Here is a 142,119-nt window from a genome sequence, read left to right as displayed (position 1 = left end):
ATTAATCCGTGACGACGTCTGATTACCGAGATCATTTGTGGCCACACAGTAATAATCTTCTATATCTGTCACAGAGGTCACCTTGAAGCTGTAAAAGTCTCCTTCAGATACACTGACCGGTCCGTCTTTGCTGGTCTTAATCCAGGTGTAGCGGATGACGGGAGGATTGGCTCTGCTGGAGCAGGTCAGGTTCACCCGGCTACCTGCTGACACCAAACCTGATGGACTGATGGACACTGAGGTGTCTTTAGGAGCATCTGAGGAAGACGTGAGATTCACTTTATTCATTAAAATCATTCCATGAATCATCATGTGCTGACAGGATCTAATAACAAACACTTTATTATCTTACATGAAACATTGAGCGTTTTTCTCTCCTCTGCTGTCTTGACGTCTTTTCCTTCATTTAAAGGATATCTGGCTGAACAGGTGATGTTGAATCCATCATGTTCGTCTGACAGAGTGAAGGTCTTCTGGATTTTAGTTGTGAAGGTTCGATCTGTGTTTTCCTCTATTTTGTTGTGAGGGTCTTGTTGGAGAGTCCAGGTGAGTTCAGGAGGGGAGTGTGGACAGGGAGTGAAAGCTGAGCAGGTTATAGTGACAGACTGATTCTCCTTCAGATCACCTGAGATCTCAATGCTGGGCCTCGGAGGAGAATCTGGAGTTTCAAGTCAAACACAGATTGTACAATAAAAAATAGATTATGATATTAGAACACTTTTGTGAAAGCTGACACAAAAGGTGTCAATCTTGTTTTGAAAATGCAGAAAGTGTCTAAGGTTTGCTTTTAATATCCCAACATGTGACCATTTTAATGTGAAACTGTAACAACAGAATCAGTGTTTAATGAGAATTTAAATTCATGGCAAAGTGAAAAACCTCCAAAATTAGAAAGTTGCAAATTTCACTTTTTATTCTAAACAATAACGTTATAGACTCAATGATAAATAATAAAAGTAGAACTCTCTTACCTTTGACTTTTATTTGAAGACTATCACAATAAGCTGTTGCCCTGAATGATCCGTTCTCAATTCTGAAGAAGTACCTGTCTGTGTAACTTGTGTTTACACTGGAAAATAAAGTGGTGCAGTTTTTCTGACTCAGGTCTCCAGTAAGACTCATTGGATAGATATTATCCGTACTGCTACTGTTGAAAATCAAATTATGTGGATTTTTAGCAAAATCTTGGTTACTTTTAATCCACACGCCGAAGGTTGATCTTGTGCTGTTGAATTCCTCTTCTGATTTAACTGTAAAGTTACATGGGATTTGCAGACAGGATCCACTCAGTGCTTCCATCTGCATTGGTGTAGTGATGAATAGGGATGGGCTTTTAGGACAAACAGCCAAAGCACCTGTAAAACAGACTCTTGATGAACAAATTGTGGAGCAAAATCTGCATGAAGAGAAAGTTCATGATGCACAAACTGTAATTCAGCAGCAGCATGTTCGGTCTTTTTTAACAATGTCAGTATGAAACATTTCACTTTGCAGACAGAGCATGAACAGTTGGAAAAAATAACGTCTTCACATTAAAGTGACTGAACAAACAGCTCACCTGAAACTAAGAAGACGTTCAGTAACACGATGGCTGTCACCATTTTCACAGACCGGACTGAAATGACACTCATCACCTGGATTTCACAAAAAGTTACTTTTGATAAAACATCTTTTAAAAAAAGCATTCATGTTATTTTAAAGCCACCTCAAATTAATACATTCAAACCAGGAACTCTCCGTGTACAAGCAGGTGTTACTGTGTTATAATAGTGATCAATAAGCTCTGCAGCATTGAAAAGAGTTTAAATATAAAACGATCCAGTGTGAGTTTATGATGTTTCTGCTAAAACAAAACCCAACAAATAAAAGTAGAGTTCATGAAAATCAGCAAAATAAAAAAAACTTCCCTGAGTTAAACATAAAAGCAGTAACATGTTATCTTACCAATTTGTGAATGTCAGCAGAACTGCAACAGACCCAGTAGCTACCCGACTTCCCTGCTAAGCCGTTGTGATATAAAAGCAAACATGAAATGACTGAAATACTGCCGAAAAAGAAGAAGAAGTCTTCACTCCTCCTGTTCGCACCATGTGAGTGAGGAAGTCATCTTTTGAGACAACTTGATCTCATCAGGGTGCGAATAACATATTTATTTTCAAACATGATTTTTATCACATGACTCACAGCAAGCCTGTATGCCTTATTAGGGGCCGAACAGTTATGCTGCTGGTCCCTCTTGTTTTTGTCGATATTATCTTCTCCTGTAGTTCTTGGAGACTACTAAGACTACTAAACGTCATCATGCCGACTCGTCCACCATTACAGCCTCGTTGTTTATACTCGCGCTCATGTGACCGTGGTGTAGTTTATTTATATCCTAATGTTAGCTTTTTACTTCATAAAAGTGGTGTTCATTTGTGGAGATTATCTTGCTGAACAAAACGTATAAGTATCATAAACGTTTGTTTGCCGAGGAGCTTATTTTCTGCAATAATCCAAAACCCAATGTGAAAATCCCATTGGCTTTTTGTCAAGGTAACCAGGGAGATGCTAACTTCCTGGCTTGTCTACAAAAATACGTCATCCCTGGAGCACCCTAAAGAGGGAGTTTAATTACGAGTAGTTTATTTGTTGTGGTACTGTTTTGTTATTACTGAGGAGGATGATTTGAGACCATCAGTACAGAAAGCCAGTGTTCATCATATCAGATCATATAACCAAAGAGTAATTTATTATACAACAAACAGCTGTTTCTTCTGTAGGAAAGGTCAGATAATACAAGTTAATACGTAGCAGCTGTATACTGTGTTGTTGCTGTTACCTTGACTGTTAGCCAACAGAGATTTATAATGTAGATCTGCATGTCGTTCACTGTCAACTATCAAGTGATCCAGTTAGTTTAGATAAAGATCTAGATGTACTCATGCTGAATTTCTTATTTTTAAACATGCAACTTCTCAGTAATGTTAGCAAATACAGAAGTGGTGAAGTGCTGTTGTTGACAGGGCGTGGGAAATGTAGAGCTAATATGAACACTTCAATATTTATTTATTTATTACAAGTCATGTTGTCGTCGCAATACTGAACAATGTTATCACACATCTCAGATTTTACTCGTATCCTGCAGGCCTACACTCAGCTTAAATCCAGAGGAGCAAACTAACAAGTCAAGTTCCTCAGAAAGTGTTCCACGTCAAAGAGTAAATAGTCAATAAGTGAATAATAAACACAATTCTGGACTGATGAAGACGTTTTGTCGCTATGACGATCCTGCAGAAGGACTTGTCGATAAAACCCAGCCAACCAACTTCCCCTTTTTACTCAGTTCTCAGCTTTTTCTCAGCGCTCTGTTCATGACTTCACCAGTTTACATCCCACCACTTCTCTTTGGCTGTGAGGTGTCTATGTTTCCTTCTAGAACTGAAAATAATATTTATTAATACCAACATCATGCCTCAACTTATTCTAAAGTGTATTTCACACATGTAGGTAGCACAGAGTTTATGCTGACTTGTGCACAGTCTGTATCACTGCTGCTCTGCATTGCCGTGCTGATGAGAGAACCTCAATGATTAAAACGCTTTGTTCACTTCAAATGCTTTTAATTCAGCAGTCTTATACACATGTATATACAAACACAAATGAGAAAATACCTGATAAAAATTAACACTTTCTGCTTCCTCATCACCTGAATTTAACTGTCCTGTTACCAAACATATATATATTCACATACAAAGAAACCCTGTTGAGGCAATGAAAAATAATTACCATAAGAATGCCATAAATCAGCACAATCTTACAAAAACTAATGATGAAGCTGCTATATATTATATTCATGTTATCTAATGTCCTGTTTGCACTCTGTTCATCTTACCAATCTTCTGCAAAGTAAAGCCATTTAATATTTAACAATAAGCTGAATGAGAAATAGAGAAATATTCCATCTATGGTGAACATGACATCATCTTCTTCTCCTTCATGATGCTTGGATCTCAATCACTCTGTTGACATAGTCTGCTTCTACTGCGTCCTGTGGACATGAAACAACAGAGAGAGAGAGAGAGAGAGAGAGAGAGAGAGAGAGAGGTGTTAAGTGCTCTGTGAGTCTACCGTGGTTTGAAGAGAAATGCCAGCAGCACATTTTATTGTTGAAAGAATAATGTACCTGTTGCTCACCTTCACTGGTTTGTTGCAGCATCTTGATCTAAACCACCTGAACGAAAAGGAAACGAAGGAATAAAAGTAATAAATGAACTTTTCAAAGAGACCAATAAGTCTTTAGCTGCAAATGACCATATCATAGAAAAGTTTGTCTCACCACTCAAAGATGATGATTGTACTGTAGAGCGCTACGATTCCCAGGATCTTCAGTGTAACGTAGACGACAGCCCCAAACTCTGGATTATCTGTAACAAGACAGCATGGTCACCTTCTCCTTAATGGGAAATGTTACGGCTCTAAAACATCATCAACCTGAATTCCTTCTGTTAACCTCAAACATAAACTGGTTTATAGCATCATTTCATACAAATGCAATAAAAGGTGTTTTACAGGGTACTCAAACAAACAAACAAACAAACAAACAAACAAACAAACAAACAAAGCAATACAGAAAACTAGAAAAACAGAAAAGAGAGGAGAGCAGATTAAATTAAACACATTCAGTTCAGTTCTACATTTACCTGCATTATTAATCCGTGATGTCTGATTACCGAGATCATTTGTGGCCACACAGTAATAATCTTCTATATCTGTCACAGAGGTCACCTTGAAGCTGTAAAAGTCTCCTTCAGCTACACTGACAGGTCCGTCTTTGCTGGTCTTGAACCAGGTGAAGCTGACGGGAGGATTGGCTCTGCTGGAGCAGGTCAGGTTCACCAGGCTACCTGCTGACACCAAACCTGATGGACTGATGGACACTGAGGTGTTCTTGGGAGCATCTGAGGAAAATGTGAGATTAACTTTATTCATTAAAATCATCCCATGAATCATCATGTGCTGACAGGATCTAATAACAAACACTTATTATCTTACATGAAACACTGAGCGTCGTTCTCTCCTCTGCTGTCTTGACGTCTTTTCCTTCATTTACAGGATATCTGGCTGAACAGGTGATGATGAATCCATCATGTTCGTCTGACAGAGTGAAGGTCTTCTGGATTTTAGTTGTGAAGGTTCGATCTGGGTTTTCCTCTATTTTGTTGTGAGGGTCTTGTTGGAGAGTCCAGGTGAGTTTAGGAGGGGAGTGTGGACAGGGAGTGAAAGCTGAGCAGGTTATAGTGACAGACTGCTTCTCCTTCAGATCACCTGAGATCTCAATGCTGGGCTTTGGAGGAGAATCTGGAGTTTCAAATCAAACACAGATTGTACAATAAAAAATAGATCATGATAGATTAGAACACTTTTTTAAAAACCAAAGCTGACACAGAAGGTGACAATCTTGTTTTGAAAATGCAGAAAGTGTCTAAGGTTTGCTTTTAATATCCCAACATGTGACCATTTTAATGTGAAACTGTAACAACAGAATCAGTGTTTAATGAGAATTTAAATTCATGGCAAAGTGAAAAACCTCCAAAATTAGAAAGTTGCAAATTTCACTTTTTATTCTAAACAATAACGTTATAGACTCAATGATAAATAATAAAAGTAGAACTCTCTTACCTTTGACTTTTATTTGAAGACTATCACAATAAGTTGTTGCCCTGAACGGTCCGTTCTCAATTCTGAAGAAGTAGTTGTCTGTGTAACTTGTGTTTACACTGGAAAATAAAGTGGTGCAGTTATTCTGACTCAGGTCTCCAGTAAAACTCATTGGATAGATATTATCCATCCTGCTGCTATTGAAAATCACAGAGTTTTGATATTTGGCAAAATCTTTGCTACTTTTCATCCACACTCCGAAGGTTGTTCTTGTGCTGTTGAATTTCTTTCCTTGTTTAACTGTAAAGTTACATGGGATTTGCAGGCAAGATCCACTCAGTGCTTCCATCTGCTTTGGTGCAGTCATGAATAGGCCTGAGGTTCTAGGACAATCAGCCAAAGCACCTGTGAAACAGACTCATGATGAACAAATTGTCGAGCAAAATCTGCATGACAGAGAAAGTTCATGATGCACAAACTATAATTCAGCAGCAACATTTTCTGTTCTTTTACTTCTAACAATGTCAGTATGAAACATTTCACTTTGCAGACAGAGCATGAACAGTTGGGAAAAGTAACCTCTCCACATAAAGGTGACTTAACAAACAGCTCACCTGAAACTAAGAAGACGCTCAGTAACATGATGGCTGTCACCATTTTCACAGACTGGACTGAAATGACACTCATCACCTGGATTTGAAAAAAAGTTACTTTTCATATAACACCTTTTAAATGAAGCATTCATGTTCTTTTATAGCCACCTCAAATTAATACATTCAAACCAGGAACTCTCCGTGTACAACCAGATATTACTGTGTTATAATAGTGATTCATTATCTCTAAAAAGTTGAAAACAGTTCAAATATAAAATGATCCAGTGTGAGTTTATGATGTTTCTGCTAAAACAAAACCCAACAAATAAAAGTAGAGTTCATGAAAAGCAGCAAAATAAAGAAACCTCTCTGAGTTAAACATAAAAGCAGTAACATAGGAGCCGGCAGCTAAAATGAAGAAACAGTTAGTTTTAAAATCAGACAATTTGTGAATGTCAGCAGAACTGCAACAGACCCAGTAGCTACCCGACTTCCCTGCTAAGCCGTTGTGATATAAAAGGAAATATGAAATGACTGAAATACTGCAGAAAAAGAAGAAGAAGAAGTCTTCACTCCTCCTGCTCACACCCTTTGAGTGAGGAAGTCATCTTTTGAGACAACTTGATCTTATCAGGGTGCGAATGACATTTATTCTCAAAGATTATTTTTATCACATGACTCACAGCAAGCCTGTATGCCTTATTAGGGGCCAAACAGTTATGCTGCTGGTCCCTCTTGTTTTTGTCAATATTATCTTCTCCTGTAGTTCTTGGAGACTACTAAGACTACTAAACGTCATCATGCCGACTCGTCCACCATTAGAGCCTTGTTGTTTATACTCGCGCTCATGTGACCGTGGTGTAGTTTATTTATAGCCTAATGTGAGCTTTTTACTTCATAAAAGTGGTGTTCATTTGTGGAGATTATCTTGCTGAACAAAATTTGTAAGTACACGTTTGTTTGCCACAGAGCTTGTTTTCTGCATTAATCCAAAACCCAATGTAAAAATCCCATTGGCTTTTTGTCGAGGTAACCAGGGCGATGCTAACTCCCTGGCTGGCCTTGAAAAATACGTCATCACTGGAGCACTCTATAGAGGGAGATTTATTACGAGTAGTTTATTTGTTGTGGTACTGTTTTGTTATTACTGAGGAGGAGGATTTGAGACCATCAGTACAGATAGCCAGTGTTCATCATATCAGATCATATAACCAAAGAGTAATTTATTATACAACAAACAGCTGTTTCTTCTGTAGGAAAGCTCAGATAATACAAGTTAATACGTAGCAACTGTATACTGTGTTATTGCTGTAACCTTCACTGTTAGCCAACAGAGATTTATAATGTATATCTGCATGTCGTTCACTGTCAACTATCAAGTGATCCACTTAGTTTAGATAAAGATCTAGATGTACTCATGCTGAATTTCTTATTTTTAACCATGCAACTTCTCATTAATGTTAACAAATACAGAAGTGGTGAAGTGGTGACGCGCTGTTGTTGACAAGGTTAAAGAAGTTGTTGCCGTCTTGTTGCAGACTATACAGAGCCTCCGTGCTATTATTTTATTACCTTCGTAAAGTATAGCAGCAACATAACCCTCAGCTACACAAGCTAAAACAAAAGCAGTCTGTATGTAGTCTAACTGTTTAGCTTAGTTTTCCACATATCTTAAAATGGTTATAAACTAAGCAGCTGGCTGAGACAAAGCAGCCCCTCCTCCCTCTACCAGGCTGAAGAGGGAAATGTATAGCTCATATAAACACTTCAATATTAGTTTATTTATTACAAATCATATTGTCATCGCAATACTGGACAATGTTATCGCACATCTCAGATTTTACTCGTATCCTGCAGGCCTACACTCAGCTTAAATCCAGAGGAGCAAACTGACAAGTCAAGTTCCTCAGAAAGTGTTCCACGTCAAAGAGTAAATAGGCAATAAGTGAATAATAAAAACAATTCTGGACTGATGAAGATGTTTTGTCGCTATGACGATCCTGTAGAAGGACTTGTCGATAAAACCCAGCCAACCAACTTCCCCTTTTTACTCAGTTCTCAGCTTTTTCTCACGCTCTGTTCATGACTTCACCAGTTTACATTCCACCACTTCTCTTTGGCTGTGAGGTGTCTATGTTTCCTTGTAGAACTGAAAAGAATATTTATTAATACCAACATCATGCCTCAACTTATTCTAAAGTGTATTTCACACATGTAGGTAGCACAGAGTTTATGCTGACTTGTGCACAGTCTGTATCACTGCTGCTCTGCATTGCCGTGCTGATGAGAGAACCTCAGTGATTAAAACGCTTTGTTCACTTCAAATGCTTTTAATGCTTTTAATTCAGCAGTCTTATACACATGTATATACAAAAACATGATATATAATACTACAATATAATCTTGTAGTACATTGTTAATGTGTGAACTGCTTCTTCTCGTGTCACCATTTAGAATAGTTCCCCATTAAGAGCCTTTCGGACTTATACTTGCACTGATCTGATGTACAGATTGCTAATTTCACAGCAACAGTCATATGAGGTCAGTTCAGACATAAGATTTATTATACCTTGATGGCAAAACTATTTGAGCTGCAATGTGTGGAGGTTTAGAGTTCCCCTTTAACTGTGGCCAGTGAAGATTGCATTTTCCTCTCCAGTGTATTTTCCTACAATAACTGACATATAACACTTCTTGTATAAGTAAAAAATAAAGGTATATTACAAATACCACCCAAACATGATCACAAAACAACACTCAGTTTTTCTTCACTTGAGCGTAGAGATCCTCTGGGACGTCAGCAGCCTGTCTTAAGCTGCTCGCTGTCTCGGACACGTTGACCTGTGCATACAGCGTATCCTGCTGCTGTCCACTGTCCTGCTCCGAGGCCAAGGACGGTTCAGGTCTCCGCTTGGAGAAGTCGATCTCTCCATAATGGATGTCTTCTTCTGTTTTGCTGGCTGGCATTTCAAGAGTCAGCTCGTCACCTCTTTGACTCTGTGAAAAAAAAGGTGATAAAGGTGCTAAATGATATGTCTGAATACTGATTCAGGTTAAATTAGTTGATGCTGCTAGATTACAGTGCAACCTTTAATATTGTTTTACAGTACTTCTAGACTGGCTGAAAAATTACACTAAATTACAACCCTCACTAGAGTCAGACCATATCTTGAAGGTAGGGGCTATGCTGTTGCGCTTAGTGATCATTATTCAGAGAGTGGAGTCCCCCAGGGTTCGATTCTCGGGCCTCCATTATTCAACCTCTGTGTGCTTCCACTAGGCCAAATCATGAAAGACAAAAAGACTGCTCATCATAGCTATCCAAGTAACGACCAAATCCAAATAAATAATATGGATGGAAAGTTATTTCCTTCAGTTAAATCAAGATGAGAAAATTGATTTTGCAACAAGGAGGAAAGACTCAAAGTTATCACTCAGGTTACATTATAAAGACTAAAGGCAAACATTTTGTATTCATATACTTATCAATGCAATTGTACAAAAGTATGACCATAGAAAACTATGAAGAAGAGTAGGCTACACTAATGGTTTGTTTGTTTTTTCTCACTTACATGGGCGGGGTGGGCGGAGGCGGGTAATGTTCCTGTTTCTTAACCGCTTCAACATTTCATCTTCCTTTAAAAAATATAGACTAAAGGCAAGAGCAAGTCATTCGTAATGTACTAACTACCAGTCCTTTGTAAATGTATGTATGACTTTAGCAGACTTGGAGAATGTGTGTTTCAGAGAGTATTCCTACAGATTAAAATGAGTGGGAAATAACAATTAAGGTTATGCTAACAAAACTGATGTTATTTTTGTTTTAGTTAATTAGGCTAATGTCATAACCTTTGGTAATTTGATATATATTTCGTTATTTTTGTGCAATTTAATTTTTAATCTTCCCAGTTTACATAGTTATTGAATAACACTTAAAGGTAGGATTGATAGTGTTGTTCAAATAATTTTTTTTTTATATTTGTTGAAATTCTCATTGCATGACAGGGTGCTCCAACTTTAGCCATTTTCAGATCTAAACTTAAAACAGTTTAGATTTCTTACAGTTTCCAAACACAGCATGTTGCTAACAGGTTGTTTTGTCACATTTGTTGTACTTCTTAATATTTAACCTCTCAAAGATTGTCAACTTAGTATTAAGACAGATGCTTTCGACATAGTCACTGTGAGCAGATTTAAAATATTCACCACACACACTGTACAATGAAGTTTAATATTCACCTGAGTTTGTGGACGTTTCGACTTAAACCACCTGGAAGACATGAGAGAGCTGTCAGAATAATTATTGTACTGTCTGTTTCAGGTTAAATAAATAGTGTGCTGCCATTAGAGAGTAAGGACTGATGGGAGACAGACATTATTGAATGTGCATCAGTGGAAAGAAAATCCAGATTGAAACTAAAGTTTTGTCAAAGTCAAGTCGCAGAAATGAGCAAAACTGACAGATTACATACTCATCCATGCCCTCAGGGTTACCAACATAGGTTTGGTTGAAACTTTAATGCCAGAAACTGAATTAATTTACTTACCAAACACAGATAGCAAGGCAGATGAGTATGATGAAAAGGATCCCTCCAAGAGCTGAACCCCACTGTAACGAGCTGACAGAGCTCTCTGTTCATAGAAACACAAAACCAGGTGACGAAAAAAAACAAAGGATAATTGTAGACATGTAACAATACAGGTGTAACAATTATTTGTATACGGTCATTTCATAAAAAAAACTAAAACAAAACAAGTGAAAAACAGAAAAGAGAGGAGAGCAGATTAAATTAAACACATTCAGTTCAGTTTTACATTTACCTGCATTATTAATCCGTGATGTCTGATTACCGAGATCATTTGTGGCCACACAGTAATAATCTTCTATATCTGCCACAGAGGTCACCTTGAAGCTGTAAAAGTCTCCTTCAGATACATTGACAGGTCCGTCTTTGCTGGTCTTGAACCAGGTGAAGCTGACGGGAGGATTGGCTCTGCTGGAGCAGGTCAGGTTCACCAGACTACCTGCTGACACCAAACCTGATGGACTGATGGACACTGAGGTGTCTTTGGGAGCATCTGAGGAAAATGTGAGATTCACTTTATTCATTAAAATCATCCCATGAATCATCATGTGCTGACAGGATCTAATAACAAACACTTATTATCTTACATGAAACACTGAGCGTCGTTCTCTCCTCTGCTGTCTTGACGTCTTTTCCTTCATTTACAGGATATCTGGCTGAACAGGTGATGATGAATCCATCATGTTCGTCTGACAGAGTGAAGGTCTTCTGGATTTTAGTTGTGAAGGTTCGATCTGTGTTTTCCTCTATTTTGTTGTGAGGGTCTTGTTGGAAAGTCCAGATGAGTTCAGGAGCGGAGTGTGGACAGGGAGTGAAAGCTGAGCAGGTTATAGTGACAGACTCCTTCTCCTTCAGATCACCTGAGATCTCAATGCTGGGCCTCGGAGGAGAATCTGGAGTTTCAAATCAAACACAGATTGTACAATAAAAAAATAGATTATGATATTAGAACACTTTTGTGAAAGCTGACACAGAAGGTGTCAATCTTGTATTGAAAATGCATAAAGTGTCTAAGGTTTGCTTTTTAATATCCCCAAAATGTGACCATTTTAATGTGAAACTGTAACAACAGAATCAGTGTTTAATAAGAATTTAAGTTCATGGCAAAGTGAAAAACCTCCAAAATAAAAAAGATGCAACTTTCACTTTTTATTCTAAACAATAACATTATAGACTGACTGATAAAAAACAAAACTCTCTTACCTTTGACTTTTATTCTGCAATTATCCAAAACCCAATGTAAAAATCCCATTGGCTTTTTGTCGAGGGAACCAGGGCGATGCTAACTTCCTGGCTGGCCTACAAAAATACGTCATCCCTGGAGCACTCTATAGAGCAGGGGTGGGCAATTAATTTTTACAAGGGGCCACATGAGAAACCTGAGTTGTGTTGGAGGGCCGAACCAACAATAACTTGAACTCAATTCTGCTCAGTATTAATTTTCCCCATTGTAAAAAGCATTAAATTATATATTTTTGATTAGTTGCTACTCGTAATCAGAAGAATAAGGATATTCTGTAAATATTTATATAAATATATGAAATTGTGGTGTAGGTCATATAGGAAAATACTCCTATAGAAGTAATAAACAGTAAAAACAATAATTGCATCAGTGTTTCATTTTATTTTTAACATGTTAATCTTCCCAAATACTGAATAGGTGTTTTACAGTATGTTAAAGATAGGCAATTGTCAACTTGATGCAAAAAGCAATAAATGCTTTTAATGTTTTACACTTCATTTTACTTGTTCAGTGGGAAAAATCCAGCCTGCTCTGGGCTTGAACAAGTGCATTGAAATCTGGCTGAATGTCTGAGGTGGATATGCGAAGGACAGCTGAGAGGTGGTCATCAGTGATAGAGGATCTGTATCTGGATTTGTTGAACTTCATCACTGAGAATGTCTGTTCACATACTGTACGTAGGTAGATCCAAAGAGGACTAGAATCTTCTGAGCATGACTCCTCATGTGTGGAAAGTTCTCCTCTTTGAGGGAAGAGTATAAGTCAAGTAGTGAGACTGACCTAAAGTGCTCTGCCAGAAGTGTGTCAGACTGCAGGTCAATCAGTTCCATCTGAACATCACTGGGTGCATTCTCCACACTGCAGGTGAAGGGAGAACCTGCCAGCTTGTCCCATTTTAGTCCCAACTTGTCCAAACATGCATTTACCTCCGTGAATAAATCACTCCCGGTTGTTGTCCCTTTCATTGACTGCATGGCTGCCAGCTCCTCCGTGATTTTAAAGTCCGTAGATATCCCACGTATGAAAATGAGTAGCTGGGCAGTGTCACGTACATCGCAGCTCTCATCCAAAGCCAGGGAAAAATAGTCGAAGCTGACCGCTCTGTTCTTCAGCTGAAGTTCCAGATTCCCCGCGATGTCCTCAACCTTCCTCGTTACAGTCCGATGGGAGAGGGGGATGTCCTCAACCTTCCTCGTTACAGTCCGATGGGAGAGGGGGACGTTCTCAAAAGCTCCCTTTTTGTCCGGGCATATTAGGGCAGCAGAGTCCAGCAAACACTCCTTAATAAACTCCCCGTCAGAAAACGGTTTACTTTTTCTGGCGATTTTGTGGGATATGACATAACTTGTCTTGACAGCTGCATCTCTGGATGTGCAACGTTTAGTAAAAAGTCCTTGTTGGTTTTGCGGCTTAGCTAGCAAAGCATCCGACTCCCTTGCGCGCTCTTGTTCAGACAAGTTCTTGTATTTCTCCTCACGTAGTGGCGATTCAAATTGTAATCCTTGAACACGGCGACCTGCACACCACAAACTAAGCACACGCCTATACCTTTGACTTCTGTAAATAGATATTTAGCAGTCCATGTCTTGTTGAAAACGCGGCATTCGGTATCGAGTTTTCTTTTGTTGCCGTGGGCTGACATGTTGAGGGCGAGCTTAGCTTACCAGCATCACATGTAGCTGTTTACCTACGCATGTGCGTGACTACGTAAATAAAAAAACCTTTTCAAAAGAAAAGCAACACAGCCGTATTGCGTGCACAGCATAAATAGGCCTATTTTTTTATTTATGTTCAGATTTACTTGACCTCACGCGGGCCAGACAGGGACAGCCAACGGGCCGGATGTGGCCCGCGGGCCGTAAAATGCCCAGGTCTGCTATAGAGGGAGTTTTATTACGAGTAGTTTAGTTGTTGTAGTACCGTTTTGTTATTACAGAGGAGGATGATTTGAGACCATCAGTACAGATAGCCAGTGTTTAATTAGACAAATATGCAAGAAACTCATCATATCAGATCATATAACCAAAGAGAAATTAATTATACAACAAACAGCTGTTTCTTCTGTAGGAAAGCTCAGATAATACAAGTTAATACATAGCAGCTGTATACTGTGTTATTGCTGTAACCGTGACTGTTAGCCAACAGAGATTTATAATGTAGATCTGTATGTCGTTCACTGTCAACTATCAAGTGATCAGTTAGTTTAGATAAAGGTCTAGATGTACTCATGCTGAATTTCTTCATTTTTACACATGCAACTTCTCAGCAATGCTAGCAAATACAGAAGTGGTGAAGTGCTGTTGTTAATAAGGCGTGGGAAATGTAAAGCTAATATGAACACTTCAATATTTATTTATTTATTACAAGTCGTATTGTCATCACAATACTGAACAATGTTATCGCACATCTCAGATTTTACTCGTATCCTGCAGGCCTACACTCAGCTTAAATCCAGAGGAGCAAACTGACAAGTCAAGTTCCTCAGAAAGTGTTCCACGTCAAAGAGTAAATAGTCAATAAGTGAATAATAAACACAATTCTGGACTGAGGAGGACGTTTTGTCGCTATGACGATCCTGCAGAAGGACTTGTCGATAAAACCCAGCCAACCAACTTCCCCTTTTTACTCAGTTCTCAGCTTTTTCTCACGCTCTGTTCATGACTTCACCAGTTTACATCCCACCACTTCTCTTTGGCTGTGAGGTGTCTATGTTTCCTTGTAGAACTGAAAAGAATATTTATTAATACCAACATCATGCCTCAAATTATTCTAAAGTGTATTTCACAAATGTAGGTAGCACAGAGTTTATGCTGACTTGTGCACAGTCTATATCACTGCTGCTCTGCATTGCCGTGCTGATGAGAGAACCTTAGTGATTAAAACACTTTGTTCACTTCAAATGCTTTAAATCTTTTAATTCAGCAGTCTTATATACATGTATATTAAAAAAAACGGTATATAATACTACAATATAATCTTGTAGTACATTGTTAATGTGTGAACTGCTTCTTCTCATGTCACCATTTAGAATAGTTCCCCATTAAGAGCCTTTTCGGACTTATACTTACACTGATCTGATGTACAGATTGCTAATCGCACAGCAACAGTCATATGAGGTCAGTTCACACATATGATTTATTATATCTTGATGGCTAAACTATTTGAGCTGCAGTGTGTGGAGGATTTGAGTTCCCCTTTATATAAACTGTGGCCAGTGAAGATTGCATTTTCCTCTCCAGTGTCTTTTCCTACAATAACTGACATATAAAACTTCTTATATAAGTAAAAAATGAAGGTATATCACAAATCCCACCCAAACATGATCACAAAACAACACTCATTTTTTCTTCACTTGAGCGTAGAGATCCTCTGGGACGTCAGCAGCCTGTCTTAAGCTGCTCGCTGTCTCTGACACGTTGACCTGTGCATACAGCGTATCCTGCTGCTGTCCACTGTCCTGCTCCGAGGCCGAGGACGGTTCAGGTCTCCGCTTGGAGAAGTCGATCTCTCCATAATGGATGTCTTCTTCTGTTTTGCTGGCTGGCATTTGAAGAGTCAGCTCGTCACCTCTTTGACTCTGTGAGAAAAAAGGTGTTAAATGATACGTCTGAATACTGATTCAGGTTAAATTAGTTGATGCTGCTAGATTACAGTGCAACCTTTAATATTGTTGTAAAGTACTTCTAGACTGGCTGAAAAATTATACTAAATTACAACCCTCACTAGAGTCAGGCCATATCTTGAAGGTAGGGGCTATGCTGTCGCCCTTAGTGATCATTATTCAGAGTGGAGTCCCCCAGGGTTCGATTCTCGGGCCTCGATTATTTAACCTCTGTGTGCTTCCACTAGGCTAAATCATAAAAGTCAAAAAGACTGCTTATCATAGCTATACAAATAATGTTTAGATCAAAATAAATAATATGGATGGAAAGTTATTTCTTTCAGTTAAATCAAGATAAGAAAGTTGATTTTGCAACAAGGAGGAAAGACTCAAAGTTATCGCTCAGGTTACATTATAAAGACTAAAGGCAAACATTTTGTATTCATATACTTATCAAAGCACAATGCAATTGTACAAAAGGATGACCTTAGAAAACTATGAAGAAGAGTAGGCTACACAAATTTTTTTTCCCTCACTTACATGGGCGGGGTAATATTCCTGTTTCTTAACCACTTCAATGTTTCATCTATTTTCTTTAAAACAATATAGACTAAAGTTAAGAGCAAACCATTCCTAATGTACTAACCACCAATTATTTGTAAATGTATGTATGACTTTAGCAGACTTGGAGAATGTGTGTTTCAGAGAGTATTCATACAGATTAAAATGAGTGGGAAATAACAATTAAGGTTATGCTAACAAAACTGACGTTATTTTGGTTTTAGTTAATTAGGCTAATGTCATAACCTTTGGTAATTTGATATATATTTCGTTATTTTTGTGAAATTTTATTTTTAATCTTCCCAGTTTACATAGTTATTAAATAACACTTAAAAGTCGGATTGATAGTGTTGTTCAAATACATTTTTTGTTATATTTGTTGAAATTCTTATTACATGGCTTGACATGACTTGACGTGTGCTTACAGTTTGCGTACAGTTTCCAAACACAGCATGTTGCTAACAGGTTGTTTTGTCACATTTGTTGTGCTTCTTAATATTTAACCTCTCAAAGATTGTCAACTTATTATTAAAACTGATGCTTTTGACATAGTCACTGTGAGCAGATTTAAAATATTCACAATACACACTGTACAATGAAGTTTAATATTCACCTGAGTTTGTGGACGTTTCGACTTAAACCACCTGGAAGATATGAGAGAGCTGTCAGAATAATTATTGTACTGTCTGTTTCAGGTTAAATAAATAGTGTACTGCCAACAGACAGTAAGGACTGATTGGAGACAGACATAATTGAATGTGCATCAGTGGAAAGAAAATCAAGATTGAAACTAAAGTTTTGTCAAAGTCAAGTCGCAGAAATGAGCAAAACTGACAGATTACATACTCATCCATGCCCTCGGGGTTACCAACATCGGTTTGGTTGAAACTTTATTGCCAGAAACTGAATTAATTTACTAATTTACTTACCAAACACAGATAGCAAGGCAGATGAGTATGATGACAAGGATCCCTCCAAGAGCTGAACCCCACTGTAGCGAGCTGACAGAGCTCTCTGTTCATAGAAACACAAAACCAGGTGACGAAAAAAAAAAGGATAAAAGTAGACATGTAACAATACAGGTGTAACCATTATTTGTATAAGGTCATTTCATAAAAAAAACTAAAACAAAACAAGTGAAAAACAGAAAAGAGAGGAGAGCAGATTAGATTAAAATAAACAGATTCAGTTCAGTTCTACATTTACCTGCATTATTCATCCGTGATGACTGATTACCGAGATCATTTGTGGCCACACAGTAATAATCTTCTATATCTGCCACAGAGGTCACGTGGAAGCTGTAAAAGTCTCCTTCAGATACATTGACAGGTCCATCTTTGCTGGTCTTGAACCAGGTGAAGCTGACGGGAGGATTGGCTCTGCTGGAGCAGGTCAGGTTCACCAGGCTACCTGCTGACACCAAACCTGATGGACTGATGGACACTGAGGTGTCTTTGGGAGCATCTGAGGAAAATGTGAGATTCACTTTATTCATTAAAATCATCCCATGAATCATCATGTGTTGACAGGATCCAATAACAAACACTTATTATCTTACATGAAACATTGAGCGTCGTTCTCTCCTCTGCTGTCTTGACGTCTTTTCCTTCATTTACAGGATATCTGGCTGAACAGGTGATGATGAATCCATCATGTTCGTCTGACAGAGTGAAGGTCTTCTGGATTTTAGTTGTGAAGGTTCGATCTGTGTTTTCCTCTATTTTGTTGTGAGGGTCTTGCTGGAGAGTCCAGGTGAGTTCAGGAGGGGAGTGTGGACAGGGAGTGAAAGCTGAGCAGGTTATAGTGACAGACTGCTTCTCCTTCAGATCACCTGAGATCTCAATGCTGGGCCTCGGAGGAGAATCTGGGGTTTCAAATCAAACACAGATTGTACTATAAAAAAAAAGATCATGATATATAGAACTCTTTTTAAAAACTAAAGCTGACACAGAAGGTGACAACCTTGTATTGAAAATGCATAAAGTATATAAAGTTTGCTTTTTAATATCCCAAAATTCGACAATTTTAATGTCAAACTGTAACAACAGAATCAGTGTTTAATCAGAATTTAAATTCATGGCAAAGTGAAAAACCTCCAAAATTAAAAAGTTGGAACTTTAACTTTTTATTCTAAACAATAACATTATAGACTGACTGATAAAAAAACAAAGCTCTCTTACCTTTGACTGTTATTCGAAGAGGATCACATTCAGCTGTTGCCCTGAATGGTCCGTTCTCAATTCTGAAGAAGTACCAGTCTGTGTAACTTGTGTTTACAATGGAAAACAAAGTGGTGCAGTTATTTTGACTCAGGTCTCCAGTAAGACTCATTGGATAGATATTATCCATCCTGCTACTGTTGAAAATCACATTATGTGGTTTGTTGGCAAAATATTGGCTATTTTTAATCCACACTCCGAAGGTTGATCTTGTGCTGTTGAATTCTTCTTCTGATTTAACTCTAAAGTTACATGAGATTTGCAGACAAGATCCACTCAGTGCTTCCATCTCCTTTGGAGCAGTAATGAATAGGGCTGACTCTTCGGGACAATCAGCCAAAGCACCTGTGAAACAGACTCATGATGAACAAATTGTGGAGCGAAATCTGCATGACAGAGAAAGTTCATGATGCACAAACTGTAATTCAGCAGCAACATGATTGGCCCTTTTAACAATGTCAGTCTGAAACATTTCACTTTGCAGACAGAGCATGAACAGTTGAAAAAAATAACGTCTCCAAATAAAAGTGATTGAACAAACAGCTCACCTGAAACTAAGAAGACGCTCAGTAACACAAAGGCTGTCACCATTTTCACAGACAGGACTGAAATGACACTCATCACCTGGATTTGATAAAAAGTTACTTTTCATAAAACATCTTTTAAAGGGACTGTTTGTAACTTTCAGAAATGCTTGTTAACAGCGACACCTGTGGCCGCTAAGTCAAAGAAAGTCAGCGTCGGGCTTGTGCTTGTGCTCTTGCTTGTATTCGCGCTTGTGCTCGCTCTAAATAGACATAAACGAGCATCGCTCAAAACAGTGAGGCGACACGCGTCAGCTAAAACCACAATATCACTCTATCTTTCACCTGCTTGGCAGTAATGTTAGCTGGCGAAAGTTTCTCCATGAATCAATGCTGATTCTAATGTTGGCTTTTCCTACCTCAGCCTCCCGACCGCGGCCGGAGGGAACAGGGGAGACACCGGCACCCGGTCAGAGACGATAACGTAACTCGCTGTGGAGCCCCGTCACTTCACAAGACACGGGAAACTTCTGTTGGTCTGGAGGAGCTCCAGCATTTGTTTCTGCACAAACGTCCACTGTACATTCGCTAGATATTCTCAGAGCTACGAAGTCTTCTGCAGTGTGTACTGTGCGCGCATGCACGTGAGATTAGAGAGAGCTGAGTGAAGGCAAGCAGGCAGAGGAGCAGAGGAGAAAAGTCTCCGGACCTGGAGACCAAAGCTAGGGTCTCCCCCGCGTACTACGACCGCGGCCAACACTGTTTTGCAAGACGTGCTTCACTAGATATAACTTTGCGGTTTTGGTGCTTCCGTGTAGTTTGTGTTGGAGTCTGAGTCTGAACAGCGTAGCCACACACGAGCGCACATGGGACACCGACCCGGGTGATTTATACGTTTAAGAAGTTACAAACAGTCCCTTTAAACGAAGCATTCATGTTCTTTTAAAGCCACCTCAAATTAATACATTCAAACCAGGAACTCTCCGTGTACAACCAGGTGTTACTGTGTTATAATAGTGATCAATAAGCTCTGCAGAGTTGAAAACAGTTTAAATATAAAACGATCCAGTGTGAGTTTATGATGTTTCTGCTAAAACTAAACCCAACAAATAAAAGTACAGTTCATGAAAAGCAGCAAAATAAAAGGAAACTCTCAGAGTTAAACATAAAAGCAGTAACATGTTACCTTACCAAAGGAGCCGGCAGCTAAAATAAAGAAACAGTTAGTTTTAAAATCAGACAATTTGTGGATGTCAGCAGAACTGCAACAGACCCAGTAGCTACCCGACTTCCCTGCTAAGCCGTTGTGATATAAAAGCAAATATGAAATGACTGAAATACTGCAGAAAAAGAAGAAGACTTCACTCCTCCTGCTCACATCCTGTGAGTGAGGAAGTCATCTTTTGAGACAACTTGATCTTATCAGGGTGCAAATTACTTTTTTATTTTCAAAGATTATTTTTATCACATGACTCACAGCAAGCCTGTATGACTTATTAGGGGCCGAACAGTTATGCTGCTGGTCCCTCTTGTTTCTGTCGATATTATCTTCTCCTGTAGTTCTTGGAGACTACTAAGACTACTAAACGTCATCATGCAGACTCGTCCGCCATTACAGTCTCGTTGTTTATACTTACGCTCATGCGACCGTGGTGTAGTTTATTTATAGCCTAATGTTAGCTTTTTACTTCATAAAAGTGGTGTTTATTTGTGGAGATTATCTTGCTGAACAAAACGTAAAGAATCATAAACATTTGTTTGCCACCGAGCTTATTTTCTGCAATAATCCAAAACCCAATGTAAAAATCCCATTGGCTTTTTGTCGAGGGAACCAGGGCGATGCTAACTTCCTGGCTGGCCTACAAAAATACGTCATCACTGGAGCACTCTATAGAGGGAGCTTTATTACGAGTAGTTTATTTGTTTGGTACTGTTTTGTTATTACAAAGGAGGAGGATTTGAGTCCATCAGTACAGATAGCCAGTGTTCATCATATCAGATCATATAACCAAAGAGTAATTTATTATACAACAAACAGCTGTTTCTTCTGTTGGAAAAATCAGATAATACAAGTCAATACGTAGCAGCTGTTTACTGTGTTAATGCTGTAACCTTGACTGTTAGCCAACAGAGATTTATAATGTAGATCTGCATGTCGTTTACTATCAACTATCGAGTGATCCAGTTAGTTTAGATAAAGGTCTAGATGTACTCATGCTGAATTTCTTCATTTTAAACATGCAACTTCTCAGTAATGTTAGCAAATACAGAAGTGGTGAAGTGGTGAAGTGGTGAAGCGGTGATGCCTGTTGTTGAGAAGGTTAAAGAAGTTTGTTGCCGTCTTGGTGCAGACTATACGGAGCCTCTTTGTTAATATTTTATTACCTTTATAAAGTATAGCTGCAACGTAACCCTCGGCTACAGCTAAAACAAAAGCAGTCTGTATGTAGTCTAACTATTTAGCTTAGTTTGCCACATATCTTAAAATGCTTGTAAACTAAGCACCTGGCTGAGACAAAGCAGCTCCTCCTCCCCCTGTTCATAATCTACTTATTCCCCCTCGGTCAGATCCTACGCCACTTCAACCTGGACTTCCACTGCTATGCTGACGACACTCAGATCTACCTCAGCACCAACACCCCCCACAACCCACCGCTCTCCCACATCAACTCCTGCCTCTCTGCAATTAAAGCCTGGATGCAACAGAACTTTCTAAAACTCAACAGCGACAAAACACAACTCCTTCTCATCGGCTCCAAATCCACCCTCACCAAAACCAACAACCTCACACTCAACATCGATGGCACTTCTGTTTCCCCCTCCCCCCAGGCACACAACCTTGGCGTGATCTTTGACTCCACCCTCTCCCTCGAGCCCCACATCCGCCAACTGGTCAAAATATCCTTCTTCCACCTCCGCAATATCGCAACAATCCGTCCCTCCCTCACACCCCCTACAGCAGAGACACTCATCCACGCCTTCATCTCCTCCCGCCTTGACTATTGCAACTCACTCCTCTATGGCATCAGCAACACCTCCAACTACAACTGGTCCAGAATGCAGCTGCCTGACTCATCACCCACACCAAATCATGGCATCATATCACCCCAGTCCTGAAAGACCTTCACTGGCTCCCCGTCTCCCACCGGATCTCCTACAAAATCCTGACCCTCACCTACAAAGCCCTCCACCAACTTGCGCCCCCCTGTCTCTCTGAACTCCTATCCCCCTACCAACCTCAACGGTCCCTCAGATCCACCTCAGCTGGTTTACTCTCCACCCCCAAGTCCAAACTCCGCAGCTTTGGGGACAGAGCATTCTCCAGGGCAGCTCCCAAGCTCTGGAACTCACTCCCCAATCTCATCAGAGACTCCGATTCCCTCACCACATTCCAGTCCCGCCTCAAAACACATCTTTTCTCATCTGCTTACCCATAGCCCCCCCCCTCCCACTACCCATCAGTCCGTGTGTATGTATGTGATTGTGCCTGTGTATGTCGCTTTTTGTCGTTCGTCTCCTGTCTGTCTCACACCGTTTTCCCCCTGACTATGTTAAAGCGTCTTTGAGATCACTAAAAAGCGCTATATAAATCTAATATATTATTATTTTTTATTACAAGGCTGACGTGGGAAATGTGAAGCTAAAATGCACACTTCAATATTTGTTTATTTATTACAAGTCATTTTGTCGTCGCAATACTGAACAATGTTATCGCACATCTCAGATTTTACTCGTATCCTGCAGGCCTACACTCAGCTTAAATCCAGAGGAGCAAACTGACAAGTCAAGTTCCTCAGAAAGTGTGCCACGTCAAAGAGTAAATAGTCAATAAGTGAAAAATAAACACACTTCTGGACTGAGGAAGACGTTTTGTCGCTATGACGATCCTGCAGAAGGACTTGTCGATAAAACCCAGCCAACCAACTTCCCCTTTTTACTCAGTTCTCAGCTTTTTCTCAGCACTCTGTTCATGACTTGACCAGTTTACATCTCACCACTTCACTTTGGCTGTGAGGTGTCTATGTTTCCTTGTAGAACTGAAAATAATATTTATTAACACCAACATCATGCCTCAACTTATTGTAAAGTGTATTTCACACATGTAGGTAGCACAGAGTTTATGATGACTTGTGCACAGTCTGTATCACTGCTGCTCTGCATTGCCGTGCTGATGAGAGAACCTCAGTGATTAAAACGCTTTGTTCACTTCAAATGCTTTTAGTGCTTTTAATTCAGCAGGCTTATACACACGTATATACAAAAACATGATATATAATACTACAATATAATCTTGTAGTACATTGTTAATGTGTGAACTGCTTCTTCTCGTGTCACTATTTAGAATAGTTCCCTATTAAGAGCCTTTTTCGGACTTATACTTGCACTGATCTGATGTACAGATTGCTCATCGCACAGCAACAGTCACATGAGGTCAGTTCACACATATGATTTATTATATCTTGATGGCAAAACTATTTGAGCTGCAGTGTGTGGAGGATTTGAGTTCCCCTTTATTTAACTGTGGCCAGTGAAGATTGCATTTTCCTCTCCAGTGTCTTTTACTACAATAACTGACATATAAAACATTTTGTATAAGTAAAAAATAAAGGTATATAAAGGATTTGTATATTACAAATCCCACCCAAACATGATCACAAAACAACACTCATTTCTTCTTCACTTGAGCGTAGAGATCCTCTGGGACGTCAGCAGCCTGTCTTAAGCTGCTCGCTGTCTGGGACACGTTGACCTGTGCATACAGCGTATCCTGCTGCTGTCCACCGTCCTGCTCCGAGGCCGAGGACTGTTCAGGTCTCCGCTTGGAGAAGTCTATCTCTCCATAATGGATGTCTTCTTCTGTTTTGCTTGCTGGCATTTCAAGAGTCAGCTCGTCACCTCTTTGACTCTGTGAAAAAAAAGGTGATAAAGGTGTTAAATGATACGTCTGAATACTGATTCAGGTTAAATTAGTTATGATGCTGGTAGATTACAGTGCAACCTTTAATATTGTTGTACAGTACTTCTAGACTGGCTGAAAAATTACACTAAATTACAACCCTCACTAGAGTCAGGCCATATCTTGAAGGTAGGGGCTATGCTGTCGCCCTTAGTGATCATTATTCAGAGAGTGGAGTCCCCCAGGGTTCGATTCTCGGGCCTCGATTATTCAACCTCTGTGTGCTTCCACTAGGCCAAATCATGAAAGACAAAAAGACTGCTTATCATAGCTATCCAAATAACGTCCAAATCGAAATAAATAATATGGATGGAAACTTATTTCCTTCAGTTAAATCAAGATAAGAAAGTTGATTTTGCAACAAGGAGGAAAGACTCAAAGTTATCGCTCAGGTTACATTATAAAGACTAAAGGCCAACATTTTGTATTCATATACTTATCAAAACACAATGCAATTGTACAAAAGGATGACCATAGAAAACTATGAAGAAGAGTAGGCTACACTAATTTTGTATTTCTCACATACATGGTGGAGGCGGGTAATGTTCCTGTTTCTTAACCACTTCAATGTTTCATCTATTTTCTTTAAAACAATATAGACTAAAGTTAAGAGCAAACCATTCCTAATGTACTAACTACCAATTATTTGTAAATGTATGACTTTAGCAGACTTAGAGAATGTGTGTTTCAGAGAGTATTCATACAGATTAAAATCAGTTAACTCAGTTACTGAACACTTACACCTTGGAGTTACTATAAATATATAGTAGCTAACAACTAATCTCCATGTAAGAAACTGTTTTAATGTAGTGAGGCATTAATCTCCATTTATGTATAATAACAGCTGGTGCATATTCCTCCTGTTCTTAAATCTTTACACTAGCTTACAGTAAGCTATAAAATACATTTTAAACTGCTGCTGCTAGTTTATAAATCATGTCAAAATGTGTTTCTGATATGTGTGAAGAATACAAATGTTGACTTTTAGGAAGCAGCTAGTGTCTCGAGTCAGAACCAAACTCTTTTAGCTATCATGCTGTAAACAGATAAAACCAGCATCCTGTTGATAATGAATGTGCTCCAACTTTAGCCATTTTCAGATCTAAACTTAAAAAAAAAGCTAAAAGATTAATATCTGTGTGTTTTTTTTTGAGGATGATTGCTTACAGTTGCATCACATTTGTCATGCTTCTTATTATTTAACCTCTAAAAGATTGCCAACTTAGTATTAAGACCGATGCTTTCGACATATTCACTGTGAGCAGATTTAAAATATTCACAACACACACTGTACAATGAAGTTTAATATTCACCTGAGTTTGTGGACGTTTTGACTTAAACCACCTGGAAGACATGAGAGAGCTGTCAGAATAATTATTGTACTTTCTGTTTCAGGTTAAATAAATAGTGTGCTGCCAACAAACAGTAAGGACTGATGGGAGACAGACATAGTTGAATGTGCATCAGTGGAAAGAAAATCAAGATTGAAACTAAGGATTTGTAAAGTCAATTCATAGAACAGGTGCAGAAATGAGCAAAATTGATATGCCCTCACCATGAACATAGTTGAAACTTCAGTGCCAGAAACTGAATTAATTTAACTAATTTACTTACCAAACACAGATAGCAAAGCAGATGAGTATGATGACAAGGATCCCTCCAAGAGCTGAACCCCACTGTAGTGAGCTGACAGAGCTCTCTGTTCATAGAAAAAAAAAACAGGTGACTAAAAGAAAAAAAAGAATGAATGTAGACATGTAACAATACAGGTGTAGCCCTTATTTGTATAGCGTCATTTCATAAAAATGCAGTAAAAAAAAGTGCTTAAGAAGAAACTAAAACAAACAAGTGAAAAACAGAAAAGAGAGGAGAGCAGATTCGATTAAAATAAACAGATTCAGTTCAGTTCTACATTTACCTGCATTATTAATCCGTGATGTCTGATTACCGAGATCATTTGTGGCCACACAGTAATAACCTTCTATATCTGTCACAGAGGTCACCTTGAAGCTATAAAAGTCTCCTTCAGCTACACTGATGGGTCCGCTTTTGCTGGTCTTGAACCAGGTGAAGTTGACGGGAGGATTGGCTCTGCTGGAGCAGGTCAGGTTCACCAGGCTACCTGCTGACACCAAACCTGATGGACTGATGGACACTGAGGTGTTCTTGGGAGCATCTGAGGAAAATGTGAGATTCACTTTCTTCATTAAAATCATCCCATGAATCATCATGTGCTGACAGGATCTAATAACGAACACTTTATTATCTTACATGAAACATTGAGCGTCGTTCTCTCCTCTGCTGTCTTGACGTCTTTTCCTTCATTTACAGGATATCTGGCTGAACAGGTGATGTTGAGTTCATCATGTTCGTCTGACAGAGTGAAGGTCGTCTGGATTTTAGTTGTGAAGGTTCGATCCGGGTTTTCCTCTATTTTGTTGTCAGGGTCTTGTTGGAGAGTCCAGGTGAGTTCAGGAGGGGAGTGTGGACAGGGAGTGAAAGCTGAGCAGGTTATAGTGACAGACTGTTTCTCCTTCAGATCACCTGAGACCTCAATGCTGGGCCTCGGAGGAGAATCTGGAGTTTCAAATCAAACACAGATTGTACAATAAAAAATAGATCATGATATATTAGAACACTTTTTAAATGCCAAAGCTGACACAGAAGGCGACGACCTTGTATTGAAATGCATAAAGTATATCAAGTTTGCTTTTAAATATCCCAAAATTTTACCATTTTAATGTGAAACTGTAACAACAGAATCATTGTTAAATCAGAATTTAAATTCATGGCAAAGTGAAAAACCTCCAAAATTAAGAAGTTGCAACTTTCACTTTTTATTCTAAACAATAACGTTATAGACTGACTGATAAATAAGAAACAAAACTCTCTTACCTTTGACTGTTATTTGAAGACTATCACAATAAGTTGTTGCCCTGAATGGTCCGTTCTCAATTCTGAAGAAGTAGTTGTCTGTGTAACTTGTGTTTACACTGGAAAATAAAGTGGTGCAGTTATTCTGACTCAGGTCTCCAGTAAGATTCATTGGATAGATATTATCCATCCTGCTACTGTTGAAAATCACAGAGTTTGGATATTTGTTAGAATCTGTGGTATTTCTCATCCACACTCCGAAGGTTGTTCTTGTGCTGTTGAATTTCTTTCCTCGTTTAACTGTAAAGTTACATGGGATTTGCAGGCAAGATCCACTCAGTGCTTCCATCTGCTTTGGTGCAGTCATGAATAGGCCTGAGGTTCTAGGACAATCAGCCAAAGCACCTGTGAAACAGACTCATGATGAACAAATTGTCGAGCAAAATCTGCATGAAAGAGAAAGTTCATGATGCACAAACTATAATTCAGCAGCAACATTTTCTGTTCTTTTACTTCTAACAATGTCAGTATGAAACATTTCACTTTGCAGACAGAGCATGAACAGTTGGGAAAAGTAACCTCTCCAAATAAAAATGATTGAACAAACAGCTCACCTGAAACTAAGAAGACGCTCAGTAACACGATGGCTGTCACCATTTTCACAGACTGGACTGAAATGACACTCATCACCTGGATTTGATAAAAAGTTAGTTTTCATAAAACATCTTTTCAATGAAAGCATTCATCTTCTTTTATAGCCACCTCAACTTAATACGTTCAAACCAGGAACTCTCCGTGTACAACCAGATATTACTGTGTTATAATAGTGATTCATTATCTCTAAAAAGTTGAAAACAGTTTAAATATAAAATGATCCAGTGTGAGTTTATGATGTTTCTGCTAAAACAAAACCCATCAAATAAAAGTAGAGTTCATGAAAAGCAGCAAAATAAAAAAAACCTCTCTGAGTTAAACATAAAAGCAATAACATGTTACCTTACCAAAGGAGCCGGCAGCTAAAATGAAGAAACAGTTAGTTTTAAAATCAGACAATTTGTGAATGTCAGCAGAACTGCAACAGACCCAGTAGCTACCCGACTTCCCTGCTAAGCCGTTGTGATATAAAAGCAAATATGAAATGATTGAAACTCCTCCTGCTCACTTCCTGTGAGAGAGGAAGTCATCTTTTGAGACAACCTGATCTCATCAGGGTGTGAATGACATATTCATTCTCAAAGATTATTTTTTATCACATTACTCACAGCAAGTCTGTATGCCTTATCTTCTCTTGTAGTTCATGTTACATCAATATCAATAGTGACACATTAAACAAGTATAAAAAATATGAACAAGTCAGTAGATATAAAATATAGACATGTACTATATAGAGGGAGTTTTACTACGAGTAGTTTAGTTGTTGTGGTACTGTCTTGTTATTACAGAGGAGGATGGTTTGAGATCATCAGTATAGATAGCCAGTGTTCATCATATCAGATCATATAACCAAAGAGTAATTTATTATACAACAAACAGCTGTTTCTTTTGTAGGAAAGCTCAGATAATACAAGTTAATACGTAGCAGCTGTATACTGTGTTATTGCTGTAACCTTGACTGTTAGCCAACAGAGATTTATAATGTATATCTGCATGTCGTTTACTGTCAACTATCAAGTGATCCAGTTAGTTTAGATAAAGATCTAGATGTACTCATGCTGAATTGCTTATTTTTAAACATGCAACTTCTCATTAATGTTAGCAAATACAGAAGTGGTGAAGTGGTGAAGCGCTGTTGTTGACAAGGTTAATGAAGTTGTTGCCGTCTTGGTGCAGACTATACAGAGCCTCCGTGCTATTATTTTATTACCTTCATAAAGTATAGCTGCCACGTAACCCTCAGCTACACAAGCTAAAACAAAAGCAGTCTGTATGTAGTCTAACTGTTTAGCTTAGTTTGACACATATCTTAAAATAGTTGTAAACTAAGAAGCTGGCTGAGACAAAGCAGCCCCTCCTCCCTCTACCAGGCTGACGAGGGAAATATATAGCTAATATGCACACTTAAATATTTGTCTATTTATTACAAGTCATTTTGTCGTCGCAATACTGAACAATGTTATCGCACATCTCAGATTTTACTCGTATCCTGCAGGCCTACACTCAGCTTAAATCCAGAGGAGCAAACTAACAAATCAAATTCCTCAGAAAGTGTTCCACGTCAAAGAGTAAATAGTCAATAAGTGAATAATAAAAACAATTCTGGACTGATGAAGACGTTTTGTCGCTATGACGATCCTGCAGAAGTACTTGTCGATAAAACCGAGCCAACCAACTTCCCCTTTTTACTCAGTTCTCAGCTTTTTCTCAGCGCTCTGTTCATGACTTCACCAGTTTACATCCCACCTCTTCTCTTTGGCTGTGAGGTGTCTATGTTTCCTTGTAGAACTGAAAAGAACATTTATTAATACCAACATCATGCCTCAACTTATTGTAAAGTGTATTTCACACATGTAGGTAGCACAGAGTTTATGCTGACTTGTGCACAGTCTGTATCACTGCTGCTCTGCATTGCCGTGCTGATGAGACAACCTCAGTGATTAAAACGCTTTGTTCACTTCAAATGCTTTTAATTCAGCAGTCTCATACACATGTATATACAAAAACAAATGAGAAAATACCTGATAAAAATTAACACACTCTGCTTCCTCATCACCTGAATTTAACTGTCCTGTTGTCAAAGATATATATATTCACATGCAAAGAAATCCCGTTGAGGCAATGAAAAATAATTACCATAATAATGCCATAAATCAGCACAATCTTACACAAACTAATGATGAAGCTGCTATATATTATGTTCATGTAATCTAATGCCCTGTTTGCACTCTGTTCATCTTACCAATCTTCTGCAAAGTAAAGCCATTTAATATTTATGAACTAGCTGAATAAGAAATAGAGAAATATTCCATTTATGGTGAACATGACATCATCTTCTTCTCCTTCATGATCCTTGGATCTCAATCACTCTGTTGACATAGTCTGCTTCTACTGCGTCCTGTGGACATGAAACAACAGAGAGAGAGAGAGAGAGAGAGAGAGAGAGAGAGAGAGAGAGAGAGAGAGAGAGAGAGAGAGGTGTTAAGTGCTCTGTGGTGAGTCTACTGCGGTTTGAAGAGAAATGCCAGCAGCACATTTTATTGTTGAAGGAATAATGTACCTGTTGCTCACCTTCACTGGTTTGTTGCAGCATCTTGATCTAAACCACCTGAAAGAAAAGGAAACGAAGGAATAAAAGTAATAAATGAACTTTTCAAAGAGACCAATAAGTCTTTAGCTGCAAATGACCACATCATACAAAAGTTTGTCTCACCACTCAAAGATGATGATTGTACTGTAGAGCGCTACGATTCCCAGGATCTTCAGTGTAACGTAGACGACAGTCCCAAACTCTGGATTATCTGTAACAAGGCAGCATGGTCACCTTCTCCTTAATGGGAAATGTTACGGCTCTAAAACATCATCAACCTGAATTCCTTCTGTTTACCTCAAACATAAACTGGTTTATAGCATCATTTCATACAAATGCAATAAAAGGTGTTTTACAGGGTACTCAAACAAACAAACAAACAAACAAACAAACAAACAAACAAACAAACAAACAAACAAAGCAATACAGAAAATGAGGAAAACTGAAAAAAGAGGAGAGCAGATTAGATTAAATTAAACAGATTCAGTTCAGTTCTACATTTACCTGCATTATTAATCCGTGATGACGTCTGACTACCGAGAATATTTGTGGCCACACAGTAATAATCCTCTATATCTGTCACAGAGGTCACGCTGAAGCTGTAAAAGTCTCCATCAGATACACTGACAGGTCCGTCTTTGCTGGTCTTGAACCAGGTGTAGCGGCTGACGGGAGGATTGGCTCTGCTGGAGCAGGTCAGGTTCACCAGGCTTCCTGCTGACAACAAACCTGATGGACTGATGGACACTGAGGTGTCTTTGGGAGCATCTGAGGAAAATGTGAGATTCACTTTATTCATTAAAATCATCCCATGAATCATCATGTGCTGACAGGATCTAATAACAAACACTTATTATCTTACATGAAACACTGAGCGTCGTTCTCTCCTCTGCTGTCTTGACGTCTTTTCCTTCATTTACAGGATATCTTGCTGAACAGGTGATGATGAATCCATCATGTTCGTCTGACAGAGTGAAGGTCTTCTGGATTTTAGTTGTGAAGGTTCGATCTGTGTTTTCCTCTATTTTGTTGTGAGGGTCTTGTTGGAGAGTCCAGGTGAGTTCAGGAGGGGAGTGTGGACAGGGAGTGAAAGCTGAGCAGTTTATAGTGACAGACTGATTCTCCTTCAGATCACCTGAGATCTCAATGCTGGGCCTCGGAGGAGAATCTGGAGGTTCAAATCAAACACAGATTGTACAATAAAAAATAGTTTATTATAGATAGAACTCTTTAAAAACCAAAGCTGACACAGAAGGTGCCAATCTTGTATTGAAAATGCATAAAATGTCTAAGGTTTACTTTTAATATCCCAAAATGTGACCATTTTAATGTCAAACTGTAACAACAGAATCAGTGTTTAATCAGAATTTAAATTCATGGCAAAGTGAAAAACCTCCAAAATTAAAAAGTTGCAACTTTCACTTTTTATTCTAAACAATAACGTTATAGAATCACTGATAAAAAACAAAGCTCTCTTACCTTTGACTGTTATTTGAAGAGGATCACAAGGAGCTGTTGCCACAAATGGTCCATTCTCAATTCTGAAGTAGTACCAGTCTGTGTAACTTGTGTTTACACTGGAAAATAAAGTGGTGCAGTTTTTCTGACTCAGGTCTCCAGTAAGACTCATTGGATAGATATTATTCATCCTGCTACTGTTGAAAATCACATCATTTGGTTTGTTTGCAAAATCTGTGGTATTTTTCAGCCACACTCCAAAGGTTGTTCTTGTGCTGTTGAATTCCTCTTCTGGTTTAACTCTAAAGTTACATGGGATTTGCAGACAAGATCCACTCAGTGCTTCCATCTTATTTGGTGCAGTAATGAATAGGGCTGTTCTTTCAGGACAAACAGCCAAAGCACCTGTGAAACAGACTCATGATGAACAAATTGTGGAGCAAAATCTGCATGAAGAGAAAGTTCATGATGCACAAACTGTAATTCAGCAGCAACATGTTTGGTCTTTTTAACAATGTCAGTATGAAACATTTCACTGCAGACAGAGCATGAACAGTTGGAAAAAGTAACATCTCCAAATAAAAGTGACTTAACAAACAGCTCACCTGAAACAAAGAAGAAGCTCAGTAACACGATGGCTGTCACCATTTTCACAGACTGGACTGAAATGACACTCATCACCTGGATTTGGCAAAAAGTTACTTTTCATAAAATATATTTTTAAACAAAGCATTCATGTTCTTTTAAAGCCACCTCAAATGAATACATTCAAACCAGGAACTCTCCATGTACAAGCAGATGTTACTATGTTATAATAGTGATTAATAATCTCTGCAGAGTTAAAAACAGTTTAAATATAAAACGATCCAGTGTGAGTTTATGATGTTTCTGCTAAAACAAAACTCAACAAATAAAAGTAGAGTTCATGAAAATCAGCAAAATAAAAAAAACTTCCCTGAGATAAACATAAAAGCAGTAACATGTTACCTTACCAAAGGAGCCGGCAGCTAAAATGAAGAAACAGTTAGTTTTAAAATCAGACAATTTGTGAATGTCAGCAGAACTGCAACAGACCCAGTAGCTACCCGACTTCCCTGCTAAGCCGTTGTGATATAAAAGCAAACATGAAATGACTGAAATACTGCCGAAGAAAAAGAAGAAGAAGTCTTGACTCCTCCTGCTCACATCCTGTGAATGAGGAAGTCATCTTTTGAGACAACTTGATTTCATCAGGGTGCAAATTACTTATTTATTCTCAAAGATTATTTTTATCACATGACACACAGCAAGCCTGTATGCCTTATTAGGGGCCGAACAGTTATGCTGCTGGTCCCTCTTGTTTTTGTCAATATTATCTTCTCCTGTAGTTTTTGGAGACTACTACGACTACTAAACGTCATCATGCCGACACATCCGCCATTACAGCCTCGTTGTTTATACTCGCGCTCATGCGACCGTGGTCTAGTTTATTTATAGCCTAATGTCAGCTTTTTACTTCATAAAAGTGGTGTTCAGTTGTGGAGATTATCTTGCTGAACAAAACGTGTAAGTATCATAAACATTTGTTTGCCACAGAGCTTGTTTTCTGCAATAATCCAAAACCCAATGTAAAAATCCCATTGGCTTTTTGTCGAGGGAACCAGGGCGATGCTAACTTCCTGGCTGGCCTACAAAAATATGTCATCCCTGGAGCACTCTAAAGAGGGAGTTTTATTATGAGTAGTTTAGTTGTTGTGGTACTGTTTTGTTATTACAAAGGAGGATGGTTTGCTGTTACCTTGACTGTTAGCCACAGAGATTTATAATGTATATCTGCATGTCGTTCACTGTCAACTATCAAGTGATCCAGTTAGTTTAGATAAAGGTCTAGATGTACTCATGCTGAATTTCTTCATTTTAAACATGCAACTTCTCAGTAATGTTAGCAAATACAGAAGTGGTGAAGCGGTGATGCTCTGTTGTTGACAAGGTTAAAGAAGTTGTTGCCGTCTTGGTGCAGACTATACGGAGCCTCCGTGCTATTATTTTGTTACCTTCATAAAGTATAGTTGCAACGTAACCCTCAGCTACACAAGCTGAAACAAAAGCAGTCTGTATGTAGTCTAACTGTTTAGCTTAGTTTGCCACATATCTTAAAATGGTTGTAACCTAAGCAGCTGGCTGAGACCAAGCAGCCCCTCCTCCCTCTACTAGCATTACCTGCAGGCAGTGCTTCTAGTTTTACGTCCTTTTGGCTCCGATTTTTGCATAGAAAGAATTTAGGAGAAGAAAAATAATGATGATAAAAATGTGGCAAAAAAAGCCCAACCTTACAGAGAGGAAACAATCTTCATCTTCATTTCTGCAGTAATTAAAATGACTGTATGGTGAAAAGGGGATACACAATACATAACAAAACAAGGTCGATGCCTTGTCAGAAATAATCAGAAGATATCACGAAACAAAATGACACATAAACATGTCAAAACTAAATGTAATCTCGTACAACATTACGAATGTGTGTGCAGAACTTCTTCTGGTGCCATGTTCACTATCCTTTGCATGTCATCATTTTTTACTATAGCTCCCTATTTAAAGCTTTGGGACTTTTATTTGCACACATCTGGACATATGAATAACAAATCACACATAAACAGCTGCGTGAGTTCAGCACACAAATATTTATTTATTTTTATTTTATTTTATCTTTATTTAACCACATAAGTCAATTGAGAACCAATTCTCATTTACAATGACGACGTGGACAAGAGGCAGCAAGACATTAGAACAGGGTCTCCAACCTGTTTCCCTCTGAGAGCTAATTTGACAAAATGAATGTGGCTGAGAGCTACTCAAAGCACCAAGTCTGTCTTACTTTTATGGTCCTTTAATAACGTTTCAGCCACCGCAGTCATCGCCTCTTTTACAATTCTTTCATAGGTGAAGGGCTTTTTTGTTTCGTTAGGATGTGCGCCACTAAACGATGGCTCTTTCCTTCATCGGCCTTCTTTGGTAAACAGAGACTGTCGTCTTTTAAGGATTGTTTTTGGCTCCTTTACCTTCTTTGTTCATAAACTGCTACCAGCCGGAAAGTCCCATGAAAAGTTGCTTTGGACTTGGCGCTCGACGATACATCTTTTACTGACTAACACGCTCACACTGCAAATGTGAGACATACCGATTCCTCATGAAAATAATGTATTTTTTGCCTTTTATTGGCCTGCGGTCATTGTCAAATCCGGTCTCTGTATGTTATGGCGTTAAAAACCTGACAGCAGCCTAACTAGTTTAATTGACAGCCGATAGGCATATAATCATTTGGTCTCAGAATGGGGTGGGATGTCTGTGAATTTGATTGGGTTGTAATTTGAACAGTTTTACAAAGAACTGTTAGCGAGCCACTCAGAAACTGGTAGCGAGCGAGCTACTTGTTGGAGACCCCTGCATTAGAACATAGAACATAAATACGACTACTGCAATAAAACAGACAAAATTAAAACATCACAATAAATACAGTATATACAACAATATATATATATATATATATATATATATATATATATATATGTGTTGCAGAGAGGCAAATTCAGAAGCAGGTGCAGCGATCAGAAACTATCACTTGTAATGAGTCATTAAAGGAGGGTAACAGAATAAGGGTGTGGAGTTTTAGCATCTTTTGCAACTCATTCCAGTCACTAGGAGCAGCAAACTGGAATGAGTGACGACCAAAGGAGGAATGACCATACTGAAGAATTTGCTAGAATGTAAATTGCAGTTCCTGTTGTAGATATTGAGTAGTGACCGGAGGTATGGAGGGGTTTTGCCAATGATAGTCTTCTGGTCTGACGCCTGCTATAGAGGGATGGCCAGTTGACTATAGAGAATACAGGTTACAGTGATGAGTGTTGAAAGGGACACCGGTGACAAAGCGAATGGCAGTATGGTAGATGACGTCCAGTTTATTGAGATGATTTTTGGAGGCGAGTCTGTAGATTAAGTCACCATAATCCAGGATTGGGAGAATATGTTGATAATTGACATTGAAAATCTGCAGGATGTGGATGTTTTAAATTTCTCTCCATTGAACTGTAGTCAGCAAAGACAACATTAAGGCACATTAAATATGAATTCTACACAAATATATTTTTTGTCTTTTAACAAGAGCACTCATTTTCTCTTCACTTGAGCGTAGAGATCCTCTGGGCCGTCGGCGGTCTGTCTTAAGCTGTTTGCTGTCTGGGACACTTTGACCTGTGCGTACAGCGTATCCTGCTGCTGTCCACCGTCCTGCACCGAGGCCAGTTCAGGTCTCGTGGAGAAGTTGATCTCTCCATAATGGATGATTTCTTCTTCTGTTTTACTTGCTGGCTCTTCAGCAGCCGCCTCTTCACCCGTTTGACTCTGCAAAAAAATAATCCAAACAGGAAGTGTTGTGAGGTGAAGCTTCAGCTGGATCCTTCCATGTTAAATAATTACCAACACTGCGTCAGGTAGACTCTACAGCCAATGTGAAGAGACGTAAAACATTCAAAACACAGGCCTGCTGTAGAGGGAAGTTTAGTATGGTCTCACCTGAGTCTGTTGTGCAGTTGCATGTGATGACTTTAAACGCCTGGAAGACATTAGAGTGATTATACTGTATACTTTAGGTTCAGCATACAGTGTGCCAGTAAAGTGTCAACACAGGTGGGAAACAGATATTATTGAGTCATCTGCTTTGATTTGTGACACTTACCAAACACATACAATCAGGCAGATGAGTGCGATGAACCCAACGATTCCTCCAATAAACGGCCCCAATTCTAGAGAGCCAACTTCACCTTAAGACAAGAAAACAAAGCCAATATAAGTGACTAAAAAAGTGTTGAATGTTGACGTGCAACAATATTGATGCAGCATCGCGGAAGTCCCACTTTTTACCTTTCATAGTCAGATGGATCTCTCTTGATGTTCCATTACCAAGCTCATTTGTGGCCACGCAGATATAAACTCCTCCATCAGTGACATTAAAGCTGTAAAAATCTCCTTCAGATACATTGACAGGTCCGTTCTCGCTGGTCTTGAACCAGGTGAAGCGGCTGACAGGAGGATTGGCTCTGCTGGAGCAGGTCAGGTTCACCCGGCTACCTACTGACACCAAACCTGGCGGACTGATGGATACTGAGGTGTTTTTGGGAGCATCTGAGGAAAATGTGATAGAGATGTGAGATAAGAGAGTAGCACCAGAGCCGTGAGAAAGGAGAATAATCGTGGAAACACTGGTTGTCTTACATGAAACATTGAGCGTCGTTCTCTCCTCTGCTGTCTTGACATCTTTTCCTTCATTTACAGGATATCTGGCTGAACAGGTGATGTTGAATCCATCATGTTCGTCTGACAGAGTGAAGGTCTTCTGGATTTTAGTTGTGAAGGTTCGATCTGTGTTTTCCTCTATTTTGTTGTGAGGGTCTTGTTGGAGAGTCCAGGTGAGTTCAGGAGGGGAGTGTGGACAGTGAGTGAAAGCTGAGCAGGTTATAGTGACAGACTGCTTCTCCTTTAGATCACCTGAGATCTCAATGCTGGGCCTCGGAGGAGAATCTGGAGTTTCAAATCAAACGCAAATTGTACAATAAAAAAAGGGTTATGATGGATAGAACTCTTTTAAATGCAAAAGCTGACACAGAAGGTGACAACCTTGTATTGAAAATGCATAAAGTATATAAAGTTTGCTTTTTAATATCCCAAAATTCGACAATTTTAATGTCAAACTGTAACAACAGAATCAGTGTTTAATCAGAATTTAAATTCATGGCAAAGTGAAAAACCTCCAAAATTAAAAAGTTGCAACTTTCACTTTTTATTCTAAACAATAACGTTATAGACTGACTGATAAAAAAACAAAACTCACTTACCTTTGACTGTTATTTGAAGAGGATCACATTCAGCTGTTGCCCTGAATGGTCCGTTCTTAATTCTGAAGAAGTACCTGTCTGTGTAACTTGTGTTTACACTGGAAAATAAAGTGGTGCAGTTATTCTGACTCAGGTCTCCAGTAAGATTCATTGGATAGATATTATCCATCCTGCTGCTGTTGAAAATCACATTATGTGGTTTGTTGGCAAAATATTGGCTACTTTTCAGCCACACTCCGAAGGTTGTTCTTGTGCTGTTGAATTCCTCTTCTGGTTTAACTCTAAAGTTACATGGGATTTGCAGACAAGATCCACTCAGTGCTTCCATCTTATTTGGTGCAGTAATGAATAGGGCTGTTCTTTCAGGACAAAAAGCCAAAGCACCTGTGAAACAGACTCGTGATGAACAAATTGTGGAGCAAAATCTGCATGAAGAGAAAGTTCATGATGCACAAACTGTAATTCAGCAGCAACATGTTTGGTCTTTTTAACAATGTCAGTATGAAACATTTCACTGCAGACAGAGCATGAACAGTTGGAAAAAGTAACGTCTCCAAATAAATGTGACTGAACAAACAGCTCACCTGAAACTAAGAAGACGCTCAGTAACACGATGGCTGTCACCATTTTCACAGACTGGACTGAAATGACACTCATCACCTGGATTTGACAAAAAGTTACTTTTCATAAAGCATCTTTTAAACGAAACATTCATGTTATTTTTAAGCCACCTCAACCTAATACATTCATACCAGGAACTTTCCATGTACAACCTGATGTTACTGTGTTATAATAGTGATTAATAATCTCTGCAGAGATAAAAACAGTTTAAATATAAAATGATCCAGTGTAAGTTTATGATGTTCCTGCTATAACAAAACCCAACAAAAAAAGTAGAGTTTATGAAAAGCAGCAAAATAAAAAAACCTCTCTGAGTTAAACATAAAAGCAGTAACATGAAATGACTGCATGTTAACACAGCCGGTGACTCTTGCTTCTCTCTTTTATGAAGAGATTTCTTTTAGGATACGACTTCACACTAATGCTGTAACCTTGACGGAGACTGGTGTGAGGTTAATGGTAGGAGGGATGTTTGGAGGTTAGATTTCTGTGACGTCAAACTTATGTAGAGAAGCTAATGTCGATACCTCCATTCACTCACAAGACCCTGTATGATACTAAAGCACAATCAACATGGCCTCGTGGTGCCTTTTAGACATTAAACAATACAATGTTTACAGGCTGAGGCCCAAAGATTTTCTTTTTTTGGCAAAATTCTGACAAAAAGTAGATAAAGTTTTAACATTTTTACTCATAAAAAGTTTTTCAATTAATTTTAGTACCAGATCTTTTAATACACCATTGACTGAGTCTCATGAAATGCCCTTTTATTTTTGATTGAGCTTGATATTCAAATATATATATATATATATCAGAAGTCCATTAACTTCTCCAAAACACCGTAGCAGGTTTCCAGTGGGAATTACTATGCATAATTCATCTTGCCACTTTTGTAATGTTTGTGATTAATTTGTTTGATTTCAGGTGATGTTTACACACAATTATGTGAAATGTTGGACCAATAAATGCAACTGAGATTAATAGGTATTTTTTAGAAGTTGTATTTCATGGTTTTTATTACAGTGCAATGAATAAATATCTTCAAATGCAGAAACTGTGTCTCATGTTTATTTTCTTAAGTAATTAAAATACAAATAAAATGTGGGACACAAAATATGAAAGAAAAATAATGGATAACTAAATGAGATTAAATATGCTTCGTTAAAAATGATCTGTAAAATATCACAAAATTACACAAACCTTTCCAGAAAATATGATCTTGTAGTACTTTGTTAATGTGTGAACTGCTTCTTCTCATGTCGCTATTTAGAATAGTTCCCCATTAAGAGCCTTTTCAGACTTATACTTGAACTGATCTGATGTACAGATTGCTAGTTCTCCTTTATTTAACTGTGGCCAGTGAAGATTGCATTTTCTTCTCAAGTGTATTTTCCTACACTAACTGACATATAAAACTTCTTGTATAAGTAAAAAATAAAGGTATATTACAAATACGACCCAAAAATGATCACAAAACAACACTCATTTTTTCTTCACTTGAGCGTAGAGATCCTCTGGGACGTCAGCAGCCTGTCTTAAGCTGCTCACTGTCTCTGACACGTTGACCTGTGCATACAGCGTATCCTGCTGCTGTCCACTGTCCTGCTCCGAGGCCGAGGACGGTTCAGGTCTCCGCTTGGAGAAGTCGATCTCTCCATAATGGATGTCTTCTTCTGTTTTGCTGGTTGGCATTTGAAGAGTCAGCTCGTCACCTCTTTGACTCTGTGAGAAAAAAGGTGCTAAATGATACGTCTGAATACTGATTCAGGTTAAATTAGTTGCTGCTAGATTACAGTGCAACCTTTAATATTGTTGTACAGTACTTCTAGACTGGCTGATAAATTATACTAAATTACAACCCTCACTAGAGTCAGGCCATATCTTGAAGGTAGGGGCTATGCTGTCGCCCTTAGTGATCATTATTCAGAGAGTGGAGTCCCCCAGGGTTCGATTCTCGGGCCTCCATTATTCAACCTCTGTGTGCTTCCACTAGGCCAAATCATGAAAGACAAAAAGACTGCTTATCATAGCTATCCAAATAACGTCCAAATCCAAATAAATAATATGGATGGAAACTTATTTCCTTCAGTTAAATCAAGATAAGAAAGTTGATTTTGCAACAAGGAGGAAAGACTCAAAGTTATCACTCAGGTTACATTATAAAGACTAAAGGCCAACATTTTATATTCATATACTTATCAATGCAATTGTACAAAAGGATGAACATAGAAAACTATGAAGAAGAGTAGGCTACACTAATGGTTTGTCTGTTTTTTCTCACTTACATGGGCGGGGTGGGCGGAGGCGGGTAATGTTCCTGTTTCTTAACCGCTTCAACATTTCATCTTCCTTTAAAAAATATAGACTAAAGGCAAGAGCATGTCATTACTAATGTACTAACTACCAGACCTTCGTAAATGTATGTATGACTTTAGCAGACTTGGAGAATGTGTTTCAGAGAGTATTCATACATATTAAAATGAGTGGGAAATAACAATTAAGGTTATGCTAACAAAACTGACGTTATTTTGGTTTTAGTTGATTAGGCTAATGGCATAACCTTTGGTAATTTGATATATATTTCGTTTTTTTTGTGAAATTTAATTTTGAATCTTCCCAGTTTACATAGCTATTGAATAATACTTAAAGGTAGGATTGATAGTGTTGTTCAAATACATTTTTTGTTATATTTGTTGAAATTCTCATTGCATGACAGGGTGCTCCAACTTTAGCCATTTTCAGATCTAAACTTAAAACAGTTTAGATTTCTTACAGTTTCCAAACACAGCATGTTGCTAACAGGTTGTTTTGTCACATTTGTTGTACTTCTTAATATTTAACCTCTCAAAGATTGTCAACTTAGTATTAAGACAGATGCTTTCGACATAGTCACTGTGAGCAGATTTAAAATATTCACAACGCACACTGTACAACGAAGTTTAATATTCACCTGAGTTTGTGGACGTTTCGACTTAAACCACCTGGAAGATATGAGAGAGCTGTCAGAATAATTATTGTACTGTCTGTTTCAGGTTAAATAAATAGTGTGCTGCCAATAGAGAGTAAGGACTGATGGGAGACAGACATTATTGAATGTGCATCAGTGGAAAGAAAATCAAGATTGATACTTAAGTTTTGTCAAAGTCAAGTCGCAGAACAGGTGCAGAAATGAGCAAAACTGACAGATCACATACTCATCCATGCCCTCGGGGTTACCAACATCGGTTTAGTTAAAACGTTATTGCCAGAAACTGAATTAATTTAACTAATTTACTTACCAAACACAGATAGCAAGGCAGATGAGTATGATGACAAGGATCCCTCCAAGAGCTGAACCCCACTGTAGTGAGCTGACAGAGCTCTCTGTTCATAGAAACACAAAACCAGGTGACTAAAAGAAAACAAAGGATGAATGTAGATATGTAACAATACAGGTGTAACCATTATTTGTATAGGGTCATTTCATAAAAATGCAGTAAAAAAAGTGCTTCACAGAGAACTAAAAAAAACAAGTGAAAAACAGAAAAGAGAGGAGAGCAGATTAGATTCAATTAAACAGATTCAGTTCAGTTCTACATTTACCTGCATTATTAATCCGTGACGACGTCTGATTACCGAGATCATTTGTGGCCACACAGTAATAATCTTCTATATCTGTCACAGAGGTCACCTTGAAGCTGTAAAAGTCTCCTTCAGATACACTGACCGGTCCGTCTTTGCTGGTCTTAATCCAGGTGTAGCGGATGACGGGAGGATTGGCTCTGCTGGAGCAGGTCAGGTTCACCCGGCTACCTGCTGACACCAAACCTGATGGACTGATGGACACTGAGGTGTCTTTAGGAGCATCTGAGGAAGACGTGAGATTCACTTTATTCATTAAAATCATTCCATGAATCATCATGTGCTGACAGGATCTAATAACAAACACTTTATTATCTTACATGAAACACTGAGCGTTTTTCTCTCCTCTGCTGTCTTGACGTCTTTTCCTTCATTTAAAGGATATCTGGCTGAACAGGTGATGTTGAATCCATCATGTTCGTCTGACAGAGTGAAGGTCTTCTGGATTTTAGTTGTGAAGGTTCGATTTGTGTTTTCCTCTATTTTGTTGTGAGGGTCTTGTTGGAGAGTCCAGGTGAGTTCAGGAGGGCAGTGTGGACAGGGAGTGAAAGCTGAGCAGGTTATAGTGACAGACTGATTCTCCTTCAGATCACCTGAGATCTCAATGCTGGGCCTCGGAGGAGAATCTGGAGTTTCAAGTCAAACACAGATTGTACAATAAAAAATAGATTATGATATTAGAACACTTTTGTGAAAGCTGACACAAAAGGTGTCAATCTTGTATTGAAAATGCATAAAGTGTCTAAGGTTTGCTTTTTAATATCCCCAAAATGTGATCATTTTAATGTCAAACTTTAACAACAGAATCAGTGTTTAATCAAAATTTAAGTTCATGTCAAAGTGAAAAACCTCCAAAATTAAAAAGTTGCAACTTTCACTTTTTATTCTAAACAATAACGTTATAGACTGACTGATAAAAAAACAAAACTCTCTTACCTTTGACTGTTATTTGAAGAGGATCACAAGAAGCTGTTGCCCTGAATGATCCGTTCTCAATTCTGAAGTAGTACCAGTCTGTGTAACTTGTGTTCACAATGGAAAATAAAGTGGTGCAGTTTTTCTGACTCAGGTCTCCAGTAAGACTCATTGGATAGATATTATCCGTACTGCTACTGTTGAAAATCACATTATGTGGATTTTTAGCAAAATCTTGGTTACTTTTAATCCACACTCCGAAGGTTGATCTTGTGCTGTTGAATTCCTCTTCTGATTTAACTCTAAAGTTACATGGGATTTGCAGACAGGATCCACTCAGTGCTTCCATCTGCTTTGGTGTAGTGATGAATAGGGATGGGCTTTTAGGACAAACAGCCAAAGCACCTGTAAAACAGACTCTTGATGAACAAATTGTGGAGCAAAATCTGCATGAAGAGAAAGTTCATGATGCACAAACTGTAATTCAGCAGCAGCATGTTCGGTCTTTTTTAACAATGTCAGTATGAAACATTTCACTTTGCAGACAGAGCATGAACAGTTGGAAAAAATAACGTCTTCACATTAAAGTGACTGAACAAACAGCTCACCTGAAACTAAGAAGACGTTCAGTAACACGATGGCTGTCACCATTTTCACAGACCGGACTGAAATGACACTCATCACCTGGATTTCACAAAAAGTTACTTTTGATAAAACATCTTTTAAACAAAGCATTCATGTTATTTTAAAGCCACCTCAAATTAATACATTCAAACCAGGAACTCTCCGTGTACAAGCAGGTGTTACTGTGTTATAATAGTGATCAATAAGCTCTGCAGCATTGAAAAGAGTTTAAATATAAAACGATCCAGTGTGAGTTTATGATGTTTCTGCTAAAACAAAACCCAACAAATAAAAGTAGAGTTCATGAAAATCAGCAAAATAAAAAAAACTTCCCTGAGTTAAACATAAAAGCAGTAACATGTTATCTTACCAATTTGTGAATGTCAGCAGAACTGCAACAGACCCAGTAGCTACCCGACTTCCCTGCTAAGCCGTTGTGATATAAAAGCAAACATGAAATGACTGAAATACTGCCGAAAAAGAAGAAGAAGTCTTCACTCCTCCTGTTCGCACCCTGTGAATGAGGAAGTCATCTTTTGAGACAACTTGATCTCATCAGGGTGCGAATAACATATTTATTTTCAAACATGATTTTTATCACATGACTCACAGCAAGCCTGTATGCCTTATTAGGGGCCGAACAGTTATGCTGCTGGTCCCTCTTGTTTTTGTCGATATTATCTTCTCCTGTAGTTCTTGGAGACTACTAAAACTACTAAACGTCATCATGCCGACTCGTCCACCATTACAGCCTCGTTGTTTATACTCGTGCTCATGTGACCGTGGTGTAGTTTATTTATAGCCTAATGTTAGCTTTTTACTTCATAAAAGTGGTGTTCATTTGTGGAGATTAACTTGCTGAACAAAACGTATAAGTATCATAAACGTTTGTTTGCCGAGGAGCTTATTTTCTGCAATAATCCAAAACCCAATGTGAAAATCCCATTGGCTTTTTGTCAAGGTAACCAGGGAGATGCTAACTTCCTGGCTTTTCTACAAAAATACGTCATCCCTGGAGCACCCTAAAGAGGGAGTTTAATTACGAGTAGTTTATTTGTTGTGGTACTGTTTTGTTATTACTGAGGAGGATGATTTGAGACCATCAGTACAGAAAGCCAGTGTTCATCATATCAGATCATATAACCAAAGAGTAATTTATTATACAACAAACAGCTGTTTCTTCTGTAGGAAAGGTCAGATAATACAAGTTAATACGTAGCAGCTGTATACTGTGTTGTTGCTGTTACCTTGACTGTTAGCCAACAGAGATTTATAATGTAGATCTGCATGTCGTTCACTGTCAACTATCAAGTGATCCAGTTAGTTTAGATAAAGATCTAGATGTACTCATGCTGAATTTCTTATTTTTAAACATGCAACTTCTCAGTAATGTTAGCAAATACAGAAGTGGTGAAGTGCTGTTGTTGACAGGGCGTGGGAAATGTAGAGCTAATATGAACACTTCAATATTTATTTATTTATTACAAGTCATGTTGTCGTCGCAATACTGAACAATGTTATCACACATCTCAGATTTTACTCGTATCCTGCAGGCCTACACTCAGCTTAAATCCAGAGGAGCAAACTAACAAGTCAAGTTCCTCAGAAAGTGTTCCACGTCAAAGAGTAAATAGTCAATAAGTGAATAATAAACACAATTCTGGACTGATGAAGACGTTTTGTCGCTATGACGATCCTGCAGAAGGACTTGTCGATAAAACCCAGCCAACCAACTTCCCCTTTTTACTCAGTTCTCAGCTTTTTCTCAGCGCTCTGTTCATGACTTCACCAGTTTACATCCCACCACTTCTCTTTGGCTTTGAGGTGTCTATGTTTCCTTCTAGAACTGAAAATAATATTTATTAATACCAACATCATGCCTCAACTTATTCTAAAGTGTATTTCACACATGTAGGTAGCACAGAGTTTATGCTGACTTGTGCACAGTCTGTATCACTGCTGCTCTGCATTGCCGTGCTGATGAGAGAACCTCAATGATTAAAACGCTTTGTTCACTTCAAATGCTTTTAATTCAGCAGTCTTATACACATGTATATACAAACACAAATGAGAAAATACCTGATAAAAATTAACACTTTCTGCTTCCTCATCACCTGAATTTAACTGTCCTGTTACCAAACATATATATATTCACATACAAAGAAATCCCGTTGAGGCAATGAAAAATAATTACCATAAGAATGCCATAAATCAGCACAATCTTACAAAAACTAATGATGAAGCTGCTATATATTATATTCATGTTATCTAATGTCCTGTTTGCACTCTGTTCATCTTACCAATCGTCTGCAAAGTAAAGCCATTAAATATTTAACAATAAGCTGAATGAGAAATAGAGAAATATTCCATCTATGGTGAACATGACATCATCTTCTTCTCCTTCATGATGCTTGGATCTCAATCACTCTGTTGACATAGTCTGCTTCTACTGCGTCCTGTGGACATGAAACAACAGAGAGAGAGAGAGAGAGAGAGAGAGAGAGAGAGAGAGAGAGAGAGAGGTGTTAAGCGCTCAGCAGCACATTTTATTGTTGAAAGAATAATGTACCTGTTGCTCACCTTTACTGGTTTGTTGCAGCATCTTGATCTAAACCACCTGAACGAAAAGGAAACGAAGGAATAAAAGTAATAAATGAACTTTTCAAAGAGACCAATAAGTCTTTAGCTGCAAATGACCATATCATAGAAAAGTGTTTCTCACCACTCAAAGATGATGATTGTACTGTAGAGCGCTACGATTCCCAGGATCTTCAGTGTAACGTAGACGACAGCCCCAAACTCTGGATTATCTGTAACAAGACAGCATGGTCACCTTCTCCTTAATGGGAGAAGTTACGGCTCTAAAACAACATCAACCTGAATTCCTTCTGTTAACCTCAAACATAAACTGGTTTATAGCATCATTTCATACAAATGCAATAAAAGGTGTTTTACAGGGTACTCAAACAAACAAACAAACAAACAAACAAACAAACAAAGCAATACAGAAAACTAGAAAAACAGAAAAGAGAGGAGAGCAGATTAAATTAAACACATTCAGTTCAGTTCTACATTTACCTGCATTATTAATCCGTGATGACGTCTGATTACCGAGATCATTTGTGGCCACACAGTAATAATCTTCTATATCTGTCACAGAGGTCACCTTGAAGCTGTAAAAGTCTCCTTCAGCTACACTGACAGGTCCGTCTTTGCTGGTCTTGAACCAGGTGAAGCTGACGGGAGGATTGGCTCTGCTGGAGCAGGTCAGGTTCACCAGACTACCTGCTGACACCAAACCTGATGGACTGATGGACACTGAGGTGTCTTTGGGAGCATCTGAGGAAAATGTGAGATTCACTTTATTCATTAAAATCATCCCATGAATCATCATGTGCTGACAGGATCTAATAACAAACACTTATTATCTTACATGAAACATTGAGCGTCGTTCTCTTCTCTGCTGTCTTGACGTCTTTTCCTTCATTTACAGGATATCTGGCTGAACAGGTGATGATGAATCCATCATCTTCGTTTGACAGAGTGAAGGTCTTCTGTATTTTAGTTGTGAAGGTTCGATCTGTGTTTTCCTCTATTTTGTTGTGAGGGTCTTGTTGGAGAGTCCAGGTGAGTTTAGGAGGGGAGTGTGGACAGGGAGTGAAAGCTGAGCAGGTTATAGTGACAGACTGCTTCTCCTTCAGATCACCTGAGATCGCAATGCTGGGCCTCGGAGGAGTATCTGGGGTTTCAAATCAAACACAGATTGTACAATAAAAAATAAATCATGATAGATTAGAATACTTTTTTAAAACCAAGGCTGACACAGAAGGTGACAATTTTATATTGAAAATGCATAAAGTGTCTAAGGCTTGCTTTTTAATATCCCAAAACTTGACCATTTTAATGTTAAATTGTACAGAATCAGTGTTTAATCAGAATTTAAATTCATGGCAAAGTGAAAAACCTCCAAAATTAAAAAGTTGCAACTTTCACTTTTTATTCTAAACAATAACGTTATAGACTGACTGATAAAAAACAATATTCTCTTACCTTTGACTGTTATTTGAAGAGGATCACAAAAAGCTGTTGACGTGAATGGTCTGTTCTCAATTCTGAAGTAGTACCAGTCTGTGTAACTTGTGTTTACAATGGAAAATAAAGTGGTGCAGTTTTTCTGACTCAGGTCTCCAGTAAGACTCATTGGATAGATATTATCCGTACTGCTACTGTTGAAAATCACATTATGTGGATTTTTAGCAAAATCTTGGTTACTTTTAATCCACACGCCGAAGGTTGATCTTGTGCTGTTGAATTCCTCTTCTGGTTTAACTGTAAAGTTACATGGGATTTGCAGACAGGATCCACTCAGTGCTTCCATCTGCTTTGGTGTAGTGATGAATAGGGATGGGCTTTTAGGACAAACAGCCAAAGCACCTGTAAAACAGACTCTTGATGAACAAATTGTGGAGCAAAATCTGCATGAAGAGAAAGTTCATGATGCACAAACTGTAATTCAGCAGCAGCATGTTCGGTCTTTTTTAACAATGTCAGTATGAAACATTTCACTTTGCAGACAGAGCATGAACAGTTGGAAAAAATAACTGTAAAGTGACTGAACAAACAGCTCACCTGAAACTAAGAAGACGTTCAGTAACACGATGGCTGTCACCATTTTCACAGACCGGACTGAAATGACACTCATCACCTGGATTTCACAAAAAGTTACTTTTGATAAAACATCTTTTAAAAAAAGCATTCATGTTATTTTAAAGCCACCTCAAATTAATACATTCAAACCAGGAACTCTCCGTGTACAAGCAGGTGTTACTGTGTTATAATAGTGATCAATAAGCTCTGCAGAGTTGAAAACAGTTTAAATATAAAACGATCCAGTGTGAGTTTATGATGTTTCTGCTAAAACTAAACCCAACAAATAAAAGTACAGTTCATGAAAAGCAGCAAAATAAAAGGAAACTCTCAGAGTTAAACATAAAAGCAGTAACATGTTACCTTACCAAAGGAGCCGGCAGCTAAAATGAAGAAACAGTTAGTTTTAAAATCAGACAATTTGTGAATGTCAGCAGAACTGCAACAGACCTAGTAGCTACCCGACTTCCCTGCTAAGCCGTTGTGATATAAAAGCAAATATGAAATGACTGAAATACTGCCGAAGAAAAAGAAGAAGAAGAAGTCTTGACTCCTCCTGCTCACACCCTTTGAGTGAGGAAGTCATCTTTTGAGACAACTTGATCTTATCAGGGTGCGAATGACATATTTATTCTCAAAGATTAATTTTTATCACATGACTCACAGCAAGCCTGTATGCCTTATTAGGGGCCGAACAGTTATGCTGCTGGTCCCTCTTGTTTTTGTCAATATTATCTTCTCCTGTAGTTCTTGGAGACTACTAAAACTACAAAACGTCATCATGCCAACTCATCCGCCATTACAGCCTCGTTGTTTATACTCGCGCTCATGCGACCGTGGTGTAGTTTATTTATAGCCTAATGTTAACTTTTTACTTCATAAAAGTGGTGTTCATTTGTGGAGATTATCTTGCTGAACAAAACGTATAAGTATCATAAACGTTTGTTTGCCACCGAGCTTGTTTTCTGCAATAATCCAAAACCCAATGTAAAAATCCCATTGGCTTTTTGTCAAGGGAACCAGGGCGATGCTAACTTCCTGGCTGGCCTACAAAAATATGTCATCACTGGAGCACTCTATAGAGGGAGCTTTATTACGAGTAGTTTAGTTGTTGTGGTACTGTTTTGTTATTACAAAGGAGGATGGTTTGCTGTAACCCTGACTGTTAGCCACAGAGATTTATAATGTAGATCTGCATGTCGTTCACTGTCAACTATCAAGTGATCCAGTTGGTTTACATAAAGGTCTAGATGTACTCATGCTGAATTTCTTCATTTTAAACATGCAACTTCTCAGTAATGTTAGCAAATACAGAAGTGGTGAAGCGGTGAAGTGGTGAAGCGGTGATGCCTGTTGTTGACAAGGTTAAAGAAGTTGTTGCCGTCTTGATGCAGACTATACGGAGCCTCCGTGCTATTATTTTATTACCTTCATAAAGTATAGTTGCAACGTAACCCTCGGCTACACAAGCTAAAACAAAAGCAGTCTGTATGTAGTCTAACTGTTTAGCTTAGTTTGCCACATATCTTAAAATGGTTATAAACTAGGCAGCTGGCTGAGACCAAGCAGCCCCTCCTCCCTCTACTAGCATTACCTGCAGGCAGTGCTTCTAGTTTTATGTCCTTTTTGCTCCTATTTTTGCATACAAAGAATTTAGGAGAAGAAAAATAATGATAATAAAAATGTGGCAAAAAACAGCCCAACCTTACAGAGTGGAAACAATCTTCATCTTCTTTTCTGTCGTAATTAAAATGACTGTATGGAGAAAACGGGATACACAATACATAACAAAACAAGGTCGATGCCTTGTCAGAAATAATCAGAAGATATCATGAAACAAAATGACACATAAACATGTCAAAACTAAATGTAATCTTGTACAACATTACGAATGTGTGTGCAGAACTGCTTATGGTGCCATGTTCACCATCCTTTGCATGTCATCATTTTTGACTATAGCTCCCTATTTAAAGCTTTGGGACTTTTATTTGCACACATCTGGACATATGAATAACAAATCACACATAAACAGCTGCGTGAGTTCAGCACACAAATATTTATTTATTTTTATTTTATTTTATCTTTATTTAACCACATAAGTCAATTGAGAACCAATTCTCATTTACAATGACGACGTGGCCAAGAGGCAGCAAGACATAAGAACAGGGGTCTCCAACCTGTTTCCCTCTGAGAGCTAATTTGACAAAATGAATGTGGCTGAGAGCTACTCAAAGCACCAAGTCTGTCTTACTTTTATAGTCCTTTAATAACATTTCAGCCACCGCAGTCATCGCCTCTATTACAATTCTTTCATAGGTGAAGGGCTTTTTTGTTTCGTTAGGATGTGCACCACTAAACGATGGCTGTTTGCTTCATCGGCCTTCTTTGGTAAACAGAGACTGTCGTCTTTTAAGGATTGTTTTTGGCTCCTTTACCTTCTTTGTTCATAAACTGCTACCAGCCGGAAAGTCCCATGAAAAGTTTCTGTGGACTTGGCGCTCGATGTTAAATTTTTTACTGACTAACACGCTTACACCGCAAATGTGACACATACCGATTCCTCATGAAAATAATGTATTTTTTGCCTTTTATTGGCCTGCGGTCATTGTCAAATCCAGTCTCTGTATGTTATGGCGTTACAAACCTGACAGCAGCCTAACTAGTTTAATTGACAGCCGATAGGCATATAATCATTTGGTCTCAGAATGGGGTGGGATGTCTGTGAATTTGATTGGGTTGTAATTTAAACAGTTTTACAAAGAACCATTAGCGAACCACTCAGAAACTGGTAGCGAGCTACTGGTAGCGAGCGAGCTACTTGTTGGAGACCCCTGCATTAGAACATAGAACATAAATACGACTACTGCAATGTCGTTCACTGTCAACTATCAAGTGATCCAGTTGGTTTACATAAAGGTCTAGATGTACTCATGCTGAATTTCTTCATTTTAAACATGCAACTTCTCAGTAATGTTAGCAAATACAGAAGTGGTGAAGTGGTGAAGCGGTGATGACTGTTGTTGACAAGGTTAAAGAAGTTGTTGCCGTCTTGGTGCAGACTATACAGAGCCTCTTTGCTATTATTTTATTACCTTCATAAAGTATATCTGCAACGTAACCCTCAGCTACACAAGCTAAAACAAAAGCAGTCTGTATGTAGTCTAACTGTTTAGCTTAGTTTGACACATATCTTAAAAAGGTTGTAAACTAAGCAGCTGGCTGAGACAAAGCAGCCCCTCCTCCCTCTACCTGGCAGATGTGGGAAATGTATAGCTAATATGCACACTTCAATATTTATTTATTTATTACAAATCATATTGTCATCGCAATACTGAACAATGTTATCGCACATCTCAGATTTTACTCGTATCCTGCAGGCCTACACTCAGCTTAAATCCAGAGGAGCAAACTAATAAGTCAAGTTCCTCAGAAAGTGTTCCACGTCAAAGAGTAAATAGGCAATAAGTGAATAATAAAAACAATTCTGGACTGATGAAGATGTTTTGTCGCTATGACGATCCTGCAGAAGTACTTGTCGATAAAACCGAGCCAACCAACTTCCCCTTTTTACTCAGTTCTCAGCTTTTTCTCACGCTCTGTTCATGACTTCACCAGTTTACATCCCACCACTTCTCTTTGGCTGTGAGGTGTCTATGTTTCCTTGTAGAACTGAAAATAATATTTATTAATACGAACATCATGCCTCAACTTATTCTAAAGTGTATTTCACACATGTAGGTAGCACAGAGTTTATGCTGACTTGTGCACAGTCTGTATCACTGCTGCTCTGCATTGCCGTGCTGATGAGAGAACCTCAGTGATTAAAACACTTTGTTCACTTCAAATGCTTTTAATTCAGCAGTCTCATACACATGTATATACAAACACAAATGAGAAAACACCTGATCAAAATCAGCACTTTCTGCTTCCTCATCACCAGAATTTAACTGTCCTGTTGTCAAAGATATATATATATTCACATGCAAAGAAAGCCATTTGAGATAATGAAAAATAATTACCATAATAATGCCATAAATACGCACAATCTTACACAAACTAATGATGAAGCTGCTATATATTATATTCATGTTATCTAATGCCCTGTTTGCACTCTTTTCATCTTACCAATCGTCTGCAAAGTAAAGCCATTTAATATTGAAGAACTAGCTGAATAAGAAATAGAGAAATATTCCATTTATGGTGAACATGACATCATCTTCATCTCCTTCATGATGCTTGGATCTCAATCACTCTGTTGACATAGTCTGCTTCTACTGCGTCCTGTGGACATGAAACAACAGAGAGAGAGAGAGAGAGAGAGAGAGAGAGAGAGACGTTGTGATATAAAAGCAAACACAAAATGACTGAAATACTGCAGAAAAAGAAGAAGTCTTCACTCCTCCTGCTCGCACCCTGTGAGGGAGGAAGTCATCTTTTGAGACAACTCGTCCGCCATTACAGCCTCGTTGTTTATACTCGCGCTCATGTGACCATGGTGTAGTTTATTTATAGCCTAATGTTAGCTTTTTACTTCATAAAAGTGGTGTTCATTTGTGAAGATTATCTTGCTGAACAAAACGTATAAGTATCATAAACGTTTGTTTGCCGAGGAGCTTATTTTCTGCAATAATCCAAAACCCAATGTAAAAATCCCATTGGCTTTTTGTCGAGGGAACCAGGGCGATGCTAACTTCCTGGCTGGCCTACAAAAATACGTCATCCCTGGAGCACTCTATAGAGCAGGGGTGGGCAATTAATTTTTACAAGGGGCCACATGAGAAACCTGAGTTGTGTTGGAGGGCCGAACCAACAATAACTTGAACTCAATTCTGCTCAGTATTAATTTTCCCCATTGTAAAAAGCATTAAATTATATATTTTTGATTAGTTGCTACTCGTAATCAGAAGAATAAGGATATTCTGTAAATATTTATATAAATATATGAAATTGTGGTGCAGGTCATATAGGAAAATACTCCTATAGAAGTAATAAACAGTAAAAACAATAATTGCATCAGTGTTTCATTTTATTTTTAACATGTTAATCTTCCCAAATACTGAATAGGTGTTTTACAGTATGTTAAAGATAGGCAATTGTCAACTTGATGCAAAAAGCAATAAATGCTTTTAATGTTTTACACTTCATTTTACTTGTTCAGTGGGAAAAATCCAGCCTGCTCTGGGCTTGAACAAGTGCATTGAAATCTGGCTGAATGTCTGAGGTGGATATGCGAAGGACAGCTGAGAGGTGGTCATCAGTGATAGAGGATCTGTATCTGGATTTGTTGAACTTCATCACTGAGAATGTCTGTTCACATACTGTACGTAGGTAGATCCAAAGAGGACTAGAATCTTCTGAGCATGACTCCTCATGTGTGGAAAGTTCTCCTCTTTGAGGGAAGAGTAGAAGTCAAGTAGTGAGACTGACCTAAAGTGCTCTGCCAGAAGTGTGTCAGACTGCAGGTCAATCAGTTCCATCTGAACATCACTGGGTGCATTCTCCACACTGCAGGTGAAGGGAGAACCTGCCAGCTTGTCCCATTTTAGTCCCAACTTGTCCAAACATGCATTTACCTCCGTGAATAAATCACTCCCGGTTGTTGTCCCTTTCATTGACTGCATGGCTGCCAGCTCCTCCGTGATTTTAAAGTCCGTAGATATCCCACGTATGAAAATGAGTAGCTGGGCAGTGTCACGTACATCGCAGCTCTCATCCAAAGCCAGGGAAAAATAGTCGAAGCTGACCGCTCTGTTCTTCAGCTGAAGTTCCAGATTCCCCGCGATGTCCTCAACCCTCCTCGTTACAGTCCGATGGGAGAGGGGGACGTTCTCAAAAGCTCCCTTTTTGTCCGGGCATATTAGGGCAGCAGAGTCCAGCAAACACTCCTTAATAAACTCCCCGTCAGAAAACGGTTTACTTTTTCTGGCGATTTTGTGGGATATGACATAACTTGTCTTGACAGCTGCATCTCTGGATGTGCAACGTTTAGTAAAAAGTCCTTGTTGGTTTTGCGGCTTAGCTAGCAAAGCATCCGACTCCCTTGCGCGCTCTTGTTCAGACAAGTTCTTGTATTTCTCCTCACGTAGTGGCGATTCAAATTGTAATCCTTGAACACGGCGACCTGCACACCACAAACTAAGCACACGCCTTTACCTTTGACTTCTGTAAATAGATATTTAGCAGTCCATGTCTTGTTGAAAACGCGGCATTCGGTATCGAGTTTTCTTTTGTTGCCGTGGGCTGACATGTTGAGGGCGAGCTTAGCTTACCAGCATCACATGTAGCTGTTTACCTACGCATGTGCGTGACTACGTAAATAAAAAAACCTTTTCAAAAGAAAAGCAACACAGCCGTATTGCGTGCACAGCATAAATAGGCCTATTTTTTTATTTATGTTCAGATTTACTTGACCTCACGCGGGCCAGACAGGGACAGCCAACGGGCCGGATGTGGCCCGCGGGCCGTAAAATGCCCAGGTCTGCTATAGAGGGAGTTTTATTACGAGTAGTTTAGTTGTTGTAGTACCGTTTTGTTATTACAGAGGAGGATGATTTGAGACCATCAGTACAGATAGCCAGTGTTTAATTAGACAAATATGCAAGAAACTCATCATATCAGATCATATAACCAAAGAGAAATTAATTATACAACAAACAGCTGTTTCTTCTGTAGGAAAGCTCAGATAATACAAGTTAATACATAGCAGCTGTATACTGTGTTATTGCTGTAACCGTGACTGTTAGCCAACAGAGATTTATAATGTAGATCTGTATGTCGTTCACTGTCAACTATCAAGTGATCCAGTTAGTTTAGATAAAGGTCTAGATGTACTCATGCTGAATTTCTTCATTTTTACACATGCAACTTCTCAGCAATGCTAGCAAATACAGAAGTGGTGAAGTGCTGTTGTTAATAAGGCGTGGGAAATGTAAAGCTAATATGAACACTTCAATATTTATTTATTTATTACAAGTCGTATTGTCATCACAATACTGAACAATGTTATCGCACATCTCAGATTTTACTCGTATCCTGCAGGCCTACACTCAGCTTAAATCCAGAGGAGCAAACTGACAAGTCAAGTTCCTCAGAAAGTGTTCCACGTCAAAGAGTAAATAGTCAATAAGTGAATAATAAACACAATTCTGGACTGAGGAGGACGTTTTGTCGCTATGACGATCCTGCAGAAGGACTTGTCGATAAAACCCAGCCAACCAACTTCCCCTTTTTACTCAGTTCTCAGCTTTTTCTCACGCTCTGTTCATGACTTCACCAGTTTACATCCCACCACTTCTCTTTGGCTGTGAGGTGTCTATGTTTCCTTGTAGAACTGAAAAGAATATTTATTAATACCAACATCATGCCTCAAATTATTCTAAAGTGTATTTCACACATGTAGGTAGCACAGAGTTTATGCTGACTTGTGCACAGTCTATATCACTGCTGCTCTGCATTGCCGTGCTGATGAGAGAACCTTAGTGATTAAAACACTTTGTTCACTTCAAATGCTTTAAATCTTTTAATTCAGCAGGCTTATACACATGTATATTAAAAAAAACGGTATATAATACTACAATATAATCTTGTAGTACATTGTTAATGTGTGAACTGCTTCTTCTCATGTCACCATTTAGAATAGTTCCCCATTAAGAGCCTTTTCGGACTTATACTTACACTGATCTGATGTACAGATTGCTAATCGCACAGCAGCAGTCATATGAGGTCAGTTCACACATATGATTTATTATATCTTGATGGCTAAACTATTTGAGCTGCAGTGTGTGGAGGATTTGAGTTCCCCTTTATATAAACTGTGGCCAGTGAAGATTGCATTTTCCTCTCCAGTGTCTTTTCCTACAATAACTGACATATAAAACTTCTTATATAAGTAAAAAATGAAGGTATATCACAAATCCAACCCAAACATGATCACAAAACAACACTCAGTTTTTCTTCACTTGAGCGTAGAGATCCTCTGGGACGTCAGCAGCCTGTCTTAAGCTGCTCACTGTCTCGGACACGTTGACCTGTGCATACAGCGTATCCTGCTGCTGTCCACTGTCCTGCTCCGAGGCCGAGGACGGTTCAGGTCTCCGCTTGGAGAAGTCGATCTCTCCATAATGGATGTCTTCTTCTGTTTTGCTGGCTGGCATTTTTGAAGAGTCAGCTCGTCACCTCTTTGACTCTGTGAGAAAAAAGGTGTTAAATGATACGTCTGAATACTGATTCAGGTTAAATTAGTTGATGCTGCTAGATTACAGTGCAACCTTTAATATTGTTGTAAAGTACTTCTAGACTGGCTGAAAAATTATACTAAATTACAACCCTCACTAGAGTCAGGCCATATCTTGAAGGTAGGGGCCATGCTGTCGCCCTTAGTGATCATTATTCAGAGTGGAGTCCCCCAGGGTTCGATTCTCGGGCCTCGATTATTTAACCTCTGTGTGCTTCCACTAGGCTAAATCATAAAAGTCAAAAAGACTGCTTATCATAGCTATACAAATAATGTTTAGATCAAAATAAATAATATGGATGGAAAGTTATTTCTTTCAGTTAAATCAAGATAAGAAAGTTGATTTTGCAACAAGGAGGAAAGACTCAAAGTTATCGCTCAGGTTACATTATAAAGACTAAAGGCAAACATTTTGTATTCATATACTTATCAAAGCACAATGCAATTGTACAAAAGGATGACCTTAGAAAACTATGAAGAAGAGTAGGCTACACACATTTTTTTTCCCTCACTTACATGGGCGGGGTAATATTCCTGTTTCTTAACCACTTCAATGTTTCATCTATTTTCTTTAAAACAATATAGACTAAAGTTAAGAGCAAACCATTCCTAATGTACTAACCACCAATTATTTGTAAATGTATGTATGACTTTAGCAGACTTGGAGAATGTGTGTTTCAGAGAGTATTCATACAGATTAAAATGAGTGGGAAATAACAATTAAGGTTATGCTAACAAAACTGACGTTATTTTGGTTTTAGTTAATTAGGCTAATGGCATAACCTTTGGTAATTTGATATATATTTCGTTATTTTTGTGAAATTTTATTTTTAATCTTCCCAGTTTACATAGTTATTAAATAACACTTAAAAGTCGGATTGATAGTGTTGTTCAAATACATTTTTTGTTATATTTGTTGAAATTCTTATTACATGGCTTGACATGACTTGACGTGGGCTTACAGTTTGCGTACAGTTTCCAAACACAGCATGTTGCTAACAGGTTGTTTTGTCACATTTGTTGTGCTTCTTAATATTTAACCTCTCAAAGATTGTCAACTTATTATTAAAACTGATGCTTTTGACATAGTCACTGTGAGCAGATTTAAAATATTCACAATACACACTGTACAATGAAGTTTAATATTCACCTGAGTTTGTGGACGTTTCGACTTAAACCACCTGGAAGACATGAGAGAGCTGTCAGAATAATTATTGTACTGTCTGTTTCAGGTTAAATAAATAGTGTACTGCCAACAGACAGTAAGGACTGATTGGAGACAGACATAATTGAATGTGCATCAGTGGAAAGAAAATCAAGATTGAAACTAAAGTTTTGTCAAAGTCAAGTCGCAGAAATGAGCAAAACTGACAGATTACATACTCATCCATGCCCTCGGGGTTACCAACATAGGTTTGGTTGAAACTTTATTGCCAGAAACTGAATTAATTTACTAATTTACTTACCAAACACAGATAGCAAGGCAGATGAGTATGATGACAAGGATCCCTCCAAGAGCTTAACCCCACTGTAGCGAGCTGACAGAGCTCTCTGTTCATAGAAACACAAAACCAGGTGACGAAAAAAAAAAGGATAAAAGTAGACATGTAACAATACAGGTGTAACCATTATTTGTATAAGGTCATTTCATAAAAAAAACTAAAACAAAACAAGTGAAAAACAGAAAAGAGAGGAGAGCAGATTAGATTAAAATAAACAGATTCAGTTCAGTTCTACATTTACCTGCATTATTCATCCGTGATGACTGATTACCGAGATCATTTGTGGCCACACAGTAATAATCTTCTATATCTGCCACAGAGGTCACGTGGAAGCTGTAAAAGTCTCCTTCAGATACATTGACAGGTCCATCTTTGCTGGTCTTGAACCAGGTGAAGCTGACGGGAGGATTGGCTCTGCTGGAGCAGGTCAGGTTCACCAGGCTACCTGCTGACACCAAACCTGATGGACTGATGGACACTGAGGTGTCTTTGGGAGCATCTGAGGAAAATGTGAGATTCACTTTATTCATTAAAATCATCCCATGAATCATCATGTGTTGACAGGATCCAATAACAAACACTTATTATCTTACATGAAACATTGAGCGTCGTTCTCTCCTCTGCTGTCTTGACGTCTTTTCCTTCATTTACAGGATATCTGGCTGAACAGGTGATGATGAATCCATCATGTTCGTCTGACAGAGTGAAGGTCTTCTGGATTTTAGTTGTGAAGGTTCGATCTGTGTTTTCCTCTATTTTGTTGTGAGGGTCTTGCTGGAGAGTCCAGGTGAGTTCAGGAGGGGAGTGTGGACAGGGAGTGAAAGCTGAGCAGGTTATAGTGACAGACTGATTCTCCTTCAGATCACCTGAGATCTCAATGCTGGGCCTCGGAGGAGAATCTGGGGTTTCAAATCAAACACAGATTGTACTATAAAAAAAAAGATCATGATATATAGAACTCTTTTTAAAAACTAAAGCTGACACAGAAGGTGACAACCTTGTATTGAAAATGCATAAAGTATATAAAGTTTGCTTTTTAATATCCCAAAATTCGACAATTTTAATGTCAAACTGTAACAACAGAATCAGTGTTTAATCAGAATTTAAATTCATGGCAAAGTGAAAAACCTCCAAAATTAAAAAGTTGGAACTTTAACTTTTTATTCTAAACAATAACATTATAGACTGACTGATAAAAAAACAAAGCTCTCTTACCTTTGACTGTTATTCGAAGAGGATCACATTCAGCTGTTGCCCTGAATGGTCCGTTCTCAATTCTGAAGAAGTACCAGTCTGTGTAACTTGTGTTTACAATGGAAAACAAAGTGGTGCAGTTATTTTGACTCAGGTCTCCAGTAAGACTCATTGGATAGATATTATCCATCCTGCTACTGTTGAAAATCACATTATGTGGTTTGTTGGCAAAATATTGGCTATTTTTAATCCACACTCCGAAGGTTGATCTTGTGCTGTTGAATTCTTCTTCTGATTTAACTCTAAAGTTACATGAGATTTGCAGACAAGATCCACTCAGTGCTTCCATCTCCTTTGGAGCAGTAATGAATAGGGCTGACTCTTCGGGACAATCAGCCAAAGCACCTGTGAAACAGACTCATGATGAACAAATTGTGGAGCGAAATCTGCATGACAGAGAAAGTTCATGATGCACAAACTGTAATTCAGCAGCAACATGATTGGCCCTTTTAACAATGTCAGTCTGAAACATTTCACTTTGCAGACAGAGCATGAACAGTTGAAAAAAATAACGTCTCCAAATAAAAGTGATTGAACAAACAGCTCACCTGAAACTAAGAAGACGCTCAGTAACACAAAGGCTGTCACCATTTTCACAGACAGGACTGAAATGACACTCATCACCTGGATTTGATAAAAAGTTACTTTTCATAAAACATCTTTTAAAGGGACTGTTTGTAACTTTCAGAAATGCTTGTTAACAGCGACACCTGTGGCCGCTAAGTCAAAGAAAGTCAGCGTCGGGCTTGTGCTTGTGCTCTTGCTTGTATTCGCGCTTGTGCTCGCTCTAAATAGACATAAACGAGCATCGCTCAAAACAGTGAGGCGACACGCGTCAGCTAAAACCACAATATCACTCTATCTTTCACCTGCTTGGCAGTAATGTTAGCTGGCGAAAGTTTCTCCATGAATCAATGCTGATTCTAATGTTGGCTTTTCCTACCTCAGCCTCCCGACCGCGGCCGGAGGGAACAGGGGAGACACCGGCACCCGGTCAGAGACGATAACGTAACTCGCTGTGGAGCCCCGTCACTTCACAAGACACGGGAAACTTCTGTTGGTCTGGAGGAGCTCCAGCATTTGTTTCTGCACAAACGTCCACTGTACATTCGCTAGATATTCTCAGAGCTACGAAGTCTTCTGCAGTGTGTACTGTGCGCGCATGCACGTGAGATTAGAGAGAGCTGAGTGAAGGCAAGCAGGCAGAGGAGCAGAGGAGAAAAGTCTCCGGACCTGGAGACCAAAGCTAGGGTCTCCCCCGCGTACTACGACCGCGGCCAACACTGTTTTGCAAGACGTGCTTCACTAGATATAACTTTGCGGTTTTGGTGCTTCCGTGTAGTTTGTGTTGGAGTCTGAGTCTGAACAGCGTAGCCACACACGAGCGCACATGGGACACCGACCCGGGTGATTTATACGTTTAAGAAGTTACAAACAGTCCCTTTAAACGAAGCATTCATGTTCTTTTAAAGCCACCTCAAATTAATACATTCAAACCAGGAACTCTCCGTGTACAACCAGGTGTTACTGTGTTATAATAGTGATCAATAAGCTCTGCAGAGTTGAAAACAGTTTAAATATAAAACGATCCAGTGTGAGTTTATGATGTTTCTGCTAAAACTAAACCCAACAAATAAAAGTACAGTTCATGAAAAGCAGCAAAATAAAAGGAAACTCTCAGAGTTAAACATAAAAGCAGTAACATGTTACCTTACCAAAGGAGCCGGCAGCTAAAATGAAGAAACAATTGGTTTTAAAATCAGACAATTTGTGGATGTCAGCAGAACTGCAACAGACCCAGTAGCTACCCGACTTCCCTGCTAAGCCGTTGTGATATAAAAGCAAATATGAAATGACTGAAATACTGCAGAAAAAGAAGAAGACTTCACTCCTCCTGCTCACATCCTGTGAGTGAGGAAGTCATCTTTTGAGACAACTTGATCTTATCAGGGTGCAAATTACTTTTTTATTTTCAAAGATTATTTTTATCACATGACTCTCAGCAAGCCTGTATGACTTATTAGGGGCCGAACAGTTATGCTGCTGGTCCCTCTTGTTTCTGTCGATATTATCTTCTCCTGTAGTTCTTGGAGACTACTAAGACTACTAAACGTCATCATGCAGACTCGTCCGCCATTACAGTCTCGTTGTTTATACTTACGCTCATGCGACCGTGGTGTAGTTTATTTATAGCCTAATGTCAGCTTTTTACTTCATAAAAGTGGTGTTTATTTGTGGAGATTATCTTGCTGAACAAAACGTAAAGAATCATAAACATTTGTTTGCCACCGAGCTTATTTTCTGCAATAATCCAAAACCCAATGTAAAAATCCCATTGGCTTTTTGTCGAGGGAACCAGGGCGATGCTAACTTCCTGGCTGGCCTACAAAAATACGTCATCACTGGAGCACTCTATAGAGGGAGCTTTATTACGAGTAGTTTATTTGTTTGGTACTGTTTTGTTATTACAAAGGAGGAGGATTTGAGTCCATCAGTACAGATAGCCAGTGTTCATCATATCAGATCATATAACCAAAGAGTAATTTATTATACAACAAACAGCTGTTTCTTCTGTTGGAAAAATCAGATAATACAAGTCAATACGTAGCAGCTGTTTACTGTGTTAATGCTGTAACCTTGACTGTTAGCCAACAGAGATTTATAATGTAGATCTGCATGTCGTTTACTATCAACTATCGAGTGATCCAGTTAGTTTAGATAAAGGTCTAGATGTACTCATGCTGAATTTCTTCATTTTAAACATGCAACTTCTCAGTAATGTTAGCAAATACAGAAGTGGTGAAGTGGTGAAGTGGTGAAGCGGTGATGCCTGTTGTTGAGAAGGTTAAAGAAGTTTGTTGCCGTCTTGGTGCAGACTATACGGAGCCTCTTTGTTAATATTTTATTACCTTTATAAAGTATAGCTGCAACGTAACCCTCGGCTACAGCTAAAACAAAAGCAGTCTGTATGTAGTCTAACTATTTAGCTTAGTTTGCCACATATCTTAAAATGCTTGTAAACTAAGCACCTGGCTGAGACAAAGCAGCTCCTCCTCCCCCTGTTCATAATCTACTTATTCCCCCTCGGTCAGATCCTACGCCACTTCAACCTGGACTTCCACTGCTATGCTGACGACACTCAGATCTACCTCAGCACCAACACCCCCCACAACCCACCGCTCTCCCACATCAACTCCTGCCTCTCTGCAATTAAAGCCTGGATGCAACAGAACTTTCTAAAACTCAACAGCGACAAAACACAACTCCTTCTCATCGGCTCCAAATCCACCCTCACCAAAACCAACAACCTCACACTCAACATCGATGGCACTTCTGTTTCCCCCTCCCCCCAGGCACGCAACCTTGGCGTGATCTTTGACTCCACCCTCTCCCTCGAGCCCCACATCCGCCAACTGGTCAAAATATCCTTCTTCCACCTCCGCAATATCGCAACAATCCGTCCCTCCCTCACACCCCCTACAGCAGAGACACTCATCCACGCCTTCATCTCCTCCCGCCTTGACTATTGCAACTCACTCCTCTATGGCATCAGCAACACCTCCAACTACAACTGGTCCAGAATGCAGCTGCCTGACTCATCACCCACACCAAATCATGGCATCATATCACCCCAGTCCTGAAAGACCTTCACTGGCTCCCCGTCTCCCACCGGATCTCCTACAAAATCCTGACCCTCACCTACAAAGCCCTCCACCAACTTGCGCCCCCCTGTCTCTCTGAACTCCTATCCCCCTACCAACCTCAACGGTCCCTCAGATCCACCTCAGCTGGTTTACTCTCCACCCCCAAGTCCAAACTCCGCAGCTTTGGGGACAGAGCATTCTCCAGGGCAGCTCCCAAGCTCTGGAACTCACTCCCCAATCTCATCAGAGACTCCGATTCCCTCACCACATTCCAGTCCCGCCTCAAAACACATCTTTTCTCATCTGCTTACCCATAGCCCCCCCCCTCCCACTACCCATCAGTCCGTGTGTATGTATGTGATTGTGCCTGTGTATGTCGCTTTTTGTCGTTCGTCTCCTGTCTGTCTCACACCGTTTTCCCCCTGACTATGTTAAAGCGTCTTTGAGATCACTAAAAAGCGCTATATAAATCTAATATATTATTATTTATTATTACAAGGCTGACGTGGGAAATGTGAAGCTAAAATGCACACTTCAATATTTGTTTATTTATTACAAGTCATTTTGTCGTCGCAATACTGAACAATGTTATCGCACATCTCAGATTTTACTCGTATCCTGCAGGCCTACACTCAGCTTAAATCCAGAGGAGCAAACTGACAAGTCAAGTTCCTCAGAAAGTGTGCCACGTCAAAGAGTAAATAGTCAATAAGTGAAAAATAAACACACTTCTGGACTGAGGAAGACGTTTTGTCGCTATGACGATCCTGCAGAAGGACTTGTCGATAAAACCCAGCCAACCAACTTCCCCTTTTTACTCAGTTCTCAGCTTTTTCTCAGCACTCTGTTCATGACTTGACCAGTTTACATCTCACCACTTCACTTTGGCTGTGAGGTGTCTATGTTTCCTTGTAGAACTGAAAATAATATTTATTAACACCAACATCATGCCTCAACTTATTGTAAAGTGTATTTCACACATGTAGGTAGCACAGAGTTTATGATGACTTGTGCACAGTCTGTATCACTGCTGCTCTGCATTGCCGTGCTGATGAGAGAACCTCAGTGATTAAAACGCTTTGTTCACTTCAAATGCTTTTAGTGCTTTTAATTCAGCAGGCTTATACACACGTATATACAAAAACATGATATATAATACTACAATATAATCTTGTAGTACATTGTTAATGTGTGAACTGCTTCTTCTCGTGTCACTATTTAGAATAGTTCCCTATTAAGAGCCTTTTTCGGACTTATACTTGCACTGATCTGATGTACAGATTGCTCATCGCACAGCAACAGTCACATGAGGTCAGTTCACACATATGATTTATTATATCTTGATGGCAAAACTATTTGAGCTGCAGTGTGTGGAGGATTTGAGTTCCCCTTTATTTAACTGTGGCCAGTGAAGATTGCATTTTCCTCTCCAGTGTCTTTTACTACAATAACTGACATATAAAACATTTTGTATAAGTAAAAAATAAAGGTATATAAAGGATTTGTATATTACAAATCCCACCCAAACATGATCACAAAACAACACTCATTTCTTCTTCACTTGAGCGTAGAGATCCTCTGGGACGTCAGCAGCCTGTCTTAAGCTGCTCGCTGTCTGGGACACGTTGACCTGTGCATACAGCGTATCCTGCTGCTGTCCACCGTCCTGCTCCGAGGCCGAGGACGGTTCAGGTCTCCGCTTGGAGAAGTCGATCTCTCCATAATGGATGTCTCCTTCTGTTTTGCTGGCTGGCATTTGAAGAGTCAGCTCGTCACCTCTTTGACTCTGTGAGAAAAAAGGTATTAAAGGTGTTAAATGATATGTCTAAATAGTAATTCAGGTTAAATTAGTTGATGCTGCTAGATTACAGTGCAACCTTTAATATTGTTGTAAAGTACTTCTAGACTGGCTGAAAAATTACACTAAATTACAACCCTCACTAGAGTCAGGCCATATCTTGAAAAGTAGGGGATATGCTGATGATCATTATTCAGAGTGGAGTCCCTCAGGGTTCGATTCTTGGGCCTCGATTATTCAACCTCTGTGTGCTTCCACTAGGCCAAATCATAAAAGTAAAAAAGACTGCTTATCATAGCTATCCAAATAACGTCCAGATCCAAGTAAATAATATAGATGGAAACTTATTACTTTCAGTTTAATCAAGATAAGAAAGTTGATTTTGCAACAAGGAGGAAAGACTCAAAGTTATCGCTCAGGTTACATTATAAATACTAAAGGCAAACATTTTGTATTCATATACTTATCAAAACACAATGCAATTGTACAAAAGGATGACCGTAGAAAACTATGAAGAAGAGTAGGCTACACTAATTTTTTTTTTCTCACTTACATGGTGGAGGCGGGTAATGTTCCTGTTTCTTAACCACTTCAATGTTTCATCTATTTTCTTTAAAACAATATAGACTAAAGTTAAGAGCAAACCATTCCTAATGTACTAACTACCAATTATTTGTAAATGTATGACTTTAGCAGACTTAGAGAATGTGTTTCAGAGAGTATTCATACAGATTAAAATCAGTTAACTCAGTTACTGAACACTTACACCTTGGAGTTACTATAAATATATAGTAGCTAAGAACTAATCTCCATGTAAGAAACTGTTTTAATGTAGTGAGGCATTAATCTCCATTTATGTATAATAACAGCTGGTGCATATTCCTCCTGTTCTTAAATCTTTACACTAGCTTACAGTAAGCTATAAAATACATTTTAAACTGCTGCTGCTAGTTTATAAATCATGTCAAAATGTGTTTCTGATATGTGTGAAGAATACAAATGTTGACTTTTAGGAAGCAGCTAGTGTCTCGAGTCAGAACCAAACTCTTTTAGCTATCATGCTGTAAACAGATAGAACCAGCATCCTGTTGATAATGAATGTGATCCAACTTTAGCCAATTTCAGATCTAAACTTAAAAAAAAGCTAAAAGATTAATATCTGTGTGGGTTTTTGGAGGATGATTGCTTACAGTTGCATCACATTTGTCATGCTTCTTATTATTTAACCTCTAAAAGATTGTCAACTTAGTATTAAGACCGATGCTTTCGACATATTCACTGTAAGCAGATTTAAAATATTCACAACAGTACAAAGAAGTTTAATATTCACCTGAGTTTGTGGACGTTTTGACTTAAACCACCTGGAAGACATGAGAGAGCTGTCAGGATAATTATTGTACTGTCTGTTTCAGGTTAAATAAATAGTGTGCTGCCAATAGAGAGTAAGGACTGATGGGAGATAGACATAATTGAAATTGCATCAGTGGAAAGAAAATCAAGATTGAAACTAAGGTTTTGTCAAAGTCAATTCACAGAACAGGTGCAGAAATTAGCAAACCTAACAGATCATATATTCATCCATGCCCTCAGGGTTACCAACATCGTTTTAGTTGAAACTTTATTGCCAGAAACTGAAATAATTTCATTAATTTACTTACCAAACACAGATAGCAAGGCAGATGAGTATGATGACAAGGATCCCTCCAAGAGCTGAACCCCACTGTAGCGAGCTGACAGAGCTCTCTGTTCATAGAAACACAAAACCAGGTGACTAAAAGAAAACAGGTTAAATGTAGACATGTAACAATACAGGTGTAACCATTATTTGTATAGGGTCATTTCATAAAAAAAACAAAAAGAAAAACAAGTGAAAAACAGAAAAGAGAGGAGAGCAGATCAGATTAAAATAAACATTCAGTTCAATTCTACATTTACCTCCATTATTCATCCGTTGTGATGTCTGACTACCGAGATCATTTGTGGCCACACAGTAATAATCTTCTATATCTGTCACAGAGGTCACCTTGAAGCTGTAAAAGTCTCCTTCAGCTACACTGACAGGTCCGTCTTTGCTGGTCTTGAACCAGGTGAAGCTGACGGGAGGATTGGCTCTGCTGGAGCAGGTCAGGTTCACCAGGCTACCTGCTGACACCAAACCTGATGGACTGATGGACACTGAGGTGTTCTTGGGAGCATCTGAGGAAAATGTGAGATTCACTTTATTCATTAAAATCATCCCATGAATCATCATGTGCTGACAGGATCTAATAACAAACACTTATTATCTTACATGAAACACTGAGCGTCGTTCTCTTCTCTGCTGTCTTGACGTCTTTTCCTTCATTTACAGGATATCTGGCTGAACAGGTGATGATGAATCCATCATGTTCGTCTGACAGAGTGAAGGTCGTCTGGATTTTAGTTGTGAAGGTTCGATCTGTGTTTTCCTCTATTTTGTTGTGAGGGTCTTGTTGGAGAGTCCAGGTGAGTTCAGGAGGGGAGTGTGGACAGGGAGTGAAAGCTGAGCAGGTTATAGTGACAGACTCCTTCTCCTTCAGATCACCTGAGATCTCAATGCTGGGCCTCGGAGGAGAATCTGGAGTTTCAAATCAAGCACAGATTGTACAATAAAAAATAGATCATGATAGATTAGAAAACTTTTTAAATGCCAAAGCTGACACAGAAGGTGACAATCTTGTATTGAAAATGCATAAAGTGTCTAAGGTTTGCTTTTTAATATCTCAAAATTTGACCATTTTAATGTGAAACTGTAACAACAGAATCAGTGTTTAATCAGAATTTAAATTCATGGCAAAGTGAAAAACCTCCAAAATTAAAAGTTGCAACTTTCACTTTTTATTTTAAACAATAACGTTATAGACTGACTGATAAAAAACAAAGCTCTCTTACCTTTGACTGTTATTTGAAGAGGATCACAAGGAGTTGTTGCCACAAATGGTCCATTCTCAATTCTGAAGTAGTACCAGTCTGTGTAACTTGTGATTAAACTGGAAAATAAAGTGTTGCAGTTTTTCTGACTCAGGTCTCCAATAAGACTCATTGGATAGATATTATCCGTCCTGCTACTGTTTAAAATCACATTATGTGGTTTGTCAGCAAAATGTTTGTCAGTTTTAATCCAAATTCCGATGGTTGGTCTTGTGCTGTTGAATGCCTCTCCTGGTTTAACTGTAAAGTTACATGGGATTTGCAGACAGGATCCACTCAGTGCTTCCATCTGCTTTGGTGTAGTGATGAATAGGCTTGAGTCTCCATGACAATCAGCCACAGCACCTGTGAAACAGACTCTTGATGAACAAATTGTGAAGCAAAATCTGCATGAAGAGAAAGTTCATGATGCACAAACTGTAATTCAGCAGCAACATGTTTGGTCTTTTTAACAATGTCAATATGAAACATTTCACTTTGCAGACAGAGCATGAACAGTTGGAAAAAATAACGTCTCCAAATAAAAGTGACTGAACAAACTGCTCACCTGAAACTAAGAAGTCGCTCAGTAACACGATGGCTGTCACCATTTTCACAGACTGGACTGAAATGACACTCATCACCTGGATTTGACAAAAAGTTACATTTCATAAAAAATCTTTTTAAATGAAAGCATTCATGTTCTTTTAAAGCCATCTCAAATTAATACATTCAAATCAGGAACTCTCCATGTACAATCAGATATTACTGTGTTATAATAGTGATTAATAATCTCTGCAGAGTTAAAAACAGTTTCAATATAAAATGATCCAGTGTGAGTTTATGATGTTTCTGCTAAAACAAAACCCAATAAATAAAAGTAGAGTTCATGAAAAGCAGCAAAATAAAAATAAAACTCAGAGTTAAACATAAAAGCAGTAACATGTTACCTTACCAAAGGAGCCCGCAGCTAAAACGAAGAAACAATTAGTTTTAAAATCAGACAATTTGTGAATGTCAGCAGAACTGCAACAGACCCAGTAGCTACCCGACTTCCCTGCTAAGCCGTTGTGATATAAAAGCAAACATGAAATGACTGAAATACTGCAGAAAAAGAAGAAGAAGAAGTCTTGACTCCTCCTGCTCACACCCTTTGAGTGAGGAAGTCATCTTTTGAGACAACTTGACCCATTAGGATGCAAATTACTTTTTTATTCTCAAAGATTATTTTTATCACATGACTCACAGCAAGCCTGTATGCCTTATTAGGGGCCGAACAGTTATGCTGCTGGTCCCTCTTGTTTTTGTCGATATTATCTTCTCCTGTAGTTCTTGGAGACTACTAAGACTACTAAACGTCATCATGCCGACTCATCCACTATTAGAGCCTCGTTGTTTATACTCGTGCTCATGCGACCGTGGTGTAGTTTATTTATAGCCTAATGTTAGCTTTTTACTTCATAAAAGTGGTGTTCATTTGTGGAGATTATCTTGCTGAACAAAACGTATAAGTATCATAAACATTTGTTTGCCACCGAGCTTGTTTTCTGCAATAATCCAAAACCCAATGTAAAAATCCCATTGGCTTTTTGTCGAGGGAACCAGGGCGATGCTAACTTCCTGGCTGGCCTACAAAAATATGTCATCACTGGAGCACTCTATTGAGAGTTTTATTACGAGTAGTTTAGTTGTTGTGGTACTGTTTTGTTATTACAAAGGAGGATGGTTTGCTGTAACCCTGACTGTTAGCCAACAGAGATTTATAATGTATATCTGCATGTTGTTCACTGTCAACTATCAAGTGATCCAGTTGGTTTACATAAAGGTCTAGATGTACTCATGCTGAATTTCTTCATTTTAAACATGCAACTTCTCAGTAATGTTAGCAAATAAGGAAGTGGTGAAGCGGTGATGCCTGTTGTTGACAAGGTTAAAGAAGTTGTTGCCGTCTTGATGCAGACTATACGGAGCCTCCATGCTATTATTTTATCACCTTCATAAAGTGTAGTTGCAACGTAACCCTCGGCTACACAAGCTAAAACAAAAGCAGTCTGTATGTAGTCTAACTGTTAAGCTCAGTTTGACACATATCTTAAAATGGTTATAAACTAAGCAGCTGGCTGAGAAAAAGCAGCTCCTACTCCGTCTACTAGCATTACCTGCAGGCAGTGCTTCTAGTTTTACGTCCTTTTTGCTCCTATTTGTGCATACAAAGAATTGAGGGGAAGAAAAATAATGATAATAAAAATGTGGCAAAAACAGCCCAACCTTACAGAGAGGAAACAATTTTCATCTTCATTTCTGCAGTAATTAAAATGACTGTATGGAGAAAAGGGATACACAATACATAACAAAACAAGGTCGATGCCTTCTCAGAAATAATCAGAAGATATCATGAAACAAAATGACACATAAACATGTCAAAACTAAATGTAATCTTGTACAACATTACTAATTTGTGTGCAGAACTGCTTCTGGTGCCATGTTCACCATCCTTTTCATGTCATCATTTTTTACTATAGCTCCCTATTTAAAGCTTTGGGACTTTTATTTGCACACATCTGGACATATGAATAACAAATCACACATAAACAGCTGCGTGAGTTCAGCACACAAATATTTATTTATTTTTATTTTATTTTATCTTTATTTAACCACATAAGTCAATTGAGAACCAATTCTCATTTACAATGACGACGTGGACAAGAGGCAGCAAGACATAAGAACAGGGGTCTCCAACCTGTTTCACTCTGAGAGCTAATTTGACAAAATGAAAGTGGCTGAGAGCTACTCAAAGCACCAAGTCTGTCTTACTTTTATGGTCCTTTAATAACGTTTCTGCCACCGCAGTCATCGCCTCTTTTACAATTCTTTCATAGGTGAAGGGCTTTTTTGTTTCGTTAGAATGTGCGCCACTAAACGATGGCTCTTTCCTTCATCGGCCTTCTTTGGTAAACAGAGACTGTCGTCTTTTAAGGATTGTTTTTGGCTCCTTTACCTTCTTTGTTCATAAACTGCTACCAGCCGGAAAGTCCCATGAAAAGTTGCTTTGGACTTGGCGCTCGATGTTACATTTTTTACTGACTAACACGCTCACACCGCAAATGTGACACATACCGATTCCTCATGAAAATAATGTATTTTTTGCCTTTTATTGGCCTGCGGTCATTGTCAAATCCGGTCTCTGTATGTTATGGCGTTACAAACCTGACAGCAGCCTAACTAGTTTAATTGACAGCCGATAGGCATATAATCATTTGGTCTCAGAATGGGGTGGGATGTCTGTGAATTTGATTGGGTTGTAATTTGAACAGTTTTACAAAGAACTGTTAGCGAGCCACTCAGAAACGGGTAGCGAGCGAGCTACTTGTTGGAGACCCCTGCATTAGAACATAGAACATAAATACGACTAGTGCAATAAAACAGACAAAATTAAAACATCACAATAAATACAGTATATACAACAATATATATATATATATATATATATACAACAATATATATATATATATATATATATATATATATATATATGTGCTGTGTTCCAGAGAGGCAAATTCAGAAGCAGGTGCAGCGATCAGAAACTATCACTTGTAATGAGTCATTAAAGGAGGGTAACAGAATGACGGTGTGGAGTTTTAGCATCTTTTGCAACTCATTCCAGTCACTAGGAGCAGCAAACTGGAATGAGAGACGACCAAAGGAGGAATGACCATACTGAAGAATTTGCTAGAACGTAAATTGCAGTTCCTGTTGTAGATATTGAGTAGTGACCGGAGGTATGGAGGGGTTTTGCCAATGATAGTATTCTGGTCTGACGCCTGCTATAGAGGGATGGCCAGTTGACTATAGAGAATACAGGTTACAGTGATGAGTGTTGAAAGGGACACCGGTGACAAAGCGAATGGCAGTATGGTAGATGACGTCCAGTTTATTGAGATGATTTTTGGAGGCGAGTCTGTAGATTAAGTCACCATAATCCAGGATTGGGAGAATATGTTGATAACTGACATTGAAAATCTGCAGGATGTGGATGTTTTAAATTTCTCTCAATTGAACTGTAGGCAGCAAAGAAAACATTAAGGCACATTAAATATGAATTCTACACAAATGTATTTTTTGTCTTTCAACAAGAGCACTCAGTTTCTCTTCACTTGAGCGTAGAGATCCTCTGGGCCGTCGGCGGTCTTTCTTAAACTGTTTGCTGTGTGGGACACTTTGACCTGTGCGTACAGCGTATTTATAGCCTAATGTTAACTTTTTACTTCATAAAAGTAGTGTTCATTTGTGGACATTATCTTGCTGAACAAAACGTGTAAGTATCATAAACGCTTGTTTGCCAAGGAGCTTATTTTCTGCAAAAATCCAAAACCCAATTTAAAAATCCCATTGGATTTTTGTCGAGGGAACCAGGGCGACGCTAACTTCCTGGCTGGCTTACAAAAATATGTCATCACTGGAGCACTCTAAAGAGGGAGTTTTATTACGAGTAGTTTAGTTGTTGTGGTACCGTTTTGTTTTTACAAAGGAGGATGGTTTGCTGTAACCCTGACTGTTAGCCACAGAGATTTATAATGTATATCTGCATGTCGTTCACTGTCAACTATCAAGTGATCCAGTTGGTTTACATAAAGGTCTAGATGTACTCAGGCTGAATTTCTTCATTTTAAACATGCAACTTCTCAGTAATGTTAGCAAATACAGAAGTGGTGAAGTGGTGAAGCGGTGATGCTTGTTGTTGACAAGGTTAAAGAAGTTGTTGCCGTCTTGGTGCAGACGATACAGAGCCTCTTTGTTATTATTTTATTACCTTCATAAAGTGTAGTTGCAACGTAACCCTCGGCTACACAAGCTAAAACAAAAGTAGTCTGTATGTAGTCTAACTGTTTAGCTCAGTTTGACACATATCTTAAAATGGTTATAAACTAAGCAGCTGGCTGAGAAAAAGCAGCTCCTCATCCGTCTACTAGCATTACCTGCAGGCAGTGCTTCTAGTTTTACATGACATATAAAACTTCTTGTATTAGTAAAGAATAAAGGTATATTACAAATACTATCCAAACATGATCACAAAACAACACTCATTTTTTCTTCACTTGAGCGTAGAGATCCTCTGGGACGTCAGCAGCCTTTCTTAAGCTGTTAGCTGTCTCGGACACGTTGACCTGTGCATACAGTGTATCCTGCTGCTGTCCACCGTCCTGCTCCGAGGCCGAGGACGGTTCAGGTCTCCGCTTGGAGAAGTCGATCTCTCCATAATGGATGTCTTCTTCTGTTTTGCTGGCTGGCATTTGAAGAGTCAGCTCGTCACCTCTTTGAGTCTGTCAGAAAAAAGGTGTTAAATGATACGTCTGAATACTGATTCAGGTTAAATTTGTTGATGCTGCTAGATTACAGTGCAACCTTTAATATTGTTGTAAAGTACTTCTAGACTGACTGAAAGATTACACTAAATTACAACCCTCACTAGAGTCAGGCCATATCTTGAAGGTAGGGGCTATGCTGTCGCCCTTAGTGATCATTATTCAGAGTGGAGTGCCCCAGGGTTCGATTCTCGGGCCTCGATTATTCAACCTCTGTGTGCTTCCACTAGGCCAAATCATAAAAGACAAAAAGACATATCTATGACAAAGATCATAGATATCCAAATAACGTCAAAATCCAAATAAATGATATGGATGAAAACTTATTACCTTCAGTTAAATCAAGATAAGAAAGTTGATTTTGCAACAAGGCGGAAAGACTCAAAGTTATCGCTCAGGTTACATTATAAAGACTAAAGGCCAACATTTTGTATTCATATACTTATCAAAGCACAATGCAATTGTACAAAAGGATGACCATAGAAGACTATGAAGAAGAGTAGGGTACACTAATTTTGTATTTCTCACATACATGGTGGAGGCGGGTAATGTTCCTGTTTCTTAACCACTTCAATGTTTCATCTATTTTCTTTAAAACAATATAGACTAAAGTTAAGAGCAAACCATTCCTAATGTACTAACTACCAATTATTTGTAAATGTATGTATGACTTTAGCAGACTTGGAGAATGTGTTTCAGAGAGTATTCATACAGATTAAAATCAGTTAACTCAGTTACTAAACACTTACACCTGGGAGTTACTATAAATATATAGTAGCTAACAACTAATCTCCATGTAAGAAACTGTTTTAATGAAGTGAGGCATTAATCTCCATTTATGTATAATAACAGCTGGTGCATATTCCTCCTGTTCTTAAATCTTTACACTAGCTTACAGTAAGCTATAAAATACATTTTAAACTGCTGCTGCTAGTTTATAAATCATGTCAAAATGTGTTTCTGATATGTGTGAAGAATACAAATGTTGACTTTTAGGAAGCAGCTAGTGTCTCGAGTCAGAACCAAACTCTTTTAGCTATCATGCTGTAAACCGATAAAACCAGCATCCTGTTGATAATGAATGTGCTCCAACTTTAGCCATTTTCAGATCTAAACTTAAAAAAAAGCTAAAAGATTAATATCTGTGTGGGTTTTTGGAGGATGATTGCTTACAGTTGCATCACATTTGTCATGCTTCTTATTATTTAACCTCTAAAAGATTGTCAACTTAGTATTAAGACAGATGCTTTCGACATATTCACTGTGAGCAGATTTAAAATATTCACAACGCACACTGTACAATGATGTTTAATATTCACCTGAGTTTGTGGACGTTTCGATTTAAACCACCTGGAAGACATGAGAGAGCTGTCAGAATAATTATTGTACTGTCTGTTTCAGGTTAAATAAATAGTGTGCTGCCAACAGACAGTAAGGACTGATGGGAGACAGACATAATTGAATGTGCATCAGTGGAAAGAAAATCCAGATTGAAACTAAGGATTTGTCAAAGTCAATTCACAGAACAGGTGCAGAAATGAGCAAAATTGACATGCCCTCACCATGAACATAGTTGAAACTTCAGTGCCAGAAACAGAATTAATTTAACTAATTTACTTACCAAACACAGATAGCAAAGCAGATGAGTATGATGACAAGGATCCCTCCAAGAGCTGAACCCCACTGTAGCGAGCTGACAGAGCTCTCTGTTCATAAAAACACAAAACCAAGTGACTATAAAAGAAAACTGTTTAAATGTAGACATGTAACAATACAGGTGTAACCATTATTTGTATACGGTCATTTCATAAAAATGCAGTAAAAAGTGCTTAAGAAGAAACTAAAACAAACAAGTGAAAAACAGAAAAGAGAGGAGAGCAGATTAGATTAAATCAAATCAAACAGATTCAGTTCAGTTCTACATTTACCTGCATTATTAATCCGTGATGTCTGATTACCGAGATCATTTGTGGCCACACAGTAATAATCTTCTATATCTGTCACAGAGGTCACATTGAAGCTGTAAAAGTCTCCTTCAGCTACAATGATGGGTCCGCTTTTGCTGGTCTTGAACCAGGTGAAGTTGACGGGAGGCTTGGCTCTGCTGGAGCAGGTCAGGTTCACCAGGCTACCTGCTGACACCAAACCTGATGGACTGATGGACACTGAGGTGTCTTTGGGAGCATCTGAGGAAAATGTGAGATTAACTTTATTCATTAAAATCATCCCATGAATCATCATGTGCTGACAGGATCCAATAACAAACACTTATTATCTTACATGAAACATTGAGCGTCGTTTTCTCCTCTGCTGTCTTGACGTCTTTTCCTTCATTTACAGGATATCTGGCTGAACAGGTGATGATGAATCCATCATGTTCGTCTGACAGAGTGAAGGTCTTCTGGATTTTAGTTGTGAAGGTTCGATCTGTGTTTTCCTCTATTTTGTTGTGAGGGTCTTGTTGGAGTGTCCAGGTGAGTTCAGGAGGGGAGTGTGGACAGGGAGTGAAAGCTGAGCAGGTTATAGTGACAGACTGATTCTCCTTCAGATCACCTGAGATCTCAATGCTGGGCTTCGGAGGAGAATCTGGGGTTTCAAATCAAACACAGATTGTACAATAAAAAAATAGATCATGATAGATAAGAACTCTTTTTAAAAACCAAAGCTGACACAGAAAGTGACAATCTTGTATTGAAAATGCATAAAGTATATAAAGTTTGCTTTTTAATGTCCCAAAATTTTACAATTTTAATGTCAAACTGTAACAACAGAATCAGTGTTTAATCAGAATTTAAATTCATGGCAAAGTGAAAAACCTCCAAAATTAAAAAGATGCAACTTTCACTTTTTATTCTAAACAATAACATTATAGACTGACTGATAAAAAACAAAACTCTCTTACCTTTGACTATTATTTGAAGAGGATCACAAGGAGCTGTTGCCACAAATGGTCCATTCTCAATTCTGAAGTAGTACCAGTCTGTGTTTACACTGGAAAATAAAGTGGTGCAGTTTTTCTGACTCAGGTCTCCAGTAAGACTCATTGGATAGATATTATCCGTCCTGCTACTGTTTAAAATCACATCATTTGGTTTGTTTAAAAAATCTGTGGTATTTTTCATCCACATTCCAAAGGTTGTTCTTGTGCTGTTGAATTTCTCTTCTGGTTTAACTCTAAAGTTACATGGGATTTGCAGACAAGATCCACTCAGTGCTTCCATCTCCTTTGGTGCAGTAATGAATAGGGCTGTTCTTTCAGGACAAAAAGCCAAAGCACCTGTGAAACAGACTCATGATGAACAAATTGTGGAGCAAAATGTGCATGAAGAGAAAGTTCATGATGCACAAACTGTAATTCAGCAGCAACACATTTGGTCTTTTTAACAATGTCAGTATGAAACATTTCGCTGCAGACAGAGCATGAACAGTTGGAAAAAGTAACGTCTCCAGATAAAAGTGACTGAACAGACAGCTCACCTGAAACTAAGAAGACGCTCAGTAACACGATGGCTGTCACCATTTTCACAGACTGGACTGAAATGACACTCATCACCTGGATTTGACAAAAAGTTACTTTTCATAAAGCATCTTTTAAACGAAACATTCATGTTCTTTTAAAGCCACCTCAAATTAATACATTCAAACCAGGAACTCTCCATGTACAACCAGATGTTACTGTGTTATAATAGTGATCAATAATCTCTGCAGAGTTAAAAACAGTTTAAATATAAAATGATCCAGTGTGAGTTTATGATGTTTCTGCTAAAAGAAAACCCAACAAATAAAAGTAGAGTTCATTAAAAACAGCAAAATCAAAGAAAACTCTGAGTTAAACATAAAAGCAGTAACATGTTACCTTACCAAAGGAGCCGGCGGCTAAAAGGAAGAAACAATTAATTTTTAAATCAGACAATTTCTGAATGTCAGCAGAACTGCAACAGACCCAGTAGCTACCCGACTTACCTGCTAAGCCGTTGTGATATAAAAGCAAATATGAAATGACTGAAATACTGCAGAAAAAGAAGAAGTCTTCACTCCTCCTGTTCGCACCATGTGAGTGAGGAAGTCATCTTTTGAGACAATTTGATCTCATCAGGGTGCGAATGACATATTTATTCTCAAAGATTATTGTCATCACATTACTCACAGCAAGCCTGTATGTCTTATCTTCTCTTGTAGTTCATGTTACATCAATCACAATATTGATATATTAAACAAATGTAAAAAAAATTGAAAACATGTCGTTAAGGTGAACAGTAGATATAAAATATAGACATGTACCGTATAGAGGGAGTTTTATTACGAGTAGTTTACTTGTTGTGGTACTGTTTTGTTGTTACAAAGGAGGATGGTTTGAGACCATCAGTACAGATAGCCAGTGTTCATCATATCAGATCATATAACCAAAGAGTAATTTATTATACAACAAACAGCTGTTTCTTCTGTAGGAAAGCTCAGATAATACAAGTTAATACGTAGCAGCTGTATACTGTGTTGTTGCTGTAACCTTGACTGTTAGCCAAAAGATATTTATAATGTAGATCTGCATATCGTTCACTGTCAACTATCAAGTGATCCAGTTAGTTTAGATAAAGATCTAGATGTACTCATGCTGAATTTCTTATTTTTAAACATGCAACTTCTCAGTAATGTTAGCAAATACAGAAGTGGTGAAGTGGTGAAGTGCTGTTGTTGACAAGGCGTGGGAAATGTACAGCTAATATGCACACCTCAATAGTTTATTTATTACAAGTCGTATTGTCATCACAATACTGAACAATGTTATCGCACATCTCAGATTTTACTCGTATCCTGCAGGCCTACACTCAGCTTAAATCCAGAGGAGCAAACAACAAGTCAAGTTCCTCAGAAAGTGTTCCACGTCAAAGAGTAAATAGTCAATAAGTGAATAATAAACACAATTCTGGACTGATGAAGATGTTTTGTCGCTATGACGATCCTGCAGAAGGACTTGTCGATAAAACCCAGCCAACCGACTTCCCCTTTTTACTCAGTTCTCAGCTTTTTCTCACGCTCTGTTCATGACTTGACCAGTTTACATCCCACCACTTCTCTTTGGCTGTGAGGTGTCTATGTTTCCTTGTAGAACTGAAAATAATATTTATTAATACCCACATCATGCCGCAACTTATTCTAAAGTGTATTTCACACATGTAGGTAGCACAGAGTTTATGCTGACTTGTGCACAGTCTGTATCACTGCTGCTCTGCATTGCCGTGCTGATGAGAGAACCTCAGTGATTAAAACGCTTTGTTCACTTCAAATGCTTTTAGTGCTTTTAATTCAGCAGGCTTATACACACGTATATACAAAAACATGATATATAATACTACAATATAATCTTGTAGTACATTGTTAATGTGTGAACTGCTTCTTCTCATGTCACCATTTAGAATAGTTCCCCATTAAGAGCCTTTCGGACTTATACTTGATCTGATGTACAGATTGCTAATCGCACAGCAACAGTCATATGAGGTCAGTTCACACATATGATTTATTATATCTTGATGGCAAAACTATTTGAGCTGCAGTATGTGGAGGTTTTGAGTTCCCCTTTAACTGTGGCCAGTGAAGATTGCATTTTCCTCTCCAGTGTATTTTCCTACAATAACTGACGTATAAAACTTCTTGTATAAGCAAAACATAAAGGTATATTACAAATCCCACCCAAACATGATCACAAAACAACACTCATTTCTTCTTCACTTGAGCGTAGAGATCCTCTGGGACGTCAGCAGCCTGTCTTAAGCTGCTCGCTGTCTGGGACACGTTGACCTGTGCATACAGCGTATCCTGCTGCTGTCCACTGTCCTGCTCCGAGGCCGAGGACGGTTCAGGTCTCCGCTTGGAGAAGTCGATCTCTCCATAATGGATGTCTTCTGTTTTGCTGGCTGGCATTTCAAGAGTCAGCTCGTCACCTCTTTGACTCTGTGAAAAAAAAGGTGATAAAGGTGTTAAATGATACGTCTGAATACTGATTCAGGTTAAATTAGTTGATGCTGCTAGATTACAGTGCAACCTTTAATATTGTTGTAAAGTACTTCTAGACTGGCTGAAAAATTACACTGAATTACAACCCTCACTAGAGTCTGGCCATATCTTGAAGGTAGGGGCTATGCTGTCGCCCTTAGTGATCATTATTCAGAGAGTGGAGTCCCCCAGGGTTCGATTCTCGGGCCTCCATTATTTAACCTCTGTGTGCTTCCACTAGGCCAAATCATAAAAGACAAAAAGACTGCTCATCATAGCTATCCAAGTAACGACCAGATCCAAATAAATAATATAGATGGAAACTTATTTCCTTCAGTTAAATCAAGATAAGAAAGTTGATTTTGCAACAAGGAGGAAAGACTCAAAGTTATCGCTCAGGTTACATTATAAAGACTAAAGGCAAACATTTTGTATTCATATACTTATCAAAGCACAATGCAATTGTACAAAAGGATGACCATAGAAAACTATGAAGAAGAGTAGGCTACACTAATTTTGTTTTTTCTCACTTACATGGGCGGGGTGGACGGAGGCGGGTAATGTTCCTGTTTCTTAACCGCTTCAACATTTCATCTTCCTTTAAAACAATATAGACTAAAGGCAAGAGCATGTCATTCCTAATGTACTAACTACCAGTCCTTTGTAAATGTATGTATGACTTTAGCAGACTTGGAGAATGTGTGTTTCAGAGAGTATTCATACAGATTAAAATGAGTGGGAAATAACAATTAAGGTTATGCTAACAAAACTGAAGTTATTTTGGTTTTAGTTCATTAGGCTAATGGCATAACCTTTGGTAATTTGATATATATTTCGTTATTTTTGTCCAATTTAATTTTTAATCTTCCCAGTTTACATAGCTATTGAATAACACTTAAAGGTAGGATTGATAGTGTTGTTCAAATACATTTTTTGTTATATTTGTTGAAATTCTCATTGCATGACAGGGTGCTCCAACTTTAGCCATTTTCAGATCTAAACTTAAAACAGTTTAGATTTCTTACAGTTTCCAAACACAGCATGTTGCTAACAGGTTTGTTTTGTCACATTTGTTGTGCTTCTTATTATTTAACCTCTCAAAGATTGTCAACTTAGTATTAAGACTGATGCTTTTGACATAGTCACTGTAAGCAGATTTAAAATATTCACAACACACACTGTACAATGAAGTTTAATATTCACCTGAGTTTGTGGACGTTTCGACTTAAACCACCTGGAAGACATGAGAGAGCTGTCAGAATAATTATTGTACTGTCTGTTTCAGGTTAAATAAATAGTGTGCTGCCAATAGACAGTAAGGACTGATGGGAGACAGACAATATTGATTGTGCATCAGTGGAAAGAAAATCCAGATTGAAACTAAGGATTTGTCAAAGTCAAGTCGCAGAACAGGTGCAGAAATGAGCAAAACTGACAGATCACATACTCATCCATGCCGTCAGGGTTACCAACATAGGTTTAGTTGAAACTTTATTGCTAGAAAGTGAATTAATGTAATTAATTTACTTACCAAACACAGATAGCAAGGCAGATGAGTATGATGACAAGGATCCCTCCAAGAGCTGAACCCCACTGTAGCGAGCTGACAGAGCTCTCTGTTCATAGAAACACAAAACCAGGTGACTAAAAGAAAACAGGTTAAATGTAGACATGTAACAATACAGATGTAAACATTATTTGTATAAGGTCATTTCATAAAAAAAACTAAAATAAAAACAAGTGAAGAAAAGAAAAGAGAGGAGAGCAGATCAGATTAAAATAAACAGATTCAGTTCAGTTCTACATTTACCTGCATTATTAATCCGTGATGACGTCTGATTACCGAGATCATTTGTGGCCACACAGTAATGATCTTCTATATCTGTCACAGAGGTCACCTTGAAGCTGTAAAAGTCTCCATCAGATACACTGACAGGTCCGTCTTTGCTGGTCTTGAACCAGGTGTAGCGGCTGACTGGAGGATTGGCTCTGCTAGAGCAGGTCAGGTTCACCAGGCTACCTGCTGACACCAAACCTGATGGACTGATGGACACTGAGGTGTCTTTGGGAGCATCTGAGGAAGATGGGAGATTCACTGTATTCATTAAAATCATCCCATGAATCATCATGTGCTGACAGGATCCAATAACAAACACTTATTATCTTACATGAAACACTGAGCGTCGTTCTGTTCTCTGCTGTCTTGACGTCTTTTCCTTCATTTACAGGATATCTGGCTGAACAGGTGATGATGAATCCATCATGCTTGTCTGACAGAGTGAAGGTCTTCTGGATTTTAGTTGTGAAGGTTCGATCTGTGTTTTCCTCTATTTTGTTGTGAGGGTCTTGTTGGAGAGTCCAGGTGAGTTCAGGAGGGGAGTGTGGACAGGGAGTGAAAGCTGAGCAGTTTATAGTGACAGACTGCTTCTCCTTCAGATCACCTGAGATCTCAATGCTGGGCCTCGGAGGAGAATCTGGAGTTTCAAATCAAACACAGATTGTACAATAAAAAACAGGTTATGATAGATTAGAACACTTTTTAAATGCCAAAGCTGACACAGAAGGTGACAATATTGTATTGGAAATGCATAAAGTGTCTAAGGTTTGCTTTTTAATATCCCAAATGTGACCATTTTAATGTCAAACTGTAACAACAGAATCAGTGTTTAATCAGAATTTAAATTCATGGCAAAGTGAAAAACCTCCAAAATTAAAAAGATTCAACTTTCACTTTTTATTCTAAACAATAACGTTATAGACTCAATGATAAGAAACAAAACTCTCTTACCTTTGACTGTTATTTGAAGAGGATCACATTCAGCTGTTGCCCTGAATGGTCTGTCTGCAATTCTGAAGAAGTACCTGTCTGTGTAATTTGTGATTAAACTGGAAAATAAAGTGTTGCAGTTTTTCTGACTCAGGTCTCCAGTAAGACTCATTGGATAGAGATTATTCTTCCTGCTACTGTTGAAAATGACATTTTGTCGTTCGTAGTAAAACTTTTTGCTACTTTTAATCCACACTCCGAAGGTTGTTCTTGTGCTGTTGAATTTCTTTCCTTGTTTAACTGTAAAGTTACATGGGATTTGCAGACAAGATCCACTCAGTGCTTCCATCTGCTTTGGTGTAGTAATGAACAGGGCTGTTCTTAGAGGACAATCAGCCAAAGCACCTGTGAAACAGACTCATGATGAACAAATTGTGGAGCAAAATCTGCATGGAGAGAAAGTTCATGATGCACAAACTGTAATTCAACAGCAACATGTTTGGTCTTTTTAACAATGTCAGTATGAAACATTTCACTTTGCAGACAAAGCATGAACAGTTTGAAAAAGTAACGTCTCTACATAAAAGTGACTGAACAAACAGCTCACCTGAGAGAAAGAAGACGCTCAGCAACACGATGGCTGTCACCATTTTCACAGACTGGACTGAAATGACACTCATCACCTGGATTTGACAAAAAGTTACTTTTCATAAAACATCCTTTAAATGAAGCATTCATTTTCTTTCAAAGCCATCTCAAATTAATACATTCAAACCAGGAACTCTCCGTGTACAAGCAGATATTACTGTGTTATAATAGTGATTAATAATCTCTGCAGAGTTAAAAACAGTTTCAATATAAAACTATCCAGTGTGAGTTTATGATATTTCTGCTAAAACAAAACCCCAAAAATAAAAGTAGTGTTCATGAAAAGCAGCAAAATAAAAAATCGTCTCAGAGTTAAACATAAAAGCAATAACATGTTACCTTACCAAAGGAGCTGGCAGCTAAAACGAAGAAACAATTAGTTTTAAAATCAAACAATTTGTGAATGTCAGCAGAACTGCAACAGACCCAGTAGCTACCCGACTTCCCTGCTAAGCCGTTGTGATATAAAAGCAAATATGAAATGACTGAAATACTGCAGAAAAAGAAGAAGACTCAACTCCTTCTGCTCACATCCTGTGAGTGAGGAAGTCATCTTTTGAGACAACTTGATCTCATCAGGGTGCGAATGACATATTTATTCTCAAAGATTATTTTTATCACATGACTCACAGCAAGCCTGTATGCCTTATTAGGGGCCGAACAGTTATGCTGCTGGTCCCTTTTGTTTTTGTCAATATTATCTTCTCCTGTAGTTCTTGGAGACTACTAAGACTACTAAACGTCATCATGCCGACACATCCGTTATTACAGCCTCGTTGTTTATACTCTCGCTCATGCGACCGTGGTGTAGTTTATTTATAGCCTAATGTTAACTTTTTACTTCATAAAAGTGGTGTTCACTTGTGAAGATTATCTTGCTGAACAAAACTTGTAAGTATCATAAACGTTTGTTTGCCACGGAGCTTTTTTTCTGCAATAATACAAAACCCAATGTAAAAATCCCATTGGCTTTTTGTCGAGGGAACCAGGGCGATGCTAACTTCCTGGCTGGCCTACAAAAATACGTCATCCCTGGAGCACCCTATAGAGGGAGCTTTATTACGAGTAGTTTAGTTGTTGTGGTACTGTTTTGTTATTACAAAGGAGGAGGATTTGAGACCATCAGTACAGATAGCCAGTGTTTGATTAGACAAATATGCAAGAAACTCATCATATCAGATCATATAACCAATGAGTAATTTATTATACAACAAACAGCTGTTTCTTCTGTAGGAAAGATCAGATAATACAAGTTAATAAGCTGTATACTGTGTTAATGCTGTAACCCTCACTGTTAGCCAACAGACATTTATAATGTAGATCTGCATGTCACTGACTGTCAACTATCAAGTGATCCAGTTAGTTTAGATAAAGATCTAAATGTGCTCATGCTGAATTTCTTCATTTTAAACATGCAACTTCTCAGTAATGTTAGCAAATACGGAAGTGGTGAAACAGTGAAGTGGTGATGCTCTGTTGACAAGGTTAATGAAGTTGTTGCCGTCTTGGTGCAGACTATACGGAGTCTCTTTGTTAATATGTTACTACCTTCGTATAGTGTAGGAGCAACGTAACCCTCGGCTACACAAGCTAAAACAAAAGCAGTCTGTACGTAGTGTAACTGTTTAGCTTAGTTTGCCACATATCTTAAAATGGTTGTAAACTAAGCAGCTGGCTAAGAGAAAGCAGCTCCTCCTCCGTCTACTAGCATTACCTGCAGGCAGTGCTTCTAGTTTTACGTCGTTTTTGCTCCTATTTGTGCATACAAAGAATTGAGGGGAAGAAAAATAATGATAATAAAAATGTGGCAAAAACAGCCCAACCTTACAGAGAGGAAACAATCTTCATCTTCATTTCTGCAGTAATTAAAATGACTGTATGGAGAAAAGGGGATACACAATACATAACAAAACAAGGTCGATGCCTTGTCAGAAATAATCAGAAGATATCATGAAACAAAATGACACATAAACATGTCAAAACTAAATGTAATCTTGTACAACATTACGAATGTGTGTGCAGAACTGCTTCTGGTGCCATGTTCACTATCCTTTGCATGTCATCATTTCTTACTATAGCTCCCTATTTAAAGCTTTGAGACTTTTATTTGCACACATCTGGACATATGAATAACAAATCACACATAAACAGCTGCGTGAGTTCAGCACACAAATATTTATTTATTTTTATTTTATTTTATCTTTATTTAACCACATAAGTCAATTGAGAACCAATTCTCATTTACAATGACGACGTGGCCAAGAGGCAGCAAGACATAAGAACAGGGGTCTCCAACCTGTTTCCCTCTGAGAGCTAATTTGACAAAATGAAAGTGGCTGAGAGCTACTCAAAGCACCAAGTCTGTCTTACTTTTATAGTCCTTTAATAACGTTTCAGCCACCGCAGTCATCGCCTCTATTACAATTCTTTCATAGGTGAAGGTTTTTTTTGTTTCGTTAGGATGTGCGCCACTAAACGATGGCTGTTTGCTTCATCGGCCTTCTTTGGTAAACAGAGACTGTCGTCTTTTAAGGATTGTTTTTGGCTCCTTTACCTTCTTTGTTCATAAACTGCTACCAGCCAGAAAGTCCCATGAAAAGTTGCTGTGGACTTGGCGCTCGATGTTACATCTTTTACTGACTGACACGCTCACACCGCAAATGTGACACATACCGATTCCTCATGAAAATAATGTATTTTTTGCCTTTTATTGGCCTGCGGTCATTGTCAAATCCGGTCTCTGTATGTTATGGCGTTACAAACCTGACAGCAGCCTAACTAGTTTAATTGACAGCCGATAGGCATATAATCATTTGGTCTCAGAATGGGGTGGGATGTCTGTGAATTTGATTGGGTTGTAATTTGAACAGTTTTACAAAGAACTGTTAGCGAGCCACTCAGAAACTGGTAGCGAGCGAGCTACTTGTTGGAGACCCCTGCATTAGAACATAGAACATAAATACGACTACTGCAATAAAACAGACAAAATTAAAACATCACAATAAATACAGTATATACAACAATATATATATATATATGTGTTGCAGAGAGGCAAATTCAGAAGCAGGTGCAGCGATCAGAAACTATCACTTGTAATGAGTCATTAAAGGAGGGTAACAGAATAAGGGTGTGGAGTTTTAGCATCTTTTGCAACTCATTCCAGTCACTAGGAGCAGCAAACTGGAATGAGAGACGACCAAAGGAGGAATGACCATACTGAAGAATTTGCTAGAATGTAAATTGCAGTTCCTGTTGTAGATATTGAGTAGTGACCGGAGGTATGGAGGGGTTTTGCCAATGATAGTCTTCTGGTCTGACGCCTGCTATAGAGGGATGGCCAGTTGACTATAGAGAATACAGGTTACAGTGATGAGTGTTGAAAGGGACACCGGTGACAAAGCGAATGGCAGTATGGTAGATGACGTCCAGTTTATTGAGATGATTTTTGGAGGCGAGTCTGTAGATTAAGTCACCATAATCCAGGATTGGGAGAATATGTTGATAACTGACATTGAAAATCTGCAGGATGTGGATGTTTTAAATTTCTCTCCATTGAACTGTAGTCAGCAAAGACAACATTAAGGCACATTAAATATGAATTCTACACAAATATATTTTTTGTCTTTTAACAAGAGCACTCATTTTCTCTTCACTTGAGCGTAGAGATCCTCTGGGCCGTCGGCGGTCTGTCTTAAGCTGTTTGCTGTCTGGGACACTTTGACCTGTGCGTACAGCGTATCCTGCTGCTGTCCACCGTCCTGCACCGAGGCCAGTTCAGGTCTCGTGGAGAAGTTGATCTCTCCATAATGGATGATTTCTTCTTCTGTTTTACTTGCTGGCTCTTCAGCAGCCGCCTCTTCACCCGTTTGACTCTGCAAAAAAATAATCCAAACAGGAAGTGTTGTGAGGTGAAGCTTCAGCTGGATCCTTCCATGTTAAATAATTACCAACACTGCGTCAGGTAGACTCCACAGCCAATGTGAAGAGACGTAAAACATTCAAAACACAGGCCTGCTGTAGAGGGAAGTTTAGTATGGTCTCACCTGAGTCTGTTGTGCAGTTGCATGTGATGACTTTAAACGCCTGGAAGACATTAGAGTGATTATACTGTATACTTTAGGTTCAGCATACAGTGTGCCAGTAAAGTGTCAACACAGGTGGGAAACAGATATTATTGAGTCATCTGCTTTGATTTGTGACACTTACCAAACACATACAATCAGGCAGATGAGTGCGATGAACCCAACGATTCCTCCAATAAACGGCCCCAATTCTAGAGAGCCAACTTCACCTTAAGACAAGAAAACAAAGCCAATATAAGTGACTAAAAAAGTGTTGAATGTTGACGTGCAACAATATTGATGCAGCATCGCGGAAGTCCCACTTTTTACCTTTCATAGTCAGATGGATCTCTCTTGATGTTCCATTACCAAGCTCATTTGTGGCCACGCAGATATAAACTCCTCCATCAGTGACATTAAAGCTGTAAAAATCTCCTTCAGATACATTGACAGGTCCGTTCTCGCTGGTCTTGAACCAGGTGAAGCGGCTGACAGGAGGATTGGCTCTGCTGGAGCAGGTCAGGTTCACCCGGCTACCTACTGACACCAAACCTGGCGGACTGATGGATACTGAGGTGTTTTTGGGAGCATCTGAGGAAAATGTGATAGAGATGTGAGATAAGAGAGTAGCACCAGAGCCGTGAGAAAGGAGAATAATCGTGGAAACACTGGTTGTCTTACATGAAACATTGAGCGTCGTTCTCTCCTCTGCTGTCTTGACATCTTTTCCTTCATTTACAGGATATCTGGCTGAACAGGTGATGATGAATCCATCATGTTCGTCTGACAGAGTGAAGGTCTTCTGGATTTTAGTTGTGAAGGTTCGATCTGTGTTTTCCTCTATTTTGTTGTGAGGGTCTTGTTGGAGAGTCCAGGTGAGTTCAGGAGGGGAGTGTGGACAGTGAGTGAAAGCTGAGCAGGTTATAGTGACAGACTGCTTCTCCTTTAGATCACCTGAGATCTCAATGCTGGGCCTCGGAGGAGAATCTGGAGTTTCAAATCAAACGCAAATTGTACAATAAAAAAAGGGTTATGATGGATAGAACTCTTTTAAATGCAAAAGCTGACACAGAAGGTGACAACCTTGTATTGAAAATGCATAAAGTATATAAAGTTTGCTTTTTAATATCCCAAAATTCGACAATTTTAATGTCAAACTGTAACAACAGAATCAGTGTTTAATCAGAATTTAAATTCATGGCAAAGTGAAAAACCTCCAAAATTAAAAAGTTGCAACTTTCACTTTTTATTCTTAACAATAACGTTACAGACTGACTGATAAAAAAACAAAACTCACTTACCTTTGACTGTTATTTGAAGAGGATCACATTCAGCTGTTGCCCTGAATGGTCCGTTCTTAATTCTGAAGAAGTACCTGTCTGTGTAACTTGTGTTTACACTGGAAAATAAAGTGGTGCAGTTATTCTGACTCAGGTCTCCAGTAAGATTCATTGGATAGATATTATCCATCCTGCTGCTGTTGAAAATCACATTATGTGGTTTGTTGGCAAAATATTGGCTACTTTTAATCCACACGCCGAAGGTTGTTCTTGTGCTGTTGAATTCCTCTTCTGGTTTAACTCTAAAGTTACATGGGATTTGCAGACAAGATCCACTCAGTGCTTCCATCTTATTTGGTGCAGTAATGAATAGGGCTGTTCTTTCAGGACAAAAAGCCAAAGCACCTGTGAAACAGACTCGTGATGAACAAATTGTGGAGCAAAATCTGCATGAAGAGAAAGTTCATGATGCACAAACTGTAATTCAGCAGCAACATGTTTGGTCTTTTTAACAATGTCAGTATGAAACATTTCACTGCAGACAGAGCATGAACAGTTGGAAAAAGTAACGTCTCCAAATAAATGTGACTGAACAAACAGCTCACCTGAAACTAAGAAGACGTTTAGTAACACGATGGCTGTCACCATTTTCACAGACTGGACTGAAATGACACTCATCACCTGGATTTGACAAAAAGTTACTTTTCATAAAGCATCTTTTAAACGAAACATTCATGTTATTTTTAAGCCACCTCAACCTAATACATTCATACCAGGAACTTTCCATGTACAACCTGATGTTACTGTGTTATAATAGTGATTAATAATCTCTGCAGAGATAAAAACAGTTTAAATATAAAATGATCCAGTGTAAGTTTATGATGTTCCTGCTATAACAAAACCCAACAAAAAAAGTAGAGTTTATGAAAAGCAGCAAAATAAAAAAACCTCTCTGAGTTAAACATAAAAGCAGTAACATGAAATGACTGCATGTTAACACAGCCGGTGACTCTTGCTTCTCTCTTTTATGAAGAGATTTCTTTTAGGATACGACTTCACACTAATGCTGTAACCTTGACGGAGACTGGTGTGAGGTTAATGGTAGGAGGGATGTTTGGAGGTTAGATTTCTGTGACGTCAAACTTATGTAGAGAAGCTAATGTCGATACCTCCATTCACTCACAAGACCCTGTATGATACTAAAGCACAATCAACATGGCCTCGTGGTGCCTTTTAGACATTAAACAATACAATGTTTACAGGCTGAGGCCCAAAGATTTTCTTTTTTTGGCAAAATTCTGACAAAAAGTAGATAAAGTTTTAACATTTTTACTCATAAAAAGTTTTTCAATTAATTTTAGTACCAGATCTTTTAATACACCATTGACTGAGTCTCATGAAATGCCCTTTTATTTTTGATTGAGCTTGATATTCAAATATATATATATATATATCAGAAGTCCATTAACTTCTCCAAAACACCGTAGCAGGTTTCCAGTGGGAATTACTATGCATAATTCATCTTGCCACTTTTGTAATGTTTGTGATTAATTTGTTTGATTTCAGGTGATGTTTACACACAATTATGTGAAATGTTGGACCAATAAATGCAACTGAGATTAATAGGTATTTTTTAGAAGTTGTATTTCATGGTTTTTATTACAGTGCAATGAATAAATATCTTCAAATGCAGAAAATGTCTCATGTTTATTTTTTTAAGTAATTAAAATACAAATAAAATGTGGGACACAAAATATGAAAGAAAAATAATGGATAACTAAATGAGATTAAATATGCTTCGTTAAAAATGATCTGTAAAATATCACAAAATTACACAAACCTTTCCAGAAAATATGATCTTGTAGTACTTTGTTAATGTGTGAACTGCTTCTTCTCATGTCGCTATTTAGAATAGTTCCCCATTAAGAGCCTTTTCAGACTTATACTTGAACTGATCTGATGTACAGATTGCTAGTTCTCCTTTATTTAACTGTGGCCAGTGAAGATTGCATTTTCTTCTCAAGTGTATTTTCCTACACTAACTGACATATAAAACTTCTTGTATAAGTAAAAAATAAAGGTATATTACAAATACAACCCAAAAATGATCACAAAACAACACTCATTTTTTCTTCACTTGAGCGTAGAGATCCTCTGGGACGTCAGCAGCCTGTCTTAAGCTGCTCGCTGTCTCTGACACGTTGACCTGTGCATACAGCGTATCCTGCTGCTGTCCACTGTCCTGCTCCGAGGCCGAGGACGGTTCAGGTCTCCGCTTGGAGAAGTCGATCTCTCCATAATGGATGTCTTCTTCTGTTTTGCTGGTTGGCATTTGAAGAGTCAGCTCGTCACCTCTTTGACTCTGTGAGAAAAAAGGTGCTAAATGATACGTCTGAATACTGATTCAGGTTAAATTAGTTGCTGCTAGATTACAGTGCAACCTTTAATATTGTTGTACAGTACTTCTAGACTGGCTGATAAATTATACTAAATTACAACCCTCACTAGAGTCAGGCCATATCTTGAAGGTAGGGGCTATGCTGTCGCCCTTAGTGATCATTATTCAGAGAGTGGAGTCCCCCAGGGTTCGATTCTCGGGCCTCGATTATTCAACCTCTGTGCGCTTCCACTAGGCCAAATCATGAAAGACAAAAAGACTGCTTATCATAATTATCCAAATAACGACCAAATCCAAATAAATAATATGGATGGAAACTTATTTCCTTCAGTTAAATCAAGATAAGAAAGTTGACTTTGCAACAAGGAGGAAAGACTCAAAGTTATCGCTCAGGTTACATTATAAAGACTAAAGGCAAACATTTTATATTCATATACTTATCAATGCAATTGTACAAAAGGATGACCATAGAAAACTATGAAGAAGAGTAGGCTACACTACTTGTTTGTTTGTTTTTTCTCACTTACATGGGCGGGGTGGACGGAGGCGGGTAATGTTCCTGTTTCTTAACCGCTTCAACATTTCATCTTCCTTTAAAACAATATAGACTAAAGGCAAGAGCAAGTCATTCCTAATGTACTAACTACCAGTCCTTTGTAAATGTATGTATGACTTTAGCAGACTTGGAGAATGTGTTTCAGAGAGTATTCATACATATTAAAATGAGTGGGAAATAACAATTAAGGTTATGCTAACAAAACTGACGTTATTTTGGTTTTAGTTGATTAGGCTAATGGCATAACCTTTGGTAATTTGATATATATTTCGTTATTTTTGTCCAATTTAATTTTTAATCTTCCCAGTTTACATAGCTATTGAATAACACTTAAAGGTAGGATAGATAGTGTTGTTCAAATACATTTTTTGTTATATTTGTTGAAATTCTCATTGCATGACAGGGTGCTCCAACTTTAGCCATTTTCAGATCTAAACTTAAAACAGTTTAGATTTCTTACAGTTTCCAAACACAGCATGTTGCTAAAAGGTTTGTTTTGTCACATTTGTTGTGCTTCTTATTATTTAACCTCTCAAAGATTGTCAACTTAGTATTAAGACCGATGCTTTCGACATATTCACTGCAAGCAGATTTAAAATATTCACAACACACACTGTACAATGAAGTTTAATATTCACCTGAGTTTGTGGACGTTTCGACTTAAACCACCTGGAAGACATGAGAGAGCTGTCAGAATAATTATTGTACTGTCTGTTTCAGGTTAAATAAATAGTGTGCTGCCAATAGAGAGTAAGGACTGATGGGAGACAGACATAATTGATTGTGCATCAGTGGAAAGAAAATCCAGATTGAAACTAAGGATTTGTCAAAGTCAAGTCGCAGAACAGGTGCAGAAATGAGCAAACCTGACAGATCACATACTCATCCATGCCCTCAGGGTTACCAACATCGGTTTAGTTGAAACTTTATTGCTAGAAAGTGAATTAATGTAATTAATTTACTTACCAAACACAGATAGCAAGGCAGATGAGTATGATGACAAGGATCCCTCCAAGAGCTGAACCCCACTTTAGCGAGCTGACAGAGCTCTCTGTTCATAGAAACACAAAACCAAGTGACTAAAAGAAAACAGTTTAAATGTAGACATGTAACAATATAATGTGTAACCATTATTTGTATGAGGTCATTTCATAAAAAAAACAAGTGAAAAACAGAAAAGAGAGGAGAGCAGATAAGATTAAATTAAACAGATTCAGTTCAGTTCTACATTTACCTGCATTATTAATCCATGATGACTGATTACCGAGAATATTTGTGGCCACACAGTAATAATATTCTTTATCTGTCACAGAGGTCACCTTGAAGCTGTAAAAGTCTCCTTCAGATACATTGACAGGTCCGTCTTTGCTGGTCTTGAACCAGGTGAAGATGACAGGAGGCTTGGCTCTGCTGGAGCAGGTCAGGTTCACCAGACTACCTGCTGACACCAAACCTGATGGACTGATGGACACTGAGGTGTCTTTGGGAGCATCTGAAGAAAATGTGAGATTAACTTTATTCATTAAAATCATCCCATGAATCATCATGTGCTGACAGGATCTAATAACAAACACTTATTATCTTACATGAAACATTGAGCGTCGTTCTCTTCTTTGCTTTCTTGACGTCTTTTCCTTCATTTACAGGATATCTGGCTGAACAGGTGATGTTGAATCCATCATCTTCGTTTGACAGAGTGAAGGTCTTCTGTATTTTAGTTGTGAAGGTTCGATCTGTGTTTTCCTCTATTTTGTTGTGAGGGTCTTGTTGGAGAGTCCAGGTGAGTTTAGGAGGGGAGTGTGGACAGGGAGTGAAAGCTGAGCAGGTTATAGTGACAGACTGCTTCTCCTTCAGATCACCTGAGATCTCAATGCTGGGCCTCGGAGGAGTATCTGGGGTTTCAAATCAAACACAGATTGTACAATAAAAAATAAATCATGATAGATTAGAATACTTTTTTAAAACCAAGGCTGACACAGAAGGTGACAATTTTATATTGAAAATGCATAAAGTGTCTAAGGCTTGCTTTTTAATATCCCAAAACTTGACCATTTTAATGTTAAATTGTACAGAATCAGTGTTTAATCAGAATTTAAATTCATGGCAAAGTGAAAAACCTCCAAAATTAAAAAGTTGCAACTTTCACTTTTTATTCTAAACAATAACGTTATAGAATCACTGATAAAAAACAATATTCTCTTACCTTTGACTGTTATTTGAAGAGGATCACAAAGAGCTGTTGACGTGAATGGTCTGTTCTCAATTCTGAAGTAGTACCAGTCTGTGTAACTTGTGTTTACACTGGAAAATAAAGTGTTGCAGTTTTTCTGACTGAGGTCTCCAGTAAGACTCATTGGATAGATATTATCCATCCTGCTACTGTTGAAAATCACATAGTTTGGATTTTTGGCAAAATCTTTGCTATTTTTAATCCACACTCCGAAGATTGATCTTGCGCTGCTGAGTTTCTCTTCTGGTTTAATTCTAAAGTTACATGGAATTTGCAGGCAAGATCCACTCAGTGCTTCCATCTCATTTGGTGCAGTAATGAATAGGGCTGTTCTTTCAGGACAAACAGCCAAAGCACCTGTGAAACAGACTCGTGATGAACAAATTGTGGAGCAAAATCTGCATGAAGAGAAAGTTCATGATGCACAAACTGTAATTCAGCAGCAACATGTTTGGTCTTTTTAACAATGTCAGTATGAAACATTTCACTTTGCAGACAGAGCATGAACAGTTGGAAAAAGTAACGTCTCCAAATAAAAGTGACTGAACAAACAGCTCACCTGAAACAAAGAAGAAGCTCAGTAACACGATGGCTGTCACCATTTTCACAGACTGGACTGAAATGACACTCATCACCTGGATTTGACAAAAAGTTACTTTTCATAAAACATCTTTTAAACGAAGCATTCATGTTATTTTAAAGCCACCTCAAATTAATACATTCAAACCAGGAACTCTCCGTGTACAATCAGATATTACTGTGTTATAATAGTGATTAATAATCTCTGCAGAGTTAAAAACAGTTTAAATATAAAATGATCCAGTGTGAGTTTATGATGTTTCTGCTAAAACAAAACCCAACAAATAAAAGTAGAGTTCATGAAAAGTAGCAAAATAAAAGGAAACTCTCAGAGTTAAACATAAAAGCAATAACATGTTATCTTACCAAAGGAGCCGGCAGCTAAAACGAAGAAACAATTAGTTTTAAAATCAGACAATTTGTGAATGTCAGCAGAACTGCAACAGACCCAGGAGCTACCCGACTTCCCTGCTAAGCCGTTGTGATATTAAAGCAAATATGAAATGACTGAAACACCTCCTGCCCACATCCTGTGAGAGAGGAAGTCATCTTTTGAGACAACCTCAGCTCATCAGGCTGCGAATGACATATTCATTCTCAAAGATTATTTTTTATCACATGACTCAAAGCAATCCTGTATGCCTTATCTTCTCTTGTAGTTCATCTTACATCAATAACAATAGTGACACATTAAACGAATATAAAAACAATGAACAAGTCAGTAGATATAAAATATAGACATGTACTATATAGAGGGAGTTTTACTACGAGTACTGTAGATGTTGTGGTACTGTCTTGTTATTACAAAGGAGGAGGATTTGAGACCATCAGTACAGATAGCCAGTGTTCATCATATCAGATCCTATAACCAAAGAGTAATTTATTATACAACAAACAACTGTTTCTTCTGTAGGAAAGGTCAGATAATACAAGTTAATACGTAGCAGCTGTATACTGTGTTGTTGCTGTAACCTTGACTGTTAGCCAACAGAGATTTATAATGTAGATCTGCATGTCGTTCACTGTCAACTATCGAGTGATCCAGTTAGTTTAGATAAAGATCTAGATGTACTCATGCTGAATTTCTTATTTTTAAACATGCAACTTCTCATTGATGTTAGCAAATACAGAAGTGGAGAAGTGGTGATGCGCTGTCGTTGACAAGGTTAATGAAGTTGTTGAAGTCTTGGTGCCGACTACACGGAGCCTCCTTGCTATTATTCTATTACATTCATAAAGTGAAGCTGTAACGTCACCCTCAGCTACACAAGCTAAAGCAAAAGCAGTCTGTATGTAGTCTAACTGTTTAGCTTAGTTTGCCACATTACTATTTTTTTTTTTAATTGAACCTTTATTTAACCAGGAGGTCCATGAGATTAAAATCTCTTTTTCGAGGGAAATCTGGATATCTTAAAATGGTTGTAAACTAAGCAACTGGCTGAGACAAAGCAGCCACTCCTCCCTCTGAAAGGCTGACATGGGAAATGTATAGCTAATATGCACACTTCAATATTAGTTTATTTATTACATATTGTCATCACAATACTGAACAATGTTATCGCACATCTCAGATTTTACTCGTATCCTGCAGGCCTACACTCAGCTTAAATCCAGAGGAGCAAACTGACAAGTCAAGTTCCTCAGAAAGTGTTCCACGTCAAAGAGTAAATAGTCAATAAGTGAATAATAAACACAATTCTGGACTGAGGAGGACGTTTTGTCGCTATGACGATCCTGCAGAAGGACTTGTCGATAAAACCCAGCCAACCAACTTCCCCTTTTTACTCAGTTCTCAGCTTTTTCCCAGCGCTCTGTTCATGACTTGACCAGTTTACATCCCACCACTTCTCTTTGGCTTTGAGGTGTCTGTTTCCTTGTAGAACTGAAAATAATATTTATTAATACCAACATCATTCCTCAACTTATTCTAAAGTGTATTTCACACATGTAGGTAGCACAGAGTTTATGCTGACTTGTGCACAGTCTGTTTCACTGCTGCTCTGCATTGCCGTGCTGATGAGAGAACCTCAGTCATTAAAACGCTTTGTTCACTTAATGCTTTTAATTCAGCAGTCTCATACACACGTATATACAAATACAAATGAGAAAATACCTGATCAAAATTAACACTTTCTGCTTCCTCATCACCTGAATTTAACTGTCCTTTAGTCAAACATATATATATATTCACATGCAAAGAAACCCCATTGAGGCAATGACAAATAATTACCATAAGAATGCCATAAATCAGCACAATCTTACACAAACTAATGATGAAGCTGCTATATATTAGATTCATGTTATCTAATGCCCTGTTTGCACTCTGTTCATCTTACCAATCGTCTGCAAAGTAAAGCCATTTAATATTTAAGAATTAGCTGAATAAGAAATAGAGAAATATTCCATTCATGGTGAACATGACATCATCTTCTTCTCCTTCATGATGCTTGGATCTCAATCACTCTGTTGACATAGTCTGCTTCTACTGCGTCCTATGGACATGAAACAACAGAGAGAGAGAGAGAGAGAGAGAGAGAGAGAGAGAGATAGAGAGAGAGAGAGAGAGAGAGAGAGAGAGAGGTGTTAAGTGCTCTGCAGTACATTTTATTGTTGAAAGAATAATGTACCTGTTGCTCACCTTCACTGGTTTGTTGCAGCATCTTGATCTAAACCACCTGAACGAAAAGGAAACGAAGGAATAAAAGTAATAAATGAACTTTTCAAAGAGACCAATAAGTCTTTAGCTGCAAATGACCATATCATAGAAAAGTTTGTCTCACCACTCAAAGATGATGATTGTACTGTAGAGCGCTACGATTCCCAGGATCTTCAGTGTAACGTAGACGACAGCCCCAAACTCTGGATTATCTGTAACAAGACAGCATGGTCACCTTCTCCTTAATGGGAGAAGTTACGGCTCTAAAACATCATCAACCTGAATTCCTTCTGTTAACCTCAAACATAAACTGGTTTATAGCATCATTTCATACAAATGCAAACAAAGCAATACAGAAAACGAGAAAAACAGAAAAGAGAGGAGAGCAGATTAGATTCAATTAAATTAAATCTTTAATATTTTCTAATAACTAGACCTGCTCCTATCTGCGTCACCAACATTGTGGTGCCCCGGGTGAGGCATAGTATTATCGTACTGTAATTCAGCAGCAACATGTTTGGTCCTTTTTCCTTTTAACAATGTCTGTATGAAACATTTCACTTTGCATACAGAGCATGAACAGTTGGAAAAAATAACGTCTCCAAATAAATGTGACTGAACAAACAGCTCACCTGAAACTAAGAAGACGCTCAGTAACACGATGGCTGTCACCATTTTCACAGACTGGACTGAAATGACACTCACCACCTGGATTTGACAAAAAGTTACTTTTCATAAAGCATCTTTTAAACGAAACATTCATGTTATTTTTAAGCCACCTCAACCTAATACATTCATACCAGGAACTTTCCATGTACAACCTGATGTTACTGTGTTATAATAGTGATTAATAATCTCTGCAGAGATAAAAACAGTTTAAATATAAAATGATCCAGTGTAAGTTTATGATGTTCCTGCTATAACAAAACCCAACAAAAAAAGTAGAGTTTATGAAAAGCAGCAAAATAAAAAAACCTCTCTGAGTTAAACATAAAAGCAGTAACATGAAATGACTGCATGTTAACACAGCCGGTGACTCTTGCTTCTCTCTTTTATGAAGAGATTTCTTTTAGGATACGACTTCACACTAATGCTGTAACCTTGACGGAGACTGGTGTGAGGTTAATGGTAGGAGGGATGTTTGGAGGTTAGATTTCTGTGACGTCAAACTTATGTAGAGAAGCTAATGTCGATACCTCCATTCACTCACAAGACCCTGTATGATACTAAAGCACAATCAACATGGCCTCGTGGTGCCTTTTAGACATTAAACAATACAATGTTTACAGGCTGAGGCCCAAAGATTTTCTTTTTTTGGCAAAATTCTGACAAAAAGTAGATAAAGTTTTAACATTTTTACTCATAAAAAGTTTTTCAATTAATTTTAGTACCAGATCTTTTAATACACCATTGACTGAGTCTCATGAAATGCCCTTTTATTTTTGATTGAGCTTGATATTCAAATATATATATATATATATCAGAAGTCCATTAACTTCTCCAAAACACCGTAGTAGGTTTCCAGTGGGAATTACTATGCATAATTCATCTTGCCACTTTTGTAATGTTTGTGATTAATTTGTTTGATTTCAGGTGATGTTTACACACAATTATGTGAAATGTTGGACCAATAAATGCAACTGAGATTAATAGGTATTTTTTAGAAGTTGTATTTCATGGTTTTTATTACAGTGCAATGAATAAATATCTTCAAATGCAGAAAATGTCTCATGTTTATTTTCTTAAGTAATTAAAATACAAATAAAATGTGGGACACAAAATATGAAAGAAAAATAATGGATAACTAAATGAGATTAAATATGCTTCGTTAAAAATGATCTGTAAAATATCACAAAATTACACAAACCTTTCCAGAAAATATGATCTTGTAGTACTTTGTTAATGTGTGAACTGCTTCTTCTCATGTCGCTATTTAGAATAGTTCCCCATTAAGAGCCTTTTCAGACTTATACTTGAACTGATCTGATGTACAGATTGCTAGTTCTCCTTTATTTAACTGTGGCCAGTGAAGATTGCATTTTCTTCTCAAGTGTATTTTCCTACACTAACTGACATATAAAACTTCTTGTATAAGTAAAAAATAAAGGTATATTACAAATACAACCCAAAAATGATCACAAAACAACACTCATTTTTTCTTCACTTGAGCGTAGAGATCCTCTGGGACGTCAGCAGCCTGTCTTAAGCTGCTCGCTGTCTCTGACACGTTGACCTGTGCATACAGCGTATCCTGCTGCTGTCCACTGTCCTGCTCCGAGGCCGAGGACGGTTCAGGTCTCCGCTTGGAGAAGTCGATCTCTCCATAATGGATGTCTTCTTCTGTTTTGCTGGTTGGCATTTGAAGAGTCAGCTCGTCACCTCTTTGACTCTGTGAGAAAAAAGGTGCTAAATGATACGTCTGAATACTGATTCAGGTTAAATTAGTTGCTGCTAGATTACAGTGCAACCTTTAATATTGTTGTACAGTACTTCTAGACTGGCTGATAAATTATACTAAATTACAACCCTCACTAGAGTCAGGCCATATCTTGAAGGTAGGGGCTATGCTGTCGCCCTTAGTGATCATTATTCAGAGAGTGGAGTCCCCCAGGGTTCGATTCTCGGGCCTCCATTATTCAACCTCTGTGTGCTTCCACTAGGCCAAATCATGAACGACAAAAAGACTGCTTATCATAGCTATCCAAATAACGTCCAAATCCAAATAAATAATATGGATGGAAACTTATTTCCTTCAGTTAAATCAAGATAAGAAAGTTGATTTTGCAACAAGGAGGAAAGACTCAAAGTTATCACTCAGGTTACATTATAAAGACTAAAGGCAAACATTTTATATTCATATACTTATCAATGCAATTGTACAAAAGGATGAACATAGAAAACTATGAAGAAGAGTAGGCTACACTAATGGTTTGTCTGTTTTTTCTCACTTACATGGGCGGGGTGGGCGGAGGCGGGTAATGTTCCTGTTTCTTAACCGCTTCAACATTTCATCTTGCTTTAAAAAATATAGACTAAAGGCAAGAGCATGTCATTCCTAATGTACTAACTACCAGACCTTCGTAAATGTATGTATGACTTTAGCAGACTTGGAGAATGTGTTTCAGAGAGTATTCATACATATTAAAATGAGTGGGAAATAACAATTAAGGTTATGCTAACAAAACTGACGTTATTTTGGTTTTAGTTGATTAGGCTAATGGCATAACCTTTGGTAATTTGATATATATTTAGTTTTTTTTGTGAAATTTAATTTTGAATCTTCCCAGTTTACATAGCTATTGAATAATACTTAAAGGTAGGATTGATAGTGTTGTTCAAATACATTTTTTGTTATATTTGTTGAAATTCTCATTGCATGACAGGGTGCTCCAACTTTGGCCATTTTCAGATCTAAACTTAAAACAGTTTAGATTTCTTACAGTTTCCAAACACAGCATGTTGCTAACAGGTTGTTTTGTCACATTTGTTGTACTTCTTAATATTTAACCTCTCAAAGATTGTCAACTTAGTATTAAGACAGATGCTTTCGACATAGTCACTGTGAGCAGATTTAAAATATTCACAACGCACACTGTACAACGAAGTTTAATATTCACCTGAGTTTGTGGACGTTTCGACTTAAACCACCTGGAAGACATGAGAGAGCTGTCAGAATAATTATTGTACTGTCTGTTTCAGGTTAAATAAATAGTGTGCTGCCAATAGAGAGTAAGGACTGATGGGAGACAGACATTATTGAATGTGCATCAGTGGAAAGAAAATCAAGATTGATACTTAAGTTTTGTCAAAGTCAAGTCGCAGAACAGGTGCAGAAATGAGCAAAACTGACAGATCACATACTCATCCATGCCCTCGGGGTTACCAACATCGGTTTAGTTAAAACGTTATTGCCAGAAACTGAATTAATTTAACTAATTTACTTACCAAACACAGATAGCAAGGCAGATGAGTATGATGACAAGGATCCCTCCAAGAGCTGAACCCCACTGTAGTGAGCTGACAGAGCTCTCTGTTCATAGAAACACAAAACCAGGTGACTAAAAGAAAACAAAGGATGAATGTAGATATGTAACAATACAGGTGTAACCATTATTTGTATAGGGTCATTTCATAAAAATGCAGTAAAAAAAGTGCTTCACAGAGAACTAAAAAAAACAAGTGAAAAACAGAAAAGAGAGGAGAGCAGATTAGATTCAATTAAACAGATTCAGTTCAGTTCTACATTTACCTGCATTATTAATCCGTGACGACGTCTGATTACCGAGATCATTTGTGGCCACACAGTAATAATCTTCTATATCTGTCACAGAGGTCACCTTGAAGCTGTAAAAGTCTCCTTCAGATACACTGACCGGTCCGTCTTTGCTGGTCTTAATCCAGGTGTAGCGGATGACGGGAGGATTGGCTCTGCTGGAGCAGGTCAGGTTCACCCGGCTACCTGCTGACACCAAACCTGATGGACTGATGGACACTGAGGTGTCTTTAGGAGCATCTGAGGAAGACGTGAGATTCACTTTATTCATTAAAATCATTCCATGAATCATCATGTGCTGACAGGATCTAATAACAAACACTTTATTATCTTACATGAAACACTGAGCGTTTTTCTCTCCTCTGCTGTCTTGACGTCTTTTCCTTCATTTAAAGGATATCTGGCTGAACAGGTGATGTTGAATCCATCATGTTCGTCTGACAGAGTGAAGGTCTTCTGGATTTTAGTTGTGAAGGTTCGATCTGTGTTTTCCTCTATTTTGTTGTGAGGGTCTTGTTGGAGAGTCCAGGTGAGTTCAGGAGGGCAGTGTGGACAGGGAGTGAAAGCTGAGCAGGTTATAGTGACAGACTGATTCTCCTTCAGATCACCTGAGATCTCAATGCTGGGCCTCGGAGGAGAATCTGGAGTTTCAAGTCAAACACAGATTGTACAATAAAAAATAGATTATGATATTAGAACACTTTTGTGAAAGCTGACACAAAAGGTGTCAATCTTGTATTGAAAATGCATAAAGTGTCTAAGGTTTGCTTTTTAATATCCCCAAAATGTGATCATTTTAATGTCAAACTTTAACAACAGAATCAGTGTTTAATCAAAATTTAAGTTCATGTCAAAGTGAAAAACCTCCAAAATTAAAAAGTTGCAACTTTCACTTTTTATTCTAAACAATAACGTTATAGACTGACTGATAAAAAAACAAAACTCTCTTACCTTTGACTGTTATTTGAAGAGGATCACAAGAAGCTGTTGCCCTGAATGATCCGTTCTCAATTCTGAAGTAGTACCAGTCTGTGTAACTTGTGTTCACAATGGAAAATAAAGTGGTGCAGTTATTCTGACTCAGGTCTCCAGTAAGACTCATTGGATAGATATTATCCGTACTGCTACTGTTGAAAATCACATTATGTGGATTTTTAGCAAAATCTTGGTTACTTTTAATCCACACGCCGAAGGTTGATCTTGTGCTGTTGAATTCCTCTTCTGATTTAACTGTAAAGTTACATGGGATTTGCAGACAGGATCCACTCAGTGCTTCCATCTGCTTTGGTGTAGTGATGAATAGGGATGGGCTTTTAGGACAAACAGCCAAAGCACCTGTAAAACAGACTCTTGATGAACAAATTGTGGAGCAAAATCTGCATGAAGAGAAAGTTCATGATGCACAAACTGTAATTCAGCAGCAGCATGTTCGGTCTTTTTTAACAATGTCAGTATGAAACATTTCACTTTGCAGACAGAGCATGAACAGTTGGAAAAAATAACGTCTTCACATTAAAGTGACTGAACAAACAGCTCACCTGAAACTAAGAAGACGTTCAGTAACACGATGGCTGTCACCATTTTCACAGACCGGACTGAAATGACACTCATCACCTGGATTTCACAAAAAGTTACTTTTGATAAAACATCTTTTAAAAAAAGCATTCATGTTATTTTAAAGCCACCTCAAATTAATACATTCAAACCAGGAACTCTCCGTGTACAAGCAGGTGTTACTGTGTTATAATAGTGATCAATAAGCTCTGCAGCATTGAAAAGAGTTTAAATATAAAACGATCCAGTGTGAGTTTATGATGTTTCTGCTAAAACAAAACCCAACAAATAAAAGTAGAGTTCATGAAAATCAGCAAAATAAAAAAAACTTCCCTGAGTTAAACATAAAAGCAGTAACATGTTATCTTACCAATTTGTGAATGTCAGCAGAACTGCAACAGACCCAGTAGCTACCCGACTTCCCTGCTAAGCCGTTGTGATATAAAAGCAAACATGAAATGACTGAAATACTGCCGAAAAAGAAGAAGAAGTCTTCACTCCTCCTGTTCGCACCATGTGAGTGAGGAAGTCATCTTTTGAGACAACTTGATCTCATCAGGGTGCGAATAACATATTTATTTTCAAACATGATTTTTATCACATGACTCACAGCAAGCCTGTATGCCTTATTAGGGGCAGAACAGTTATGCTGCTGGTCCCTCTTGTTTTTGTCAATATTATCTTCTCCTGTAGTTCTTGGAGACTACTAAGACTACTAAACGTCATCATGCCAACTCATCCGCCATTACAGCCTCGTTGTTTATACTCGCGCTCATGCGACCGTGGTGTAGTTTATTTATAGCCTAATGTTAACTTTTTACTTCATAAAAGTAGTGTTCATTTGTGGAGATTATCTTGCTGAACAAAATTTGTAAGTATCATAAGTGTTTGTTTGCCACCGAGCTTGTTTTCTGCAATAATCCAAAACCCAATGTAAAAATCCCATTGGCTTTTTGTCAAGGGAACCAGGGCGATGCTAACTTCCTGGCTGGCCTACAAAAATATGTCATCACTGGAGCACTCTATAGAGAGAGTTTTATCATGAGTAGTTTAGTTGTTGTGGTACTGTTTTGTTATTACAAAGGAGGATGGTTTGCTGTAACCCTGACTGTTAGCCACAGAGATTTATAATGTAGATCTGCATGTCGTTCACTGTCAACTATCAAGTGATCCAGTTGGTTTACATAAAGGTCTAGATGTACTCATGCTGAATTTCTTCATTTTAAACATGCAACTTCTCAGTAATGTTAGCAAATACAGAAGTGGTGAAGCGGTGAAGTGGTGAAGCGGTGATGCCTGTTGTTGACAAGGTTAAAGAAGTTGTTGCCGTCTTGATGCAGACTATACGGAGCCTCCGTGCTATTATTTTATTACCTTCATAAAGTATAGTTGCAACGTAACCCTCGGCTACACAAGCTAAAACAAAAGCAGTCTGTATGTAGTCTAACTGTTTAGCTCAGTTTGCCACATATCTTAAAATGGTTATAAACTAGGCAGCTGGCTGAGACCAAGCAGCCCCTCCTCCCTCTACTAGCATTACCTGCAGGCAGTGCTTCTAGTTTTACGTCCTTTTTGCTCCTATTTTTGCATAGAAAGAATTTAGGAGAAGAAAAATAATGATAATAAAAATGTGGCAAAAAAAGCCCAACCTTACAGAGAGGAAACAATCTTCATCTTCTTTTCTGTCGTAATTAAAATGACTGTATGGAGAAAAGGGGATACACAATACATAACAAAACAAGGTCGATGCCTTCTCAGAAATAATCAGAAGATATCATGAAACAAAATGACACATAAACATGTCAAAACTAAATGTAATCTTGTACAACATTACGAATGTGTGTGCAGAACTGCTTCTGGTGCCATGTTCACTATCCTTTGCATGTCATCATTTTTGACTCTAGCTCCCTATTTAAAGCTTTGAGACTTTTATTTGCACACATCTGGACATATGAATAACAAATCACACATAAACAGCTGCGTGAGTTCAGCACACAAATATTTATTTATTTTTATTTTATTTTATCTTTATTTAACCACACAAGTCAATTGAGAACCAATTCTCATTTACAATGACGACGTGGCCAAGAGGCAGCAAGACATAAGAACAGGGGTCTCCAACCTGTCTCCCTCTGAGAGCTAATTTGACAAAATGAAAGTGGCTGAGAGCTACTCAAAGCACCAAGTCTGTCTTACTTTTATAGTCCTTTAATAACATTTCAGCCACCGCAGTCATCGCCTCTATTACAATTCTTTCATAGGTGAAGGGCTTTTTTGTTTCGTTAGGATGTGCACCACTAAACGATGGCTGTTTGCTTCATCGGCCTTCTTTGGTAAACAGAGACTGTCGTCTTTTAAGGATTGTTTTTGGCTCCTTTACCTTCTTTGTTCATAAACTGCTACCAGCCGGAAAGTCCCATGAAAAGTTTCTGTGGACTTGGCGCTCGATGTTACATTTTTTACTGACTAACACGCTTACACCGCAAATGTGACACATACCGATTCCTCATGAAAATAATGTATTTTTTGCCTTTTATTGGCCTGCGGTCATTGTCAAATCCAGTCTCTGTATGTTATGGCGTTACAAACCTGACAGCAGCCTAACTAGTTTAATTGACAGCCGATAGGCATATAATCATTTGGTCTCAGAATGGGGTGGGATGTCTGTGAATTTGATTGGGTTGTAATTTAAACAGTTTTACAAAGAACCATTAGCGAACCACTCAGAAACTGGTAGCGAGCTACTGGTAGCGAGCGAGCTACTTGTTGGAGACCCCTGCATTAGAACATAGAACATAAATACGACTACTGCAATGTCGTTCACTGTCAACTATCAAGTGATCCAGTTGGTTTACATAAAGGTCTAGATGTACTCATGCTGAATTTCTTCATTTTAAACATGCAACTTCTCAGTAATGTTAGCAAATACAGGAGTGGTGAAGTGGTGAAGCAATGATGACTGTTGTTGACAAGGTTAAAGAAGTTGTTGCCGTCTTGGTGCAGACTATACAGAGCCTCTTTGCTATTATTTTATTACCTTCATAAAGTATATCTGCAACGTAACCCTCGGCTACACAAGCTAAAACAAAAGCAGTCTGTATGTAGTCTAACTGTTTAGCTTAGTTTGACACATATCTTAAAAAGGTTGTAAACTAAGCAGCTGGCTGAGACAAAGCAGCCCCTCCTCCCTCTACCTGGCAGATGTGGGAAATGTATAGCTAATATGCACACTTCAATATTTATTTATTTATTACAAATCATATTGTCATCGCAATACTGAACAATGTTATCGCACATCTCAGATTTTACTCGTATCCTGCAGGCCTACACTCAGCTTAAATCCAGAGGAGCAAACTAATAAGTCAAATTCCTCAGAAAGTGTTCCACGTCAAAGAGTAAATAGGCAATAAGTGAATAATAAAAACAATTCTGGACTGATGAAGATGTTTTGTCGCTATGACGATCCTGCAGAAGGACTTGTCGATAAAACCGAGCCAACCAACTTCCCCTTTTTACTCAGTTCTCAGCTTTTTCTCACGCTCTGTTCATGACTTCACCAGTTTACATCCCACCACTTCTCTTTGGCTGTGAGGTGTCTATGTTTCCTTGTAGAACTGAAAATAATATTTATTAATACGAACATCATGCCTCAACTTATTCTAAAGTGTGTTTCACACATGTAGGTAGCACAGAGTTTATGCTGACTTGTGCACAGTCTGTATCACTGCTGCTCTGCATTGCCGTGCTGATGAGAGAACCTCAGTGATTAAAACACTTTGTTCACTTCAAATGCTTTTAATTCAGCAGTCTCATACACATGTATATACAAACACAAATGAGAAAACACCTGATCAAAATCAGCACTTTCTGCTTCCTCATCACCAGAATTTAACTGTCCTGTTGTCAAAGATATATATATATTCACATGCAAAGAAAGCCATTTGAGATAATGAAAAATAATTACCATAATAATGCCATAAATACGCACAATCTTACACAAACTAATGATGAAGCTGCTATATATTATATTCATGTTATCTAATGCCCTGTTTGCACTCTTTTCATCTTACCAATCGTCTGCAAAGTAAAGCCATTTAATATTGAAGAACTAGCTGAATAAGAAATAGAGAAATATTCCATCTATGGTGAACATGACATCATCTTCATCTCCTTCATGATGCTTGGATCTCAATCACTCTGTTGACATAGTCTGCTTCTACTGCGTCCTGTGGACATGAAACAACAGAGAGAGAGAGAGAGAGAGAGAGAGAGAGAGAGAGAGAGAGAGAGAGAGAGAGAGAGACGTTGTGATATAAAAGCAAACACAAAATGACTGAAATACTGCAGAAAAAGAAGAAGTCTTCACTCCTCCTGCTCGCACCCTGTGAGGGAGGAAGTCATCTTTTGAGACAACTCGTCCGCCATTACAGCCTCGTTGTTTATACTCGCGCTCATGTGACCGTGGTCTAGTTTATTTATAGCCTAATGTTAACTTTTTACTTCATAAAAGTAGTGTTCATTTGTGGAGATTATCTTGCTGAACAAAACGTGTAAGTATCATAAGTGTTTGTTTGCCACCGAGCTTGTTTTCTGCAATAATCCAAATCCCAATTTGAAAATCCGATTGGCTTTTTGTCAAGGGAACCAGGGCGATGCTAACTTCCTGGCTGGCCTACAAAAATATGTCATCACTCTAAAGAGGGAGTTTAATTATGAGTAGTTTAGTTGTTGTGGTACTGTTTTGTTATTACAAAGGAGGATGGTTTGCTGTTACCTTGACTGTTAGCCACAGAGATTTATAATGTATATCTGCATGTCGTTCACTGTCAACTATCAAGTGATCCAGTTGATTTACATAAAGGTCTAGATGTACTCATGCTGAATTTCTTCATTTTAAACATGCAATTTCTCAGTAATGTTAGCAAATAAGGAAGTGGTGAAGCGGTGATGCCTGTTGTTGACAAGGTTAAATAAGTTGTTGCCGTCTTGATGCAGACTATACGGAGCCTCCATGCTATTATTTTATCACCTTCATAAAGTGTAGTTGCAACGTAACCCTCGGCTACACAAGCTAAAACAAAAGCAGTCTGTATGTAGTCTAACTGTTTAGCTTAGTTTGCCACATATCTTAAAATGGTTATAAACTAAGCAGCTGGCTGAGAAAAAGCAGCTCCTCCTCCGTCTACTAGCATTACCTGCAGGCAGTGCTTCTAGTTTTACGTCCTTTTTGCTCCTATTTGTGCATACAAAGAATTGAGGGGATGAAAAATAATGATAATAAAAATGTGGCAAAAACAGCCCAACCTTACAGAGAGGAAACAATCTTCATCTTCTTTTCTGTCGTAATTCAAATGACTGTATGGAGAAAACGGGATACACAATACATAACAAAACAAGGTCGATGCCTTCTCAGAAATAATCAGAAGATATCATGAAACAAAATGACACATAAACATATCAAAACTAAATGTAATCTTGTATAACATTACTAATGTGTGTGCAGAACTGCTTCTGGTGCCATGTTCACTATCCTTTGCATGTCATCATTTTTGACTCTAGCTCCCTATTTAAAGCTTTGAGACTTTTATTTGCACACATCTGGACATATGAATAACAAATCACACATAAACAGCTGCGTGAGTTCAGCACACAAATATTTATTTATTTTTATTTTATTTTATCTTTATTTAACCACATAAGTCAATTGAGAACCAATTCTCATTTACAATGACGACGTGGCCAAGAGGCAGCAAGACATTAGAACAGGTGTCTCCAACCTGTTTCCCTCTGAGAGCTAATTTGACAAAATGAAAGTGGCTGAGAGCTACTCAAAGCACCAAGTCTTTCTTACTTTTATGGTCCTTTAATAACGTTTCAGCCACCGCAGTCATCGCCTCTATTACAATTCTTTCATAGGTGAAGGGCTTTTTTGTTTCGTTAGGATGTGCACCACTAAACGATGGCTCTTTGCTTCATCGGCCTTCTTTGGTAAACAGAGACTGTCGTCTTTTAAGGATTGTTTTTGGCTCCTTTACCTTCTTTGATCATAAACTGCTACCAGCCGGAAAGTCCCATGAAAAGTTGCTGTGGACTTGGCGCTCGATGTCACATTTTTTACTGACTGGCACGCTCACACCGCAAATGTGACACATACCGATTCCTCATGAAAGTATTGTATTTTTTTGCCTTTTATTGGCCTGCTATTTTCTGCGGTCATTGTCAATTCTGGTCTCTGTATGTTATGGCGTTACAAACCTGACAGCAGCCTAACTAGTTTAATTGACAGCCGATAGGCATATAATCATTTGGTCTCAGAATGGGGTGGGATGTCTGTGAATTTGATTGGGTTGTAATTTGAACAGTTTTACAAAGAACTGTTAGCGAGCCGCTCAGAAACGGGTAGCTTGCGAGCTATTTGTTGGAGACCCCTGCATTAGAACATAGAACATAAATACGACTAGTGCAATAAAACAGACAAAATTAAAACATCACAATATATACAGTATATACAACAATATGTATATAGATTCACCGGCGCTTTCTCCCCCAGTCACACCTCAACCTCAGCCTGCGCTGCTTCTGGAGTCAGAAATTCTTTTTTTTGCTTTAATATTATTATTTGCAGCTTTGTCATTCTATTATGCTTCTTTGCATTTATGAAACTCAGACTGATAATCATTAAAATCATATTAGGCACACCTGTTCAATTGCTTGTTAATACAAATAGCTAATCAGCCAATCACATGGCAGCAACTCAATGCATTTGGGCATCTAGACGTGGCTAAGACGACTTGTTGAAGTTCAAACCGAGCATCAGAATGGGGAAGAAAGGGGATTTAAGTGACTTTGAACGTGGCATGGTTGTTGGTGCCAGACGGGCTGGTCTGAGTATTTCAAAAACTGCTGATCTACTGGGATTTTCACGCACAACCATCTCTAGGGTTTACAGAGAATGGTCCAAAACAAGAGAAAATATCCAGTGAGCGGCAGTTGTGTGGATGGGAATGCCTTGTTGATGTCAGAGGTCAGAGGAGAATGGGCAGAGTGGTTCGAGATGATAGAAAGGCAACAGTAACTCAAATAACCACTCGTTACAACCAAGGTATGCAGAATACCACCTCTGAACGTACAACACGTCGAACCTTGAAGCAAATGGGCTACAGCAGCAGAAGACCACCCGGTACTAGCAAGGTGTACCTAATAAAGTGGCCGGTGAGTGTATATGTGCTGTGTTCCAGCAAGGCAAATTCAGAAGCAGGTGCAGTGATCAAAAACTATCGCTTCTAATGAGTCATTAAAGGAGGGTAACAGAATGATGGTGTGGAGTTTTAGCATCTTTTGCAACTCATTCCAGTCACTAGGAGCAGCAAACTGGAGTGAGTGACGACCAAAGGAGGAATGACCATACTGAAGAATTTGCTAGAACGTAAATTGCAGTTCCTGTTGTAGATATTGAGTAGTGAGCGGAGATATGGAGGGGTTTTGCCAATGATAGTCTTCTGGTCTGACGCCTGCTATGGAGGGATGGCCAGTTGACTAGAGAATACAGGTTACAGTGATGAGTGTTGAAAGGGACACCGGTGACAAAGCGAATGGCAGTATGGTAGATGACGTCCACTTTATTGAGATGATTTTTGGAGGCGAGTCTGTAGATTAAGTCACCATAATCCAGGATTGGGAGAATATGTTGATAACTGACATTGAAAATCTGCAGGATGTGGATGTTTTAAATTTCTCTCCATTGAACTGTAGGCAGCAAAGACAACATTAAGGCACATTAAATATGAACTCTACACAAATGTATTTTTTGTCTTTTAACAAGAGCACTCAGTTTCTCTTCACTTGAGCGTAGAGATCCTCTGGGCCGTCGGCGGTCTTTCTTAAACTATTTGCTGTCTGGGACACTTTGACCTGTGCGTACAGCGTATCCTGCTGCTGTCCACCGTCCTGCACCGAGGCCGAGGACGGCTCAGGTCTCCGCTTGGAGAAGTCGATCTCTCCATAATGGATGTCTTCTTCTGTTTTGCTGGCTGGCATTTGAAGAGTCAGCTCGTCACCTCTTTGACTCTGTGAGAAAAAAGGTGTTAAATGATACGTCTGAATACTGATTCAGGTTAAATTAGTTGATGCTGCTAGATTACAGTGCAACCTTTAATATTGTTGTAAAGTACTTCTAGACTGGCTGAAAAATTACACTAAATTACAACCCTCACTAGAGTCAGGCCATATCTTGAAGGTAGGGGCTATGCTGTCGCCCTTAGTGATCATTATTCAGAGTGGAGTCCCCCAGGGTTCGATTCTCGGGCCTCGATTATTTAATCTCTGTGTGCTTCCACTAGGCTAAATCATGAAAGACAAAAAGACTGCTTATCATAGCTATCCAAATAAGACCAGATCCAATCAAATAATATGGATGGAAACTTATTTCCTTCAGTTAAATCAAGATAAGAAAGTTGATTTTGCAACAAGGAGGAAAGACTCAAAGTTATCGCTCAGGTTACATTATAAAGACTAAAGGCAAACATTTTGTATTCATATACTTATCAAAACACAATGCAATTGTACAAAAGGATGAACATAGAAAACTATGAAGAAGAGTAGGCTATACTAATTGTTTGTTTGTTTTTTCTCACTTACATGGGCGCTGTGGGCGGAGGCGGGTAATGTTCCTGTTTCTTAACCGCTTCAATGTTTCATCTTTCTTTAAAGGGACTGTTTGTAACTTCCTACACGTATAAATCAATCTGGGTCGGTGTCCATTGCGCGCTCGTGTGTGGCTACGCTGTTCAGACTCAGACTCCAACACTACACGGAAGCACCAAAAGTTATATCTAGTGAAGCCCGTCGTGCAAAACAGTGTTGGCCGCGGTCGGAGGACGCGGGGGAGAACGTAGCTTTGGTCTCCAGGGCCGGAGTCTCTGCTGTACTCTGATCCTCTGCCTGCTTGCTTTCACTCACACACTGCGTGCGTTCTCGCTCTTTTGGTCCACCTCACGTGCATGCGCGCACACTACACACTGCAAAATAGTTAGTAGCTCTGAGAATATCTAGTAAATGTTCAGTGGACGTTTGTGCAGAAATAAATGCTGCAGCTCCTCCAGACTAACAGAGGTTTTCCGTGTCTTGTGAAGTGACGGGGCTCCGGAGCGAGAAACGTTATCGTCTCCAACCGGGAGCCGGTGTCTTCCCTGTTCCCTTCGGCCGCGGTCGGGAGGCTGAGGCAGGAAAAGTTGACACTAGGATCAGCAGTGATTCATGGAGAGACCTTTGTCTGGTCAGCTAACATTACTGCCAAGCAGGTGAAATATAGAGTGATATTGTGGTTTTAGCTGACGTGTGTCGCCTCACTGTTTTGACGGATGCTCGCTCACATTCATGTAGCGCGTGCACGCGGGCGAGCGTGAGCAACAGGACGCTGACTTTCGTTGACTCAATGGCCACAGGTGTCGCTGTTGCAAACAATTTCTTATTCTTACAAACAGTCCCTTTAAAAAAACAAAGACAAAGGCAAGAGCAAGTCATTCCTAATGTAACTACCAGTCCTTTGTAAATGTATGTATGACTTTAGCAGACTTGGAGAATGTGTGTTTCGGAGAGTATTCATACAGATTAAAATGAGTGGGAAACAAAAATTAAGGTTATGCTAACAAAACTGACGTTATTTTGGTTTTAGTTAATTAGGCTAATGTCATAACCTTTGGTAACTGATGTATACTATGTTATTTCTGTGAAATTTAATTTCAAATCTTCCCAGTTTACATAGTTATTAAATAACACTTTAAGGTAGGATTGATAGTGTTGTTCAAATACATTTTTTGTTATATTTGTTGAAATTCTCATTGCATGACAGGGTGCTCCAACTTTAGCCATTTTCAGATCTAAACTTAACAAAGTTTATATCATCCTCCAAAATTTTTTGGAGGATGATTTCTTACAGGTTCCAAACACAGCATGTTGCCAACAGGTTGTTTTGTCACATTTGTCGTGCTTCCTAATATTAACCTCTCAAAGATTGTCAATTTAGTATCGAGACAGATACTTTCGACATAGTCACTGTGAGCACATTTAAAATATTCACAACACACACTGTACAATGAAGTTTAATATTCACCTGAGTTTGTGGACGTTTCGACTTAAACCACCTGGAAGACATGAGAGAGCTGTCAGAATAATTATTGTACTGTCTGTTTCAGGTTAAATAAATAGTGTGCTGCCAATAGAGAGTAAGGACTGATGGGAGACAGACATTATTGAATGTGCATCAGTGGAAAGAAAATCAAGATTGAAAATCAAGTTTTGTCAAAGTCAATTCACAGAACAGGTGCAGAAATGAACAAAACTGACAGATCACATACTCATCCATGCCCTCAGGGTTACCAACATAGGTTTAGTTGAAACTTTATTGCCAGAAACTGAATTAATTTCATTAATTTACTTACCAAACACAGATAGCAAGGCAGATGAGTATGATGACAAGGATCCCTCCAAGAGCTGAACCCCACTGTAGTGAGCTGACAGAGCTCTCTGTTCATAGAAACACAAAACCAGGTGACTAAAAGAAAACAGTTTATATGTAGACATGTAACAATACAGGTGTAACCATTATTTGTATAAAATCATTTCATAAAAAAAAACTAAAACAAAACAAGTGAAAAACATAAAAGAGAGGAGAGCAGATTAGATTAAAATAAACAGATTCAGTTCAGTTCTACATTTACCTGCATTATTAATCCATGATGACTGATTACCGAGATCATTTGTGGCCACACAGTAATGATCTTCTATATCTGCCACAGAGGTCACCTTGAAGCTGTAAAAGTCTCCTTCAGATACACTGACAGGTCCGTCTTTGCTGGTCTTGAACCAGGTGTAGCGGCTGACGGGAGGATTGGCTCTGCTGGAGCAGATCAGGTTCACCAGGCTACCTGCTGACACCAAACCTGATGGACTGATGGACACTGAGGTGTTCTTGGGAGCATCTGAGGAAAATGTGAGATTCACTTTATTCATTAAAATCATCCCATGAATCATCATGTGCTGACAGGATCCAATAACAAACACTTATTATCTTACATGAAACACTGAGCGTCGTTCTCTCCTCTGCTGTCTTGACGTCTTTTCCTTCATTTACAGGATATCTGGCTGAACAGGTGATGATGAATCCATCATGTTTGTCTGACAGAGTGAAGGTCTTCTGGATTTTAGTTTTGAAGATTCGATCTCTGTTTTTCTTTATTTTGTTGTGAGGGTCTTGTTGGAGAGTCCAGGTGAGTTTAGGAGGGGAGTGTGGACAGGGAGTGAAAGCTGAGCAGGTTATAGTGACCGACTCCTTCTCCTTCAGATCACCTGAGATCTCAATGCTGGGCCTCGGAGGAGAATCTGGGGTTTCAAATCAAACACAGAATGTACAATAAAAAATAGATCATGATAGATAAGAACACTTTTTAAAAACCAAAGCTGACACAGAAGGTGACAATCTTGTATTGAAAATGCATAAAGTGTCTAAGGTTTGTTTTTTAATATCCCCAAATCTGTCCATTTTAATGTCAAACTGTAACAACAGAAACAGTATTTAATCAGAATTTAAATTCATGGCAAAGTGAAAAACCTCCAAAATTAAAAGTTGCAACTTTCACTTTTTATTCTAAACAATAACGTTATAGACTGACTGATAAAAAACAAAGCTCTCTTACCTTTGACGATTATTTGAAGAGGATTACAAGAAGCTGTTGCCCTGAATGGTCCGTTCTCAATTCTGAAGTAGTACTTGTCTGTGTAATTAGTGATTAAACTGGAAATTAAACTGGTGCAGTTTTTCTGACTCAGGTCTCCAGTAAGACTCATTGGATAGATATTATTCATCCTGCTACTGTTGAAAATCACATTATGTGGTTTGTCAGCAAAATGTTTGTCAGTTTTAATCCACACTCCGAAGGTTGTTCTTGTGCCGTCAAATGTCTCTTTAGCGGTTATGTTACGACTAAAGTTACATGGGATTTGCAGACAGGATCCAATCAGTGCTTCCATCTGCTTTGGTGCAGTAATGAACAGGGCTGCATCCTGACAGTCAGCCAAAGCACCTGTGAAACAGACTCGTGATGAACAAATTGTGAAGCAAAATCTGCATGAAGAGAAAGTTCATGATGCACAAACTGTAATTCAGCAGCAGCATGTTTGGTCTTTTTTAACAATGTCAGTATGAAACATTTCACTTTGCAGACAGAGCATGAACAGTTGGAAAAAATAACGTCTTCACATTAAAGTGACTGAACAAACAGCTCACCTGAAACTAAGAAGACGCTCAGTAACACGATGGCTGTCACCATTTTCACAGACCGGACTGAAATGACACTCATCACCTGGATTTGACAAAAAGTTACTTTTCATAAAACATCTTTTAAATGAAGCATTCATGTTCTTTTAAAGCCACCTCAAATTAATACATTCAAACCAGGAACTCTCCGTGTACAACCAGATATTACTGTGTTATAATAGTGATTAATAATCTCTGCAGAGTTAAAAACAGTTTAAATATAAAATGATCCAGTGTGAGTTTATGATGTTTCTGCTAAAACAAAACCCAACAAATAAAAGTAGAGTTCATGAAAAACAGCAAAATAAAAGGAAACTCTGAGTTAAACATAAAAGCAGTAACATGTTACCTTACCAAAGGAGCCGGCAGCTAAAATGAAGAAACAATTAGTTTTAAAATCAGACAATTTGTGAATGTCAGCAGAACTGCAACAGACCCAGTAGCTACCCGACTTCCCTGCTAAGCCGTTGTGATATAAAAGCAAACATGAAATGACTGAAATACTGCAGAAAAAGAAGAAGAAGAAGTCTTGACTCCTCCTGCTCGCACCCTTTGAGTGAGGAAGTCATCTTTTGAGACAACTTGATTTCATCAGGGTGCAAATGACATATTTATTCTCAAAGATTAATTTTTATCACATGACTCACAGCAAGCCTGTCTGCCTTATTAGGGGCCGAACAGTTATGCTGCTGGTCCCTCTTGTTTTTGTCAATATTATCTTCTCCTGTAGTTCTTGGAGACTACTAAGACTACTAAACGTCATCATGCCAACTCATCCGCCATTACAGCCTCGTTGTTTATACTCGTGCTCATGCAACCGTGGTCTAGTTTATTTATAGCCTAATGTCAGCTTTTTACTTCATAAAAGTGGTGTTCATTTGTGGAGATTATCTTGCTGAACAAAACGTATAAGTATCATAAACGTTTGTTTGCCACCGAGCTTGTTTTCTGCAATAATCCAAATCCCAATGTAAAAATCCCATTGGCTCTTTGTCGAGGGAACCAGGGCGATGCTAACTTCCTGGCTGGCCTACAAAAATATGTCATCACTGGAGAACTCTATAGAGGGAGCTTTATTACGAGTAGTTTAGTTGTTGTGGTACTGTTTTGTTATTACAAAGGAGGATGGTCTGCTGTAACCCTGACTGTTAGCCAACAGAGATTTATAATGTATATCTGCATGTCGTTCACTGTCAACTATCAAGTGATCCAGTTGATTTACATAAAGGTCTAGATGTACTCATGCTGAATTTCTTCATTTTAAACATGCAACTTCTCAGTAATGTTAGCAAATAAGGAAGTGGTGAAGCGGTGATGCCTGTTGTTGACAAGGTTAAAGAAGTTGTTGCCGTCTTGATGCAGACTATACGGAATCTCCGTGCTATTCTTTTATTACCTTCATAAAGTGTAGTTGCAACGTAACCCTCGGCTACACAAGCTAAAACAAAAGCAGTCTGTATGTAGTCTAACTGTTTAGCTCAGTTTGCCACATATCTTAAAATGGTTATAAACTAAGCAGCTGGCTGAGAAAAAGCAGCTCCTCCTCCGTCTACTAGCATTACCTGCAGGCAGTGCTTCTAGTTTTACGTCCTTTTTGCTCCTATTTGTGCATACAAAGAATTGAGGGGAAGAAAAATAATGATAATAAAAATGTGGCAAAAACAGCCCAACCTTACAGAGAGGAAACAATCTCCATCTTCATTTCTGTCGTAATTCAAATGACTGTATGGAGAAAAGGGATACACAATACATAACAAAACAAGGTCGATGCCTTCTCAGAAATAATCAGAAGATATCATGAAACAAAATGACACATAAACATATCAAAACTAAATGTAATCTTGTACAACATTACTAATGTGTGTGCAGAACTGCTTCTGGTGCCATGTTCACTATCCTTTGCATGTCATCATTTTTGACTATAGCTCCCTATTTAAAGCTTTGGGACTTTTATTTGCACACATCTGGACATATGAATAACAAATCACACATAAACAGCTGCGTGAGTTCAGCACACAAATATTTATTTATTTTTATTTTATTTTATCTTTATTTAACCACATAAGTCAATTGAGAACCAATTCTCATTTACAATGACGACGTGGCCAAGAGGCAGCAAGACATTAGAACAGGGGTCTCCAACCTGTTTCCCTCTGAGAGCTAATTTGACAAAATGAAAGTGGCTGAGAGCTACTCAAAGCACCAAGTCTTTCTTACTTTTATGGTCCTTTAATAACGTTTCAGCCACCGCAGTCATCGCCTCTTTTACAATTCTTTCATAGGTGAAGGTTTTTTTTGTTTCGTTAGGATGTGCGCCACTAAACGATGGCTGTTTGCTTCATCGGCCTTCTTTGGTAAACAGAGACTGTCGTCTTTTAAGGATTGTTTTTGGCTCCTTTACCTTCTTTGTTCATAAACTGCTACCAGCCAGAAAGTCCCATGAAAAGTTGCTGTGGACTTGGCGCTCGATGTTACATCTTTTACTGACTGACACGCTCACACCGCAAATGTGACACATACCGATTCCTCATGAAAATAATGTATTTTTTGCCTTTTATTGGCCTGCGGTCATTGTCAAATCCGGTCTCTGTATGTTATGGCGTTAAAAACCTGACAGCAGCCTAACTAGTTTAATTGACAGCCGATAGGCATATAATCATTTGGTCTCAGAATGGGGTGGGATGTCTGTGAATTTGATTGGGTTGTAATTTGAACAGTTTTACAAAGAACTGTTAGCGAGCCACTCAGAAACTGGTAGCGAGCGAGCTACTTGTTGGAGACCCCTGCATTAGAACATAGAACATAAATACGACTACTGCAATAAAACAGACAAAATTAAAACATCACAATAAATACAGTATATACAACAATATATATATATATATATATATATATATATATATATATGTGTTGCAGAGAGGCAAATTCAGAAGCAGGTGCAGCGATCAGAAACTATCACTTGTAATGAGTCATTAAAGGAGGGTAACAGAATAAGGGTGTGGAGTTTTAGCATCTTTTGCAACTCATTCCAGTCACTAGGAGCAGCAAACTGGAATGAGAGACGACCAAAGGAGGAATGACCATACTGAAGAATTTGCTAGAATGTAAATTGCAGTTCCTGTTGTAGATATTGAGTAGTGACCGGAGGTATGGAGGGGTTTTGCCAATGATAGTCTTCTGGTCTGACGCCTGCTATAGAGGGATGGCCAGTTGACTATAGAGAATACAGGTTACAGTGATGAGTGTTGAAAGGGACACCGGTGACAAAGCGAATGGCAGTATGGTAGATGACGTCCAGTTTATTGAGATGATTTTTGGAGGCGAGTCTGTAGATTAAGTCACCATAATCCAGGATTGGGAGAATATGTTGATAACTGACATTGAAAATCTGCAGGATGTGGATGTTTTAAATTTCTCTCCATTGAACTGTAGGCAGCAAAGACAACATTAAGGCACATTAAATATGAATTCTACACAAATATATTTTTTGTCTTTTAACAAGAGCACTCATTTTCTCTTCACTTGAGCGTAGAGATCCTCTGGGCCGTCGGCGGTCTGTCTTAAGCTGTTTGCTGTCTGGGACACTTTGACCTGTGCGTACAGCGTATCCTGCTGCTGTCCACCGTCCTGCACCGAGGCCAGTTCAGGTCTCGTGGAGAAGTTGATCTCTCCATAATGGATGATTTCTTCTTCTGTTTTACTTGCTGGCTCTTCAGCAGCCGCCTCTTCACCCGTTTGACTCTGCAAAAAAATAATCCAAACAGGAAGTGTTGTGAGGTGAAGCTTCAGCTGGATCCTTCCATGTTAAATAATTACCAACACTGCGTCAGGTAGACTCCACAGCCAATGTGAAGAGACGTAAAACATTCAAAACACAGGCCTGCTGTAGAGGGAAGTTTAGTATGGTCTCACCTGAGTCTGTTGTGCAGTTGCATGTGATGACTTTAAACGCCTGGAAGACATTAGAGTGATTATACTGTATACTTTAGGTTCAGCATACAGTGTGCCAGTAAAGTGTCAACACAGGTGGGAAACAGATATTATTGAGTCATCTGCTTTGATTTGTGACACTTACCAAACACATACAATCAGGCAGATGAGTGCGATGAACCCAACGATTCCTCCAATAAACGGCCCCAATTCTAGAGAGCCAACTTCACCTTAAGACAAGAAAACAAAGCCAATATAAGTGACTAAAAAAGTGTTGAATGTTGACGTGCAACAATATTGATGCAGCATCGCGGAAGTCCCACTTTTTACCTTTCATAGTCAGATGGATCTCTCTTGATGTTCCATTACCAAGCTCATTTGTGGCCACGCAGATATAAACTCCTCCATCAGTGACATTAAAGCTGTAAAAATCTCCTTCAGATACATTGACAGGTCCGTTCTCGCTGGTCTTGAACCAGGTGAAGCGGCTGACAGGAGGATTGGCTCTGCTGGAGCAGGTCAGGTTCACCCGGCTACCTACTGACACCAAACCTGGCGGACTGATGGATACTGAGGTGTTTTTGGGAGCATCTGAGGAAAATGTGATAGAGATGTGAGATAAGAGAGTAGCACCAGAGCCGTGAGAAAGGAGAATAATCGTGGAAACACTGGTTGTCTTACATGAAACATTGAGCGTCGTTCTCTCCTCTGCTGTCTTGACATCTTTTCCTTCATTTACAGGATATCTGGCTGAACAGGTGATGTTGAATCCATCATGTTCGTCTGACAGAGTGAAGGTCTTCTGGATTTTAGTTGTGAAGGTTCGATCTGTGTTTTCCTCTATTTTGTTGTGAGGGTCTTGTTGGAGAGTCCAGGTGAGTTCAGGAGGGGAGTGTGGACAGTGAGTGAAAGCTGAGCAGGTTATAGTGACAGACTGCTTCTCCTTTAGATCACCTGAGATCTCAATGCTGGGCCTCGGAGGAGAATCTGGAGTTTCAAATCAAACGCAAATTGTACAATAAAAAAAGGGTTATGATGGATAGAACTCTTTTAAATGCAAAAGCTGACACAGAAGGTGACAACCTTGTATTGAAAATGCATAAAGTATATAAAGTTTGCTTTTTAATATCCCAAAATTCGACAATTTTAATGTCAAACTGTAACAACAGAATCAGTGTTTAATCAGAATTTAAATTCATGGCAAAGTGAAAAACCTCCAAAATTAAAAAGTTGCAACTTTCACTTTTTATTCTAAACAATAACGTTATAGACTGACTGATAAAAAAACAAAACTCACTTACCTTTGACTGTTATTTGAAGAGGATCACATTCAGCTGTTGCCCTGAATGGTCCGTTCTTAATTCTGAAGAAGTACCTGTCTGTGTAACTTGTGTTTACACTGGAAAATAAAGTGGTGCAGTTATTCTGACTCAGGTCTCCAGTAAGATTCATTGGATAGATATTATCCATCCTGCTGCTGTTGAAAATCACATTATGTGGTTTGTTGGCAAAATATTGGCTACTTTTCAGCCACACTCCGAAGGTTGTTCTTGTGCTGTTGAATTCCTCTTCTGGTTTAACTCTAAAGTTACATGGGATTTGCAGACAAGATCCACTCAGTGCTTCCATCTTATTTGGTGCAGTAATGAATAGGGCTGTTCTTTCAGGACAATCAGCCAAAGCACCTGTGAAACAGACTCGTGATGAACAAATTGTGGAGCAAAATCTGCATGAAGAGAAAGTTCATGATGCACAAACTGTAATTCAGCAGCAACATGTTTGGTCTTTTTAACAATGTCAGTATGAAACATTTCACTGCAGACAGAGCATGAACAGTTGGAAAAAGTAACGTCTCCAAATAAATGTGACTGAACAAACAGCTCACCTGAAACTAAGAAGACGCTCAGTAACACGATGGCTGTCACCATTTTCACAGACTGGACTGAAATGACACTCATCACCTGGATTTGACAAAAAGTTACTTTTCATAAAGCATCTTTTAAACGAAACATTCATGTTATTTTTAAGCCACCTCAACCTAATACATTCATACCAGGAACTTTCCATGTACAACCTGATGTTACTGTGTTATAATAGTGATTAATAATCTCTGCAGAGATAAAAACAGTTTAAATATAAAATGATCCAGTGTAAGTTTATGATGTTCCTGCTATAACAAAACCCAACAAAAAAAGTAGAGTTTATGAAAAGCAGCAAAATAAAAAAACCTCTCTGAGTTAAACATAAAAGCAGTAACATGAAATGACTGCATGTTAACACAGCCGGTGACTCTTGCTTCTCTCTTTTATGAAGAGATTTCTTTTAGGATACGACTTCACACTAATGCTGTAACCTTGACGGAGACTGGTGTGAGGTTAATGGTAGGAGGGATGTTTGGAGGTTAGATTTCTGTGACGTCAAACTTATGTAGAGAAGCTAATGTCGATACCTCCATTCACTCACAAGACCCTGTATGATACTAAAGCACAATCAACATGGCCTCGTGGTGCCTTTTAGACATTAAACAATACAATGTTTACAGGCTGAGGCCCAAAGATTTTCTTTTTTTGGCAAAATTCTGACAAAAAGTAGATAAAGTTTTAACATTTTTACTCATAAAAAGTTTTTCAATTAATTTTAGTACCAGATCTTTTAATACACCATTGACTGAGTCTCATGAAATGCCCTTTTATTTTTGATTGAGCTTGATATTCAAATATATATATATATATATCAGAAGTCCATTAACTTCTCCAAAACACCGTAGCAGGTTTCCAGTGGGAATTACTATGCATAATTCATCTTGCCACTTTTGTAATGTTTGTGATTAATTTGTTTGATTTCAGGTGATGTTTACACACAATTATGTGAAATGTTGGACCAATAAATGCAACTGAGATTAATAGGTATTTTTTAGAAGTTGTATTTCATGGTTTTTATTACAGTGCAATGAATAAATATCTTCAAATGCAGAAAATGTCTCATGTTTATTTTTTTAAGTAATTAAAATACAAATAAAATGTGGGACACAAAATATGAAAGAAAAATAATGGATAACTAAATGAGATTAAATATGCTTCGTTAAAAATGATCTGTAAAATATCACAAAATTACACAAACCTTTCCAGAAAATATGATCTTGTAGTACTTTGTTAATGTGTGAACTGCTTCTTCTCATGTCGCTATTTAGAATAGTTCCCCATTAAGAGCCTTTTCAGACTTATACTTGAACTGATCTGATGTACAGATTGCTAGTTCTCCTTTATTTAACTGTGGCCAGTGAAGATTGCATTTTCTTCTCAAGTGTATTTTCCTACACTAACTGACATATAAAACTTCTTGTATAAGTAAAAAATAAAGGTATATTACAAATACGACCCAAAAATGATCACAAAACAACACTCATTTTTTCTTCACTTGAGCGTAGAGATCCTCTGGGACGTCAGCAGCCTGTCTTAAGCTGCTCGCTGTCTCTGACACGTTGACCTGTGCATACAGCGTATCCTGCTGCTGTCCACTGTCCTGCTCCGAGGCCGAGGACGGTTCAGGTCTCCGCTTGGAGAAGTCGATCTCTCCATAATGGATGTCTTCTTCTGTTTTGCTGGTTGGCATTTGAAGAGTCAGCTCGTCACCTCTTTGACTCTGTGAGAAAAAAGGTGCTAAATGATACGTCTGAATACTGATTCAGGTTAAATTAGTTGCTGCTAGATTACAGTGCAACCTTTAATATTGTTGTACAGTACTTCTAGACTGGCTGATAAATTATACTAAATTACAACCCTCACTAGAGTCAGGCCATATCTTGAAGGTAGGGGCTATGCTGTCGCCCTTAGTGATCATTATTCAGAGAGTGGAGTCCCCCAGGGTTCGATTCTCGGGCCTCCATTATTCAACCTCTGTGTGCTTCCACTAGGCCAAATCATGAAAGACAAAAAGACTGCTTATCATAGCTATCCAAATAACGTCCAAATCCAAATAAATAATATGGATGGAAACTTATTTCCTTCAGTTAAATCAAGATAAGAAAGTTGATTTTGCAACAAGGAGGAAAGACTCAAAGTTATCACTCAGGTTACATTATAAAGACTAAAGGCAAACATTTTATATTCATATACTTATCAATGCAATTGTACAAAAGGATGAACATAGAAAACTATGAAGAAGAGTAGGCTACACTAATGGTTTGTCTGTTTTTTCTCACTTACATGGGCGGGGTGGGCGGAGGCGGGTAATGTTCCTGTTTCTTAACCGCTTCAACATTTCATCTTGCTTTAAAAAATATAGACTAAAGGCAAGAGCATGTCATTCCTAATGTACTAACTACCAGACCTTCGTAAATGTATGTATGACTTTAGCAGACTTGGAGAATGTGTTTCAGAGAGTATTCATACATATTAAAATGAGTGGGAAATAACAATTAAGGTTATGCTAACAAAACTGACGTTATTTTGGTTTTAGTTAATTAGGCTAATGTCATAACCTTTGGTAATTTGATATATATTTCGTTTTTTTTGTGAAATTTAATTTTGAATCTTCCCAGTTTACATAGCTATTGAATAATACTTAAAGGTAGGATTGATAGTGTTGTTCAAATACATTTTTTGTTATATTTGTTGAAATTCTCATTGCATGACAGGGTGCTCCAACTTTAGCCATTTTCAGATCTAAACTTAAAACAGTTTAGATTTCTTACAGTTTCCAAACACAGCATGTTGCTAACAGGTTGTTTTGTCACATTTGTTGTACTTCTTAATATTTAACCTCTCAAAGATTGTCAACTTAGTATTAAGACAGATGCTTTCGACATAGTCACTGTGAGCAGATTTAAAATATTCACAACGCACACTGTACAACGAAGTTTAATATTCACCTGAGTTTGTGGACGTTTCGACTTAAACCACCTGGAAGACATGAGAGAGCTGTCAGAATAATTATTGTACTGTCTGTTTCAGGTTAAATAAATAGTGTGCTGCCAATAGAGAGTAAGGACTGATGGGAGACAGACATTATTGAATGTGCATCAGTGGAAAGAAAATCAAGATTGATACTTAAGTTTTGTCAAAGTCAAGTCGCAGAACAGGTGCAGAAATGAGCAAAACTGACAGATCACATACTCATCCATGCCCTCGGGGTTACCAACATCGGTTTAGTTAAAACGTTATTGCCAGAAACTGAATTAATTTAACTAATTTACTTACCAAACACAGATAGCAAGGCAGATGAGTATGATGACAAGGATCCCTCCAAGAGCTGAACCCCACTGTAGTGAGCTGACAGAGCTCTCTGTTCATAGAAACACAAAACCAGGTGACTAAAAGAAAACAAAGGATGAATGTAGATATGTAACAATACAGGTGTAACCATTATTTGTATAGGGTCATTTCATAAAAATGCAGTAAAAAAAGTGCTTCACAGAGAACTAAAAAAAACAAGTGAAAAACAGAAAAGAGAGGAGAGCAGATTAGATTCAATTAAACAGATTCAGTTCAGTTCTACATTTACCTGCATTATTAATCCGTGACGACGTCTGATTACCGAGATCATTTGTGGCCACACAGTAATAATCTTCTATATCTGTCACAGAGGTCACCTTGAAGCTGTAAAAGTCTCCTTCAGATACACTGACCGGTCCGTCTTTGCTGGTCTTAATCCAGGTGTAGCGGATGACGGGAGGATTGGCTCTGCTGGAGCAGGTCAGGTTCACCCGGCTACCTGCTGACACCAAACCTGATGGACTGATGGACACTGAGGTGTCTTTAGGAGCATCTGAGGAAGACGTGAGATTCACTTTATTCATTAAAATCATTCCATGAATCATCATGTGCTGACAGGATCTAATAACAAACACTTTATTATCTTACATGAAACATTGAGCGTTTTTCTCTCCTCTGCTGTCTTGACGTCTTTTCCTTCATTTAAAGGATATCTGGCTGAACAGGTGATGTTGAATCCATCATGTTCGTCTGACAGAGTGAAGGTCTTCTGGATTTTAGTTGTGAAGGTTCGATCTGTGTTTTCCTCTATTTTGTTGTGAGGGTCTTGTTGGAGAGTCCAGGTGAGTTCAGGAGGGGAGTGTGGACAGGGAGTGAAAGCTGAGCAGGTTATAGTGACAGACTGATTCTCCTTCAGATCACCTGAGATCTCAATGCTGGGCCTCGGAGGAGAATCTGGAGTTTCAAGTCAAACACAGATTGTACAATAAAAAATAGATTATGATATTAGAACACTTTTGTGAAAGCTGACACAAAAGGTGTCAATCTTGTATTGAAAATGCATAAAGTGTCTAAGGTTTGCTTTTTAATATCCCCAAAATGTGATCATTTTAATGTCAAACTTTAACAACAGAATCAGTGTTTAATCAAAATTTAAGTTCATGTCAAAGTGAAAAACCTCCAAAATTAAAAAGTTGCAACTTTCACTTTTTATTCTAAACAATAACGTTATAGACTGACTGATAAAAAAACAAAACTCTCTTACCTTTGACTGTTATTTGAAGAGGATCACAAGAAGCTGTTGCCCTGAATGATCCGTTCTCAATTCTGAAGTAGTACCAGTCTGTGTAACTTGTGTTCACAATGGAAAATAAAGTGGTGCAGTTTTTCTGACTCAGGTCTCCAGTAAGACTCATTGGATAGATATTATCCGTACTGCTACTGTTGAAAATCACATTATGTGGATTTTTAGCAAAATCTTGGTTACTTTTAATCCACACGCCGAAGGTTGATCTTGTGCTGTTGAATTCCTCTTCTGATTTAACTGTAAAGTTACATGGGATTTGCAGACAGGATCCACTCAGTGCTTCCATCTGCTTTGGTGTAGTGATGAATAGGGCTGTTCTTTCAGGACAAACAGCCAAAGCACCTGTGAAACAGACTCATGATGAACAAATTGTGGAGCAAAATCTGCATGAAGAGAAAGTTCATGATGCACAAACTGTAATTCAGCAGCAACATGTTTGGTCTTTTTAACAATGTCAGTATGAAACATTTCACTGCAGACAGAGCATGAACAGTTGGAAAAAGTAACATCTCCAAATAAAAGTGACTTAACAAACAGCTCACCTGAAACAAAGAAGAAGCTCAGTAACACGATGGCTGTCACCATTTTCACAGACTGGACTGAAATGACACTCATCACCTGGATTTGGCAAAAAGTTACTTTTCATAAAATATATTTTTAAACAAAGCATTCATGTTCTTTTAAAGCCACCTCAAATGAATACATTCAAACCAGGAACTCTCCATGTACAAGCAGATGTTACTATGTTATAATAGTGATTAATAATCTCTGCAGAGTTAAAAACAGTTTAAATATAAAACGATCCAGTGTGAGTTTATGATGTTTCTGCTAAAACAAAACCCAACAAATAAAAGTAGAGTTCATGAAAATCAGCAAAATAAAAAAAACTTCCCTGAGTTAAACATAAAAGCAGTAACATGTTATCTTACCAATTTGTGAATGTCAGCAGAACTGCAACAGACCCAGTAGCTACCCGACTTCCCTGCTAAGCCGTTGTGATATAAAAGCAAACATGAAATGACTGAAATACTGCCGAAAAAGAAGAAGAAGTCTTCACTCCTCCTGTTCGCACCCTGTGAATGAGGAAGTCATCTTTTGAGACAACTTGATCTCATCAGGGTGCGAATAACATATTTATTTTCAAACATGATTTTTATCACATGACTCACAGCAAGCCTGTATGCCTTATTAGGGGCCGAACAGTTATGCTGCTGGTCCCTCTTGTTTTTGTCGATATTATCTTCTCCTGTAGTTCTTGGAGACTACTAAGACTACTAAACGTCATCATGCCGACTCGTCCACCATTACAGCCTCGTTGTTTATACTCGCGCTCATGTGACCGTGGTGTAGTTTATTTATATCCTAATGTTAGCTTTTTACTTCATAAAAGTGGTGTTGATTTGTGGAGATTATCTTGCTGAACAAAACGTATAAGTATCATAAACGTTTGTTTGCCGAGGAGCTTATTTTCTGCAATAATCCAAAACCCAATGTGAAAATCCCATTGGCTTTTTGTCAAGGTAACCAGGGAGATGCTAACTTCCTGGCTTGTCTACAAAAATACGTCATCCCTGGAGCACCCTAAAGAGGGAGTTTAATTACGAGTAGTTTATTTGTTGTGGTACTGTTTTGTTATTACTGAGGAGGATGATTTGAGACCATCAGTACAGAAAGCCAGTGTTCATCATATCAGATCATATAACCAAAGAGTAATTTATTATACAACAAACAGCTGTTTCTTCTGTAGGAAAGGTCAGATAATACAAGTTAATACGTAGCAGCTGTATACTGTGTTATTGCTGTTACCTTGACTGTTAGCCAACAGAGATTTATAATGTAGATCTGCATGTCGTTCACTGTCAACTATCAAGTGATCCAGTTAGTTTAGATAAAGATCTAGATGTACTCATGCTGAATTTCTTATTTTTAAACATGCAACTTCTCAGTAATGTTAGCAAATACAGAAGTGGTGAAGTGCTGTTGTTGACAGGGCGTGGGAAATGTAGAGCTAATATGAACACTTCAATATTTATTTATTTATTACAAGTCATGTTGTCGTCGCAATACTGAACAATGTTATCACACATCTCAGATTTTACTCGTATCCTGCAGGCCTACACTCACCTTAAAACCAGAGGAGCAAACTAACAAATCAAGTTCCTCAGAAAGTGTTCCACGTCAAAGAGTAAATAGTCAATAAGTGAATAATAAACACAATTCTGGACTGATGAAGACGTTTTGTCGCTATGACGATCCTGCAGAAGGACTTGTCGATAAAACCCAGCCAACCAACTTCCCCTTTTTACTCAGTTCTCAGCTTTTTCTCACGCTCTGTTCATGACTTCACCAGTTTACATCCCACCACTTCTCTTTGGCTGTGAGGTGTCTATGTTTCCTTCTAGAACTGAAAATAATATTTATTAATACCAACATCATGCCTCAACTTATTCTAAAGTGTATTTCACACATGTAGGTAGCACAGAGTTTATGCTGACTTGTGCACAGTCTGTATCACTGCTGCTCTGCATTGCCGTGCTGATGAGAGAACCTCAATGATTAAAACGCTTTGTTCACTTCAAATGCTTTTAATTCAGCAGTCTTATACACATGTATATACAAACACAAATGAGAAAATACCTGATAAAAATTAACACTTTCTGCTTCCTCATCACCTGAATTTAACTGTCCTTTTACCAAACATATATATATTCACATACAAAGAAATCCCGTTGAGGCAATGAAAAATAATTACCATAAGAATGCCATAAATCAGCACAATCTTACAAAAACTAATGATGAAGCTGCTATATATTATATTCATGTTATCTAATGTCCTGTTTGCACTCTGTTCATCTTACCAATCGTCTGCAAAGTAAAGCCATTAAATATTTAACAATAAGCTGAATGAGAAATAGAGAAATATTCCATCTATGGTGAACATGACATCATCTTCTTCTCCTTCATGATGCTTGGATCTCAATCACTCTGTTGACATAGTCTGCTTCTACTGCGTCCTGTGGACATGAAACAACAGAGAGAGAGAGAGAGAGAGAGAGAGAGAGAGAGAGAGAGAGAGAGAGAGAGAGAGAGAGAGAGAGAGAGAGGTGTTAAGTGCTCTGTTGTGAGTCTACCGTGGTTTGAAGAGAAATGCCAGCAGCACATTTTATTGTTGAAAGAATAATGTACCTGTTGCTCACCTTCACTGGTTTGTTGCAGCATCTTGATCTAAACCACCTGAACGAAAAGGAAACGAAGGAATAAAAGTAATAAATGAACTTTTCAAAGAGACCAATAAGTCTTTAGCTGCAAATGACCATATCATAGAAAAGTGTTTCTCACCACTCAAAGATGATGATTGTACTGTAGAGCGCTACGATTCCCAGGATCTTCAGTGTAACGTAGACGACAGCCCCAAACTCTGGATTATCTGTAACAAGACAGCATGGTCACCTTCTCCTTAATGGGAAATGTTACGGCTCTAAAACATCATCAACCTGAATTCCTTCTGTTAACCTCAAACATAAACTGGTTTATAGCATCATTTCATACAAATGCAATAAAAGGTGTTTTACAGGGTACTCAAACAAACAAACAAACAAACAAACAAACAAACAAAGCAATACAGAAAACTAGAAAAACAGAAAAGAGAGGAGAGCAGATTAAATTAAACACATTCAGTTCAGTTCTACATTTACCTGCATTATTAATCCGTGATGTCTGATTACCGAGATCATTTGTGGCCACACAGTAATAATCTTCTATATCTGTCACAGAGGTCACCTTGAAGCTGTAAAAGTCTCCTTCAGCTACACTGACAGGTCCGTCTTTGCTGGTCTTGAACCAGGTGAAGCTGACGGGAGGATTGGCTCTGCTGGAGCAGGTCAGGTTCACCAGGCTACCTGCTGACACCAAACCTGATGGACTGATGGACACTGAGGTGTTCTTGGGAGCATCTGAGGAAAATGTGAGATTAACTTTATTCATTAAAATCATCCCATGAATCATCATGTGCTGACAGGATCTAATAACGAACACTTTATTATCTTACATGAAACATTGAGCGTCGTTCTCTCCTCTGCTGTCTTGACGTCTTTTCCTTCATTTACAGGATATCTGGCTGAACAGGTGATGATGAATCCATCATGTTCGTCTGACAGAGTGAAGGTCTTCTGGATTTTAGTTGTGAAGGTTCGATCTGGGTTTTCCTCTATTTTGTTGTGAGGGTCTTGTTGGAGAGTCCAGGTGAGTTTAGGAGGGGAGTGTGGACAGGGAGTGAAAGCTGAGCAGGTTATAGTGACAGACTGCTTCTCCTTCAGATCACCTGAGATCTCAATGCTGGGCTTTGGAGGAGAATCTGGAGTTTCAAATCAAACACAGATTGTACAATAAAAAATAGATCATGATAGATTAGAACACTTTTTTAAAAACCAAAGCTGACACAGAAGGTGACAATCTTGTTTTGAAAATGCAGAAAGTGTCTAAGGTTTGCTTTTAATATCCCAACATGTGACCATTTTAATGTGAAACTGTAACAACAGAATCAGTGTTTAATGAGAATTTAAATTCATGGCAAAGTGAAAAACCTCCAAAATTAGAAAGTTGCAAATTTCACTTTTTATTCTAAACAATAACGTTATAGACTCAATGATAAATAATAAAAGTAGAACTCTCTTACCTTTGACTTTTATTTGAAGACTATCACAATAAGTTGTTGCCCTGAACGGTCCGTTCTCAATTCTGAAGAAGTAGTTGTCTGTGTAACTTGTGTTTACACTGGAAAATAAAGTGGTGCAGTTATTCTGACTCAGGTCTCCAGTAAAACTCATTGGATAGATATTATCCATCCTGCTGCTATTGAAAATCACAGAGTTTTGATATTTGGCAAAATCTTTGCTACTTTTCATCCACACTCCGAAGGTTGTTCTTGTGCTGTTGAATTTCTTTCCTTGTTTAACTGTAAAGTTACATGGGATTTGCAGGCAAGATCCACTCAGTGCTTCCATCTGCTTTGGTGCAGTCATGAATAGGCCTGAGGTTCTAGGACAATCAGCCAAAGCACCTGTGAAACAGACTCATGATGAACAAATTGTCGAGCAAAATCTGCATGAAAGAGAAAGTTCATGATGCACAAACTGTAATTCAGCAGCAACATTTTCTGTTCTTTTACTTCTAACAATGTCAGTATGAAACATTTCACTTTGCAGACAGAGCATGAACAGTTGGGAAAAGTAACCTCTCCACATAAAGGTGACTTAACAAACAGCTCACCTGAAACTAAGAAGACGCTCAGTAACATGATGGCTGTCACCATTTTCACAGACTGGACTGAAATGACACTCATCACCTGGATTTGAAAAAAAGTTACTTTTCATATAACACCTTTTAAATGAAGCATTCATGTTCTTTTATAGCCACCTCAAATTAATACATTCAAACCAGGAACTCTCCGTGTACAACCAGATATTACTGTGTTATAATAGTGATTCATTATCTCTAAAAAGTTGAAAACAGTTCAAATATAAAATGATCCAGTGTGAGTTTATGATGTTTCTGCTAAAACAAAACCCAACAAATAAAAGTAGAGTTCATGAAAAGCAGCAAAATAAAGAAACCTCTCTGAGTTAAACATAAAAGCAGTAACATAGGAGCCGGCAGCTAAAATGAAGAAACAGTTAGTTTTAAAATCAGACAATTTGTGAATGTCAGCAGAACTGCAACAGACCCAGTAGCTACCCGACTTCCCTGCTAAGCCGTTGTGATATAAAAGGAAATATGAAATGACTGAAATACTGCAGAAAAAGAAGAAGAAGAAGTCTTCACTCCTCCTGCTCACACCCTTTGAGTGAGGAAGTCATCTTTTGAGACAACTTGATCTCATCAGGGTGCGAATGACATTTATTCTCAAAGATTATTTTTATCACATGACTCACAGCAAGCCTGTATGCCTTATTAGGGGCCAAACAGTTATGCTGCTGGTCCCTCTTGTTTTTGTCAATATTATCTTCTCCTGTAGTTCTTGGAGACTACTAAGACTACTAAACGTCATCATGCCGACTCGTCCACCATTAGAGCCTTGTTGTTTATACTCGCGCTCATGTGACCGTGGTGTAGTTTATTTATAGCCTAATGTGAGCTTTTTACTTCATAAAAGTGGTGTTCATTTGTGGAGATTATCTTGCTGAACAAAATTTGTAAGTACACGTTTGTTTGCCACAGAGCTTGTTTTCTGCATTAATCCAAAACCCAATGTAAAAATCCCATTGGCTTTTTGTCGAGGTAACCAGGGCGATGCTAACTCCCTGGCTGGCCTTGAAAAATACGTCATCACTGGAGCACTCTATAGAGGGAGATTTATTACGAGTAGTTTATTTGTTGTGGTACTGTTTTGTTATTACTGAGGAGGAGGATTTGAGACCATCAGTACAGATAGCCAGTGTTCATCATATCAGATCATATAACCAAAGAGTAATTTATTATACAACAAACAGCTGTTTCTTCTGTAGGAAAGCTCAGATAATACAAGTTAATACGTAGCAACTGTATACTGTGTTATTGCTGTAACCTTCACTGTTAGCCAACAGAGATTTATAATGTATATCTGCATGTCGTTCACTGTCAACTATCAAGTGATCCACTTAGTTTAGATAAAGATCTAGATGTAGTCATGCTGAATTTCTTATTTTTAACCATGCAACTTCTCATTAATGTTAACAAATACAGAAGTGGTGAAGTGGTGACGCGCTGTTGTTGACAAGGTTAAAGAAGTTGTTGCCGTCTTGTTGCAGACTATACAGAGCCTCCGTGCTATTATTTTATTACCTTCGTAAAGTATAGCAGCAACATAACCCTCAGCTACACAAGCTAAAACAAAAGCAGTCTGTATGTAGTCTAACTGTTTAGCTTAGTTTTCCACATATCTTAAAATGGTTATAAACTAAGCAGCTGGCTGAGACAAAGCAGCCCCTCCTCCCTCTACCAGGCTGAAGAGGGAAATGTATAGCTCATATAAACACTTCAATATTAGTTTATTTATTACAAATCATATTGTCATCGCAATACTGGACAATGTTATCGCACATCTCAGATTTTACTCGTATCCTGCAGGCCTACACTCAGCTTAAATCCAGAGGAGCAAACTGACAAGTCAAGTTCCTCAGAAAGTGTTCCACGTCAAAGAGTAAATAGGCAATAAGTGAATAATAAAAACAATTCTGGACTGATGAAGATGTTTTGTCGCTATGACGATCCTGTAGAAGGACTTGTCGATAAAACCCAGCCAACCAACTTCCCCTTTTTACTCAGTTCTCAGCTTTTTCTCAGCGCTCTGTTCATGACTTCACCAGTTTACATTCCACCACTTCTCTTTGGCTGTGAGGTGTCTATGTTTCCTTGTAGAACTGAAAAGAATATTTATTAATACCAACATCATGCCTCAACTTATTCTAAAGTGTATTTCACACATGTAGGTAGCACAGAGTTTATGCTGACTTGTGCACAGTCTGTATCACTGCTGCTCTGCATTGCCGTGCTGATGAGAGAACCTCAGTGATTAAAACGCTTTGTTCACTTCAAATGCTTTTAATGCTTTTAATTCAGCAGTCTTATACACATGTATATACAAAAACATGATATATAATACTACAATATAATCTTGTAGTACATTGTTAATGTGTGAACTGCTTCTTCTCGTGTCACCATTTAGAATAGTTCCCCATTAAGAGCCTTTCGGACTTATACTTGCACTGATCTGATGTACAGATTGCTAATTTCACAGCAACAGTCATATGAGGTCAGTTCAGACATAAGATTTATTATACCTTGATGGCAAAACTATTTGAGCTGCAATGTGTGGAGGTTTAGAGTTCCCCTTTAACTGTGGCCAGTGAAGATTGCATTTTCCTCTCCAGTGTATTTTCCTACAATAACTGACATATAACACTTCTTGTATAAGTAAAAAATAAAGGTATATTACAAATACCACCCAAACATGATCACAAAACAACACTCAGTTTTTCTTCACTTGAGCGTAGAGATCCTCTGGGACGTCAGCAGCCTGTCTTAAGCTGCTCGCTGTCTCTGACACGTTGACCTGTGCATACAGCGTATCCTGCTGCTGTCCACTGTCCTGCTCCGAGGCCAAGGACGGTTCAGGTCTCCGCTTGGAGAAGTCGATCTCTCCATAATGGATGTCTTCTTCTGTTTTGCTGGCTGGCATTTCAAGAGTCAGCTCGTCACCTCTTTGACTCTGTGAAAAAAAAGGTGATAAAGGTGCTAAATGATACGTCTGAATACTGATTCAGGTTAAATTAGTTGATGCTGGTAGATTACAGTGCAACCTTTAATATTGTTTTACAGTACTTCTAGACTGGCTGAAAAATTACACTAAATTACAACCCTCACTAGAGTCAGACCATATCTTGAAGGTAGGGGCTATGCTGTTGCGCTTAGTGATCATTATTCAGAGAGTGGAGTCCCCCAGGGTTCGATTCTCGGGCCTCCATTATTCAACCTCTGTGTGCTTCCACTAGGCCAAATCATGAAAGACAAAAAGACTGCTCATCATAGCTATCCAAGTAACGACCAAATCCAAATAAATAATATGGATGGAAAGTTATTTCCTTCAGTTAAATCAAGATGAGAAAATTGATTTTGCAACAAGGAGGAAAGACTCAAAGTTATCACTCAGGTTACATTATAAAGACTAAAGGCAAACATTTTGTATTCATATACTTATCAATGCAATTGTACAAAAGTATGACCATAGAAAACTATGAAGAAGAGTAGGCTACACTAATGGTTTGTTTGTTTTTTCTCACTTACATGGGCGGGGTGGGCGGAGGCGGGTAATGTTCCTGTTTCTTAACCGCTTCAACATTTCATCTTCCTTTAAAAAATATAGACTAAAGGCAAGAGCAAGTCATTCGTAATGTACTAACTACCAGTCCTTTGTAAATGTATGTATGACTTTAGCAGACTTGGAGAATGTGTGTTTCAGAGAGTATTCATACATATTAAAATGAGTGGGAAATAACAATTAAGGTTATGCTAACAAAACTGATGTTATTTTGGTTTTAGTTAATTAGGCTAATGTCATAACCTTTGGTAATTTGATATATATTTCGTTATTTTTGTGCAATTTAATTTTTAATCTTCCCAGTTTACATAGTTATTGAATAACACTTAAAGGTAGGATTGATAGTGTTGTTCAAATAATTTTTTTTTTATATTTGTTGAAATTCTCATTGCATGACAGGGTGCTCCAACTTTAGCCATTTTCAGATCTAAACTTAAAACAGTTTAGATTTCTTACAGTTTCCAAACACAGCATGTTGCTAACAGGTTGTTTTGTCACATTTGTTGTACTTCTTAATATTTAACCTCTCAAAGATTGTCAACTTAGTATTAAGACAGATGCTTTCGACATAGTCACTGTGAGCAGATTTAAAATATTCACCACACACACTGTACAATGAAGTTTAATATTCACCTGAGTTTGTGGACGTTTCGACTTAAACCACCTGGAAGACATGAGAGAGCTGTCAGAATAATTATTGTACTGTCTGTTTCAGGTTAAATAAATAGTGTGCTGCCATTAGAGAGTAAGGACTGATGGGAGACAGACATTATTGAATGTGCATCAGTGGAAAGAAAATCCAGATTGAAACTAAAGTTTTGTCAAAGTCAAGTCGCAGAAATGAGCAAAACTGACAGATTACATACTCATCCATGCCCTCAGGGTTACCAACATAGGTTTGGTTGAAACTTTAATGCCAGAAACTGAATTAATTTACTTACCAAACACAGATAGCAAGGCAGATGAGTATGATGAAAAGGATCCCTCCAAGAGCTGAACCCCACTGTAACGAGCTGACAGAGCTCTCTGTTCATAGAAACACAAAACCAGGTGACGAAAAAAAACAAAGGATAATTGTAGACATGTAACAATACAGGTGTAACAATTATTTGTATACGGTCATTTCATAAAAAAAACTAAAACAAAACAAGTGAAAAACAGAAAAGAGAGGAGAGCAGATTAAATTAAACACATTCAGTTCAGTTTTACATTTACCTGCATTATTAATCCGTGATGTCTGATTACCGAGATCATTTGTGGCCACACAGTAATAATCTTCTATATCTGCCACAGAGGTCACCTTGAAGCTGTAAAAGTCTCCTTCAGATACATTGACAGGTCCGTCTTTGCTGGTCTTGAACCAGGTGAAGCTGACGGGAGGATTGGCTCTGCTGGAGCAGGTCAGGTTCACCAGACTACCTGCTGACACCAAACCTGATGGACTGATGGACACTGAGGTGTCTTTGGGAGCATCTGAGGAAAATGTGAGATTCACTTTATTCATTAAAATCATCCCATGAATCATCATGTGCTGACAGGATCTAATAACAAACACTTATTATCTTACATGAAACACTGAGCGTCGTTCTCTCCTCTGCTGTCTTGACGTCTTTTCCTTCATTTACAGGATATCTGGCTGAACAGGTGATGTTGAATCCATCATGTTCGTCTGACAGAGTGAAGGTCTTCTGGATTTTAGTTGTGAAGGTTCGATCCGGGTTTTCCTCTATTTTGTTGTGAGGGTCTTGTTGGAAAGTCCAGATGAGTTCAGGAGCGGAGTGTGGACAGGGAGTGAAAGCTGAGCAGGTTATAGTGACAGACTCCTTCTCCTTCAGATCACCTGAGATCTCAATGCTGGGCCTCGGAGGAGAATCTGGAGTTTCAAATCAAACACAGATTGTACAATAAAAAAATAGATTATGATATTAGAACACTTTTGTGAAAGCTGACACAGAAGGTGTCAATCTTGTATTGAAAATGCATAAAGTGTCTAAGGTTTGCTTTTTAATATCCCCAAAATGTGACCATTTTAATGTGAAACTGTAACAACAGAATCAGTGTTTAATAAGAATTTAAGTTCATGGCAAAGTGAAAAACCTCCAAAATAAAAAAGATGCAACTTTCACTTTTTATTCTAAACAATAACATTATAGACTGACTGATAAAAAACAAAACTCTCTTACCTTTGACTTTTATTCTGCAATTATCCAAAACCCAATGTAAAAATCCCATTGGCTTTTTGTCGAGGGAACCAGGGCGATGCTAACTTCCTGGCTGGCCTACAAAAATACGTCATCCCTGGAGCACTCTATAGAGCAGGGGTGGGCAATTAATTTTTACAAGGGGCCACATGAGAAACCTGAGTTGTGTTGGAGGGCCGAACCAACAATAACTTGAACTCAATTCTGCTCAGTATTAATTTTCCCCATTGTAAAAAGCATTAAATTATATATTTTTGATTAGTTGCTACTCGTAATCAGAAGAATAAGGATATTCTGTAAATATTTATATAAATATATGAAATTGTGGTGTAGGTCATATAGGAAAATACTCCTATAGAAGTAATAAACAGTAAAAACAATAATTGCATCAGTGTTTCATTTTATTTTTAACATGTTAATCTTCCCAAATACTGAATAGGTGTTTTACAGTATGTTAAAGATAGGCAATTGTCAACTTGATGCAAAAAGCAATAAATGCTTTTAATGTTTTACACTTCATTTTACTTGTTCAGTGGGAAAAATCCAGCCTGCTCTGGGCTTGAACAAGTGCATTGAAATCTGGCTGAATGTCTGAGGTGGATATGCGAAGGACAGCTGAGAGGTGGTCATCAGTGATAGAGGATCTGTATCTGGATTTGTTGAACTTCATCACTGAGAATGTCTGTTCACATACTGTACGTAGGTAGATCCAAAGAGGACTAGAATCTTCTGAGCATGACTCCTCATGTGTGGAAAGTTCTCCTCTTTGAGGGAAGAGTAGAAGTCAAGTAGTGAGACTGACCTAAAGTGCTCTGCCAGAAGTGTGTCAGACTGCAGGTCAATCAGTTCCATCTGAACATCACTGGGTGCATTCTCCACACTGCAGGTGAAGGGAGAACCTGCCAGCTTGTCCCATTTTAGTCCCAACTTGTCCAAACATGCATTTACCTCCGTGAATAAATCACTCCCGGTTGTTGTCCCTTTCATTGACTGCATGGCTGCCAGCTCCTCCGTGATTTTAAAGTCCGTAGATATCCCACGTATGAAAATGAGTAGCTGGGCAGTGTCACGTACATCGCAGCTCTCATCCAAAGCCAGGGAAAAATAGTCGAAGCTGACCGCTCTGTTCTTCAGCTGAAGTTCCAGATTCCCCGCGATGTCCTCAACCCTCCCCGTTACAGTCCGATGGGAGAGGGGGACGTTCTCAAAAGCTCCCTTTTTGTCCGGGCATATTAGGGCAGCAGAGTCCAGCAAACACTCCTTAATAAACTCCCCGTCAGAAAACGGTTTACTTTTTCTGGCGATTTTGTGGGATATGACATAACTTGTCTTGACAGCTGCATCTCTGGATGTGCAACGTTTAGTAAAAAGTCCTTGTTGGTTTTGCGGCTTAGCTAGCAAAGCATCCGACTCCCTTGCGCGCTCTTGTTCAGACAAGTTCTTGTATTTCTCCTCACGTAGTGGCGATTCAAATTGTAATCCTTGAACACGGCGACCTGCACACCACAAACTAAGCACACGCCTTTACCTTTGACTTCTGTAAATAGATATTTAGCAGTCCATGTCTTGTTGAAAACGCGGCATTCGGTATCGAGTTTTCTTTTGTTGCCGTGGGCTGACATGTTGAGGGCGAGCTTAGCTTACCAGCATCACATGTAGCTGTTTACCTACGCATGTGCGTGACTACGTAAATAAAAAAACCTTTTCAAAAGAAAAGCAACACAGCCGTATTGCGTGCACAGCATAAATAGGCCTATTTTTTTATTTATGTTCAGATTTACTTGACCTCACGCGGGCCAGACAGGGACAGCCAACGGGCCGGATGTGGCCCGCGGGCCGTAAAATGCCCAGGTCTGCTATAGAGGGAGTTTTATTACGAGTAGTTTAGTTGTTGTAGTACCGTTTTGTTATTACAGAGGAGGATGATTTGAGACCATCAGTACAGATAGCCAGTGTTTAATTAGACAAATATGCAAGAAACTCATCATATCAGATCATATAACCAAAGAGAAATTAATTATACAACAAACAGCTGTTTCTTCTGTAGGAAAGCTCAGATAATACAAGTTAATACATAGCAGCTGTATACTGTGTTATTGCTGTAACCGTGACTGTTAGCCAACAGAGATTTATAATGTAGATCTGTATGTCGTTCACTGTCAACTATCAAGTGATCAGTTAGTTTAGATAAAGATCTAGATGTACTCATGCTGAATTTCTTCATTTTTACACATGCAACTTCTCAGCAATGCTAGCAAATACAGAAGTGGTGAAGTGCTGTTGTTAATAAGGCGTGGGAAATGTAAAGCTAATATGAACACTTCAATATTTATTTATTTATTACAAGTCGTATTGTCATCACAATACTGAACAATGTTATCGCACATCTCAGATTTTACTCGTATCCTGCAGGCCTACACTCAGCTTAAATCCAGAGGAGCAAACTAACAAGTCAAGTTCCTCAGAAAGTGTTCCACGTCAAAGAGTAAATAGTCAATAAGTGAATAATAAACACAATTCTGGACTGAGGAGGACGTTTTGTCGCTATGACGATCCTGCAGAAGGACTTGTCGATAAAACCCAGCCAACCAACTTCCCCTTTTTACTCAGTTCTCAGCTTTTTCTCACGCTCTGTTCATGACTTCACCAGTTTACATCCCACCACTTCTCTTTGGCTGTGAGGTGTCTATGTTTCCTTGTAGAACTGAAAAGAATATTTATTAATACCAACATCATGCCTCAAATTATTCTAAAGTGTATTTCACAAATGTAGGTAGCACAGAGTTTATGCTGACTTGTGCACAGTCTATATCACTGCTGCTCTGCATTGCCGTGCTGATGAGAGAACCTTAGTGATTAAAACACTTTGTTCACTTCAAATGCTTTAAATCTTTTAATTCAGCAGTCTTATATACATGTATATTCAAAAAAACGGTATATAATACTACAATATAATCTTGTAGTACATTGTTAATGTGTGAACTGCTTCTTCTCATGTCACCATTTAGAATAGTTCCCCATTAAGAGCCTTTTCGGACTTATACTTACACTGATCTGATGTACAGATTGCTAATCGCACAGCAACAGTCATATGAGGTCAGTTCACACATATGATTTATTATATCTTGATGGCTAAACTATTTGAGCTGCAGTGTGTGGAGGATTTGAGTTCCCCTTTATATAAACTGTGGCCAGTGAAGATTGCATTTTCCTCTCCAGTGTCTTTTCCTACAATAACTGACATATAAAACTTCTTATATAAGTAAAAAATGAAGGTATATCACAAATCCCACCCAAACATGATCACAAAACAACACTCATTTTTTCTTCACTTGAGCGTAGAGATCCTCTGGGACGTCAGCAGCCTGTCTTAAGCTGCTCACTGTCTCGGACACGTTGACCTGTGCATACAGCGTATCCTGCTGCTGTCCACTGTCCTGCTCCGAGGCCAAGGACGGTTCAGGTCTCCGCTTGGAGAAGTCGATCTCTCCATAATGGATGTCTTCTTCTGTTTTGCTGGCTGGCATTTGAAGAGTCAGCTCGTCACCTCTTTGACTCTGTGAGAAAAAAGGTGTTAAATGATACGTCTGAATACTGATTCAGGTTAAATTAGTTGATGCTGCTAGATTACAGTGCAACCTTTAATATTGTTGTAAAGTACTTCTAGACTGGCTGAAAAATTATACTAAATTACAACCCTCACTAGAGTCAGGCCATATCTTGAAGGTAGGGGCCATGCTGTCGCCCTTAGTGATCATTATTCAGAGTGGAGTCCCCCAGGGTTCGATTCTCGGGCCTCGATTATTTAACCTCTGTGTGCTTCCACTAGGCTAAATCATAAAAGTCAAAAAGACTGCTTATCATAGCTATACAAATAATGTTTAGATCAAAATAAATAATATGGATGGAAAGTTATTTCTTTCAGTTAAATCAAGATAAGAAAGTTGATTTTGCAACAAGGAGGAAAGACTCAAAGTTATCGCTCAGGTTACATTATAAAGACTAAAGGCAAACATTTTGTATTCATATACTTATCAAAGCACAATGCAATTGTACAAAAGGATGACCTTAGAAAACTATGAAGAAGAGTAGGCTACACACATTTTTTTTCCCTCACTTACATGGGCGGGGTAATATTCCTGTTTCTTAACCACTTCAATGTTTCATCTATTTTCTTTAAAACAATATAGACTAAAGTTAAGAGCAAACCATTCCTAATGTACTAACCACCAATTATTTGTAAATGTATGTATGACTTTAGCAGACTTGGAGAATGTGTGTTTCAGAGAGTATTCATACAGATTAAAATGAGTGGGAAATAACAATTAAGGTTATGCTAACAAAACTGACGTTATTTTGGTTTTAGTTAATTAGGCTAATGTCATAACCTTTGGTAATTTGATATATATTTCGTTATTTTTGTGAAATTTTATTTTTAATCTTCCCAGTTTACATAGTTATTAAATAACACTTAAAAGTCGGATTGATAGTGTTGTTCAAATAAATTTTTTGTTATATTTGTTGAAATTCTTATTACATGGCTTGACATGACTTGACGTGTGCTTACAGTTTGCGTACAGTTTCCAAACACAGCATGTTGCTAACAGGTTGTTTTGTCACATTTGTTGTGCTTCTTAATATTTAACCTCTCAAAGATTGTCAACTTATTATTAAAACTGATGCTTTTGACATAGTCACTGTGAGCAGATTTAAAATATTCACAATACACACTGTACAATGAAGTTTAATATTCACCTGAGTTTGTGGACGTTTCGACTTAAACCACCTGGAAGATATGAGAGAGCTGTCAGAATAATTATTGTACTGTCTGTTTCAGGTTAAATAAATAGTGTACTGCCAACAGACAGTAAGGACTGATTGGAGACAGACATAATTGAATGTGCATCAGTGGAAAGAAAATCAAGATTGAAACTAAAGTTTTGTCAAAGTCAAGTCGCAGAAATGAGCAAAACTGACAGATTACATACTCATCCATGCCCTCAGGGTTACCAACATAGGTTTGGTTGAAACTTTATTGCCAGAAACTGAATTAATTTACTAATTTATTTACCAAACACAGATAGCAAGGCAGATGAGTATGATGACAAGGATCCCTCCAAGAGCTGAACCCCACTGTAGCGAGCTGACAGAGCTCTCTGTTCATAGAAACACAAAACCAGGTGACGAAAAAAAAAAGGATAAAAGTAGACATGTAACAATACAGGTGTAACCATTATTTGTATAAGGTCATTTCATAAAAAAAACTAAAGCAAAACAAGTGAAAAACAGAAAAGAGAGGAGAGCAGATTAGATTAAAATAAACAGATTCAGTTCAGTTCTACATTTACCTGCATTATTCATCCGTGATGACTGATTACCGAGATCATTTGTGGCCACACAGTAATAATCTTCTATATCTGCCACAGAGGTCACGTGGAAGCTGTAAAAGTCTCCTTCAGATACATTGACAGGTCCATCTTTGCTGGTCTTGAACCAGGTGAAGCTGACGGGAGGCTTGGCTCTGCTAGAGCAGGTCAGGTTCACCAGGCTACCTGCTGACACCAAACCTGATGGACTGATGGACACTGAGGTGTCTTTGGGAGCATCTGAGGAAAATGTGAGATTCACTTTATTCATTAAAATCATCCCATGAATCATCATGTGTTGACAGGATCCAATAACAAACACTTATTATCTTACATGAAACATTGAGCGTCGTTCTCTCCTCTGCTGTCTTGACGTCTTTTCCTTCATTTACAGGATATCTGGCTGAACAGGTGATGATGAATCCATCATGTTCGTCTGACAGAGTGAAGGTCTTCTGGATTTTAGTTGTGAAGGTTCGATCTGGGTTTTCCTCTATTTTGTTGTGAGGGTCTTGTTGGAGAGTCCAGGTGAGTTCAGGAGGGGAGTGTGGACAGGGAGTGAAAGCTGAGCAGGTTATAGTGACAGACTGCTTCTCCTTCAGATCACCTGAGATCTCAATGCTGGGCCTCGGAGGAGAATCTGGGGTTTCAAATCAAACACAGATTGTACTATAAAAAAAAAGATCATGATATATAGAACTCTTTTTAAATGCCAAAGCTGACACAGAAGGTGACAACCTTGTATTGAAAATGCATAAAGTATATAAAGTTTGCTTTTTAATATCCCAAAATTCGACAATTTTAATGTCAAACTGTAACAACAGAATCAGTGTTTAATCAGAATTTAAATTCATGGCAAAGTGAAAAACCTCCAAAATTAAAAAGTTGGAACTTTAACTTTTTATTCTAAACAATAACATTATAGACTGACTGATAAAAAAACAAAGCTCTCTTACCTTTGACTGTTATTCGAAGAGGATCACATTCAGCTGTTGCCCTGAATGGTCCGTTCTCAATTCTGAAGAAGTACCAGTCTGTGTAACTTGTGTTTACAATGGAAAACAAAGTGGTGCAGTTATTTTGACTCAGGTCTCCAGTAAGACTCATTGGATAGATATTATCCATCCTGCTACTGTTGAAAATCACATTATGTGGTTTGTTGGCAAAATATTGGCTATTTTTAATCCACACTCCGAAGGTTGATCTTGTGCTGTTGAATTCTTCTTCTGATTTAACTCTAAAGTTACATGAGATTTGCAGACAAGATCCACTCAGTGCTTCCATCTCCTTTGGAGCAGTAATGAATAGGGCTGACTCTTCGGGACAATCAGCCAAAGCACCTGTGAAACAGACTCATGATGAACAAATTGTGGAGCGAAATCTGCATGACAGAGAAAGTTCATGATGCACAAACTGTAATTCA

At 38.3% G+C, this 142,119-nt stretch overlaps 13 protein-coding genes across 13 annotated transcripts in view; all 13 read right to left on the bottom strand.

The window, feature by feature from the left end:
• The window catches only part of LOC141760097 (sialic acid-binding Ig-like lectin 10), an 8,431-nt gene extending 2,107 nt beyond the window's left edge, over positions 1-6,324 (bottom strand). The window contains exons 1-6 of the mRNA XM_074622748.1: positions 6,255-6,324; positions 5,662-6,045; positions 5,035-5,340; positions 4,683-4,940; positions 4,319-4,406; positions 4,177-4,213 (exon numbers count right to left, since the gene is read on the bottom strand). Coding sequence (XP_074478849.1) covers positions 4,177-4,213; positions 4,319-4,406; positions 4,683-4,940; positions 5,035-5,340; positions 5,662-6,045; positions 6,255-6,297 — 1,116 coding nt within the window. The 5' untranslated portion in view covers positions 6,298-6,324. The remainder of the gene's footprint in view (positions 1-4,176; positions 4,214-4,318; positions 4,407-4,682; positions 4,941-5,034; positions 5,341-5,661; positions 6,046-6,254) is intronic.
• Positions 6,325-30,878: 24,554 nt separating this feature from the next.
• LOC141759607 (myelin-associated glycoprotein-like) lies at positions 30,879-32,178 on the bottom strand. Its single transcript, XM_074621797.1, has 3 exons — positions 32,106-32,178; positions 31,522-31,905; positions 30,879-31,210 (listed from the first exon to the last, which is right to left on the bottom strand). Exons 1-3 carry the CDS (start codon positions 32,176-32,178, stop codon positions 30,879-30,881), a joined length of 789 nt encoding a protein of 262 aa, XP_074477898.1.
• Positions 32,179-35,596: 3,418 nt separating this feature from the next.
• Positions 35,597-37,997, bottom strand: LOC141759975 (B-cell receptor CD22-like). The gene is made up of 7 exons (XM_074622538.1): positions 37,955-37,997; positions 37,371-37,754; positions 36,751-37,056; positions 36,385-36,660; positions 36,215-36,275; positions 36,052-36,091; positions 35,597-35,862 (listed from the first exon to the last, which is right to left on the bottom strand). The coding sequence occupies exons 1-7, from the start codon at positions 37,995-37,997 to the stop codon at positions 35,647-35,649; spliced, it is 1,326 nt and encodes a 441-aa protein (XP_074478639.1). The 3' UTR covers positions 35,597-35,646.
• Positions 37,998-41,888: 3,891 nt separating this feature from the next.
• Positions 41,889-43,208, bottom strand: LOC141759777 (myeloid cell surface antigen CD33-like). The gene is made up of 3 exons (XM_074622114.1): positions 43,136-43,208; positions 42,549-42,932; positions 41,889-42,238 (listed from the first exon to the last, which is right to left on the bottom strand). The coding sequence occupies exons 1-3, from the start codon at positions 43,206-43,208 to the stop codon at positions 41,889-41,891; spliced, it is 807 nt and encodes a 268-aa protein (XP_074478215.1).
• A 2,345-nt stretch (positions 43,209-45,553) lies between these two features.
• On the bottom strand, positions 45,554-55,951 carry LOC141760096 (sialic acid-binding Ig-like lectin 14). The gene is made up of 8 exons (XM_074622747.1): positions 55,757-55,951; positions 53,226-53,638; positions 47,202-47,560; positions 46,585-46,890; positions 46,230-46,490; positions 45,874-45,961; positions 45,732-45,768; positions 45,554-45,607 (listed from the first exon to the last, which is right to left on the bottom strand). The coding sequence occupies exons 1-8, from the start codon at positions 55,949-55,951 to the stop codon at positions 45,554-45,556; spliced, it is 1,713 nt and encodes a 570-aa protein (XP_074478848.1).
• Positions 55,952-63,977: 8,026 nt separating this feature from the next.
• On the bottom strand, positions 63,978-81,928 carry LOC141760095 (myelin-associated glycoprotein-like). The gene is made up of 7 exons (XM_074622746.1): positions 81,886-81,928; positions 67,140-67,523; positions 66,520-66,825; positions 66,165-66,425; positions 65,888-65,972; positions 65,560-65,590; positions 63,978-64,217 (listed from the first exon to the last, which is right to left on the bottom strand). The coding sequence occupies exons 1-7, from the start codon at positions 81,926-81,928 to the stop codon at positions 63,978-63,980; spliced, it is 1,350 nt and encodes a 449-aa protein (XP_074478847.1).
• LOC141760057 (myelin-associated glycoprotein-like) lies at positions 72,239-76,040 on the bottom strand. The gene is made up of 7 exons (XM_074622701.1): positions 75,998-76,040; positions 75,423-75,797; positions 74,801-75,106; positions 74,449-74,706; positions 74,142-74,226; positions 73,840-73,870; positions 72,239-72,478 (listed from the first exon to the last, which is right to left on the bottom strand). The coding sequence occupies exons 1-7, from the start codon at positions 76,038-76,040 to the stop codon at positions 72,239-72,241; spliced, it is 1,338 nt and encodes a 445-aa protein (XP_074478802.1).
• Positions 81,929-85,229: 3,301 nt separating the features above from the next.
• On the bottom strand, positions 85,230-87,943 carry LOC141759815 (B-cell receptor CD22-like). The gene is made up of 7 exons (XM_074622213.1): positions 87,873-87,943; positions 87,289-87,672; positions 86,669-86,974; positions 86,303-86,578; positions 86,133-86,193; positions 85,970-86,009; positions 85,230-85,780 (listed from the first exon to the last, which is right to left on the bottom strand). The coding sequence occupies exons 1-7, from the start codon at positions 87,913-87,915 to the stop codon at positions 85,565-85,567; spliced, it is 1,326 nt and encodes a 441-aa protein (XP_074478314.1). The 5' UTR covers positions 87,916-87,943; the 3' UTR covers positions 85,230-85,564.
• Positions 87,944-89,389: 1,446 nt separating this feature from the next.
• Positions 89,390-93,053, bottom strand: LOC141760094 (myelin-associated glycoprotein-like). The gene is made up of 7 exons (XM_074622745.1): positions 93,011-93,053; positions 92,425-92,808; positions 91,808-92,113; positions 91,456-91,713; positions 91,188-91,272; positions 90,860-90,890; positions 89,390-89,629 (listed from the first exon to the last, which is right to left on the bottom strand). The coding sequence occupies exons 1-7, from the start codon at positions 93,051-93,053 to the stop codon at positions 89,390-89,392; spliced, it is 1,347 nt and encodes a 448-aa protein (XP_074478846.1).
• A 7,197-nt stretch (positions 93,054-100,250) lies between these two features.
• On the bottom strand, positions 100,251-101,570 carry LOC141759996 (myeloid cell surface antigen CD33-like). Its single transcript, XM_074622570.1, has 3 exons — positions 101,498-101,570; positions 100,911-101,294; positions 100,251-100,600 (listed from the first exon to the last, which is right to left on the bottom strand). The coding sequence occupies exons 1-3, from the start codon at positions 101,568-101,570 to the stop codon at positions 100,251-100,253; spliced, it is 807 nt and encodes a 268-aa protein (XP_074478671.1).
• Positions 101,571-115,828: 14,258 nt separating this feature from the next.
• Positions 115,829-119,684, bottom strand: LOC141759558 (B-cell receptor CD22-like). The gene is made up of 7 exons (XM_074621714.1): positions 119,642-119,684; positions 119,058-119,441; positions 118,438-118,743; positions 118,087-118,347; positions 117,902-117,986; positions 117,739-117,778; positions 115,829-117,567 (listed from the first exon to the last, which is right to left on the bottom strand). Exons 1-7 carry the CDS (start codon positions 119,682-119,684, stop codon positions 117,334-117,336), a joined length of 1,353 nt encoding a protein of 450 aa, XP_074477815.1. The 3' UTR covers positions 115,829-117,333.
• Positions 119,685-123,573: 3,889 nt separating this feature from the next.
• LOC141759559 (sialic acid-binding Ig-like lectin 9) lies at positions 123,574-124,890 on the bottom strand. The gene is made up of 3 exons (XM_074621715.1): positions 124,818-124,890; positions 124,234-124,617; positions 123,574-123,923 (listed from the first exon to the last, which is right to left on the bottom strand). Exons 1-3 carry the CDS (start codon positions 124,888-124,890, stop codon positions 123,574-123,576), a joined length of 807 nt encoding a protein of 268 aa, XP_074477816.1.
• A 2,345-nt stretch (positions 124,891-127,235) lies between these two features.
• On the bottom strand, positions 127,236-129,586 carry LOC141760091 (sialic acid-binding Ig-like lectin 10). Its single transcript, XM_074622740.1, has 7 exons — positions 129,544-129,586; positions 128,951-129,334; positions 128,324-128,629; positions 127,971-128,228; positions 127,615-127,702; positions 127,473-127,509; positions 127,236-127,289 (listed from the first exon to the last, which is right to left on the bottom strand). Exons 1-7 carry the CDS (start codon positions 129,584-129,586, stop codon positions 127,236-127,238), a joined length of 1,170 nt encoding a protein of 389 aa, XP_074478841.1.
• Positions 129,587-142,119: the final 12,533 nt, after the last annotated feature.

The sequence above is a fragment of the Sebastes fasciatus genome, chromosome 21, assembly GCF_043250625.1.
Source record: "Sebastes fasciatus isolate fSebFas1 chromosome 21, fSebFas1.pri, whole genome shotgun sequence".
Classification (NCBI taxonomy): domain Eukaryota; kingdom Metazoa; phylum Chordata; class Actinopteri; order Perciformes; family Sebastidae; genus Sebastes; species Sebastes fasciatus.
Note: the sequence above shows the minus strand (reverse complement) of the source record. Positions and strands in the feature narration are given on the sequence as shown.

Coding starts and splice junctions, on each gene's coding strand:
- LOC141759815 (XM_074622213.1), bottom strand. CDS start 87,915: ATGGTGACAGCCATCGTGTTACTAAACGTCTTCTTAGTTTCAG. Junction 87,673..87,872: donor AAACGTCTTCTTAGTTTCAG/GTGAGCTGTTTG, acceptor TCTGTTTCACAG/GTGCTTTGGCTTTTTGTCCT. Junction 86,010..86,132: donor TGCCTGATTGTATGTGTTTG/GTAAGTGTCACA, acceptor AATGTCTTCCAG/GCGTTTAAAGTCATCACATG.
- LOC141760094 (XM_074622745.1), bottom strand. CDS start 93,053: ATGGTGACAGCCATCGTGTTACTGAGCTTCTTCTTTGTTTCAG. Junction 92,809..93,010: donor GAGCTTCTTCTTTGTTTCAG/GTGAGCTGTTTG, acceptor TCTGTTTCACAG/GTGCTTTGGCTGTTTGTCCT. Junction 92,114..92,424: donor TCTTCAAATAACAGTCAAAG/GTAAGAGAATAT, acceptor TTGAAACCCCAG/ATACTCCTCCGAGGCCCAGC.
- LOC141760095 (XM_074622746.1), bottom strand. CDS start 81,928: ATGGTGACAGCCATCGTGTTGCTGAGCGTCTTCTTTCTCTCAG. Junction 65,973..66,164: donor ACAACGGATGAATAATGGAG/GTAAATGTAGAA, acceptor TTCTATGAACAG/AGAGCTCTGTCAGCTCGCTA. Junction 65,591..65,887: donor TGCCTTGCTATCTGTGTTTG/GTAAGTAAATTA, acceptor CATGTCTTCCAG/GTGGTTTAAGTCAAAACGTC.
- LOC141759559 (XM_074621715.1), bottom strand. CDS start 124,890: ATGAGTGTCATTTCAGTCCAGTCTGTGAAAATGGTGACAGCCATCGTG. Junction 124,618..124,817: donor GAGCTTCTTCTTTGTTTCAG/GTGAGCTGTTTG, acceptor TCTGTTTCACAG/GTGCTTTGGCTGTTTGTCCT. Junction 123,924..124,233: donor TCTTCAAATAACAGTCAAAG/GTAAGAGAGTTT, acceptor TTGAAACTCCAG/ATTCTCCTCCGAGGCCCAGC.
- LOC141760057 (XM_074622701.1), bottom strand. CDS start 76,040: ATGGTGACAGCCATCGTGTTACTGAGCGTCTTCTTAGTTTCAG. Junction 74,227..74,448: donor ATCACGGATTAATAATGCAG/GTAAATGTAGAA, acceptor TTTTATGAACAG/AGAGCTCTGTCAGCTCGCTA. Junction 73,871..74,141: donor TGCTTTGCTATCTGTGTTTG/GTAAGTAAATTA, acceptor CATGTCTTCCAG/GTGGTTTAAATCGAAACGTC.
- LOC141759777 (XM_074622114.1), bottom strand. CDS start 43,208: ATGAGTGTCATTTCAGTCCGGTCTGTGAAAATGGTGACAGCCATCGTG. Junction 42,933..43,135: donor GAACGTCTTCTTAGTTTCAG/GTGAGCTGTTTG, acceptor TCTGTTTTACAG/GTGCTTTGGCTGTTTGTCCT. Junction 42,239..42,548: donor TCTTCAAATAACAGTCAAAG/GTAAGAGAGTTT, acceptor TTGAAACTCCAG/ATTCTCCTCCGAGGCCCAGC.
- LOC141759996 (XM_074622570.1), bottom strand. CDS start 101,570: ATGAGTGTCATTTCAGTCCGGTCTGTGAAAATGGTGACAGCCATCGTG. Junction 101,295..101,497: donor GAACGTCTTCTTAGTTTCAG/GTGAGCTGTTTG, acceptor TCTGTTTTACAG/GTGCTTTGGCTGTTTGTCCT. Junction 100,601..100,910: donor TCTTCAAATAACAGTCAAAG/GTAAGAGAGTTT, acceptor TTGAAACTCCAG/ATTCTCCTCCGAGGCCCAGC.
- LOC141759975 (XM_074622538.1), bottom strand. CDS start 37,997: ATGGTGACAGCCATCGTGTTACTGAGCGTCTTCTTAGTTTCAG. Junction 36,276..36,384: donor GAAAGGTAAAAAGTGGGACT/TCCGCGATGCTG, acceptor CTCTAGAATTGG/GGCCGTTTATTGGAGGAATC. Junction 36,092..36,214: donor TGCCTGATTGTATGTGTTTG/GTAAGTGTCACA, acceptor AATGTCTTCCAG/GCGTTTAAAGTCATCACATG.
- LOC141759558 (XM_074621714.1), bottom strand. CDS start 119,684: ATGGTGACAGCCATCGTGTTACTGAGCGTCTTCTTAGTTTCAG. Junction 119,442..119,641: donor GAGCGTCTTCTTAGTTTCAG/GTGAGCTGTTTG, acceptor TCTGTTTCACAG/GTGCTTTGGCTGATTGTCCT. Junction 117,779..117,901: donor TGCCTGATTGTATGTGTTTG/GTAAGTGTCACA, acceptor AATGTCTTCCAG/GCGTTTAAAGTCATCACATG.
- LOC141760091 (XM_074622740.1), bottom strand. CDS start 129,586: ATGGTGACAGCCATCATGTTACTGAGCGTCTTCTTAGTTTCAG. Junction 128,229..128,323: donor AACGACGCTCAATGTTTCAT/GTAAGATAATAA, acceptor CATTTTCCTCAG/ATGCTCCCAAGAACACCTCA. Junction 127,510..127,614: donor ACAATCATCATCTTTGAGTG/GTGAGAAACACT, acceptor CTTTTCGTTCAG/GTGGTTTAGATCAAGATGCT.
- LOC141759607 (XM_074621797.1), bottom strand. CDS start 32,178: ATGAGTGTCATTTCAGTCCAGTCTGTGAAAATGGTGACAGCCATCGTG. Junction 31,906..32,105: donor GAGCTTCTTCTTTGTTTCAG/GTGAGCTGTTTG, acceptor TCTGTTTCACAG/GTGCTTTGGCTGTTTGTCCT. Junction 31,211..31,521: donor TCTTCAAATAACAGTCAAAG/GTAAGAGAGCTT, acceptor TTGAACCTCCAG/ATTCTCCTCCGAGGCCCAGC.
- LOC141760096 (XM_074622747.1), bottom strand. CDS start 55,951: ATGCCAGCCAGCAAAACAGAAGAAGACATCCATTATGGAGAGATCGAC. Junction 47,561..53,225: donor CTTCTGGCAGAGCACTTTAG/GTCAGTCTCACT, acceptor TTGTCCTAAAAG/CCCATCCCTATTCATCACTA. Junction 45,608..45,731: donor GCTGCAACAAACCAGTAAAG/GTGAGCAACAGG, acceptor TCATGTCCACAG/GACGCAGTAGAAGCAGACTA.